Source organism: Maylandia zebra, linkage group LG1 (assembly GCF_041146795.1).
Source record: "Maylandia zebra isolate NMK-2024a linkage group LG1, Mzebra_GT3a, whole genome shotgun sequence".
Classification (NCBI taxonomy): domain Eukaryota; kingdom Metazoa; phylum Chordata; class Actinopteri; order Cichliformes; family Cichlidae; genus Maylandia; species Maylandia zebra.
Window position 1 is genome coordinate 5,256,039 of NC_135167.1, and position 144,179 is coordinate 5,400,217.

The following is a 144,179-nucleotide window of genomic DNA, read 5'->3' on the forward strand; positions in this document are numbered from 1 at the left end:
GGCGGAAAACTAACACTGCACATCACTCTGAACGCACCATCCCCACTGTCAAATATGGTGGTGGCAGCATCATGCTCTGGGGGTGCTTCTCTTCAGCAGGGACAGGGAAGCTGGTCAGAGTTGATGGGAAGATGGATGGAGCCAAATACAGGGCAATCTTGGAAGCTCTTGGAGTCTGCAAAAGACTTGAGACTGGGGCGGAGGTTCACTTTCCTGCAGGACAACGACCCTAAACATAAAGCCAGGGCAACAATGGAATGGTTTAAAACAAAACATATCCATGTGTTAGAATGGCCCAATCAAAGTCCAGATCTAAATCCAATCGAGAATCTGTGGCAAGATCTGAAAACTGCTGTTCACAAACGCTGTCCATCTAATCTGACTGAGCTGGAGCTGTTTTGCAAAGAAGAATGGGCAAAGATTTCAGTCTCATAACCTAAAAGACTGGCAGCTGTAATTGCAGCAAAAGGTGGTTCTACAAAGTACTACATAGGGTTTAATGTGGTGTTGACTCACCCTTTGCAGCTATAACAGCTTTAAGTCTTATGGGAAGCCTTTCCACAATATTTACAAGTGTTTACAGGATTTTTTGACCATTCTTTCAGAACTATATTTGTGAGGTCAGACACTGATGTTAATGGCAAGACCTGGCTCACAGCTCATTAGTAAGTGAAAGTTGGCGACCTCTTCTTAGTATTTGCCCAAGCAACCAGTGACTCCACTTTGTGATTTTGGCTGAGTGGCTGTCATTCCCAGTCACTTCCACTTTTTAATACTACCATTAACAGTCTGCTTGCCCAGGTGCTTAACTTTCTGTATCTGAAATCTTTAACTATGGAAGCGATTAAAACACCTGAATTCAATGATTTGGGTGGGTGAGTGAATACTTTTGGCAATATGTTGTATTTCGAGTGACAGATGATGTTTTCTAAACTTTCAGATCAACAAAAAATGAATAGATGTTTTTTGTATACAACAGTGCAAACAGATGGAGTCCAAAAGCGTGAACAGAGTTTTTTCACAGGTTCCTATGCAGTTATGTGAAAGACTAAGTACACCCCTTGAGGTTTTAGCAGCAATTACTTAAAGTAATAATTTTCTTTATGATTTTATTAGTCTGTGGGGGATTTTTGGCAGAGTGGATTTTGGAACCATTTTTTGTAGGAGAATTTTGGAAGAGTGGACTCTTCTTTGCAACATTGTTTCAGTTTATTGTGGTTTGCAGGCACTTGTCTATGCACAGCCTCATAGGGGGGTGAAGGTTCATTGCAACACCTTGATTCCTTTGTTTTTCGGACAGTCTATTGGGATTTGCTTGTGTGCTTCACCCCGTTGTCCTTTTACATGAACTACAGCCAAGTTTTAGATGTCAGAAAATGGCCCCAGATTTGACTCTAGAATACTGTGATAATAAGAAGAGTTTGTGGTCAAACCAAAAACTGCAAGGTTTTCAGTGTTTACTTATTTAAAAAAAAAAAAAAAAGTTATTGTTTGTTCAGTCTCAGACTTTGATTCACATTCTGTGAAGAACCTATAATCTAATGCATGTTTAATGATGTCACACTGTACCCTCCCTACACATTTACATTACATGTTTTTCCATCCATATCTTGGTTTTTGATTTTTCTTTTTTGTCATAAAAAATTAATAGCTTTTAGTCATAAATGCGCTCTAACCGAAGTAAATACCAAATATAAACCAAGGGTGGGGAATCAATACAGCATAGTACTGAACATCTTTGTGGAAACGTTATTTTTCTCATGAAAGTATACTCAGTACAGGAAAGCTTTACTGGTACTTGGTAAAATGATCTTCAAAGCCCTATGTGTTAACATATGCAAGGAATTTGCATATTTTACTGAAAAAGTGGGTGGAACAAGTAATATAGACAAACTTTTGATGAATAGAAAATACTGTCATGGTTCTGGGTAAGGTTCGACCCAGCATTTTGAGTTCTTATGTTTTGGTTTATTTTTGAATGATTGTTTTGTTTCTCTGATGCTATGATGATTATTATTATTAGAGTTCCATGTTTCTGTTTATCCGTGTTTAAGGATTTGTTGTTTCATGTATTGTTTGAGTTGCATGTGTTATATTCTGTCTGCCTCTCTGCGTCTTTGTTTAGTGGTTTCTGGTTTCCTGTTTTAATGTGAAGGTCTGTGTCTCATGTGAGTGTGTTCAGTCTCGTTAGTCCAATTTCTCCCAGCTGTGTCTCCCTCCTCTTGCCCATTCCCTGATTACCACCCTGTGTATATTAGCCCTGTGTTTTCCTGTGCTCAGTGTCGCGTCGTACCATCAGATTATGCCTGTGTGTTTCTGTTCTCAGTATTCAGTGTTCACTTCATGTTTTGTTTTCGTGCCAGCAATAAAGTTGAGGTTTTGAGTTGTATTCAGTGTCCGAGTCTCGCATTTGGGTCCTCCTCTCCATCCGCCTGCACACAGAGCCCTGACAAATACACAATGCATAGCTTTATAAAGATGAAGTGAAGCTACGCAGTTCTGTCGATATTTTATCTATATATACTTGAAATTGGACAGCGGTTGCTGTAATTTATTACATTTTTAATCGTTGTTGATCTCATATCAGTTTTGTACAAAAAGAATCAGGTTCAGGTATGTATACTGCTGAAAAGAGAATTCAAATCATCACTGCTACCATTAACCAGAGAGAAAATTAAAGAAAAAAATCTGGGTTGCAAGAACTATTTACTAACGGCTGCACCAGCAATAGACACAGGCAGAAGCAGGAAAGCCAGGCTGCAGGAAAGGGACGGAGATCTGAAGAAGTTCCCAATTTATCATTCACTACGACTGCCAAAAGTTCATAAACAAAAAGTGCATATTTCAAAATATGAACCAAATATGTAGAATAGTAGATTTAAAATTACAAAGGAATAAATGGTTAAGATTGCGTTTAATAAATGATATAGCCGCTGGTGAGGAAAGTAAGTTGTTTCAAAGGACTTCATAAATTTGGATTTGTTTATTCAAGATGTGGACATAACTGCACAGCAGGCTATCTCTGACTGAGTATTGTTGTTTAATGAGAAGGAATGAAATAAGCATATATAGCTCTCATGAAACAGCATAAAATCTAAATCATTTGTATTTGTGCTACAGCCACATATGAGACACTATTACTATGTTGTAAATAGTGCAAATATAGTATAGTCAGACAAAAGCCTGCTGTACTGTGATCACATGCAGACTAAGTTGGACAACAGTTCCAGTTTTTCAGAAGAAAGAATGTGATTTCTAACATTTCTTACATTTATTTTTTTCCTAAGTTTGGCTAAGTATAGATGTTTGAGTGTATACCACAGCCTAGTATGTGTAGAATCTCAGTCATCCAGCTCATGGTAGTCTGAGCATATGAAATGAAAAACCTGCATTTCATTTCAGTTTATGAAGATGTTTCACCTCTCATCCAATAGGTTTCTTCAGTTTTGCACAAAGAAGTACAGTTGCTGTCATTTCAGCTGCTTAAAACCACAAACTGGGCCCTATTGAAATTTTTCTAGACCAGAAAATGCTTGCATTTGGCTACAAGGGCCTTCTCATCTCTGTTATTATCCTTCAAAAAATTCATAGTACCTGTGTCCATGATCTTCTTCTGTACAGGGCCTGCATCTCTCATTCTTGTTAACCAAGTGGCTAGTGCTCTTAATGAGAACTATAAAAGGTAAAGTGTCATTACTGGATTACTGTGTCTATTCATTACAGCCATCAATGTCTATTGATGTCTTTCTTCATCTAATCATAGAACTTGTCTGTGAGCACTTGTCTTCATCTATAACCTCTGCCTCACATAACGCCAGATTAATGTCAAATGACTTCCTTTTTCTGCATTTAGTTTTGCACTGTGCTCGCAAAACATGGCTGTTAGACGAGCTAGACAAATGGAAAGATACTCATGTTAATAACCTGAGATGGTTTACATGAAGTTCTGATACAACTTTCTCTTGAAAGTTCTGTCGCTAAAGTCTCTAAGGTCAACTGAGAAAAGAGGTAGTTAGAACTCAAAAGGTTAATACAACTATACACATGCTCTGTATGCTCATATTGAGTGTGAATACACACATTAGCCAGACCACTGAAACCACAGCAACACTAAATGATGAAATGAGCATCTTATAACAAAGTAAGTGTGTATAACAATGCAATGTTCTCTTGGAAAACTTGGTAGTGGCATTCATGTGAATGTTACCTTGACAATCCCAATTATGTAAAGATTTCTTGCAAACAGAGCACACTGAAGAAGTCACTTGGATGAGTGATGAAACATTTCTCCAACTAAAAACACTATGCCCACCACACACCATAGCAACACTCATGTTGTCAGTTGCAGCTTGGCTTCATCAGTGCCCCCCAATCAGTCAACTCAAACATCCACATAGGCATACTGCTTGTATGATAATACGCAATATTAGACAAGTGGTCTCTCTCTCTCTCTCTCTCTCTCTCTCTCTCTCTCTCTCTCTCTCTCTCTCTCTCTCTCTCTCTCTCTCTCTCTCTCTCTCTCTCTCTCTCTCTCTCTCTCTCTTGCATAGCTCTAACTGTCTACCTGTGCATGCCCCTCTCTACACTCGACAAAATACTTCCCCGGAGAACGCTTGCAGGTTAAGTGCAATTTGTCAGCCACACCCCTTAACAGCAGTTCTCCTCAATATGCTTGCTGTTGGTAATTTGGATGGTTACTACTTCATTGGCCAGGAAAAGAATAGGCCCCAAGAGATCTGCTAATTTTTAAGGGCTTGAGTGACTGGTAACAACCATGGAAGGCACAAACTATTACCTTTAGTGTTACACAAAGAGTTAGATTCTTCAGCTGTAGTTCTCCACTCATACATGGGAAACTAGAGGAAGAACCCCAAACCTTCTTTTCTATCCTTTTCATGGGCCCATGCCATACTCTGTCCCTCTCTTAAGTAAGTGGAAGATATAGCCTACTTCCTATGAGGAGGTTACTATGCCAGTGCCCACTCCTATATGTTGTTAATGAATTAAATCGGATTTTTCTATCAAGGTATGTTTAAAGTTGAAATTACTCAGTAATCAATGTATATTTATGAGTACAACATTAATTTTTCTGATTAATAATCTAAAAAAAAATTACTTACTGTACCTTTAAAAAAAGAAAAATAAATAAGTAGCATGTTCTTGAGCACCACAGGCTTTTTATGGTTGTTTTCAATGCTCTTTTCTGTGTGATCATAGTTCATTTCATTTATGTTAATCTGTTTGGCAAGGACCTTGGGCAAGATTTAGAAACCATAAAAGTGTGGCACTGTCATGAGTAACACATCTGTGCTGTTTCACCCTGAATAATGATGAATACTAATGACTTCAGAGACTAATGTCTTTTTATTTTGGCTAATGTAATGATATGGTGCCGTCAAAAAGTGATTCACAATGCTGCATGGACCATACGGCAGCAACAGTATATTAGGAGCCCCTCAAGAGAAAATAAACTTATTGCCTTTGTTCACAGTAAAATATAAAACACGGTGACCTCATTAGTGATTTCATAGAATGCAGCGAAGCCACTGAGTTATTTGTTATTAAGATGGCTAAAATGAATTGCAGGTCATTGTCTGTTAAAGAATAAATATTTACAACTTAAAAATAAAATTCCAGTTTAATCTGGACTTTCCCACAGTTGTATAGTGGCAAATGATAGGTAGTTGTTAATAGGAAAATTGTACTTAGTAGTCAGCATAATCTTTTAATGATATAAGTTTGCATATGGTAGAATGCTGCATGTAATTATTTGTGTGTAGAAGTATATAGTTGGTGGCATATTGAAAGAATGTCTCATCCTAGGAGGACTGTAACATTCTAGGGTGTTCACCCCCACATCCTAGGAGCATGAGAGAGGTCGTACCTTGTCTTATTGTTTTACGGTAGGATTAACGTAGCTATGTCAGTTTTAGTTTAAGTGCTTCTTTACATATAGATGAACTGTTGGATTTTCCAGACCAGCAGGTTAAGGGAAGTCGTTTATGGGGCCACACTCTGACCCCCCCCCCCCCCCCCCCCCCCCCACCCCACACACACACACACACACACACACACACACACACACACACACACACACACACACACACACACACGTACGTACACCTCCACATTCCAATGTAAGGAACAAACGCTCACTGAAGTATGAATAAAGACTGGGGCAGTTTCTCAGTGCGACTCTCAGTTCTGGAGACTGCCCTTGCTAGCAAGAAGTTCTGTGTGTTTCTCTTCTCCGAGTCTTTACTGAAGAAGTGTTTTAGAGTATATTTCTTAACAGTAGTATAGTGGAAAACAGCTATGTACTACTGATTGAATCACCTTGCGATTTTAATGATTTATAAAGTTGCAGTATGGGCAGGCTGTTGGATGATGTGGAGTTAATTTATTTAAGATAAGATAAGACAAGATAAGATAAGATAGAACTTTATTAATCCCTCGGGTGGGTTCCTCTGGGAAATTCGACTTCCAAAAAAAGCACAGCAACGACCGAAGTTACAGTTACAGAACTGTTATATATATATATACACACACACACACACACACACACACACACACACACACACACACACACACACACACACACACACACACACACACATATATATAAATGCAGAGACAAATATAAATAAAATATACAAAGGGGATAAATAGAATAAATAGGAATAAAAATAAAAATACAAGTGAATTGCACATTTCAAGTATTGAGTCTATTGCACTGTTGACTATTTACAAAAAGTATTGCACAAGGTATTGTACAGTGAGGTGCAGAGGCACTGCAGCTTAGTTGTTCCCCCCTCCTTTGTCCTCCTGTTTCCCCTCCCTCTCCCCTCCAGAGAGGAGTTAAACAGTCTGATGGCGTGTGGGACAAAGGAGTTTTTAAGTCTGTTAGTTCTTGTCTTGGGGAGAAGCAACCTGTCACTGAACAGACTCTTCTGATTGTTTATGGCCGTGTGCAGAGGATGCCCAGCATTGTCCATAATGTCCATCAGTTTCTTTAATGTCCTTTTCTCTGCCACTGTCACCAGAGTGTCCAGCTTCATGCCGACCACAGAGCTAGCCCACAGAGCTAGCCCATTTGCATTAGTAGAGATAAAAGTTGAGCCTCCTCCTTACACATTTCATTACCCCCTCCAGTAGGCGCAATATATATAGATATGTGACTATTAAGGCAATCTATCAGTCATTGCAGATGCTTTGGATTCTTGTTGTCTACTGCTTTTCAACCTTGGATGCTCATTTGTCCCTCCATCCCCTCGGCGTCCTATTACATGCATCCTCTAATGAAGCAGGAATGGAATCACTGTTTGTTATATCAGCGGGGGTCTGAGGACTGTCCTGCATAATTGGGAAGTAAGTGGAATAGATATGTGAATATGAATAAATAAGCCCAATGTAATTAATGAGGACCAATGATTCGACCGGTGATAATTAAATCTGCCGTGTTTTTCAATTTGCATGATTAAGATGTTAGTTAACGTTATGTTGTACCCACACGTTACAGGTTGTTCATTCTCAAAATGTCAACATATCAGAATTCTCAGCACTGCACTTAATTATCTTCAGGAGCTTTAAAACTATCAGCTAAATCAATTAACTTTAATCTGTAACCAATTAAAGTGTGACTTTTAGGAATGCTAATGTGCCACATGTTGTACTTACAGTATATATCGGTCTGCTCAAGCACATACATCGCCAACAAATTTTTCAGTGACTTGAAGCATGGGGGACTGGTTGCTTACTGCTCACTGAGTGTTTAAGCAAGAGCCGTATTTTTTCAGAATTTTTTCTCATACTCAAATTTAAGTTGGATTTTTATGCTGTGTTTTATGATTCAAAAGAGGTCAGAAGTGATTTACATATTTTGACATTTTAAACAATTCACAGTAGCTCTAAAAAGGATTTTAAAAAACTGCCTGAAATGAGCCAGAGTGGTTTTGAAGGAGCCGAATGGAAGGAACCAGCCTGAGTACTCAATTGTGCTGTTAATATCATACTGTCAAATGGAGAGGGCAGCACTTGACAATGAAGAACAATGAGTATTTCCAAGCCTTTCATGTCTACCCGCCACATGCCTATTGAGTAGAGCTCTTTTACTGATATGCTATTTTAATGTTCCATTGACCAAGACAGCAAGAGAAGGTGAAGAGGAGGAAGAAGAGGAAGAAATAAAGGAGAAGAAAATGTTGTCACTTTTAATGCAGAGTTCTTCCACCCACTGCCATTTTGCAGACCAGCCCAGCTTCCAGAGTGCATTGTAACACACTGATATCCTATTGTAACCCTTCTATTGGCCTACAGGTTGTGTAAATAGCACAAAGATTAGCTAGACAAGTTTGTGACTGAAGGAAAACCATGGTACTTTTGATCTTTCAATCATTTGGGAAATCCTGGGAGGAGAGTGATTAAGCACTGGTCCCAATAGTCCCACTTCCTTTAAAGCTTTTTTTTTTTTTTTTTTTTTTTACAGTAAAATAGTACTGTGTCTTTTTCACTGTTCACAAACTAAACATGACCATTGCAGTGTTGATACCTTAGTAACTGAAGTGACAGTGACTTACAGGGTTCACTTTAAACTTTATTTATATAAGAACTACAAAAAAATGACCTAATCTGATAATCAGTTAATAGTAGGAATAATTTTCTAAGCTAAATGCCTTAAATTGTTTCACTCTAGTTTCTGTAATGTGTGGATTTACTGCCTTTCTCTGTTGTATATAGTTAAAATGAAAATCACACATACACAAACTCCTAGGCCCACACAGGTACACACGCACATTTCCAGATGTACATTTTTGGTACAGTATATAAGTACAAAAGCAGAGTTTATACAGTGCTAATAAGTTTGAAAGTACATTTATTTGAGTGTCTTCATAAGTTTATTTTAAGATACATACATTTTTAAAAACTGCAGCAAAAAAAAAGTAATGCTGCAAAATGAGGCTGTTATCAGTCAGAGGCTTTCCACATGGTATTGCGTAATGGATTAGAATCAGACTCTACTTTTCTATGTTAATAATTCAATTAATGCCCCAACACTGTTGGCTGAAATGTAGCCACAAACTATGGCAGAGCCTCCACTGTGTTTTATTATTGGCTGTGAGCACTCACTGTTGTCTCCTAGAGAGGAGCTAGAAACGATGTGGAAGGAGAAAACAACAATGGTTCCCATGGTAGGTTCAAGGTTCAAGGTTCTTTATTATTTGTCACATGCATAGTTATACAAGTATAACACACAGTGAAATGTAGCCTGACACGCTCCTCGACATGTGGAAAAATTGGGGGGGGGGGGGTGTAGAGGAAGAACATTATATATATATATTAGGGGTGCAACGATACACAAAATTCACGGTTCGGTTCGGTTCGATACTTTGGTGTCACGGTTCGATATTTTTTCGATACAAAAAAATGTTCATGCCTTTTTAATTTGTCATTTATTAAAATTATAAATATATATTTTAACTCAAAAGTACAGTTTTTAAATTCAACCCTAAACCTTGTGCGTGTTTTTTATTTTGACAGCGAATGCGCACCTGCGGACCACTTATGTGCAGCCCTGGTTTTTTAGCTCGTCATATTGCAGCCACAGAAATTCTTTTGTCCATGAAACCAAAAAGCTGCACTTTCTTTTTGCCTTATAGTCTGATTTGTCATAACTTCTCCGTTTTGTGGTAAGCTTTTCTTTGGCTGTCACTTCTTCACCCTGACCTGTCTTATTTGGCTCAGCAGAACTAAAATATATATCTGTCTGTGAAGGTCATCGTAGTCAAATATAAATCCTGCTGCTTTTACACACGCACTCACATAAGCTCAGCGATTCTCTGCGCGATCAACCTCTCACATGTTTAAGCTCCGGGAGATTTCACTTGTCATGTTTGCATAGTAAGCTAACGATTAATAAGACGATGTCAGAGGAATTGGTGCACAAATTATCATCACTCACAGATCAGTGCTGTCATTGCAAAGTGAAAGCAAAAAAACAAGCGCAAATTCAAACGCGATTTCAATATGTCACATATTGACAGTGGCTCACCGATGCCAATGACATAATTACCCAGCTACATTTCTGAAAGAATGCAAAAGCATTGACATATATTTTTCCTTCCTACAATAGCCCGACGGGCAGGGAAGAGATAGATTTTGGTAGCCCGACTGAAAAGATCGCTAGCCCCGGGACGTCGGGCTAGCGATATTGCGAGCCCTGTATCTGATTGAGGAATCACTCATCTTTGGAAAAGAGAGTTTATTGCAGAGAAATGTCTCTTTCCAAAATAAAAGCTATACTATCCGCTTCTTCTGGGCTATATTCTCAGCAGCATATTAAACATATAAGGAGAATCATGTGCTAACAGCTGTCTAAATGACTCTGCTAAAGTTAGTAGCATGCTTGCTTGTTTTTTTTCTGCTTCCACTTGTCTTTGCACTAGGATGATGTCGGCGCAAATGTGCAGTCATATTCGTTGTGTTCCCACTAGTGCTTTCAGGTTAATCTCGTTGAAAGGACCTTAACGCCACAACACGGCAAATCTCCGTTAACGAGCTACCGCCGATCGCCCCGTGCATGGGGCTAGACGGCCAACACGTTAACGAGTTAACTGCGCTAACACACTAGCTCCCACCCATGTAATTGAGCATTGCATGGCACATCCAACATACTGTTTTACTTTAGTGCATGACTCGCTTACCTTCAGGGTCATACGTCACATGAAAACCAAAATAATTCCAAACGCCAGATCTGAATGAGGGTGGGGGAGGTCCATGTTGCAAGGAGAGCTTAACTTCTGTCTCGCTAGCTTGCCCTGCGTTCTTCTTTCTGACGATGCTGTCTGTGTTGAGCGCTCAGTGAATCTGCGTTCGACTACTCCGCCTAGGCTGCACTGTCGAGCCTAGGCGGAGTAGTCGAACGCAGATTCACTGAGCGCTCAACACAGACAGCATCGTCAGAAGGAAAGTTGATAAAATAAATTAAAAATTTTGTATTGTTCGATACATATGCGTACCGAACCGAAAGCACTGTATCGAATGGTTAATATCGATACGAATATCGTTGCACCCCTAATATATATATATATATATATATATATATATATATATATATATATATATATATATATATATACATATATACATACATATACATATATATATATATATATATATATATACATATAGTATATACACTGGGTGAATGTGCAGTAGTAGCAGCAAGCAGGTGAATTCTGTACATTAATATGAATTGATTTCTGACTATTTTACAGGATAGACAATATAAACATATTTAAAATTAAAGGAATTGAAATGTACATTGTGCCTTGGTTTAGTGTCTGGAAGCGTCCTGTCTCAGTCAATTATAGATGATGTGAGAGGGCGGGTGTGTGTGTTTAGGGCATGGATGGCTTGGGGATAGAAGGTCCTCTTGAGTCTCTCTGTCCTTGCCCGGAAGATGCGGAACCTTCTACCAGATTGCAGAAGTTGGAACAGTTTGTTGCCAGGATGGGACGGGTCCTTCAGTATCTGCGCTGCTCTAGTCCGGCATCTCCTGGTGTAGGTGTCCTGAAGCGGGGGGAGAGCAATCCTGCAGCAGCGTTCTGCTGTACGGATCACTCTCTGGAGAGCTTTTTGGTCCTTCACACAGCTGTTCCCGAACCACGATGTCATGTTCTGTGTGAGGATGCTCTCCACAGCGCCTGTATAGAAAATCCTGAGGATCTTTGGAGAGACCCTGAACTTCCTCAGTTGTCGTAGGTGATACAGGCGCTGCCTAGCCTTTTTGGTCTGGACCTGAATGTGGGCAGCCCATGTCAGGTCTGAGGAGATGTGGACACCAAGATACTTGAAGGACTGCACCCTCTCCACTGGAGCTCCATTGATGATAATGGACTTGTAGTCTCTGTGCTGACCCCTTCTGAAGTCCACCACCAGCTCCTTGGTCTTGCTGACGTTCAGCTGGAGGTGGTTGTCCTGGCACCACGATGCCAGATTCTTCACTTCATCCATGTAGGCCGCCTCATCGTTGTTGGAGATGGCACCCAACACCACTGTGTCATCAGCAAACTTCACAATGGTGTTGGAGCCATGGGTGGCCACACAGTCTGAAGTGTAGAGGGAGTAGAGCAGTGGCGAGAGGACACATCCCTGAGGTGCTCCTGTGTTGATGGTGATGCTGTTGGAGAAGCACCTGCCCACCCTCACCACCTGAGTTCTGCCAGTGAGCAAGTCCAACACCCATGCACACAGACGGCTGTTAAGTCCCAGATCCCTCAGTTTTGTGAACAGTCTGCAGGGCACTATTGTGTTAAACGCTGAACTGTAATCAACAAACAGCATTCGCACATAGTTACCCTGTTTCTTGTCCACGTGGCTGAGAGTGGTGTGTAGGACGTGGGCGATGGCATCCTCTGTGGATCTGTTGGATCTGTAGGCGAACTGCAGCGGATCTGTGGTGTCTGGGATGGAGGAGGAGATGATGTTCTTCAGCAGCCTCTCAAACACCTTCATTACTACCGAGGTCAGTGCAACTGGCCGGTAATCGTTCAGGGATGAGGGTTTGCTGTTCTTGGGCACAGGGATGATGGTGGATCTTTTGAAGCATGTGGGGACCACAGACTTCGCCAGGGACTCGTTGAAGATGTAAGTGAACACACCTGCTAGCTGGTCAGCACAGCAGCGCAGCAGACGGCCGGTGATGCCGTCTGGCCCCGCCGCTTTCCTTGTGTTCACTCTCCTCAGTGCCGCTCGGACGTCATGCTCCGCGATGCTGGTCACCGGTCTCTCGCTGATGACGTCACTGTCCTCGGTAGTCAGGCGGTAGATAGCATTAGCCGCCTGGCTAACCTCGAAACGGGTAATCAGAGAACTCAGTGCACTGACCCTCAAATTTGATGAGTAGCTCCAACAGACCCCAGAAATGACATCAGATATCGCTATCCAGAAAAAACCCAGTCCTAGGGACTGCACAGATATTACAGAGGAACCTCAAGCTCCCAGGCCTCTGTTAGAGGACCCAAACTTGAAGGATAAAGACTGCCAACAGAGCAAGTGGGGACGTGTGTTTGAGTCATCATTGCAAGGCACAACAATAGTGATCAAAGTACTAAGTAAAATGTATGATGATCAGGTGATCAGGATCATATTATTATCAAGAAGATTACAATTTTCAAGAGATAACACAGCAGGGAAGATAGAGGTTCACTTAGAAGCTATTAGCAATAACACCAATAAAGTCAAGCAGAGCACAGGAGGGATGTCAAGCTAATGGGCTAGTTTGAAGTTTCTAGTTATCTCAACCTTAGCCCAGTGCTGTTTCAAGGCTCACTGCTTATTAAAATGAGTTCTAGGTGTTGGGTTGGAGACTCTGTGAAATTAGTGGGGGCAGCAAAATTATCCCTACTCATGAACTCCTAAACAGAGAATACCCTGGAGTGACTATCCATAAGTGTGGACAAGCTTGTGCTTTAGATGTCGAACAGTCAAGAAATAGCAGAAGAAAACAAACAACAAACTTTATATATGCTAACAATCCCTGTGGTGATGACTTGTTATGTGGAGTCTGAGACGTGGAAATGTGGCACACGCTGCAACAGCTCTGTGATTAATAGTACTGACAAAGCAGTAACTAATGATCGATTGAGGATGCTTGGGTTCCAAAGACCATTTCCCCTTCACTTACTTTGCCTTTTTCAAAGCCATCTGATATTTTGATCACTGGCAGGGGCCATGTCAGTGGAATTAATCACTAATTTAAAGTTGAAACCTTCTAATTTGCACAAAACGCTGCTCACAGAAGGAGATTTTTGAATGATTAGTTAGTTTCAGATTCACCTGATGTCAGTGGAGCTGTTACCCTACCTTTGAAAGAACGTGCAATGAATAACGACAATGCAAGTTTTATGAAAGTGTATATTCTTGTATTAAACATGAATTAGGGCTTGCGCTTTGAAGTTTGACATCTTGTGTTAGGCAGTGTTTATGTGTGTGTGTGTGTGCGTGTGTGTGACAGAGAGAGGAAGATTAGACTGCATCTAAGAAATATTAGCTTCAGCTACTGTAATATGCCTTTTGGCTGTTTTATTTACTTTAAAGTTTGGAGTATTTTCTGTTTTTTAAATGCACAGCCCCTCCCAAGCAGTCATTCTTATACATTTATCTCTGTCCACACATATCTGCTACGCTTCAAGTGTCAGTCGGTGAAATCTTCATTCATATCGAGAAAGAGTAACATAGCTCAAGATTTACAGCCTTATGCATTATGCAGTAGGAGCTTTTAAAAAAGATGATTGGAGAATTCCCATCTGAAATGCAGCTGCAACATCAAAGCACGAGTGGGAGGAAAATTAAATGGTACAAAAAATATATAATGGTAGACTTGATGTCTTTGCTAATTGGGATGTCTGGCACTTGGGTCAAAAGGGCTCCACCAGGAAAAACCTAAGAGGAACAACTCTCGTGTGTTAAGGTAGTAAGGTGTAACAACTTCTTGTGTTGAAGTGATGGGAACGTGACTTATCATTGCAACAAAGAGGAGGCAAATAAGTGCTCAGTGGAAGGAAGTGAGTTTCACAAAGAGATTCGGGGAAAAAGACAGCAATACGACAGTATACTGACATTCTTTTTCCGCTGCGCTAATGAAGCCCCCCCATCCCCCGTGACTGCTGCTAGGTAGCTATACAAACACTAGAGGGCTCTCTATGTGGACAGCAGCACGGGCCTCTGTTGTCACTCATGCACTTTTCTGTACTCACACACACGCACATTCAGGCATGCAATGATGAGCGTGACCTTTTCACTAACAGTCTTAATGAAGACCTGTTTAACCTTTTCCTTTCTCCTTGTTTTCAAAAACTCTGGGATTTACGCCCTTTTATATGCTTTTCGTTTCCTTTCTTTTTTTTACACCAACTTTAGTTTCGAAAAATGTAAATAAATGTGACCATTGTATTCTGTGTTCTTTGCTTACCATTGCTTTCCATGGTAGCCCCGCAGTGTGTGTGTCCATCTGTTTATTGTTTAACCATATCAAATGGCATTGTAAATGAGCAACTCGGCTTCGTTTCACCGGTCGTCTGGCCTATTTAATTTCATTATTAACCCGGAGAACCGAAGGCCAACGCATGCGTCACTTACTAAAAGAAGAAAAAAAAGAGAGAGTAGAGAAAACACACACACTGCGATAAGAACCGTTTTACCTGCACACATCTAGATAATACCTACAGCTGCAGCCGGCAATGTGAGACGATAACCTTTGCGCGTCCGTGCCTGGGCAGAGCGGCATGCATTCATTTGTGCGCCTGTTGACCCGACTCCTCATCAACCCAATGAGCGCAGTGGAGGGGAGGCTCTCTTCGCCACCGTGCATCTCTCCTCCATCTCTTCCTCACTTTTCCAGTCGGCCAGCAAGCCTGTAGGAGCTCTTAACTACAACACCAACACTGTCACTCCGCACTGACAAACTGCGGGAAGGATTTCTAGCCGTTTGACTCTCCGGCTTTTGCTTATTTATCCACCGCCTCGAATGAAATGCATTGGAGTTTCTGGCGTTTTAAGGGGAGAAATAATGCAGCACTGGAAAAGGATGCAAGTCTCACTGGTAAGTACAGCCCACCACCATAATATATAAACCTAACAGGTATTATTGAGGTAAATTGGTGTTTTGTGGAGAGGTTGAACAGGACTTCTTATAACCCCTTTCTCCAACGCGTGGCTTCAGCGCATTTTGCCGGGCTCGTTTACAGGAGCGAGGTGACTCGGAGCGACAGAGCAAGTCTACAGAGAGCTCAGCAACTTAGGCTACATCTTTTGTAATTCATGCTTCCGTCACCAGTATAAGCCGGTCGTGTATGTCTGAATGCTTTTTTTGTTTTGTTTTTTTTGAATTCTTATGCACGTTTAATGCGATGACACGGAGTGACTGTCTCCTCAAAGGGTAAAACTTCAGATAGAGAGCAAATTTGGGTAATCGGGATACTGCCTCAGACTATTTTTAAAGCCATGAAAGGCGAGTAGTAAGCTCAAACTTTGGGGGTTTATCCTTTCATTTTGCTCGTTGACTAGCAATTAAAATCTCCCTATGTGGGAATTTCCTACCTTGGACAGCTCTTCTTCTTCTTCGCCGCTCTGTTCGCGGCTGAGCTGTCTGGACCGGCTGCTTTCTGGCGGGGAGCTGTTCTGTCTTCTTGGTGCTGAAATCGCTTGCTCTGTCACGCACCACAGAGACTTAAAATGCCGAAGAAATTATGTCAGTGATTTAATGTGACTGATTTTTAAGTTGGCTACGATTTGGCATTTTACCAGTTTCACTTACTCTCTCATCTGTATACAATTCCGTTTTCCTTCTTCTTCTTCTTTAATCTTTTTTTTTTCTTAACCTGGTCCAGGATCTCTTAGTCTCCGGGTCGGTGTCACAGTAATTCGGATCTCTTCACACTTTGTTATAGTGCAGCTTCAGGTGGAATTCATCGTTACTGTCCTTCGGAATGGGACGCTGTAATCACACAGCATATGACCACAGTGAGATTCGGTGCATAGTAAAAGTTACCAAAACTAAGATTAAACCGCGCTGAAAGTAAGCCGTTCTGTGCTCCGGTAGCATCTCCACCTCCATCAGTTTTAGCTGAGGACAACTCAAAGCCAACCCTTTGTACCTGTGCCTGTTTTACCCTCTGATTTTGCATTCAGCTGAACACTGCCCGTCAGACTGAGCGAAGCATTTAAGGAGCCGAAACTGTTCTTGATTGAAGGGCAAAATTTACATTAATTTACTGACTTCTTCTATTATGTGTTCCTGTAACATCAGTCTGTTGTATCCAATTTTGTGTGTTTGTGTTTCTGTGTTTACGGAAACAACTTTATGTTCACGCTTATCAGAAAACAGCAGTTCAAGTGTAATATTGCACATTTGTTTCAGTGAGTAAACATGGCTTTAAATACCACAGCAATTATTTCATCTGGATTACTTGGATATCAGTGAGCTGCAGTGCTGTTGACATGGCTCACCTGCTGCCAGCTTCTCTATTTAAACCTGGTGCTATTGCATGCATGCACGCACCAATATCTAAGGAATATGACCGCAGGCTTTAACAATGCTTAACCCGAAATGTATTGTCAAAACATTAATCACAAGGAACGTGTAATTTCTCAAAATCTATCAGGATAATCCCCAGAACAACAGATTAAAGCAAAGCAATCTGATATTTCAGGATGAATAGCCTCAGAGTGGAGACATAACCATTTGTTCTGTTGTAGCAGAATAATATGAAAACAAGATTGGAGCAAAGGGTCAGGCTGCTACAGATAGATCATTTGTAAAGATGAAGTGACATCCAGACTTCTTATCCTAAAATGAGAATTTATTTTCTTATTAAAAACATCTTTGTTGTATCATTTTGCTACTCTAGAAACATTTTTTCTTGCCTCTCATGCTATCTGTGTCATCTGATTTCTTCAAATGTTAATTTGACTCTGTTTTTTAGTTTGCTTTTGTTTTGTTTTTTTTCTGCCTCTCTCTGTCTTCATCATCTTCTGACAGCTCCCCACAAAACCAAGAGACAACTAACAAACTGTGATTTCTTCGTTGCAGGTCCCCCCCTCGGAATAATGCCAAATGGATGCTGTGCTAAGAGAGTTACCCCCTCACCAAATGCTATGGAGGTATGCCAAGGTGTGCAAGTGACCTTTACCACACCATGAATGCAAGCACTGCTGTTAAAGGAGGACACAAGTAACCTTTTCTTGTTATCTAACAAGGAGCGGTTGATCTGAAGAGAGGAGGGGGCAAACAACGCGGAGAGAAGAATCCCGTATAACAAACAAACAAACAAACAAACAAACAAAACACACAGCGACAGGATGCCAAAGCGGTCTGAGGAGATGCTCATGGATCTGTGGCTGTCCTTGCTGCTGGTGTGGATTACTTGTGTTCTGTCCGTGTCTATGACTCCTATCATAGGCCAGTCCAAAAGTACACAAACTGGTGGGTCCGCAGTGGTGGCGAGCGGTGTTGGCGAAGGACAAAGATTACTAAGCCGCGCCAAGAGAGGATGGGTTTGGAATCAAATGTTTGTGCTGGAGGAATTTTCTGGACCAGATCCAATTCTAGTTGGCAGGGTGAGTGCTGTGATTGTCAGCATTATATTAAGCTCGCTTATCGTGTGGAAACATTAATTCGGCCATTTGAATGCTCCCTCCATTTTTTTGTTCTTCCCATGGGCAGTGGGAGGGTTGTGGTTGTCAAGGGGAAACAGAGATATGGGGACGAGAGCGGAAGGCAGCGAGAGAGGGTCAGAAAATGCTCATAGAAATAATTAAGCTCCCATCAAATAATGGTGGCACATTTCTTGCTGTTACATTTGGATGTTTTTGCAATCCAAGTTAGTCAGAAACAGAGAAACAAACACAACTGTTAGTTCTTAACTTTTACTTTTTTTGCAAAAAGTAAAGGTACACGATGAGACTGCAGTCCCTGATTTTTTTTTCTTTTCATTTTAAAATGTTAGTGTTGTATTTTGACATGTAAATGCATTCTTTAGACACAGTTTATAGCATCGATAAAATCCTTTGAAATAATAGGTCTATTTTAGCACTGGTTACATTTTCCATTGCGGCTGTGTGATGGACAGAATTGCAGGCTAATCCTGCAGCTAAAGGCCACCTGCTCCCTGGCCTGTGTGGAAGTGTCAGGCAGGTTTCAGGGGAGGGGAAGGCTGCTGGCCAGCCCAGCCAAAGCAGCTTGTTCACAGCTCATTGCTGGGATTCACCTGGGGAGAGTAAGGCTGGCAGCCACGCTCACATCCCTCCCTCAGAATATCACCCAGCCACTCTGGCATGGGCAGGGATTCAGGCCATCAAGCATAATATTTGATCTTGTTCAGTCGTAGTTTTTGCAAACAGTTTATCACAGCTAATATTTGATAATTGGTTAGTATGTCTTTTTTGTTTGACTTTTTGCCGTTGCAGTGAGTTTAATTCTTTATTTCACTCCCTCTGTTATAACTGATGGCTGGACTGATGCAAAAAAGTTGTTTCTATTTTTTTTGTTTAAAAAAACAAAACAAAAAAAAAAACAAGGCAAGTGCATCATTTTATTCTCACTTTCCGTCTTTTTTTGTTCTTCGTTTATGCTGAGCGTAGTCATATGGCTGCATCAATTAAACATTTACCACCATGTGGGATTTGCACCTGTGTTTTCTAAATACCATGCTAACACAAAAATGCTGTTAAGTGATGCATTAATCTTTCAACCGTATCAATTAGGCAGCCACTGCTGAATTTAACAATGGCTGCTCATCGGAATTCTGAAACAAACAAACAGTAACGGATCCACATTTTCCATTCTTGAGCCTGGATTTCACAGGCTAGATGTTCAGTAGCTCACAGCTGCAACTGAACATTTCACACATCATCACCCAGACAGTTATATATCCACAGATATTTAGCCACATAAAACAAGTTTCTAAAAACAGAATAAAGTCAGCACCCTTTAATAAAGATAAATATGTGGATAACACGGTTGTGATTTCAGTTCCAAGCTTACACACACTTTTGCTTTGAATACTGTGCTGTGTGCCCCTGGCCAGAGTGTCAAATGTTCTGCACATTGTCAGCAGAGAATTGGTGGCACAAAATCAAGTTATGTTCTCGGTCATGAAGGATGTGTTCTCTCAAGGCCTCAGTTAATGCTTTGCAAAGTTGACTGTAGGATAGGTTAGTCATAGATATAAGCATCTTCCTGTTGAAGGACAGTGCAAGGATTGGGGTAGGGTTGGGGGGCAGCTCTGGGCAGAGAAAAAGGCAGCTAGCCTTTTTTTTTGTAAAGCGATGATGATGGGTAGCGTTCACTGCAAGGTTAAGTGCTCATGAGTATGCCTGGCAGAGCTAAGATAAGTCCTGTGTTAGACCAAGATGGCACTGCATCCCTTTAAGACTATAAATCTCTCTTCCTTTCTGTCTCCTTTTCTTCCCCTTTCCCAGTGTTTCTCGTGCTTAATTAAAAAATGAATCAAATGGGTGGGAGGTGTGATTCAAATGGGTCACAAAGCTCTCTGTGTATTTTGCACAATTTTCTCTGCTGTGTGAGGCCGCCTGTGTCTGCAGTTGCGGGATGGTTGTCAGCGAAGTCCAGGCCAAGACTGGACTCTTTCCATCCTATAGCTTTTTTTTTTTTTTTTGCTGGTGCACTCTGATGACTATACAAATACTGGTAACAAGAGTAAGAGATTGTATTTGAGAGAAATTGTGCCATTGATTTTTAACTGTGTGTCAGCCACGGTGCTCTCTCCCAGCAGAGACTATTAGCATAAATGCAGGAAAGGAGGGGGAGGACAGGGAGGTGTGGAAGAGTGAGAAGGACGGCCATAAGGCGTGACAGCCCCCTTCCCTTTTGGTGTTCTTCTTCAGCGCATCGTTTCTCGACATTGTGATTCACTGAGCGGCGTGCTCGTCAACCCCCGTCAGTCCTGCTTGTGTCGCGGAAGCAGACATGCAGTACCTGTTAAAGTGAAGTCGGGGAGACAGCTGTGAAATCTTGTTGCTGTAGCTTAAAACGAACAGCGTTGGAAGGGATTTTAGGATTACTCATCATCAGCTAGGATGGTTCAGAAATATCCCATCATTAAGAACAGAGAGCTAGTTCATATGGACACATGTTTGCTCATCGATGACAATGAGTGGGAGATACCAATACCACTTGAGCGCGTAAAGACTCTTATGGAGACCACTGGAAACCAGGCAGAGGGTAATTTTGGGCAAAGCAGCTCTCGATTTACCATTGCATTATCACAATGGTGAAAAATAGCTTTTATTTTAGTATAAAAAAGAGTATTGTAGTCGAATTTCGGACTTTTTTTTCTGCGTTTCTGTACAATGCCTGGCAAGGCATTAGCCATGTTTACCAACCATTTTGCATCTTTAATCAGAGCAATTTCAATTATTCAAACATACAACAAAGAAACTCAATTACACCAGGCCATTAAAGGCAAAACATTGCCTTAGAACAGAAGACAAACACTGAACAAATTGCTGTGTTTGCACCAAAGAGATATCAGAATGTGTTTTCTTTGTAGTGCAAGGCAGATTGATGGCAGTTTATGAAGGAACAATCTCACAGTCTCAGATTTAACTCTTAGCTTTACTTCCAGGCAATCATTTAGCATATGGTGTAGTATTGCTAATGATGGATTCCAGGGCTGAGTTGTACTCAAAATGTGTTAAACTGAGTGATCCCTCATCCTATTGTCTAGCACTTTTATTCACCACAGGACTGAATGCGTTTTGTGTTTTTTTCACAAAGAGAATAATGGACCATTAATATTCATCAATTCAGGTGAAACTATAAGATTGCCAAGAGTGACAGTGATGCAGAAAGAAAAATCTGGCTTTGATTACCGATTCAGCAAAGACAACAGATGAATCTCTACAAAAAAAAGAAGAAAAGAAAATGCTTTGTCTTTCTTCACATAGGTTCTTGGGGAAGAAAATGCAAGCTTTATTCTTCCAAACAAGCTGTTTGACAGAACTCCCAACGAGAAGAGCCAGAGCACTATCAGATTGGTGGTGTAATATAAGTCTGCTGGGTGTTTTGCTGGAAGCTAAGGTGATATTCTGTAGCTCTGTTCCCCCCTAAAATTGAAGACCTTTTTTCTTGTACTGACTTGTGTGAAATGGTTCAATCTTCCGTTCTTGTTTTCCCCTTTAGATGTACGTTCAGGTGAAACTGAAAGATCACAGCTTGAACCCATCCGCGTGTTCCTTGGAAAAAATGTGTCCCCAGTATGTGTTTATTTATTTATTGAATTTTGTATTTGAAAAGGTAAAATTCCCATCACTTCACATGATATCAGAAGAGAATGTTATTTTTTTCAGTCTGTTTATTGTCTCAGTCTGGACCTGAATAGATTACGATTAGCTAGCACAGTTTTTCGAATTCGGTTCAGATCTTTTTGTTACTTTCTGTGCTTTGGACTGCTATTACAAGATGTGGCATATCACTCTATAAATACTGATGCAAGCTACTTTTGCTCAGCTGGATTGCCTCTCTCAGTCTCTGTCCCCCACTTCTACCTCCACCTCTTTCTCCTTCTTTCTCTCTGTGAAGGGGTGATTATGGAGAGAGTGGCTCTTGAGCCCAAGTAAGCTTGCCTCTGGGGCTGATGGGGTGTGGTACAATGACATTGTTAAAATTTCTCAGAGTGTTTGGCTTTGGCGATGTGAAGCAGTGAGGCAAAGCTAAGGCGAGATTGAGTCCTGAATACAGCTGCCAGAGAAGCCTCAGACTCCCTGGTCCCGCTAAAGGCGCCACTGTTGCCGCTCGAGCAGATCAAAGGTTGAGCTTGCTCCTTGACTCAGTAGTGCCGATTTGGCCTGACGTTAATGAGGATCGCCCACCTTTATCTGAATTTACTCTGGCTCCAACTGTTGAACGGATATCTGGCTATGTCCTTGATTGATGGATGAGGAGTGGGAGTTAATGAGAATATTAGCCGATTTATTGCCAGTGATTGATAGCCATTATGACACATAAATTATAAGCATTGGCTCAGATATAATTAATTCTGAAATATAGCCCAAATTAGACACAGGTTCCAGTGCCATAGTGAGAGGGTTGAATAAAAAAAGCTGTCACCAAATCCAGAAAAGGAAAGCCCATCAATGTTTGTTGGACTTCTTTCCATTCCATTTGGTTTCTCACACCCACAACAGCTCCTGGAATACAGCTCTGTAATCTCTCTTCAGGCAGCACCACACAGATCCACATTGAGCTACAGCTCCTCTGTCTTCCAGCTCTTAGATCTCCATTCCCTCTTCATTTGCAGTTTAGAGAAAAAAGCAACCCCCCCCCCCCCCCATTCCCTTAAAAAACAAACAAACAAACAAACAAACATTAAAAACACTCTAACATATCCCTGTCCACTACTTCCTGCACCTTCCCCTGCCCTGTTACCACACTCTCCTCTTTCCCTGTGTGCCTCACCTGTACAGTACATCACTAATGCCAGCAGGGCCATTATATCAATGGGCCATGGTCACCCCCCCCCCCCCCCCCCCCCCCTTCCTTTTTTCCAATCTCTCTCTCTGTCTGTCCCTCCCAGTCTGTAATAAAATACTGGGCCCAGTGATGGCTCTGATAGAGCTGTGGGATCACATTAGTGTTGCCCTCGAAGAGCTTGACAGGTTGTCTATGGCTTTGTATTGTCATCCTGGTTCCCATTAACAAGCTGCATATGTGTATGTGCATGCGTGTGTTGTACTCCAGTCCATTCAGGAGTGTTGAGACAGACTAAAATGAGATGAGCGGACACCAGCTTGGATGGAGTATATTTAGACATTAGGGTTATGTGTGCAAGAGTAAATACAGTGTGTCCACGAAGCTTTATAGCTGGTCTATCTTAGCAAACATTTGCTGGGTTTTCACTGTGGTCATATTTCTGAAAGATTTCTCTCTAAACTGCACGATATGTGCTTTGAGCAGAAATTGCAGGTTGAAATCAGTGTTTCAAATTTCCAGGTGATCTCATCCTCACTGGCCTGATTACCTTTCCAGTGTACTGACAGTGCTTGTAGCTTAAATGTTATTGCCAAGAATTATATTTTTACCAGCATGTCATTTAGTATAAGTATGATATGCCATATTTAAAAATATCACTGATTTCATTTCCCCCTTTATGTGTTTTTAAACACGCACACACTCACACACACCTCACAACCAGACTTCCACAGATCACAATTTCCTGCTTCTCCTCTCACATACAGCCACTGCTTACATACAATTACACACTATATTTCCTCCTTGTGTATTTTCTTATGGGAGCTGAAATAATGTTTCAGTTCAGTGTATCATAGGGGATGCACCTCGTCCGCCATCCCTGGAAGCTCTCTTGTGTACATGCATCAGCTGCAATAATAATTTAACAGGAAAGCACATCCATTCACATGGCTTCAGAGTCCCTGAGCAAAGTAACAAGCTTGCTGCTATCACTCACATCTGTGGCTCAGCATGATTAAATCCATGTTGTACAGTGAGTAGCTCATGTGGGGGCCACTTTTCCGAGTTTCTGCATCAGTACTAATTCATAACAAATGGTCCCTTTATGGTTTCACCTTGGACTGCATTGCTGCGATTAGCTTGCTCCCATGTCACTGTTTGTCAGTCAACAGTGTCGAACTCTTCCAGCTATAATCCAGAGAAACACTATCCTCTCATTAAGTCCGAATCTTAACTACCCCAGCCCTCTCTTAACTGCCTTCCCTCCCCTCAGCTCTCATCTCCTCCTGCTTCCCTCACTCTCCCTGGCTCACCGGGCTTGGCCTGTGCTGGCTGTGCGGAGGTGGAGCGCTTAGTGGGCTAAATCATCTGGCACTCTGCCTTGAACTTTGCTCTAACTAATTTATAGGAATTAAAGCGGTTCACCTCACAGGCTTGGCTGATGCATTGTTTTGTCTAAATTAGCCATGTTTCTTTTAAAAATGGGCTCAATTTTGCTTTGTTTGATTACATCTTTTTTTTCATCAAGAGTTAAATTTAACAGACTCGAGTTTTGTCTTTGCTGAAAAGTTTGTTGATTTCTTAGGCAAAATATTATGCGCAGCTAAATTAGGCAACAAGTTATCTGAATGACGTTGGACATTCTGCATACTTATAAATATGGATTGTGTTTTCAAGTCAAATCGCTGGCCAAGCATTAGTAGCAGTAAATGAGGTTACAATTATTCAAATCTGATTTTTCAGATGAACAGATTATGAATATCTGAAACCTGCTAATTGGCCCTTGCCTCTGCCATAGTCTTTTGTGGGCATAAGGCACAGAACCAGCAGTAGTAGCTAAAGATGCTTGCTTCCATGCCAGTGTGCTCTTGTGGGCTGGATGTTTGGCTCAACTCCCCAGGAAGCTCCTCTCCTATGGACAGATCCCAGCGTATGTGAAACGCTGCAGGCAGCTGCAGGCGGCTTATCCCTGCGCCTCTGCTCCCATGCACGTCCCATCAGCCAAACTGAGACTGCCGGAGTAATCTTGTTAAGAATGGATGTTGTTATTGTGTGACTGGCTGTGCATTTGGCTTCACGGTTAGCTGGGAGCACACGTGGGCTGGAGCAGGAGAGACAATGGGGAAGGAGTTCTGGATCAGTTGGAGGGTGAGTGCCTATTTCTGGCACTTAAAAGATGACAGTCCTCAACATTTTTCCTCTGCTTCCTTACTGGCACACCTTGGCTTCCCTCCTATTTCTTCCCAAGCTAGTCCCTAGCCCCCTCCTCACCTGCCTCATGCAATATAAAAACAAAGTGGCCTTAGTAAACAGTGGGTGTGACATTTACTTGAAGATTGGTGTCTTCACCTATAACGGGTGTTAAAGATGATGATTATCATTACTGCTGAGTTGAAGGCTCGGGGTTGCTCACCTCAATCACGAATGTGACAATAAAAGAAAACACACACACATACATAAGGAGAATTGGCGGCGCCATCCTTTGTGCTTGCTTCTGCCTTAATGCAACCACTCCTGACTCGGGTATCTGGGTGCCAACAGACTGTGGCTTTGACCTTTCTCACAAATGAATTATTTTGGTTTAATGATCCTTTCTGCAGAAAGAACAAAAAGATAGCTGAAATAATAGCCAAGGGAGGCGACAGAGAACGTAAAAGGGCAGCACCCACACACCCGCCATACTTTACTACCCAACCTTACTTGCATTCTACCTGTGAATACACCTGTATCCCTTCAATAATCCTTCTTCCTAGTGTTTGTGTCTCCAAGGTGCATGCGATACAGCTAGCCTGTGTCTTATAAATCAACTAACTTCAAGAAAAAAAAGTATATGTATATGTAAGAAGCAGGTGGCGATGATGGAAACACATGCGTCTTTGTGTGTGTGAAAGTGACACTTTGGATAGTTCCCCCTCCTCCGATGTTTGATTAAGTCTTCTTTTTTCTGTCAGATCAGAAAAGGGGGTGGGATGTGAAGAGGAAGGGGGGATGGAGTGTGTGTGTGTGGGGGGGGGAGGGGGGCTGCATGAAAAATTCAAAACGTTATAATATAAAATCCAGATGAATCATGAATGCTTAATGGGAATCAGGGCCGAGCATGCAGGATGTTGAAAGTGTTCTCAAAGATTCCTGGTGTATGTGTGTCTACTATTGGAGCATGCACAACGAGGGACACGGCATGTTACGTTGCCTCTCTCAGCTGCTCTCTGCTCTCGATGGCAACAAAATGATGTGCTGAGGGACACCGAATAGAGGATGCCAGAAACATGTGAAAAGCTTTTAGGGGCTATAGGCCGTCTGTTACTGAAGTCTGGCTAATTGCCTTTATCCTAGCGGTAAATGCTTGTTGTTCTGCTTGTGGAGCGGACATGCACCAATGGTCTATCTGATGAAATATTAAAAAATCTTCACCAATGCGTGGTCTTCTCTATTGTGGTTTAATGAAATGCAAAGTTCCAAGAAAAACTGCTGCTATTATGAATAATAGAACATCCAATTAGTGTAACATCATCGTAAATGAGTTTGATGAAAGACTGGACTTATGTAATGTTGGAGGAGGGTGAACATTTAGTTAAGTTATCAAAGCGTTTAAATGTAGTATCATTGCAGAGGTTGATTACTTATGGCTTAATGGTGATGTCATACATGAATAAACACGAGTATTTCTTTTGGTTAAAGCTAATAAGGATGATTTCACAGACAAACTGATGTTTGAATTCTTTACTTTTATTTTGTTGTTTGTTTTTTGGTTTTACACAAAAAGGTTGGAACCATTTTTGTACATAAATGTAGAAACAGCACTGAGAGCCCAAGCACTCAAGTGATATCTGAAAGCCAGAGTTATTTTCTATGGTAAGCTAGTGATTGAAAAATGTTGTGTTACATGAATGTTGACACAAGACTCTCAAGAAGCTCTCAAAAGCCGGTTATCTAATATTGCCCCGAAGGCTGGACTACCAACTGGGTTATTGCCCTCAGCCTCCAGACCCAGAGCCCTGGGTTTAGTCTACTTCATTTATGTTCGTGTAATTTCTTTAACTGCAAATTTGTTACAAATTTGTAACTTTGATGAAGAGTATGAACTATTACATCATCACAGACCTCACGGCACCACTTGTGCAATCTTGTTCAGAGACCTTATTTACTTTATTTAGTAATGAACTCATTTGTCCTAATGATGTTTCAAATCAAATTGCTTTATTTTTTTTCCTGTTTCTGCAATTAACACACAGAAAACATCTCACAAGGTTACATTATTTCTTTAGTGATGCATTGTATGTGTCTTGTACTTCTATGATGACATTAATCATTTTTAAAAATGCATTGTTCACTGTGTAAAATTAGTAATAAATGGACTAATTTACATATTCAAGAAATCTGGCAAATGTTCACAATTTGTGGCATTTTTAATTACTTGAAGTGGATGGATTACTTACCAAGTTGTTTCTTTGTCAGATCAAGAGTGCCGGTTGGTTTCTGGGTAACAAAGAAAAAAGATAAAGTGAAATAATTAGTAGTTTCAGCACAAGCCAACAAGAATCTTTATGCCCTTGGGCACCTTAAGAGGTTAATTCAGCCATAGTTCCTTCTCATTCAGCATTACAGTAATATCATAAAGAAGATTGATTGTTTCACTCACTTCTTGATTAGATTTAGGCATCATGAGATACTTGAGAACAAAAATCATGGTTTTGGTAAATATTCACAATGTCAGTTGTCATGTTAAAAGGGAACTTCTGATTTAATGCCCAAGTGTGAGCATGTAATGAGCTCAAAGTAAGAGCAGCATTGTCTATCCCACATTATGCAAAGGGGGTGTCTTTAATTTTTTGTCCTGTTACCTCAGTCGTACTGGCTGCATCAAAGGAGTTGGTGCTTTGATTTCTGCTTCCTGTGGCCTGCATGTCAGAGTCCTCGGATAAGATACATGATAAGGAAAGTGCTGCATGTATACAGTAAAATTATTGTGTGTGTGTGTGTGTGTGTGTGTGTGTGTGTGTGTGTGTGTGTGTGTGTGTGTGTGTGTGTGAACAGATGAATGGAGCTTGTAGTGTAAAGCAATTTGAGTAATCAATAAAGCCCTATATAGATGCAGTTATTTTTATTTGTACGTTACCCTGTAATTGAATCCTTACACAGAGGAACAAATGAAGTGTTCAAATGTCAAATAGCAGATGGGACTGAGAACTGGTAACAATTTCAGCCCACTAGCAGGGTTAGCAGACTGTGTGGTCAGTGAAACTGAAGCAAAATTAGCTTTACTGGTCACCCACACAGAATTTGTACATATCAAATGACTGAATATTACAAAGCACAACCAACAGTGTATGCACTCTGGAGACTTTGTTTGTCTGTAGGCAACAAAAGCATGCTATATTATCTAAATATAGCATGCTATATCTAAAATATCTAAAAGTAAAATTAAGGAATTTAATATTTTATACTGAGTTCTTATTTACATATGGCACTTTAAATGTTGGTAATTGTATACCAATGCAGAACCAATATGTCTTACAAACAGCTTGGAGCCATATGGGGCTTGGAGCCTGCCCCAGTACGCATTGGGCAAGAGGTGATAGTTTGGCACTATTACAGGTTGCCAATCCATCACAGTCGAACACACAAACTCTCTCACACACATAACACATTCACACCTACAGGCAATTTAGAATTTCCAGTTCACCCAACATACATCTGTGAGTGGAGCAAAGTCAAAGATGCATAGCAATTCAACTTCTGATGCTATCTTTTAGAATTACATTTTGGAAATTATAATTTACAACAAAAGAAAACAAAGAAGAAAAGAAAAGTAGAGAAGCTTTTTTCACATTTGTCATTAATAATTGTATTTGAGTAATACATTGAACCAAATGCATCCAAAAAATGTAGCAGCGTCAATAACATAGTATGCTTTGTGGAAATTCTTTGCAAGCATTGAAGAGTGAGACTAGAAAGTGCAAAGATGCTTTAAAGGTAACAAAATCAAAGAGCTGTGTCTTAGAGGGAACCCCCCCCTCCTCCTGAGATGTCTCTCCTCGACACCAAGAAAAAGAACCCTTTGCCAAATGGCACAGTGCCCTTTTTATGTTACTTTCTCTGCTTTATTCACGTCACGAAACCGCATTTTTGCTGTTAGCTGATGAAGACAATGAACAGCTGTGGTGAAGCAGCAATATTTTAATGCCTCCACAGATCTTTGAATGGTTTGTCATTGGGGGAAACGACCTGGGCCAACCCCAAAATCATTGTAGCCTCCATCTGGATGGAAGCAGTCACACAGGTCCTCGTTTCTCTCCATCTCAATCTGTGCAGCCCTCTCAATGTTTACAGAAGCTGGGCCTGCTTGAACCACCACTTGCCAAGATGTGGCATGTTTATCAGCGTCACTCTCTGCACACAGTTACACGCAGACACATAAACACAGATGCACATGCAAACACAAACACAAACACACATTGTCTATGTGTCTCGTTGAGTGGCCAGATAAGAAAAACATGACATTATCTTTTTGGTGTGCCCGTGTACCAATGCATGCCCACTCACACAAGCACGTTTCTGTCCATGTGTGAACACACTTAATGTGTATACTGTCAAAATGCTAATGCCATATCTGCCTTGATGACCTTCTCTTCTTTGTTGATGCCCAGTGTTTTTATAAATACTGTGCTGATATCCTGGGATGTGTAATTACCGCACTGCAGCAACACACTGCCTCTTTATTAGTTTTCTGACAATGGCCTTCCTCATCACTGCTGAGCACTCTGTGTATGTGTGTGTTTTAGTGTGTGACAGGGTATTCTGTTGTCCTGTTTGCACAGCTGAATCCTATAGTACACTAGCAGTTCTCATGCTGCTGCTCTGTGGTTTAAGTGTGTGATGTTGCTTCTATTTATATGTCAGTGTAGCTCAACAATAGTCATAATATCCATAATATCCCATTTCTTATCCAGTTATTCATCTACAGGAGCTTCTTAGAAATTATCTCTGGGGATTCATAAATGGATCATATCCAGTCCAACACACAGATGAAAATAGGATGGAGGGATTTAACTAAGCAGATGTGTGAGTGTGCGGCATTGCTTCAACAAATACCACATCGGATCAAGATAGGATTCGGATCAGGTTTTATCAACACAAAATGTGTGCTAACATTTACAATGCAAAAATAGAAGTGGGTTTCCTGTCTTTGTTGCATCACTGGTGCGTAGGGAAAATGCATGTCAAAAAGGTCTATGTGAATACGTAATGGGATCTTGGTCTGCACTGGCTCGGCATTTGTCGATAAGGATCACACTCCCCAGGTTCGACCCAGGGGATTAGGGCAGAGGCCGTTTGATCTTAGCGGTTTTGCATAAAAATCACAAGTCTCCAGAATCCTGTAGCAAAGGAGCTGAGTTAGCTAATTGGGGGGGAGTGGGGTGCTGCTACATGCCGGGTTGGACTTCATGTGGTGTCCTCAAGATGCCTTTGACAATGCTGCAATTACTGTAAACTCAGAGTGCTGTGTTAATGACGATTTCAAAGTAGAGGAGACTAGGGGGTATTTTGGGTCATGAGGCAATTTACACATTGTAACAATGCTTTTAAATATAGCTAACAAACTATCTCAATACTGCAGATGTGTAAGCACAAATAACAACTTGTCCCAATCAGACAGGAAACTAAACATATCCATCATCAAATAAAAGCTGTGGTCAGCCGCAGCGTATCAGAGCGTATCCTGCTCTAAAACTGCATTCAGGGTCCCCTGCGTCCACATCGGATCCACATGTGCCTAAGCAGCCAACACAGCAAAAGCAGAGGGGGTGTGCCAGTTACGGAACATAATTGCTACTAATGACCATTAAGAGTTTGGTTTTCATCCTCCGGGGACTGCAGAAAAGGCCTTCTGTCTTATCAGTTGATTAGAAACAAATAGAGGGGGCCGGATCCTGCATATTAAGTAAACAGGGGGCTAAAATGGTGTTACTCTATCAGGAGAAAGCCTAATGGAGTTGCTGGTAGCTCATCCTCTGCTAATGTGTCAGCAAATGGACAGCTACTCAGAAACCCCCGATCCACTTGTCAAATATTGGTAGCAGTTTGGAGTTTTTTTTCTCCTGCCAGTTGAAACTGTATCTGAAAATAACTAAACAGCAACAAAAAAATAATTCCATCAGCTGCGTCTTAGAGTTTAGTTTCCTGCTTCTAACAGTGAAATGCTGTAGACCTTTGCGCTGCTCTGTAGTAAAGACACTTATGTTTTTCCAGCAGCAGTGCTGGTATCCAACTGTCAGCGATGGCAGCAAAGTTGTTTTTTCCTCTCAGAGGATTCATTTGCATTATGCAAATGAACAATTGATATGGATCTTCTCCCCTCCGATGAACATTTTGCACAGCAATTTGCCAAGCAAGTAATTACTTATTGACAGAATGATATTACACAGGAAATTGTTGTATAAAATGGCAAACTCATCTCATTGAAATGGTGGCAAAAATAATAAGAATAAGAATAATAAAATTAGAAGTCATCAGTTAAATGGACATGAGTTATGGGGGCTTGCACTCATCACAGCTCTTAGTGCGCTCACTTCACTGCCACCTGTGGTTGCACTCTGGGCTCGTGGCTTTGCATTTTAATTAATTCCAAACATTATTAAGGATACAAATTCACTGTCTCACTCGACTGCACTACGCAATGTAGTTGAGCTGCAGGAATATCAGCAATTATCCATATAGTAATGGAATATTTATGCTGTGTTTGTGTACCCTGCATGTCATATTGTGTTCTACCTGCTGATAACACTTTCTTTTTTACTTGTTGTAACATGCTAAAACTGGAGAAATGCAAAATATTTGAAAGTGAATAACAACTCTCAGAATGTGCATATGAAAAAGTTAAAATGAGACTTTTCAACTCTTAGTCACACCTACCTCTTTTTTTGGCAGGGGGCATTTTCTCCTGTTAAAATATAAATTAAAGACTGGCTTCAAAAACTATGAATATGTCCATATATCTGATATTGTTTTTTAAGGTTAGTGTAATATCAGCTCTGAGGGAACGTCGAAGCATTCATCAACAGAGAGCATTTGAACACTGTGACCTTTGATAACCTTGGTTGGAAAAAAAACGCTTCACAAAGCGAGTAAGGAGGGCTCTCTGGTCAGCAGGACAAACTCAGACTTCTTTTTAATCACCTAATTCATAAGGACCATTTATATTTCCTTTTTTCTGTTTCCACCTTTGCCGCAGAAAGAAATTATTTTTTCAATGCGCTTGTGTCAGCGCCATTCCAGCTCTAATATCGAGCATCCCGAGAGATTGGCACCTGGAGGAAAACAGAGAGGGAAAAAGAAAAAAAGAGGGCCAGTGTGCAGCTGCATTTTCTTCCTCAGTAATCAAATCCCTCAAAAGGGGTCCATTTTTCTTCATCTCCCCAGGTCCATCGGACCTTTAAACAGAGCAAGGCACCAAAAGAAGGCGCCATAGAACACAATTATAATTCCAATATAGTCTTGTAAAGAAAATGTAAACAGATAGCCAGGCTGCAAAGCTGCCCCCATTTTCCCAGAAGACTGGTAATAAAGTAGAAAAGATGTAATACTGGAAGAGGCTTTTTACCCCCTGTCCTTTTCTCACTCCAGAAATTGAAAAGTGTGGCTCTCTGCAGTGGTGCTAGTAGAAGAAGGGATGCTCCGAGATTTATGAGAGATTTAAAGGGGAGACAGAACCGGGGTAGATTTTACCAGAGGCGTTAATGTGGTTTTGCAAATGAACTTTAATGCATGAGTATTGATAAGAATAAATGCTGCTATGCAGCACTAGCAGAATGTTTTTTTCTAGTACAGTAACTGCATGTTTTGTCACAAGCTTAATTTCAGAACCCTCCAGACTCTGACAGGGGACACAAACAAGCCAACATCCCCTCCAGAAGTCTGAACAAGAGCAAATTGGTGGCAAATTTTGATTTGTAAGAGTGTGCAGCTTTCCTATTGGCAAATCTTGAATTCTCAGAGCGAGACATTTTTATCCCTTCCTATACAGTAGTTTCCCCCACTCGTGAATATTCTGTTTGTTGTGTGATGTCTTGGGGGTAGTGTTTGTTTTATGCCTGGTTTTGTTTTTTCTCCAGTTTATTCTCCAATCATTGGAATGCAGAGAAAAACAGCAATAGGCTACTTATGATAATTTCCTGGCAGCGGTTGCAACTGTTCTAATAATTATTACTGGTACTGGAAGCTGCTGGGGCACACAGCTCAGGGGTTTGTACATGTGTGTGCACGTACCAGGGACCAGTGTCTTTGTGTTGGACTCGTTCAGAGCAGTCCTCAAACTTGAAATCATCCATCATTTATACTTCAGTAACAGTCATGTAAGGTCAGGAATGTTCAGTCAGTAAAACAAGCTGGATGCTTAGACAGTGTTGCTGGATTTTCAGCTGTTTTAGGAAAAGTCTATTCTTATTATGCAAAAGAGGTGATGGCCGACATCTGCTGCCGCTCTTTGCCATATGGGCTGTTTGGTAAGATCCAGTGACGTGACCTTTAGCATTTCAGTGTGAATCCAGTCTTGTAGAGTTACTCACTTTGCCTGAGAGAAAATAGGCTCCAAGAGTTGTTTAGTGGGATGAATGTGTGGCTATGCAGTTTCCCACCAAGTGTAAATCACAGAGAGAAAGAGAAAGGCATGGATGCTTGTTCTTGTGAGAGTGTGTATGTATGAATATCCATGTACTTTCCTGTGTGTGTGTGTGTGTGTGTGTGTGTGTGTGTGTGTGTGTGTGTGTGTGTCTGTGCCGATCTTAGTCCGGGCCAAGAAACAGTAAGGCCCGGCAGGCTGGGAATGAGTGGAGAAGGGGGGTGTGACAGTTTTGTGTGAGAAGGGGAAATGGCATGGTGCTAGTGAAGCTAGTCATCCGTCTGCTGTGACACCCAGCATGCATGGGAGATGTCCCCAGGACTCGGCAAAGGCAGAGGAAGTGTGGTCTTACAGAAGAGTAGGAAGTGTCATTCTCTCTGTAAGTGTCAATGTCTCTGGTTCGTTGTCTTTCTGTTACACATGGCCACCATATTCCTGATTAAGATTTTCTGTCACATTCTAAATGTCCAGCCACTTTATTGTAAAAACATTTATAACCTGCTGCACCCTGGACTACTCCCCAGGCCTATGAAATACATATCCATGAAATATATCGTCAGCCATGACACTAAGTCTTATGAATGAAAGGACTGAAGGGTCCAGTTTGCTGCTTATTCTTAGATGTTAGGAACTATCACCACTTTTGCCACACCAGTTTTTCTTGCTGTGGGGAAATATACATATTTTTGCTTATAATATGTCCAAAATTCTGATTCCTGTCTCCCGAGGACCCAACCAATTCTTTTAAGTGTTCTATTTCATTGGATTAAGGAAAATATATTCCACAACAAATTAGCTCTTCATGACATACAAAGTTTAATATATCTCAATTCACATTTTCAGTAAATAGAACTTTTAATGGACTTTTATTTTTAATGATGGCAGCATTTTGAAGGGAGTATTCAATTGCTTGTGAATCCTTGTGAGGCAGTAAACACTACACAAACATGATCATTCTAACTATTGAAGAGTGAAGGATAGCTCACATTGAGAACACTTGTATAGATTAGTTTTTCAGATGAGAAACATAGGAAAGGAACAGAAGGATGAAGGTCCATGCTGGAAAAGCGTTGAGGATGTTGCCCTGTGTATCTGAGGACACTGCTCATAGAAATAAAGGTTTTACACTAATTGAATGTGCTTTTTATAAAGGGGGGTATTTGTATTTGGTTTTTGTTCACTCATACGTCCGTGGGCTTCCAAAACACACTATATATGTATCACTAACAGAACAAATAAGACAACAAAAGATTAGAAGAAAATAGTCTTAGGCCTTAGTACAAAGAATAACTCACATGGTCCGTAATAGGTCTTAAAATTAAGTACAACCTAATTTTTACCTTATAAGCACAACCTCGGATGACCAACACCATATGACATGTTACACTGTGCCATTATTTACTTAACAAAAATGACTTTCACTTCCATAGAAGGGAAGTGGCAGGCAGGTGCTGATAATCACATGCACTTCATTAACGAATTATCAGAGTGACCGCCTCTAGAAAAGCAGTAGTAGTTTGGAAAGATGGGAAATGATGTCAGCAATGATCTCAAAAAAGCAACTGTTGCTTCTCATCAATCTGGGAAGGGTTATAACACCATTTCCAAGTCCTTCATTCTACAGAGAGATTATTCACAAGTAGAAAATGTTTAGGACAGCTATCAATCTTCCCAGGAGTGGATAACGCAGCAAATTGACCCCATGGTCTGAGCATGCAACCTCCAAAAAACCACAAGAGCTAAATCTCAGGGTCTACAGGCCTCAATTAGCATGTTAAATATTAATGTCCATGATAGTAAAAATCGAAATTAAATGAAGAATAATAGCTTATTTGGAAAAGTTGCCAGGATAAATTCTCTTTTCTCTGAAAAGAACATGGCAGCACAGGTTAGCTTTGCAAAATTTCATCTAAACAAACAAAGACTTGTGATGTTCTTTGGACAGATCAGAGCAGAGTGGTGATGTTTGGCTGTAATGCACAGTGTCATGACATATCAGCACAAACACAAACACCTCATTGCAGCTGTAAGCACAGTGGTGGGGGATGATGATTTGGGCTTGTTTTGTAGCCACGGGACCTTTGCACCTTGCAGTCATTGAGTTGACCATGAACTGCTCTGTGTATCAAAGTATTCTAGAGTCAGATGTGAAACCAAATCAACAACAGAATGACTGGATGAAAAAAAGAAAAGAATCGTGGTTTTGGAATGACCCCTTCAAAGTCCAGACCTCGAACTGATTGAAATGCTGTGCCAGGAGAGAGAGCCGTGCATAGATTAATACACATAAACTCCAATGAACTGAAGTAATGTAAAGAAGAGTGGGTCAAAGTTCTTTAAAATGTGAGAGGCCGATAAAGTCATACAGAAAATCATTACTTGACCTTACTACTTTTAAAGGTGTTTCTACAGGCTACTAAATCACGAGGTGTACTTTTAACACCACTAACTGCTAACGACAAGATTATTTGCATTTACTTTATTTATTTACTTTTAGTTTCTCTTTTTAGACTTTATGTGTGCTTTCTTCTTACCTTCATTGCATATATTTGGAAATCAATACTTGTTTATTTATGCACTTTACCATTGAAGTCATGGATATATCTTTTTTTGCTGAGACAAAAGTCTTTAAAAATCATGAGAGACCAGTGTCAGGTACAAAACAAAATCTTAAAAATAGAAGTCCTGCCTTTAAAAAATACACCAGTAATGGTGGAAAAATGCAGTTGAGGAATTAAAATATTTAAATTTAAATATATCTGGTATATACATATACACACACATATTATATATACACAAATATTTAAATAGTAATACTGAATACACTAGAATCTATCAGAAGAGATACAAGTTGCACTTGTTCTTTCAGTAATGATCTGCTTGGTTCAAGATAAATAATTCTTCTTCTATGAATAATTTTAACTCATTTAATGTTTTTAGAAGAACAACCTATTACCTTCAGTATCACGTTTCTCGCAGGGCTGACCCAGTTGGGAGAGCGAGGGAGACAAAGAGAGACGGTGGGATTGAGAGGGGGGCCAAGGTTGCTGGGATTTTAATGGCTCCTGTCTGCCAAGTGTGGTCATGAGCCTCCAGTGTACAGACAAGTCCTAATCAAAAGTCTCATACCGTGTGAGTGACAGCATCAAAGTGCATCTGCACACTGAAGTGAATTCTCCCAACTTTCTGATTTCTTCACAATTAAAGTGTATACACGAATGGAAATGCACGCTGTGATGATTTCCTCCGCCTTATTTTTTTCAACCCTCTCTTTCTATTTCCTCTATCGCATCGTAAACAACTCAAGCGCTTCTCCCGTTTGCCTGCTATGTTTGTGTACATTATTTCCCAACCCTCAGGAGGCCCAGGGGAGGAGATGGAGAATTAAAAAGGGAGAGGAAGAGCTGAGGGGTGAAAATGCAGAAAAGACACACAGAGAAACTGAGAGGAAGACGAAGAGAGGCAGTCAAAGCTAAGAGAATGTGAGAGGGCTGTATTTTCACACTATTACTGTTTGAAGAAAATTTTAGCACCCTGAGAAACTACGCTACCTCCCAAAAAAAGATGTGCTACTGCATAAAAACATCTTTCTGGAAGACAACAGTGTGACCACAGCAACAACAGTTGACCAACAAACTATAAACAGAACTTGAATAATTTCCCATCTCAAAGACACGACACAGTAGCTTGTCTTTGTTCAGTCATGTTCAAATTTTCCTCTGCTATTGCACAGTTTTCCATAAATATTTCAGGCAATACAAGTTCATCTAAAACATTTCTTTGAGTGGTAGGAAGCAAAAACTTCAACAGGATAAAATTTAGTTGTCAGGTTTATAGTTTCTATCTCTATTTCCCAACCTCCCATTAGTGGATTGGCTACTTAAGTGCTGCTTCCTATCAAGGGAACAACAAAACCGCACAAACTAGAATGATGAAAATGACTTTCCTGGCTTCTATTTTTCTCTATGGCAACCGTAACATGCCTGGAGTGTATTTCAAATGTAACTGAGTTTGGTTCGTTCACAAAGGCGTAATAGTGTGCTAGTGAAAATCTGCACATTATTTCACTTTTGGATATGCTGCCAAACTTTTTACCCAAGTATATTTGCCTCCTTCCAAAATCCACCTGGGACTCGACACTGTCATGTGGCTGGTTTTGTTTCATACCTGTGTCCTTTAGACCTTTCAGTCCACCGTAATCTCTTCTTCCAAAGTGACTCTAAAGCTCTTCCGGTTGGCTTTGATGTCATTACATGAAAAGACCTCAGGTAGCAGTGGTTATGCTGGCTCTTGCTCACAGCATCACACTTGACAGCAGCCTTTGGGAACACACCAAATTCAATTTCTTTTACTGCCAGCCTAATGACAATGACGACCTCACAGAGTAAATGCAAAGTTAAACTTTTATTTATTACAGACTCTTAGAGATTATCCCTGATGCTGTGACATCCTTTGTTTTTTCATCCACCCGTACTGAGAGTGCAGGTCAATAGGTTTGGCCACCCGGTTTCTGTGTATGTAAGCATTTTTGCCAGCATCTGGAGCGACTAAATGGATATTGGAAGCTGTTGCCGGAGCCGAAAGAATGTTGGACAATGGTTGAGATTGATGAGTGTTTGGGCGCTTTCCCTGTGACCCCACCGCATCTGGCAGGAACAAAGTCAGGCAGGTGTGACAGCCAGCATCCATCTACTAGTCAGCTGTAATAGGGAGGGGGCATTTGTACAGGGACACACACATACAAATACACACAAACTAATATGCACACTACAGGCTGTGTTTTCCACACAGTTTAGCAAGCAAGGATGCACACACTTATGTCTCTGTCTCTCTCACTCACGCACGCACACACGCATAAAAAAACAGAAAACAAACAAAAAGAAAGAACGGTAAATTGTACACACATTTATTTAAGCACACATGCACACTCACTGTGACTCACTGAGGAAAAAAAAAGCCTTCCTGGCAAGCTTCACTGTGTGTCTTTCCAGGAAGGAGTCGTTTTGCAGTGCTGAGTTTCTTCAAATGTCTGCGAGCTCTCATGTCTTATTACGGGAGACAAATGGCATGTCGTACCAACGGCGCATCCCAACTGGTTAGCTCCGGACATGACAACCATCGCAACACATTTCACTTCACTGTGTGCGCTCTTCTGTTGGTTAAACATCTGAAGCAGTCAGACAGAACACATGTTGGGATTCGACATGTAATCACTGAAATATATGCAGCTTATTTGGAGTTTCAGTTAATTAATAGACAATAGCATGTAGGATAGTATTGCAGAGGTCTTGAACCCAAGTTGCATTACATAAAATGTGACTGAAATGTACACCATTCAGTTATATTTTTTTTTTCCTGGAAATAAGGAGGAATAGATCATATTTATTCTGAAGTTCACATAACAGTCATCAATTCTGATATTTTTTAGTACAATGTACACATTCTTTTAATATATACATTTTTGTAGTTATTAGAATGATAGGTTCAAAAGGTTATCCTAGTGATAGCAACTGAAATATAAGTCCCTTACAGCTTAAATGGCACTATTATTTAGCTGTATTAAAATTAGGAAATGTGGCTCCACACTGCTGTATTCTACACATTTTCCTAATAAGGAAAAGAGCCCCAGTTTGATCCTGGGAGGAGACACAAATCCCGTGAGTGTTGTGTCAGGAAGGGCATCTAGCGTAAAAATCTGCCAAATCACATATGTGGCGCTACCTGCTGTGACAACCCCTCGTGAACAAGGGAGCAGCTGAAAGTAGCTCATTAAGAGTAGGAAATCATTTTGAAAGAGATAGCATTCTCTAATCCTTTGCCTAAAGTCATATTATGCCACTGCAAGAGTTTGGGGTAGCACTCACTTATGGATCCTAGTCTATTATACATGTCATGATTTCCCTCAAAAAATGCTAGAAAAAAAAAGAATATAGCGGTATAGCAAAATTAAAATTCCTGCCAGTGGTTCTGGTGGGCCAACAGAAATAAATTCAGAAATGACTTACAGATGCAGTCCACAGATAAGGTCCATTATGATTTTCTTTTTACAGAGCTTACTCCATGTAATAGAATGTAACATTCAGTTTCAGGCTAGCTGTCTTAGCACACAAAAGCAGAATCAACTCCCCACCAGCACTAGCAGTAAAACTAGGCATCTGTGTAAAGAGGTTACTTTTTGCTCATAAAACACAACATTATGTAAGCCTTTCTTAATATTGGAATCAAAGTAATATGACTTTCCAATTTTGTTATATTTTCATGATTCAATTAAGACCTGGAAAAAACTGACATAAACAATTTTGTAAAGCCTTATGGCAAAAGCAAGAAAGTGTAAATAGAATACAATGAGAAAATAGGCAGAACTATGTGAGACAGTGCTACACTTAGTTAGTGAAACCCCTAACAACCACCTTGGATGCATCGGTTTGCACATGATGCAGTTACTCTTACAGGCATGACAGTGGGTGCAGTAAATGGAGTATCGAGACTCGTCTAGCATGGGGCCCAGATTTAGTGCGGCGCCACTTCGTTGATAGATATGATTACAGGTGTTCTACAAAATGTTTTTTCCATCTTTTTATTGAAGTTCTGAGACGTAACAATCAAACTATAATCCAGTTCCTCATCTTACCCAATTTAACAGACACAAAAACGCAGCAGGCATGAAACCACAACACACAGTTAATTTCATCCCAGAGGATCCACAGTGTCTGTGACTGGCTGGTGTGAGTTAGTATTCTGCTCACCTTATACCAAGTCTTTCACTGAAGGGGCATGTTTGGAAATCCAAAACTGTGCTCAGTATATAATCACTACTGTCTACCTCAGTTTTTAATTTACATATTAATTGCTAAATAATCGCAGTATTATTGGTTTGGTGGAGTGTTTACCATGCCACCATATGGCTAAAACCATTAAAAAAATTGCTGTGCAGATTTTTTTGTTTTGTCTTTTGAATATATCTAAAAAAATGGTCTACATATGAGGTAAAAACATAAATTTAAGCCATCGGAAACACAGTATATACTGATTATATGCTGGAAATAACTCAGTCAGCCCTGTGTGCTGTATAGGGAGAATGGTGACATTTAAGGAGGAAGGCCTGAATGCAGTCATGCTGGTTCCCTTTGCAGTAAAAGCATCTCTCAGCCGGGTGGTCGACGCCACTATTGTTAGAGTGCCTTACTGCGTCAAGCCCCAGGGTACTGGCTCCATTCACCCCCACCTCCTACTTACCCTCCACCACCATCACCGTCACAACTCCCATCTCTCTGCTGGCATGGAAAATCCCCCATGAGCCTCTTCTCTGATGTAAATCACAGGTAGGAGAAATGTGAGCCTGGCTGATGCACCGGCACTGTGCCGTGAAATCTCTGTTGACATTACCGACGGGCAATTCCAGAAAAAGACACAGTGCGAGAGCAGGAGAGGAGGAAGAGAGTGATAAAGACGGGGAAGGAGCGAAGGAGAGAGAGATGTGAGGAGACGTGAGCATTTCAGAGAGTCACTTTTGACTTTCTTACTTTTTGACTCACTGTCTTGCCCACGTCTCCAAGATGATGGACTGAACTCAGTAGGCTGCGTGCTGTCAACCCCAATCTTGCATTGTGATTTGGCATCTTTAATGATTTTTACCTTACTCTTTATAAGCTGACAGAGAGAAACTGCCATTTTTTTGGCTCTTAAAAAAGCTTCTTTAATTCAACTGCATCTTACTGTTATAATACCCTTAAGGCCTAACCTGCTTTCTTACTTTTTGCTAGGCAACCTTTTAACAGACAAAGATTGATTCTTTTTTTCTTTTTTTTTCCAGAGATGGTATCTTTGTTATATGATAGCAAGTAGTAAAAAGATGAGGATAACTTGGAAATGAAGTGAAGGCAACAAGGGAATCAGGGAAATGGGTTATGAGAGGCAATTTTCATGCCCACTCCCATCCTGTGTGCAGCGAAGGGAAGAGTAATTGACTTTTACTTTACTGTATAAAAATATTTAGTTGTACTTCAATGCAAGTGCAGCATTCTAGGAGAACCTTTGATATAATTTTTCTTTCTAGTTTGTGTTTTTGGCATGTTGCAACTAGAAGCAAAAGTTGCCCCCTTTTTAGCCAAAAGATTTTATTATGTAAGTGAAAGTCCTTAGCTGTTTGTTGTGGCAGATTAAGTTCGGGGATTTTGTCCCTGAGCGATGTGGCAATGCACTCGATGGTTGTTCGTGTTAGGTGAGTTAAGGCATAAAAAGAATGTCATTGCAATCAGCCATGTAAGACAACAGAAATGACTCTGTCTCCTTTCTCTTGTCTACTTTTTCTCTGTTCCTTGTGCCTTTGTTCTTCTTTCTCTCCCTCCCTCCCCACTCTATGTCTCTGGGTCTGTGTTCCAGACAGAGTGTGAAACACGTATAGTGGCATCATGACACACAGAAGGAGTGCTTGTTCTTGTAGCAGCCGTCCACTCCAAGGTGATCTGACATCTTAAAGCAATGCTCTGTGCAATTGCACATTCACTCAGACAAGCGTGTTGACATTGCTGCCTAGCCAAAAGACCCCTCCTGTCCTCCCTTACCAATCTGAAGCTGGCTGCCAAGTGCTTCCGCGAAGAGGATGGCTTAATTGTTTCTGCCACAGCCATGCCTCTTCTTCATTTTTCTCTCTTTCCTTCCTAATCCCATGGACGGGAAAATGGAGCTGTTATTTGCATGTCTAATGATACTCGATATCACAGGCCTCTCAAAGGAGAAGGCACAGATGATTATTAATATAGCCAACGAAGCCCTCATTTATACTGCCTTTTGTTCTTAGGTCTGTGCAAATACTGCTTTCCAGTACCTGCAGTTTTAAAGCCGTATCCCATAGAGAGATACGCTAGCTTTGAATACGGTAAAACTACAGCTGATAAGTGCAAAGCCTTTTTGTGACTCTATGAGTTTGGACTTTGTGGATCTCTTGGTAAATCTGGCATAGATTACTGATATGAAAAAAAAAGTTGCAGCTGCGATATTGATCCTGCTGGACATGAGATCGATGTTCCTATCCTTAGATGTTTTTTACACATGCATGATATGGTTTTTCTTTTTTGGCAACAGTTACTTGTAAAAGCTATTCTGACTTTATGGGAAGATTTTTGGCATTCAAAGAAGATTAGAGTAATTTCTTGCATTTATCATCATTAACAAATAATAAATCCATAGTCTGTGTCTGTTTTAAGAAAGAATGAAGATGAAATGAAATATAGCAGAATTTTGCTCCAAGTCAAAAAGGTGGTTAGCCAAGGCTGTCAGAACCCATTATTCAAAGTTACATAAAGAAAATGTATTGTATACGATACCTGCAGGAATATTCAACACCAGCAATGCATGCCTTTCCAGCAGTGGCAGCTGGCATTGAAACTGGCTAATTTGCAAGACTTCTCAGGTTGAGAACAATGACTTTGACAGCTCGAACAGGCACTGTGGAGCACATCTGCATTTTTCCACAGGAATAAGCCCAAAAGAATGGCTCCGACTCTGCGTGCCTTCCAATTATGGAAATCTGAGCATATCTACATATGCTATACATGAAACACATTTGAAACTATGTTTTCAAAATTAAAACTTTGATAATTGCACATTGCAGGTTTGTCCACTAATTTATCTAGCAATTTGTGGCTTTATTTATTTCTTTATTTATCAAATATTCATAATCACGCTTATACAATCCTTAATCTGAATATGACTTGCCACCGTTAGGAGAGGTAAGTTTGTTTTAGTGTTTTTGGTTAAAGGATTGTACGAAAATGTTGAGGTTTTTCTTTTTTAAACCATCTTGTTATTTGAGTTATTTACCTGAAATGATGGATATCCGAACACTGTTACATTTGAACTGTTTCTACAGGGTTAGAAACAATTCTATAGAAATCTTTTTGAATAGTTTACCACATAACATAATTCTATACGAAGGCTATATTTTCAGTTTATACAGATCGCTTTTTCCTGCTTTGCTTTCCAACAATTGAGCTCCAAGATCTCTTCCATAAAACTCACCAGCCGGCATGTGTTGTTTGTGACATTTAACAAGATCAGAGGATCGCAAGCTTGACAGATGAGTTTATGATACTTATCCACATCAGTACACATTTACTTGGTTGTTAAACGACGAGCAAAAATCAGAAAAAAAGAGAGTGAAAGAGAGAGGGTGGAAGGAAGAAAGAGAGAGGGAGGAAGGGGGAGTAAAATGTTGAAATATGAATTACAAACCCGAGCAGCACCATCTGGACCGAGAAAACACACATCATAGTGGAGAGCCGGCACATTGAATTAGACTTGCTACGGGATCCATCTGCACCTCGTGAAATCAATCTCATTCCTTGATTTGATTAGGTCGGCCACACAGAAGAAAGAGAAAACTGTTGTGGTCCTTGATTAAGCTTGTTTCGTTTAGCACCTCTCCACACCCACCCATTTTCGGCATGCTGTGTATACCGATAAGTTTGTGGCCCACAGGTAGGGTAATGGCAGCAGTTGAGGTTAATGTTAAAAAATCTCCCTCTATTTAACACTCGGCATGTGTGCCGTAGCCCTGTAGCTGAGCTCATTTACACTTTTTCACACACTGTCTCTTTATTGTTCACAATATTTCTTCCTTGTTTTTTGTTTGTTTGCTTTTTTGCAAATCACAGGTTTTTCTCACAAAGGCTTAAATCTGACTGCTGAGCTCTTCAGGGGCCACATGTGGAGCAGCCATGAATTGGACAAATGTGTTATATCAGAAGTCGTGTTGCTTTAATTTACCTTTGTTTTCTGGTTATATCAAGCACACACCAACCAACAAAGTGATTGTCCAGTTCTCTCTTGTTCTAACACCAGGATATAATGAGCAGGCGGTAAAAATCTATACTGAAGATTACTTGCATACAACAGGTCTTTCTTGAACTGAGAGCCAATATTGCCGACAGCCTGAATGCATAATGCGCCATTGTTTTTATTTTCCTGTTTCCCATTCTCATTGCGGTGACACTGTACCCCGCTATGATTAAAATGCATCCTCCAATGTATCAACATTCACAAACAAAAGGCTTTTCATGGGTGGCTTAATCTAATTGTGTTGCCCTCTTTTACTAAAGGTAGCTGCTTTGACTTTGACTTATTCTCCAGAAGCAATAAAGTGCCAGTGGCAGTGAATGGAACACATGTGCCATTGCTCAAAGTGCATGGATAGACATGAAACACATTAGCCCTGATTGACCTTGGTACAGACTGCGCACAAATGCAGTACAAATTGTTGCCTTTTTTGTTTGTCTCATTAATTCATTGTTGTCTGGGAAAAAAAACGAAAGCAGAACGAAAGCAAAAGGTGATAGCTTGCTGACAATTCAGTTCTGTGCATGTGTGTGAAGGGGGTATAACACTGGGAGACTCTTTACTGATTGTAATTACTCTACCTTTTCTGTGTGGAGTTGGCTTCAATTACAGACCATCACCTTTCCCTGTATATGGGTCATGACACCATCTCTCTCTCATTGTCTCAATAAAGCACGAGTGTCAGCAGTAATAATAAATGAAGAGGAAAATATGTGAGGCTCTCTTCTCTCTTTTTGGCCTCCGTGAATACTGTGATTGACCTCTGAAAAAAAGCAATATTGATTATTGTTATATAGCAACCAATGGCTACAAATCCCAAAGGAATCAGTTCCTTTGTGTCATGTGCAAGGGAGCAGCAGTAGATAACGGATCCTTTAAAACAGTTTATCTTGATTGGGGGTATGTAAAAAAATCTATATTTGCTCACCACAGAAGTAAAAATGACTGAGTCACATAGCATCTGAACGCATTTACTTAACGCCTTTAAATTTGGCCTCATTTGTGGTGTAAAGAATTGAAGAGCTGACAGCATTTCACGTTATGATATTTCTGAATTAAACTTTCTATTTCCAATGCCCCAGCATCACAGAGCTTCACTATATGATTTCCTCCAATAAAGTCTTTTGTGGTTCACACCAGAAGGGAACTTTTCTGTCCAATTTGATAAACCGCTACGTGCCATGAGACAGACTGGAGGGAAAATGTTTCCAAGAATAGCTAAGTGTATCATATATCATGCATCGCACCATCTGTTCCGTACATTCAAAATGTTATTGCAATATTTAGAATTACAGATTATTCATGTAGGTGTAATTAACAGAGTCAAAATCCAACAAATGGGAGGAAGCTACAATTAATTCCCGACATGTTTGAGTAGAATCTATCTGGAGTAACTATTTAGGCTACAGTTGCCTGAGGGTGTACAGATGGAACAAAAAAGCTCTAATTTTATCAGTGGCAATGAATTACCCTCTATTGATCCCTCATTGCAGTATGGGGCCCTCTCAAATTAATTCTTTGGATTTCTTCTGTGAGATGGCATTACACTGAACAGATGAGGAGAACTGGGCCATATTAACTGACTGAGCTGAATAGAAAAAGGTCAACATCTGGCTCTTACAAAAGGTGCTATGCGAACTAGTTCATGCAGTGCACAGCCTTGAGGGGTTCGTATACATTTTACATAACAACATGCCGTCGTCTCCATATTTAATGGTTAACATGGCATTTCTACTCCACATTATCGGCCAGTCAGACCTCGCATCCTCAGCTAAACAAACCCACATCGGGATTGTGCTAAACATGACATTTAGAGTCAACACAGTGATGCATTATACAGCACTTCTTCATGCTGTCCTGCACTTTTGGCAGTGTGCTACATTAAATGTATTCAGAATGCTTGTATTATGTAATAACAGTGGAAAGAATCTAAGTGCTTTTCCTGAGTTAGTGGGCAATTTGGGGTAGTAGTACTGTATTGGTACCTCTTTCTGATTCTTGGAGTTTCCACTCTTTGATATTTTAGAAAGGAATGTGTAGTTTTAAATAGCACAGTATTTGAACTGTTACTATATATCTTATTACTTTTCAGCTTTTCAGCAAACTGTAGCTACATACATTTGTTTTTCAGCAGCGGCAAAACATGAATCTTCTGTTCAGATTGTTTGCAACTGTTTAATGGCTGTAAGGAATAAAATTATATATTTATAAATATATATATTTTTTAAACTACCCAGTATAATAAGACAAAATTGTGTGTTTGTCAGTAACAGAATGTAGTTAGTATTTGTATCATATGATAATTTGTTAAATATCATTCATTCTTTTTTTGGCGGAAAAAATTATTTTACTTTTCCTGCTTTTGTGATCACTGTGATTCCATGTATAATATTAACTGCAGACCTGGAACATTTTTACATTTTTGTACATTTCCGTAAACAAAAGTAATGGATCTGACTTCTTCCACCACTGATAAAAAACTAACACAGTTGCAGATCGAATTCATCAACCTCTGACCCTTACTCCAACTGAAGTAGACTTTGCAGAAAGCAATCCGACGTACTGTGTGAAGTCTGTTCTTGCAGACGGTAGCTGACAAGCATCACAGTGACAGTATCTCCTCCCTTTCCCTCTTTGCGTCAGTCTTTCTCTCTCCCTCTACAGTCCTACTGGTACATACATAGGAGGAGAACATGTCCTATCTACCATTTGGCCTGACAACTAGGGAAATCATTAGTTCCTTCTGTAGGGCTACACTTAAGCATCAGGAGCCCAGGCCCATGGCGGGGGTGGAGGATATGTGGGAGTAGAATCTGTAGAATCTTCCTCATTAGGACACAGTGATTGTTCAAGTGATTGCCATAAAAGCTCATCTTCAGCAGGGACTGACATGTTTCCTCCTCCGCTGACAGGATAAGCAGTCCCATGCAGCCCCTGATTGGGAGTTGCGGTTGGCAAATGGAGGTGTGCAGTACTCTATGTTTATGTGTGTGTGTGTGTGTATACTGGCAGACATCAGAGCACACAAGTATTGCCACAGGAAAATATCTTCTGTCACCCAAGTCTTTTTTTCTGAACTGGAGCTTCAAAACATATGGATGTCTGTCTTTTCAACAACCTGACCTACAGCGGCTAGAGCGAGAGATATAATAACTTCCAGAGCCTGGATGCACTTGCTGCACATACAGACAACGTTATTTCTTCTTTGTGATAGATTTAGTTGGCGTTCATGGAATAATGCAGTCGATGCTCACTTTAGTTATGAGAAGACTGGACATACACATGAGAGCAGTAGTATGTTTGCGTATTATTTGAGTTTTAGCAACGCGTTGACTCGATGCCAAGACAGATGCGAATATCGTCAATGCCATTCTTACTAAGCCAATACATAATCAACACAGACACAACAGACATTGTGGTGTAAGCTTTCCTCACCCTGTGCTCAGAATACTTGTTGTTTTCTGACACCAGTGTAGCACATAATCATCACAACTACAGTGTTGTTATCCATTATCTGTTAGTTTCCTGAATGCCACAGTCAATGTCACTGATTGTTGGTGCTGTTTTAGTTGCCCAGGCAACTCAGTTAATGACAGGGACCTGTGACAGACTTTTTTTTTTCACGTAATTGTACTCTTTGATGAGAATTTGTGCACTCTAGTGTGAAGGCTGTGTACGAAGTGGGTTCCCAGGGCATTTAGAGGAGACAGTTTTGAGGATTGTTGTTGGTTATAGCTAGCTCAACTCAACCCTTCGTGAATTTAAAGTCAAAAGTGGCAGCTTCTGGGAAAATGACTGAATGTGTGACTTTTCTTTTTCAAAAGAAACACAGCATGCCTTTCTATCAAGCTTTTATTCATCTTCTGAATTTTTGTTAGGTTTCTGTGACAAGGCAACATTGCTCTACCTTGAATCTATACAATGGTTTAATGTCATTTTAAAAAAAAAAAGAAGAGAAAAAAATGCTTATAGAAGCTAAGAGACAAAAAGATTTAACCCCATCTTAGCTCAAAATGTGTTTTAATCAGTGGTACTCATCTTTAGTGGGCATTAATTTTTTTCTAAATGTTTTTTTTTTCTTTTTAGATTATTCAGCTTCAAAACTGTCTTTGCTATCTTATGTTTGCTGGGTGGGAAACAGGGGTTAGGTGTTTGACGCAGTCTATTTAATTTAGCAACTTAATTTTAATATTTTTCATTATGTTTGGTTTCTTGGTTAATTAATGAGGAAAAACAATCTGACATGCCATGTCTCAAGCATCCATGTGTACAAGGTGTTGTACAAGGTGTTGTACAAGGCGCATCCTGACCAGTACGTGAGAAACACAGACAGGCACCAATATCCATACATCTAAAATCTAATTTAAAATCAGCTTTTATGATTTAACTGTATGTGAGAAAACCACAGCATCTTATTTCGTCACATGATAATACTGTAGGTCGTTTCCAGCATGCGATGAGTTTATAGCATACAACCATGGATAAGCATTTCAGAGAGCAAGAATTAATCTCCACACTCCTCACATATTAAGCCAGTACTGGGACCATAATACAATACAAACTTGTTTATTTTTAAATAAATATTTATTTATTTAAATATTTATTTATTTTTACTTAGGTTCTATTCACTTGTTTATTCAAACTATTTAAGTGTCATGAGGTTGTAGTAATTATAGCACTTCGCAGTGTGATTTTTATGGTGTGGTTTTTTTATTAAAATATTTTGATTGCTTTATAAGTTGCATGTTTTGTTGTTGTTCTTTAGAGTAGATTTTTAGACACTTTTTATTGCATTTTTGTTTTTGAAAATGTTTAAAATTTCTTAAATACAACTCCACAAAATTATCTACACCTGTGCAAGTCCCCTGGGTTTAATAGGAGAACAGGCACAGCACAGATGTACATGGCAGTGTGACTCAGTGGAGCAACCTCCAGCTTGGAATAAACATGGGCCGTAATTTTATTTGAATTTTATTTGGGGCAAGCAGGCAACAGTGGGCTTTATTTTTAAGACTCTCAGACACTGAGATGGAGGCAGGGGAAGACAGACATGAAAAGTGGTCCAGTCCTCAAGACAAAACTAGCAGACAAGCAGGATTCAGCTTGCCTCAAGGCCAAATTATGGTTCAGCGGTGGTAGCACATTTGAAGTCCCTAAGCAGTGTGTGAGCAGCTATTGCCAGCTTTCTATCTGGAGAGAGCAGGTAGTGGGGCAAATGGGGTATTATTAAAATATGTGGGGGAAGTGTCAAAAATATACAACCAGTCTTTGGGCTACTCTTCTTTAAACTGTTTTTGGTCCATCAGCCAGCCGCAGAGAAGAGTGGGATTATAGCAGACACAGTACTGAAGTGAAACAGAGTGTTAAAAACAATAAAACAGTGTCCACTGCAGCCCCGGCCTGTACTTTTATATAGAGCAAAGTGCAGTTGGATGACAGCACAGAAGCACGTTTGCGTTGGTTGAAAATGTCTCTCTGTAAGCTCTCTGTGGGCATTACATATGGAAACAGACACAATCACAGTACTATAAAATCGCAGTATTGCTCTGCAGCTGATCAAAAAGGTTTTCTTTTTCTCTTTTTTTTCTTTACATAAGTACAGAGTGAAGAAGTGGCGCGTCACATTGAAACAAACCAGGATTAAATCCAGGATGCTTACCTAAAAATATTTATGATTAATGAATAAACCAAAACCAATATGCTGCTAAAATAGTCAGTTTGCCTCCCGTTGCGGGAAGCACCAACATGCAGTCATATATGCTGAGCTGCAGGCTTTAGACTTCACATAAGTAGTCATGCATGGGATTTAAAAAAACAAAAAAAACAATGACAGACCATCATTAATTTGAGCTCATTTAAAGAGTTTCTCAGTGTGCAGGATGTTGCGAGGCATTTGTGTTAATGAGCTACATCATTCATGTGAAATGATGGCACAATTAGGAAAACAAAAGTGCAAGGTGTGACAATTTAAGCGAATGTGCTTTGTCAGTGTCTGCAAACAACACCTCGGAGACAGTATATGCATAAAAGCCAGGTTCTGAAAACATTGCAGGGGGTTTAGGGGTCTGTAGTCACCAACACATTTCTACCTTGCTATTCTATACCCTAAGCGTGCTCCCACAGGAACCTCTGTTGAAACGGCGTGGCAGGGAATGAAATTAAAGCTGCTGAATACAGATGTTTTGATGTATGACTGTGTACTTGGTCACGTGTGTGTGTGTGTGTGTGTGTGTGTGTGTGTGTGTGTGTGTGTGTGTGGGTGTGTGCATGTGTGTTTTTAAGAGACGCATAAGTTGACAAAAATACAAACTGAAAAGAAGAGTGCTGCCAGCCATGTCCCAGCTATATTGTTGGATTTGTAAATGTTGCTTCTCCTCCCTTCTGAAACTCACTCACTTTAGGATTCAAGAGGCTTATATGAAAGGTGACTTTCAAGTACAGGAAATGCTCTGTCTCTTTATAGGAGCAAAAATTTAATTCTTTGCTTCTTTTGAGTCAAAAGGCGGCTCTTTCTCTTTTTCCCTGACCTCTTTGTGTCCATACCATTGTATCCTGTGCCCTTTCAGTTGACCCTTTTAACTTGAAACAGCAGAATATTTTGCCTGCTCTTCTCAGCGCAGATATTTGAACAGCTTCATGCCGCATCGTCAAATTCATTAGTTATACTCAGCCCGTGCAATGAGTGGGATCCAACCACTCAGCCGGGCATGCAGTTCTAGTGAACTAATGAAACGGTAATTACAAAAATAATGAGAAATATGAACCATCGTCCAGTATCTTTGGGGCTAGTTTGAGAGAATGCATCATTGTGTGTAGAGTTTCCTGTTGAATTTTTAATGGATTTCTTATTTTTCCAGTGTAGTACGATGAACATTGAAAGGACATCTAACGTCTTTGTCCGGTAAATTTCATACTGTAGGGAGCAATATACCCCATAACACATGTTTGTGTGATGTATTTGTGATGTATAACGAGGAACAACCTAGACTAAGGTCCATTTCCTGTGCAACTTATAAAGTTATTGTCCCCAGCGGGCCTCATTTAGCAAAGTGTAGGCTATGCTGAGCCACGTTTAGTATCTAGTTTCCACAGAGTACAGCAGTGCAAACAGCGCATTATGGTCATACTGTATACTTAACTGCATTTATGTGGTGAGAACTTGTAGAATCTGCTGAGCATATCAGCTTGTATTCATTAAAAGCTCTTCACACCCGGCTCCCTAAGTTTGTCTTTACACTCTGGGAAAAAAACTGAGAACTTTGTAACAAAATTGAACTTATCCTTTATTTTTCTTCTCTTTTTAATTGCAGCTTCACACAGACAAGGTGGACAATGACACAGCCAGATACAGCCTTGCAGGTGAGGGGGCAGGCACCATCTTTGCCATCAATGAGAAGACAGGTGACATCCACGCGATGAAGAGGTTGGACCGCGAGGAGAAGGCTGAATACACACTAACCGCCAAAGTCACTAATGGTATTACAGGCCAGCTTCTGGAGCCCATGACTGAGTTCATCATCAAAGTCCAGGACATAAATGACAATGCACCAAAGTTCACCGAAGGCCCGTATCATGCCGCTGTTGAAGAAATGTCTGCTGTTGGTAAGTCACAATACAGACAGAGCTCATTTCTGCTCCCTGCCTCACACAGCAGCCTAATCAGTCTGTGAGATTTCCGAGACGGCTGATCTCTAATGGGCTATTGCATAAAAATAATGAGTGAATAAGAACAAGAGGAAATGAGTATGCCTATTTACACGCTTGCCTGCTATGAGTATTTTTCCACAAATGAAAATACAAGAATGATAAATCAAATCAAATCACTAGGACTTCACCCACAGCTCAGTGCTGTGACTGAACATCGAGCGTCAATGTCGACACACACTTAGGGAAGGCTCTCAACAAACAGCTCACTTAAAAAGAACTAACAATATGGAAACATGAGCCAGATATTAGATTGTAAAATTAAATAACTCACCACATGTGGCAAGCATGTGGTGAGTTCTTAAAATTTTCATACACAATCAAAATTCTGCACAAGCTGAAAGGCACCAGTGGTACATTTCGGACAGGCTACAGCAGCATATGTAGATATTGCCTTAGGGCATAAATCTGCTATTCTCCACTTTGTGTAGGTCAGGGGCCATTTTTGGGTTAGTTTTTTTTTGTGGGGGCGGGGGTATTGCACTTTCTGTCAGTTACTGTAAAATTATTATAGCACACTATAATAGATGTTTATCCAAGGATTTAAAAGTGCAGAATATAATACTGATTGATGTTGAAAGCAATGGCAAGGAGATTAAGAGGGTGAACCTCTGTGGACTGCATTATTTTGTGTCAAAAGCATTTACAATTAGTCTTTTTTTCCCATCTTTCACAACAGTAAAGCCTAACAGTCCTCAAAGTAGGAAAGGCTTGATATGGATGGCTGTTACTTCAAGATTTAAGCATTATAATAATATCATGGTTGAGAAACATGTTTGCATGTGCACCCATAAACTGTCAGTTAGCGCGACAATACTGACGGACGCCAATTGCAAGCTACTATTCCTCAAGCCCCCTCAAACTGGTACGCAAAACTTTTGCCCTTGCACTGTATGCTAATATATTCATATATTCTCCTTCTTATTTCATCCATGTATTTAAATGACCACTGCATGATGATAATGCAGCTCATCTAGGACAGACAGAAGCCTGTAAGTGGATTGTTACACTGTTTTGAGACCCTCACTACTAACCCCGGCGCAGCTGAGTCTTGTAGAAAAAAATGCTTCCATCAGTAGCAGGAAGGAGATCAGAGTGTGTCTTTATGCTGTGTTGACATTGCAGGAGTTCAGCAAGGATGCTGGGGTCCGTTGTTGGGTGGTATACACTTGTTATTGTGTTTCCTCAGTGAGCTTCCTCTTGTTACCTGTCACAAAGCTGACATAACTCGCCAGGACATACGGTGTTAGGAGTGTAATGGAGTCTATTTGGTACATCCCATAGGATGCAGTCTTTGCATCGGTTCTCAGAGGGAAAGCTATATAAATATATATTTCTGTGCAGCTTCTCATGATAACTGTATCTGACTCTTATTAGCTGCTGCTGTGGAAGCAAAAAGGAACAAAACACAATGCAAAAGTATCCATGTAAACACAAAGTAACAGTGAACTGTTCTTGTCTGAACTCTGTTACTTGATCCCTGCTGCTCAGCTTTGGATCTCAAATGAAATGTACTGTAGCTCTCCAAGGGTTTTGTCAGTGGAGTGCGGTAACAACCATAGTGATAGGGTAGAGCGCAAAGTGGTAGTTGACAGCACTCTGTGATTTGCCAGTGGGAATAATGCATAAGAAATGGAAATCGGCATCTCTTTGTTGATTGTTGTTCCCTTTTGTCACTACTGATTAATTAAACATTCATGAAGGCTCAGTTGTTAGCTTGAAAGGCTTTTCTTTTAGCAACTGGTTTCCTTCTTGTTAAGTTTTCATGTGCTGTGGTGTTATGGGGAGAATTAAGCTCTCTGGACAAACAAACAATAAGTCGTTCATCTTGCTCGCCTCATATTCATAAATCATCAGTAAATTAGAATTTGCACAGGACTCGGTGGATTCCTGCATTTTGAGTGGCGCATAACTAATAAAGTCCACGGGAAAGAGAGCAGAACAGAGATGAAGATGGTGAAGTCGTATGAGCAAATCTTCACAGTGACAAGAAACTGGGAAACATTAAAATGCAATATTGCACATGCTAAAAAACGTTGCATTACATTTGGTACTAAGCTGAGACAATGCTGAGTGTGCTGATGAATTTCTGCTTAGCGTGAACCCACCTGTGTCAAATAATCAAAATCGAATCCAGACCGTAACAGCCTGCTTCTCCTGACGATGTTATCCACTTACAGAGCTTGTCAGTTCCACTTCAGACTTCATCAATGTCTTCGCAGCTCCTTGCTTATCGGGAGTGTATCCACACAGTATCAGCGGGACCAGGGACAAATATCAACACCTACCTTTTATCTGTCAAGGACTATGGCTAGATAGAGAATCCTCGTACTGAATGTCACCATCCCCCATAGGAAACGGTCCCCACAGCCGCATGAGATATGTGACACGGGTCACCGAGGTCGCCATGTATCCTGTGTGCGCAGGAGCATAGAGGTTAATGGGAAATGAAGGAGAAATACCTTTTGTTCTTCCTTTAAAAAGGGCCAGTCGGATAAGACGTGTGGCTTTCTGTGACTTTTGTCTGACTTTCATTTTCCTGAATAGCTGAAAATGGAGGTGACTCACATTTTAATTGTTTAGTGAATTGTCTCTGTAGGTACAGTGGAACAATAAGATGAAGGGGAAAGCAAAGGTTTTAACTTCACTAAATCTGCCAAATCTGTCAGAACACATTTGAAACCATTAGCATAAGCTGCTAGAACTTCTGTGAGTGCATTACATTGAATTGTTTTCTAGGGGTAAAATGCTTCTACAAAATTTCTTCAAAACTGTGTTAACTGATTTTTTATTTTTTATTTTTCTGGGCTGCTCAAACCCTTTATGAATAATTCCACTTCATTTCCCATTACTGTGGCTCATGCTAGCTATGAACTCTCCACCTAAAATTGATAGATTTATGATTAAGCACAATAAAAAGTGAATATCTGAGCAAATCACGTACAGCTTTCTGAAAATTAGATTTTTCCTAAACTCATGGTAAAGTTGGCAGATCACAAAAATGGGCCACTTTCAAAACTCAATTTGCTTTCGGTATCATCTTTTCTTTTCTTTTGTTCGTTCCTCTGCGTTCTGGTTTGAATGGGATCGGTTGTCAACAATAAAACGACTGCACCTGAAAACCCCCCTCCCTCAAATTTCACCTCTACCTACTGTGAACATTGTCTTATGTGGTGTCCCCTGAAAACTTTATTGTAATTCAGTTGTCTTGCGCATGACTTGTAGTCTTCCTATATTTTTGCATTTTTATTTACTTCGACATATGTGCCATATGTTACAAAATTGTTGTTTATTTCTTGATACTGTATCTTGTTGCTTGTAATTCCTTTAGGGACTATTGCTTTAACATTGTGAGCAATCTCAGTTCATCACTATGAGAAACCATACCCAGAATACTCATGCTAATAAATTATTTTATAGATTTAAAAAATGTTAATAATTGCCGTTTTAATAATGGATACTAAATATAATCTGGATAATTCTGTTTTTTATGTTTTTATAATATCCTCTAATCCTCAGACAAATAGGGTGCAAATTATTATCCATTCATTTGATCCAATGAACAATATACGTAGGTATACTACTTCAGTTTCTTCATTACATTGTAACTTTTTTAGTGCCACTTGAGGGAGTTAGCTGCTTATTGTTGCAAGCCGGTCCATGATTAGAATTTTAATTCTTTCACATGGATTGCAAAGAGCTCACAAGATTAACAGATTTTGTTCTCCTGTTAATGGGGTCTTCAACTTTAAGGCCAGTACAAGCTGACAAATTCCCTTGTATGTCTGTCGACCATATGCTGGAATTATGAGGCTCTGCCACCCGTCTGCAGCTAACAAGGGGGTTGTGATGTAGTTGGAAATTACAAAATCTGCTTGAAGTGACACAACAGGTAATTAGGAGGAGGTTGCTAGACCCTCCTTCCTGTGCTAAGGGGGGTGCAAATGACAATAATTGCCACATTGCGAAACAAACTTGCTGAAAGTTGTTTTGCCGGTTGGAACTCATGTGAGAGTTGCCCCAGGAGTGTTGGGCTGTGAGTTCGCTTCATTATCAGGGCGATTAATAAACGGGCACGTAGACAGATGGCCCATCTCCTCTTTGCGTGGGCCATGCTCTGTGAAACCTCAGCAAAATGAATACCTGTATGAGAGCACAGATCCCTGCCAAATGTGTCAAGATCTGCTAAATTGGAGTGTAGACATAAAATTGAAGTGACATTAATAGATTACCTGGAGTTGATTTGCATTTTCAGAGTTATTATGGGTGCGGATAAAAGGACTAACAGGCACAGCCATCTATGTAGGACCTAATGATGTTTCTGATTACGCTCTCATCACCATCGGCAGCTGGGAAAATAAGTAAAGGCTTGTCATCTCAGATTTGGACGATAAATGAGCAGACTTGATCAAGGGGAGACGTATGGAAATGAGCAGTATGCAGACCTTTATCAGAGCTGATCGTCTCATGCTTCCAACATACAGGAGTACACTGTGATCACAGCTGATTTAATATGCTTGCAGTTTTCAAAGTGATCCACAGATACATAACCTCAACGAAGCGTAACGATATTAAATACTGCTGTATATTTTGTCATAGCTTGTGCCTTTCTGTGTGTTCGAGCATATCTATCTATCTATCTATCTATCTATCTATCTATCTATCTATCTATCTATCTATCTATCTATCTATCTATCTATCTATCTATCTATCTATCTATCTATCTATCTATCTATCTATCTATCTATCTATCTATCTATCTATTCTTTCGTCTCATGAATTTTTCTGCACATTGCAGTTGGTCAGATCAATACAGGGACAGCTGAGATATTTTCAGACCATTTCATGCTTCACTTGGGCCAGATGTTCTATAAAAATCCTCTTTCTCGATATACCAAAAATATCATTGTTCTGTGCTGATCTTGCAGTAAATCTTGAACATATCTTGCTCTTGGAAAGTATGGCTCTGAATGCATTAAAAACAGCTTAACTTGAATAAACCCTAACAGTATTTCAGGGTCACAGCAACCCACATAAGCAAAAGAAGCCCATTTATAGTGCATCTTTTATCTGGCATTTCTCAGTTGAGCTTTGAGCTGAGAGCTGAGAAAGAGGGTGTCTGGTGTTTGTGTCTCTCTTCTCTGATCCTAGGCTCTGGTCTGCAGCTTGGCAGATGGGCTGAGTGGCAGGGGGCCCCTGGCCCTTTAACATAGTGGGCAGCTGGGCCAGAGCTAGGCCAGGGCCGGGCTGGGGCACATCTGACGAGCAGGCTCCTGGGCTGGACAGGGATGCGGCAGACCGGGACCATGATGATGGTGGTGGGTGGCTCACAGGCTGAACTGGGGTGAGAAGGGGTCAGAGCAGTGAACCTGGCCAAGGCTCTGACTCTCTCAGGCCTGTCTAACTGCCAGGAAGCGTCCATGCCAGCCTGCCCTTTTTGTGGCCATGCTAAATGGGAATAGGACAGGCCTCTGAGGCAGAAAGGATTTAACTGACATGGAGGAGTTTGTCTGTAAATAACCTGCTACGACTATTTATCTCACCTCATTTGGCACTAGCATTCTGCATATCTGAGTGTATTTACATGCTTGATTTGGTTACTTGTGATACCAGTTAATTGCCCAGTCACTTCTTTTTTCCTTTTACTGCTACATTCTTTTTACATTCGCTTGTATGTTATTAACTTAGATTTCTTTGTTTCAGACTAAGCTGCAAATCACATGGTATTCAAGAGTTAAAAAAAAAACAAACATATAGCTGTTCAATATTACCTACAAATGTGTATTACTAATTCATCAAATATTGTTTATTATCCAATGCACCTCTGAATTATGCATGTAACATCATCAGTCATTGGTCCAGATACAGTAATATGAGCCTTTTAAAGCCCCCTGGGGTATGTTCTCTTTTTGAGAATGCACAAAGGCATCCACGCACATACACACATACTAAACTGTGTGTTTCACACGCACATACATCTCTAACATGCATCTCTGTTAGCATGAACCCACAGTGCAGATGTAAAGATGGTGTTGTTCAGGTGTAATTTGTCCCTTCTCCCCTGTGTAGCCTGCAGAGATGCACTCTATTTGCAACCCTCCGCACATATTTTTCCTCCTGTTCTGTACCTCTGCCACCCTCGCACTCTCTCCCTTTTGCTCACCATTGCTTTCCTTTGCTAAGCTAATGCTCTCCTTCACTCTTCCCTCGAGGGAGAACAAAAAGTAGCTGGCTTCTAGGTAATGAAGCCCTTCAATGTGATCTGCATAAGATTGCCTCCCTTGCTGGACTGGCTGCCTTGCCCCAATGAATAGCAAGAGGCTCTCAATGAGAATAAGGACAAAAAGCTGCCTTCTCTTTAGCCACAGCATCATTCCTCAAACAAAGTCTGACTTCTTTTTTTTTCTTTTTCCTATGGAGTAGAAAGAGAAGAAAAATGAAAGGCAAGGAGGATAAATAACCAACAAAGTTCATGAAAGGGAAGGTAAATGAGAGAGAGAGTGCATGTTTATTTATGTGTGAGAGCATGTGCAGTGGCTCTTGTGTGCATCTTTTTGTAATGATGGGGAGACGGATGTGAATAACTGAGGCTGTCATGAGTGTCACCGTCTGTGTTGTCGCACTGAGTGGATGTGATTAAATGAATTTCATGCAACAGGGTCAACAGTAGTACAATGGGACATGAGAAAATCAAAGGTTAAATTTTAAATTTGTTTGTCTGAATGCTCTTTTTTAAAATATTTATAAGGCTGCGGTAAAGTTTAATCACATACAACTAACCTGTCGCATTTCCAGGTTTCTTGCTTTTCAATTACCGGTAAGTATTAGCCATGAAAGTTTTGTTGCTTTGAAATTGGATGATTTGTGGTTGTCATACTATCACACACTGCTGTTCATTATTTCAAGGTCAGCTAATTATTCTGAGAACAGAAACAAGGACGCAGCATCCTCAATTCAGCATCAGTGCAGAGTAGGAGAGGGGCTGATTCAGTTCAGTGTGTCATCTAAAGATAGTGTAATGCCTTCCAATGGCCACTGGTGGGCATGCAGACTAACTGTGAATATTGCATTGTACAGATTAATGCAATAAAATTTACACAAACTGATGCACCAGTAACTAAGGGTCAAAAATATTAGTTAATTATTCAATGAGAAGAAAATGAATCAGTAACTAATCTGGTAGTCGTAGTTTTTATTATTGTTTAAGCCATTCCTTATTCTACGAACAAATTTTTAATCGATTAATGGATTTTTTAGGAGAATAAACAGATGATGAATCAGTGATGAAATTGCTAGCTGCAGTAGTAACTCTAACCATCGCTGTCCTTTACTTGGATGGTTAAGCCTTTGTCATGCATCAGCTTTGAATTGGCATGCTTCTGATGCCAGCATTAGAGACGGCTTATGCACAATGAAAGACTCATTTAATACTGTGAATGAAACACTTATTGAGATGGGTACTACAGCCATGTAGTTGGCCTTCCTGTCATTTCCCTGGAGTTGGAAATTTAAAGACAGCAAAATAATAAAAAAATAATCAGAAGGAGGGCGAAATATCCTAAATACTGTCTAAAGAGAAACAAAAACCCCAGATCCTAAAACTCCCATAATCTCACTCCATAGAATGCATACATTTTTATTAGTTTTGAGCATGATCAGCACTTACAGTACACAAGGCTAATCATGTGTAGCCCACAGTGCATCCTGTTGCGAGCATGTCCAGAAATGTAAGAAGATGTGTGCAAGACTGTGTGCAGACTTCAACAGGCTGCCTGGATAAAATCCCAAATCAGTATTACATGACATATTCATTTAATTTAACAAAACTATATCTTTCATGTGAAAAAAAAAGAAAAAAGACCATATCCAATAGGGTGTGATGGTCGAATAATGCTAAAACAGTAGCTTTAGTCTGTCATATTCACAGCTATGCCAATCCATGTACATACTTTCCAAGGTCATTCTCCCTGTTGTCATCATTTTGTTAGAGTAATTTTGGTAAAACAGCGCTTAAGTTCAACATTTATTAGCTGTAAATCCCACGCGATTCATCCAGTTCATTTGAAAGGCATCTGAAACACTCTTAAGTCTAACACTGTATTATAAAACCATCACTGCCTCCTAGCCTTTTGGAGGTTTAATTACGAAACACATTAATGTATATCTGTGGGGAAAATGACAATTTCCTTGCAAATGACTTGTAATTTCACATAAGTCATGTAAACACTCAGTCACATACACCTAAAGACCAGTTGGCAACCCCCTGGCAACTTCTGGTCGCTAGGGAAAAATGTGTATTCCCTGTCCAGTTGTAAATGGGCTTGCAACCTTCACCTGGCAGCAGCCAGCTGGAGGCTGCTGGATGCTGCCAGGTTAAATCAGTCATCAAGAGGGTGTTTATACAAAAACCTCAGTGTGATTGCTTTGCTAGCAGATTGCCACAGTTGTCAGAAGCTTATATGGGAGATGTCAACTGGTGCTCTGCAAGCACACACTGTTTACTCTGTCAGCTGTACTAAAATTTGAAAAAGTATGACACAAAATATAAATGGTAGTGATGGATACACCTTTTCCCCTCACAACCACTAATTGCCAGATGCCAACAAAAAGTGTTTCGGCCTGTGTGACCAGGGCCCAGTCATTGTTTTATTCGGCACATACATTAAAACATTAATTAGAGCAATGTTTAAAAACACATCTGATCAAATATTCTTAGAAAGAAAATATAACTGTCCCAAAAAGAGGAAAATTTGAATCGGCCAAGTAAGCCTTCAGTTAGTGCATGTGCCTGTTTTTTTTGTAGACTGTTGGTAGAGTAACACTTTAAATAACACTATAATTACTGTTAATGCAAAGGGGAATAGTTCCATTGTTTAGATCAATCAACTACTTACTGTATCAGCTTATATTCAATCTGTTGTCACTGATGCTGCATTGAAAGCAATAGATGTGATTGTCGAGGAAGATTTGTAGCATGGTGATCAATCTTTAATTACTCTTTAATGGACGTGACCTATTTAATGTAAGGGGTCTTTGTGTATGTGTTTTACAAGTTTGTTACAACACATCTGCAGAGGGTGGCCTTCTGCTATTGTGCATATCAACTCTAGCGATGCCACACAGGACTTTGGCACAGCCTTGAGTGTGTTATTTCTTTACACAGTACTCAAGCACTTGTAGCCACAGACATGGAACCTCTACAATACTGAATATTATATTTATCCTTTTGTACCACAATATTGCAGTGTATTTAAAACTATGGAGGTTTTTTTTTTTTTTTTTTGGCCATTTTAGCCTCTTACAAAATACACTAATGCCTCATACTCAGTAACAGGGAACCAACTAATATTAAGCTAAAAAAAATATACCTTCAAAAAGTAGTACTGCAAAATAGTACTTTTTACAGCAACGAATCTTCAAGAAAGCAATAGCATCTTTTGTGTGTGAAAGAGAGAGCGAAAAATAGGGAGATCTGATTAATGATTGATAACTTGATGAGTGTATTTCAGAGAAAGACCTGAATAAATTGTAAAACTCAAAATGAGTCCTGTAAGCACCTTGAATGAATTCTGTGTATGGGAGAGATAGCAGGAGTATGATAAATGACTGATCAGATAATCAGCGTCTTCTAGATAAAGATAGAATTGAAAACTGTACAGCCACACAAAAAGCTGACTGCCCCATTTTGGGTTTTTCTTTTTGGGATTTTTTTGCTAGACTCCCACAGAGAGCTGTAGCATAATCAATGAACAAATCAACTAATAATTCAAACAGAAAATGCTGCTATCTGACTTACTAGTAATGCCGGAGGTGATTTCAAATGGGAAATGGTATCAGAAAGGAAAGCTCCTTCATTAGGGGGCTTTTCCCCTCAGCTTCTGCAAATTTGTGCAACAATAAACATAGAAAAACAATTTTTACATTAAAACAGACAATTTTCAAGTGTCATTTTGCACCCATTTGTGGTAAATGTTTCATTAAACACAGTTTCTCTGGTTCTCTTTTGGACTATGTCTACTTTGTTACTGAGTCTTTTTGCTGTTAAAATATGGGCCAAATGTGCAGGGGTTTAGAGAAATAATTGGGCACACAACATGTTAAGTTATCCATCCATCCAACCAGATTCTTCAGCTTATTTAGAGTTTTGGTGGTCTAGGCAGCCTATCCCAGCTGTAATGGGAAAAGAGACAGGGTACAATCCAGACAGGTTGCAAATCTATTACAGGGCTAACACAGAGAGACACGGACAACTTTTCACACTCACTGTCACATTCACACCCACAACCAATTTAGAATCATCAATAAACCTAACATGCTTGTGCTTGGACTGTGGAAGGAAGCCTGAAGTACCTGAAGAAAAATCACCCAGACATGAGGAAAACATACAGTCCTAGCCACTGCACTACTGTGGTACTGATGTAAAGCAAATTTCTTAAAAGAATCATTGCACTACGCTAACTGTTTTTGGATGTAGTTTGGCCCTACCTCACTGGCTATTCCAGCCCCGAAAATAGAAAGAAACTCAGTGGCATCACCCTTGAATCAACAGGTGTAGCTGACAGTACTAGAATTCATATCTTCATCCGAGATCTGTGAAGTTTGCTGTGGATACCATCAGCTACATTTATTAAGCAGGTCACATCTTACTGGAAATAGATCTGGTATAGCTCAGCTGAAACAGTCATTGTCTTACACAGCCAATCCTATACTTGCTCACTAATTGCCTACAGGCCCCCTGCTCTGCAGATAACAGACTGAGATGTGACCATTTGCTGCACATTCTCTGCTATGCTGAACTGTACAATATGTTCTTTTTTATAATTTTACACAGATTACACGTTCATTTTGGTTTTGATATCTCTTCACTTATAAAAGCATAAACACAGTGGGGAAAAGTTGATTATTAGCATGTAGATGTAGATTTTCTTCCCTTTTTAAAGTTTAGATCTGTTATTTCTTCAATATCACACTTCAAAAGTTAATTTTCAGATATTTTTGATGAAATTTAAACACTTTGTGAATGTGTGTATGGGTGTGTGTGCATGTACCATTTTTACATATCTTTGTGGGGACCAGCAGTCCTTATGGGGACAAATCCCCGTCCCCAAGAGGTTGAAGGCATATTTTAGGTTCAAATGCAGTTTTAGTGCCAGAGTTACAATTAGGTTGTGGTTAAGTTTAGGCTAAGGGTTAGAGTTAGGCATTCATTTTTTATTGTTAGTGTTAGGGTAAGCAGCTAGGGAAAGCATTATGTCAGTTAGATGTCCTCACTAAGATATTAAAAAAAAAGTGTGTGTGTGTGTGTGTGTACTATCACCTGTGATACATAGCAGCTGATATAGACTGTTTGAAGTCATGCTGGTGAGTGGAAGGTCTTTTCTACAATACTGCTATAGCATGCAAACTGAGGATGGTTCCAGATCGCACCTTAAACTTGGCGCATGCTTACTCATATCTGCTGAGATGCCAGAAAGGTTTCTACTTCAGTACACAGCCATGGCTCACCTTTTAATTATTCAAGAAGAATGTTGTGGATTTTTAATGTATTGTTGTAGGGCCTTTTTTTGGTGCAATTTTCCTGTGGTGTGTTCAGTCCTCTTTGCTCCTTTGTGTCTATTTCCTGCTGCATCTGGCACTGTGTCCGTCAATCCCACTTACTTTTGTTGCTTCAAAAACAGCAAGGATTTTGCTCCTTGGTTTTCCATTCAACATAGCGTGTGCAGGTGTGCGTGTGTGAGTGTGTGAGTTAGATGTTGTGTGTGCATGTTTTTTTTTTGCATCTAATTTTACAGTGATGAAAAGAAAGAAAAGAATCCCCACACTCTCATCCCTCCATGTCTGCATTATTAATTGTCTGAGCTATCAACTATAGCTATTTGGACCCCGCAGGCACCCAACAGTCAGTACCTAAAATTAAAAGCAGCAATTGCTTCCCAATGAATGCCATAATAACACTCTTTAAAGTTACATTTTGCTCCCACAAAAGAGCGTAGACTTAATTTAACTGCAGAAGAAATAAAGCAGAAACTGCATAAAGAAAGACAAAAAGGAAGTCTTAACAAAAATCTTTATTAGCTGTTTGTGTGTGTGTGAGTGTTCATGTGTGTGTGTGTGGCTGCATTAAGATTTGTGCAGCCTACTGTAGCTTGTAGTGGAGAGGGATTGGTCAATGCAACATAAATGAGGGTGGAACACATTCATCAAGGTGGCAGAGATTTGAGACTAGAGAGTCCCATCCAATCACTGGTAGAGAATAAAGGGGAGAGGCATAAAAGTCTGTACAGCAAGGTCATTTGAAAAAGAAGCTGATAAGACGAAAGGATCAAATCTCCAGTGCGGGCGAGGCCTTACTCTTGATGTCTTTCCCCATTAACTAAAGCCCTGGCTTGGCACATACAGTCGTTGCCACGGCTCAGCTGTCTGATACAATGACGAGAAAGTAGAACATTAAATAAATCAAGTAAGTCTTTGCAGTGTTTGTCATCAAAACATATGTCCCTGAAAATTCATATTTCAGTTTTTATTTTAGATTTTTGTTCACGGATGACTTTAAATGATGAATCTTTATTGTGGTTTTTTGCAAAGTGATACAAATTTCCACTTGTGTTACTGTGTGTTTTACCCTCCTGTCTTACTATCACACGGGCTGCTGATTTTTGGCATCAGGCAACCTTGTTGAGCTCTACCTTTTTGTGTTTTGGAGCATTGGCAGCTGTATTGCTCTCAACACTGCAGTATGGATTTAGTCAGTTTGTAGTTTTACCACAGTCACAGTCTGGTGTACACATGAGTATGCACACGCACACGCACACGCACACACACACACACACGCACAACCAAATACACAGTCAATCCTACAGCAGGTTTGCTATGTCACACTGGGGGCTGCTGTGTAATTGGGTGAATCTGCTCTCCAGCACGCAACAGAGATAGCCCTTTAAAATTTCACTTCACTTCTGGGAGTGTAAACAAACCTTGGGATTACTGGGGTTGTAAATCCACATTGTACCTTCTTTTCTTCAGTCACCCCCCCCCCCCTTTTTGTTTGTTGGCCACGTCCTTTTGAGAGTTTATTGCTGTGCTGGATGTTTGCTCAGTATTTGGAAAGGGTTTCTGTGTGTCACTGTGACTTGTGACATGTTAACAAGCATGATAACAAGTGCACATCTGTGTGCCTATACGTTCATTATAGATCTGCATGCGCATCTTTGTCGGCACGAATCAGTAGGCGTACACTCTAGGCATGTATTTTAGCATGTCTTATGTGCGGACACTTTATGTGGCTGCGTGCAGCTTTCTGTCTGTGTGTTCTCTGTGATGGATTACTTGTCAGATGCCAGCATAGCACCGCTTTTACCGGCTGATGGAGACATTAAGTCACCAGTCACGTAGATGTAGTACGTTTCAAGATTCCTCAGGGAAAATGCTTTAACCCTTCCCGCTCCAGCACGGCTGTCAGACGACAGTGTATGTTACTTAGAAGGTGCTCCCTGCAAAGACCCACAGTATGGCTGGATTCAGTTAAGTTTGGTGTCTTAATGCAGTTGTGTGTACTTTTAGATGGGCCAATTGCTTATGGGCTGCAAACTGTGTACTATGACTGTCTCTGAGAGGCTTGAATTTTTATTTTATTTTATTTACCTCTGCAAGCTATACGAATAGAAAATATGTAATCGACAGAGAACATCCTCTAGTAGTGGCAGCCTGAGGGAGTCGTTGCGGAGGGAGGGATTTTAATGCCCCCCCCCCCCCCAGTTCTGTCCTTTGTTTTTAATGCTATATTATTATCACTGCTGCTGCTCTCCCTAGAATATTAAAATAACACACTCTGAATGAATGTCAATGTTCACGCTGGCAACTAAGGCAAATCAATTTTTTTTCATTAGAAAAATCTAAACTAAGTCTATTCATTTGCAAAGGCTATTGTCGATCAGTATACTATCCAGTTTTACAAGAACTTGAGTGTCATTATAAAATGTATTAATGCATATAAAAATCTACTTTTTGAAATATTTATTTTTTGCTTTTAGATTAAATTTAGCCTTTTACTTACTTTTAAGAACATTTGAAAGATTCACCATCATGTGATTGACGGAGGCCTGGTAAGATAATCAAACACCTGTGAACTGTCATCCCAGTCACATTTAAATAAATAAATCTGTTGTAATTCTGATCATTATAACTGACCCCCACTTGCTTCAAAACACAGATAAGAGGACAGAAACACACACACACACACACACACACAGACACACGCACACAAACCCACACTCAGAAATATCTCAGTGAAAATAACCCAAACAGTCAGACTTCTTTATGTTTATCTAGACTAGGACTTGAAAACCCGTGATAAAAAGCTTGCAAGAAAATGGTTAAAGAGCCTTTAAGCATAACCACAACTGAACATTAAGAGACATAACTCATTGAAGGAAAAAAATCTCATTTTCAAGTTCCTCTGGCTTGGTAGTGCTTTTTCCTGATATTGAATCAGCAAGTCTTCTTCATGTCTGCACAGTACTGTCTATTTTCTTGTCTGGGTTTCAAGGGAACCTTGCTGAGTTATCTGCTGCTCTTTTTCTCCCCACTGATGTGGCCTGATGTTTTTCTGGAAGATTTGATCCTGAGGACATTTGCTGTTAATGCACTGTGAGGAGCTTGAACTTGATCAGTAGGGAAACCGCACAGTTTGTGTTTGTGTTTAAACAAGGATTTTGAAATAGGATGTTAGACTGTGCAATATCATGCATAGATATATATATATATAAATATACCATATTCCAATAACTGTGTTATTCTACTGTGGCTTTCAATTGATAGGATGCTTATAATACTGTCCGTGGGAGCATGTACAGAATAAATCAGCGTACACACAGGGATTTGTCTTCCCTGGTGTTCTCATGACCACTGAGCAGCTCCGCTGGAACAGTACAGGGCTACATACACTGTTAAGGGTATTTTAGGCACAATGTACACAAGCAATTCATTTCTGATATTAAGTAATAACTTTGATCTTTGGTTTCCGCACTCAGGAGCTGGTGGTAAAAATATTAACCGCAAGTTCATTTCCTACCTCAGTTTTGCATTGTGCTGAAACATGTTTTTTTTTTTATTCTTCCATTGAGGAAGAATAATTCACATTAAACACCCTCGCCCCTGTGGCAGAGTTCCCAAATTAAGCAACATTTTGTTCATTTACCCATGATAAAGTTGTTCATTAGACAATATACTTTGCCTTATTCTTTGTTATTACCTTGCCATTGTAAATGCCTTGGGAGCAATTAAATATGTGAAGTGCCCAATTTTCCGTCCTCGACTTCCAGTCCTGAACTCTATCTGCATGTTGCACACATTTCCTATGAACTAATTAAAGTGAATCAATGACACAACCCTTTAAAATGGCGGCATATGTCAGGGCCATCAGTGGGGAACAAAAGACCCTCTTAATTATTTTGTTCCTGCCGTTCCTGTAAATGGCTTGTCAAGGCAGCAGACTCAGTAGCCGACTACTTGAAAAGGAGATGTCATGTACACACAGAGACACACGTACCAGCACATAAACACATACACAAACACTGGCTCCGGTTTCTCTGTGACGGCTCCCTCTCTGTCTTATAAAAGACTAGTAATTGTACTACAACAATGACAATGTAAGTGCTTAAGTGTAACGGTCCCCATACTCTTCAAAGGTGCAGCATCCCTTATCCATCATTGGCTCTGGGGAACTATTTCTTGGATGCTGACAACCATATCTTATCTAGAAAAAAAAAGAAACAAAAAAACAATCTCACCCCTCAAGGGGAATCTGCTGAAGCCACTCTTCCAGTTTCAGGATACCCAGGTACTTCTAGCTGTCCCGTATATCTGCTATTCTGCCTTCTGGAAACTCCACTCGTTCAGTCCCAATCGCTTTCCCCTGTGTTTGTAATCGTTCAGCCAAACCAGAGTGATATCATGATTTCCTCATCATGGATCACTGTGAGATGATATCTCGTTCACTCTTGGCATACAGGTTGATGATCACTCCATTTCTAAATCTATATCTGTATTCACTCTTAGTGATAAGATGGCGACTTGTGTCATTGCCTTGGAGTTGGCCTCCAGTGTTGCCTTCCACAGTCCTGCTGAGTTTATGATGATACAGCTGGAAACTGTAGTGGCAGCATCACTGTTTTTGCAACATTAGGTCAGGGTTTGAATCCCAGTCAGGTCATGCACACTAGATACCCAATGCTACCCAAGCCTACCGCGGAACATGAGCGAGAGACAAATAATTATAGCCATTACATTTTTTTAAAGAAAAAATCTGGTGCAAGTTGTTCCTTGCTGTTCCTCATTCGTTTAACCCGTTCTTCACCTGCATGCTGAAGCCCTGCCTAAATATGCAGCTTACCATGAGTATGCATTAATTCTGTTATAAACACTGATGTGTTACAGGAGACTTTGTTTTTTCCCTTTTTCCCCTGCTTTGCAATTATTAACCTCACCATCCTGCCTTGTAAAATACTTACATCTGCCTCATATTAATGTAAATCATCTTAGTGAAGATGTCTGGGCTGTAGATGAGTGAAAATGGTGACAAATGAAAGCACGGGAGTTGTGAGGCTGCACTGGTAAATGAGAAAAATTCTCACATGCCAGGTGTTTATGAGCATGCTTATTTGTTTAAGGGTTTTTCTTAATGCCCATCTGCATTGTTGCCATAAATGCCCATCTGTAGCCCAGGAATCTCAAAGTGGCTTTGACTACTGTCAGAAAATCAACTGGCAGTGCTCCAAGTATGTCATCTTCTCCTCTGAGAGAATAAATGGACGGGGATGGTTGGATGGATGAAAGGATGCCTCGACACGCTTGTTTTCTCCACCTCGTTACAACCGTTTTCTGTGTTATCAAGAGCTTTGGCCTGCCACACTACAGCACCGCGCTACACTTTGTGTTTGACAATACTCTGCCTCACAGTGCTAATCGCCTCTTAATTCTTGCATTACTCCCCATCCGTGAACATGAATTTCAATTGCATAGGTGGTACTGTCCAAAAATAGTGCTTGCAGCACTGCCTGGAGAGATGGGCTGTCAGTCTACCTGTCTGATCATGAGCTATTATCCTCTCTGCCCACAGACAGGAGGGAGAGCTACACCAGTGTCTATGTGATCATGATCAATACATAATCACTTTCCTGTCACTGCAATGGTGCTATCGGGGGACAGTCCAGCCTCATAGACAAGCCATTTCACAAAAAGGGATTTGGCAGACCATCGTTTTTGACCTAGAAAAAAGGTTCGGTTGTTTTGTGTGTGTGTGATGGTGGTGGGGGTCACAGTGGTTGAGGCTAGGTTGGATGGCTAAGTGAGGGCTGGATTCATTTAATCAGTAAATACTATGTAGTAAATACCAGTAAGATTATTACATGGTCAGTATGCTTGGATAAATTGCACAAGTTTCATGCTTATAAGACTTTAAACATAGTTTCTGAAAAAGACAGCGTCAATAAAGATATTTACAGCTACAGTAAACATGCAGTTGACAATTGTCACCAGTTACTCCATTTGTTGCTTCCCTATTTCATAATAGATTTTAATTCATTTAATCTGCACTCCATAGCTGAAAGTGTATTGCTGATAGTAATGAAATAATTCCTGGCAGCAAGCTGGAAAAAAAAGAAATTTCTGTGAAGAGTTTTCCAATACACTGTCAAATTGTCTGAAATCCAGAGGGACTCAAAAGTCCCTCTGGATTTCAGACAGATTATTTAAAACTATTATAATGTTGCAATTTATGAAAAACTAGCACATCGTCATATAGCTGAGGGAAACAAAGGGATTTAAAACATGATGTAAGATTCAGAAAATATTTTGTAAACAGTATCTTATTCTTGTTTGGAAACACACACACACACACACACACACATATATATATATATATCTGTACACATACTGATTTAGTTACGTGATTACATTACTTTTTACATTACAATTTTACTTTCGCACTGTCCAGAGCAGCACATTGATTCAATTCTGTGCTGGTACAGCTGGCATCAATCTGCTGATGTAAGTATACGGGGTGTAATGATAAATACAACAGCACTTCAATGAATTGAAGTATCCCGTTCACATTTTTCTTAATCGTGTACACTGAAGTGACTGATAGTTTTGCTTGCTGCAAACATATAATACAGTAAAATATAGACAAAAACCACACATCAACAGTTGTGTTTCAGATGAGAAGATGAATGCATGTCCAGTATTCAATCTTGTTTAAGCTCTACTTTGCTCCACTATGGTCACCACCTGATTGGTAGCTTTGAGTTTGTGCTTTTTGGTGCTGGGCAAGATTTATTTATTCATTGATTGATTTAGTTTCATTTTGATAAAATTAGTTAGTTGAGCAGATAGCTAAAGAAAATCAGACAGCTTTATAGCAAACACACTATAGCCATTGGGAGTTAACAAAATCGTGTTAAGATATTCAAATATTTAAATTTTCAAATACGACTTTTTAATTTTTCTCCTCAGAAAAAGGTTGTTTTAATAGAATTAAATTTTGTTTTATCAATTTTTTTCCTCAAAGAAAATATTGTAATATCAGTGTCTAATCTGCATATTAAGCAACAAGCTATTTAATCTTCTGTGCACCTATGTGTACGCCCATCTTCTTTTCTGTCTATCCATCCTGGTTTCTCTCTCTCTCTTTCAACACCCACAGTGTAAAGCCAGTCAGACATAAACAGTATTGTTTTACCCGGGTAGGGCTCACAGCAGGGCACTGTTAGCACCACGCCTCATGCAGCCCACAGCTCTCCCCATGCCTCAGTGATATCCCTTCTCCATGGCTCAGTGCTTGCATACATATGAATGCCCCCTGTCTTCTACCCTTCACGGTTCTGAGCTGGTCCAAGCTGAGAAGAGCTGAGGTGTTACACAGCTGCCATGCTTGTTGGACAGACAGATGTGGAGGAGAATTGTAGCATTCCAGTGTTAGTAAATGAACTGTAATGACACATTCTTTGGAGTGATTATAGGTGTGATGGTACTTGAACTCAGGAGTGCTTTCCTGCGGTGCGATTTGCTGAATTGTACTAAGCATGCTGAGGGTGAATTTGGGGCAATAAAGGAAAAAGAGGAGTTTATCAGTTAGAAAATGCAACCAGTATGTGTATGCAGTTAACATTATAACGAAGACTTAGTGCAGTGTCAGAAACTGGGCAAAGGTTTTTGTACAGCAGCTGATCCTACAGTATATCCTAGTTGTGGAAAATGAGCATAATAATGGAACTTAATAATGCTTTCTTTTTGACAGAAATCTTGTGGTTTAAAAGTGAAGATTCTGCTGACAGGTGAAATAAAATCTTGATTCAAAGATAAAGCTTCAGAAGATTTTAATGCTAAAACTTTGTCTTTTTTCCTTGTTCTGCACAGCAAGTTTTACTACTTTGGTCTGTTTGATTATACTTATATTTCTTCTAAGGAAATAAGCAAACTATACAGATCAAGCTGTGTTACAGTACAATGTGTTATTGAAAATAAGCCGCAGCGTCCTTCCACAGCCATTGTGTGTCACACTGGGCTGCATCTCCCAATTTATCCCCTCTCTGGTTCAAGAAAGATTCCTATTGATTTCCTATCACCGAGCCAGTGTACAGAGTAAATAGGAAGTGTGAGCCCTATTATTTCTGTCGCTTGGTAAAACATAAGGATAGACCCCCGTGTCTTTATCACGAGGAACCTTTTAGCCACCACATGCCCTTCAACCAAAACACTACGGCTGTAAATTTTCACACACTGTACAGTAATGATGTCCTTTGAGAATGAGTTTGTGTTTAAATTATTGGTGTGGTATTAAATCCTGTGAACTTCAGAACATGATTAATGAGATTACACTTAATGTGGGAAAACACCCGTAAACGCAGGCTGTATTTTCATACAGGCTTAATGTGCTTTCCCCTGCGGGCCACTGCCCAAACCAATAGAGGGAGATTTGCTTTCCCGGGAGAAGCTTCTGTGCACTCTTTCTGAGTCTTTGCATGTGCTAAGCAGTAGGAAACAGGTGAGACAAATCCCTTTAGACACCAAATAGCGCAATTACACGTTTCTTCCATGTATGTAACAGGTCTGACCAAGAATATGCAACACTTTTGAGGAGGAAAGATGTGTGCAAGACATTCTACTGAATAGTTTTCATATTCCATTGTAGGCTTTTTACATCCTTAATCCGTTCCTGCATGTTTTTTGTTTTTAGCAACCATTCATATTTTTCATCCCTGGACATTTATACTGTAGGTGTTGTGTTGCTATTATTGTAGTCGCCACAATGCTACAGGCTTCAAATAAAAGCCAGAGACAATATTCCTCCTACAATTGAGTTTCTGTGCCCATTGCCTGGCCTACAGCTGCATCCATTTCTGCAGTGTCCCTGAATTCTCTGCATTATCAAGGGGAAGGACGAGCTAATCTGCACTGATTTGAAACAGGACCAAAACACTGGCTTTCCTAATCCCTCATTTTTTTTTATCAGGGGTAGTGAGGAGCATTTTACCCCTGTGGGAGGGAAAGAAAGAGGGAGCTATTTCATGCCTCACTGGTTCCACTGTTTTTATGAAGATTTTTTTCCTACCCCTACTTCCCTACTTCAATCCATAGTGTAACTGAATTTCTAAAGCCTGTTTGCAATAGTCAGACACCTTTTAGAAGTACGAAGGTACTTTTCATAATTAGGGATGTGTAGATGGCTGCCTCCTCCCTCTGCAGTAGTAGTAATTTAACTTTAAGGCAGATAAGGCTCTGTATCTCTGAAAAAGGGAGGTGCAATTTCCTTGCTGTCTTTCATTTTATTCATTTGACAATTGGCAAACACCTATGGCACGCAGGATATAATTTGCTTCCTGAAAATACAGTACGAGCGCTCCAATTTGGATTAATGCACACATCTGTGAGATATAATTCAAATAATTATGTTTCCTTAAATTCTGTCAACCAATTTATGTAATACTTCATTCACTTATGTAGCACGTTTGTTGGAAATTTCCACTTTACATCAGGTGCTCTGGCAGGGCTGTCACATAGAGGCCCTCATACTGATTTTTCTTCAGTGCACATGCAGTTTCTGTTGAGTAGAGTTTGAAACATTAATAGATACTGAAATGTGAAAAATTTCTATTTAATGTAGACTGAGAACAGTTCATGTGAATGACAGTTTCAGCAGATAAAAGCAATGCATCTATTTAAGTGTATTAGCAGCTGAAACTCAAGTTGCGCTGGGTGTTGTTGTTTTTTTGTTTTGGTTCTTTTCTTCTTCTGGTTTTTTTTTTTTTGTCAGTGCTAGTGCAGTGAGCAGAAACAGAGAAAAAGAGCTCATTGATCTGCTATGATCTAAACACTGCAAAAGGCATGGGGTGTAACAAGCTCAGGAAATTTACAAGGTAAGCCTTGGCAACACAACAGCACGGGTCATCATAAGACTATGAATTACTGGAACACCTCAGTCTCAGAGGACCACTTGAGGTTCTCTCCCTGTGAAATAATTGGGTTGCAACAGTGAAACTGCTACACCAGTTAGAGTGCAAAGGGGCTTTTGCTTTGTTTTGCTGTTACAAGACCGCAGACACGGCTGTGACTATTAATCAGCAGGTGACACGTGTAGCTGACGGCATAAAATGGGAGATAAGATCAAAAACTGCACCACATGGATGCGAAAGTAATCTTATTTGCAATTTTTTAACCCATTTTATTTTGCAGTTGGTAAACACTACTGAAGCTATTTGATGTGAATATTAAACATGTATTTTCAGATTGTTTGAGTCCTTATTGGTTAGAAGTAGTAAGTCATTACTGTGGTGCACACTGGTGAGCAGGCTTGATGAAAATTGTTTCGGTGCTTGTAGAAATAGCAGAAGATGATACACCAACAGAATACAGATGTCTGATTCGCGGGTTACACTTTGTAAACTATGGAACAACTGCTCATATTACATCTGGCAAATTTATTTTATTTTTTTATTTATTTTTCGTTATTTAATCCATAGCCGAACATCTGAATCAGAGTTCTGGAGCCAGAGCACTTAACTTGTCACAGGTCTTTGCGCAACAAGCATTTTCAGTTGCAGCGGACAGATTTAGGTGCCTGTGGCAGGACCTCCGCCGTCTGTGACTGGGGACATCTCACTTTGTTGTCAGAACACCTCTAAACATCTTTCACAGAAACAATTACCATACCATCTGTAGCTTTCTGCCAGCTTGTTGCTCACTGTCAGCACGTCGGGTTCTTTTCTCTTTTTTCTTCTCAAATGCTCTCCCACACCCTGAGACTCATGAGGAGTTAGGTCACTTTGGATTAAAATGGATGATTTTAATTACGCGAATTGCCTCTTTATATCAATATTTTCAGTGCTCGTTTTGTCCCGATACCTTTTGATGGACAGGTGAATGGTGGATTGAATTGCCACTAATGTATTTCCTGATTTGAGCATTTGACTGACTTGGAATATTGATGAAAGTCCTTGGATACATTTTACTTATAAAGACCTTATAAAGCTGGTGTAAAAAAGAAGTTTATTTATGTTTGAATACTGATGGTGTGAAGGTAATTCTTAATTGCTGTAATTGATAAAGAATGCTTGATATCCCATAAGAATTAAAAAATACATGAGCCAACACTTACACCAACACAGCCTTTAATTTTAAACTTAAAAACTTTTATTTGACAAACTAAACTTAATAAACACGCTACTTTAATGGAAGGAGAAGTGTTTTCTTTGTGGTTACATCCAAATATCAAATAACCATCAACAGAGTAATACTTATGCTGTCTGCTGTTCTGAAAGATCAAAAGCTGTGAAAAAAGTAGTCTAATTTGCCCATACATGTCTGCAATTGCTTTGCCTGCTATATTAATATCTAACACACAAATATATGTCACTGACACACTAGATGCCACAGAAAGGACAGTTAATTAACAATTAAATAACTTCTTTGCACACTTAACTGAAACTTTCATTATAAAATCTTCAGATCCATTTTTCATGCCATATTTGAGATCGCTGCAAAAAGTGCAGCCTTACCTAATGTCCACCCTACTGTTACTCATTTTATATTAAGATTTAAAAATCTAGTTGGTATTGATATGGTGAATAACCTTCAGTAAAAATAATAAATCATACAGCAATAGTACATTCATGTAGTTGTAAAAAGCATGATAATGTATTAAGTAATCCAAAGTATTCAGAATACGTTACTATCATTGAGTAACGTAACGGAATACGTTACGAAATACATTTTGGGGCATGTATTCTGTATTCTGTAGTGGACTACATTTTAAAAGTAACCTTCCCAACACTGCCCACTGGCAACCTCTGGTCAAAACAGAAAAATGTTTCTGTTCGGCAAGTAGTTACTGGAGGTTCCTGGTTGTTGCCATGTGAAATCGCCCACAATTGGGTGCTGCACCAAACACTTCCTTGTGATTGCTTTTACTGCTAACAGATTGCTACGGTTACCCATAGTTTGAATGGAATACACTGACATGTCTGCACACACTCATCCAATCCGGCAAGAGAATGTTTGCTTCCAAAGCAGAAATTTCACACTTTAAAATATATTGGTCGCAGTAGTAAGACAGAACAAATGTTATTTCCAGTTTGTATTGCAGTTTTCAATACTTGGCCAGTAGTGTCTGCAGACTAGTCAGTGTTTTTCATGTAAATTTTCCATGTAAATGACCACTTCAGAAACCAGCTACAATGACCAATTTTATGACAACAAGCAACCTCAACTAGGCTCAACTAGGCTAATGGTTGCAGAATACACACTTATATCTTGCAAAAGGTGGTTACTAGGATTGTTCTCCAGGCCTCCACGAATGGGCCTTTAGCAACTGATTTTAAAGCAACCACTGGCAACCACTTGCATTCACTAGGCTGGTTTCTAGGCCTGTGTGATTGGGGCCTTACGTGGAACAAGATGGGATAAATGGGACTAGAGTCTCATTTGGATTCACTCAGCACTTAGAATTTTAGTTTACAGAGACATGGAGATCATTTCCTGTAGGGATGTTTATACATTTGTTTTTCTGCACCACAGGTACCTCAGTTATCACAGTAACAGCTACAGATGCCGATGATCCGGTGTACGGAAACAGCGCTAAGCTAGTCTACAGCATACTGGAGGGACAACCATATTTCTCTGTTGACCCCAACTCAGGTAAGTCTAATTTCTTGATAATTGCTGAATTTTAGGCTTAAGCTAAAGTATTAGTTTGATCAAATACTCCATTGCGTTCATGAAGGAAAAGCTGATTAAACCTCAGATTCCAAGTCTTGTGTGAGTTAACAATCATGTGGGTTTAAAAATTCATGCATTTAAAATATTTGCACATGCAAACTAGGGAATTTATTTTATTTTAATTACATTTCCTTTGTTTTTAGGAGCCATCTGTGCAGGATGACATTTAGTTGCATATTAAGTAAAAAACAAAAGAAAAAAAAAGGAAACATGCAATAGTTTATAGGTCTCGTGTAATCAGAGTGATTTTAAATAAGGAGAAAAAAATGGAGGGCACCTTTATGGAGCAGGCAAAGCCCTTTGTGCTGTTATTCATTGTTTGCTTGACAAAGCCTGACGAAGATTTCTGTGAGATCAAAACGTTGCTTCATTAAATTTAATGGGAGCTAATACAATGTGCAAGTCCTTTGTCTGCTTCTAACCAGTGGAGAGCATAATGTATTACAAAATGCAATGAATGAACACGGCGTTCATAACGGGACAAAAAGGAAAGAAATAGGTTTTACAGAGAGATGGTGATTCCATCTAAGGATTATTTCATAAGGCTTTTTCTTCTAGACAGGGCCATGCACATCAGGCCAGAACCTTTTAGTATTTAAACACTGTCCTTTTTCATTACCTGCTTTGAGCTAGATAAATGAGCTTACAATGTCATCTCAGGTCAAGTTGTGGTATATCACTATGTGGACAAGTCTCTGGTTAAGTATGTCCAAATGACAGGAATAACTTTACCAAGGTCAAGCTTATGCATAAATCTAAGTATTTTAAGGACACACCTGAACTATAGGGACTGCTTTAAGCTTTATGGACCCAACTCTGTATCTGATCAGCTATCAAAAAGATTGAAAGTTTAAACAGTAACTGAAACATTTTGAAAGTTATCTCACTAAATAGCTGATAATATTTTAGAGGTTTTAGGGTTACGCAGCACAAATTGCATTAATACTTGACTGGATTTTTTAAGCCCTTTATAGTCACAAGGCTTAATTGTTTTCCCATTTAAAATCACTATAATAAAACACTGATGCATACTATGAGTTGATCCTGAACCCACTGCAAACCGGTGGCTGACTTGAAGTGGAGTTTTTTGCAGTAAGGTCCATTCATGATATGAAATACTGTGAGGAAGCTCCCCTTTATTGTGTTATTTAGGCTGTATACTTATCCACTCTAAAATATATTTTAATGGAAGTTTAGTTTAGTTTGGAACCGCTCATTTCTAATGTAGTCGACTTTCTGGTACCTCATATCTATAAGATAAGATAAGATAAGATAACCTTTATTAGTCCCACACGTGGGAAATTTGTTTTGTCACAGCAGGAAGTGGACAGTGCAAAAGTTATGACGCAAAAATTAGAATACAATAAGAATAAATACAGTACACAACTGTACAGAATAGAATAAAATAAAATACTATATACAGTAGAATAAAATAAAATAAATATACAATAAGATAAAAATAGAATACAAATACAAATACTATATACAACTGAGTAAAAATACAACGATGACAAAAAGGATTATTGCACTTAGTATTATTGCATATGTATGGATGTGTGTGCTTGATCAGTTAAAGTCTTTATTATGGAGTCTGACAGCAGTGGGGAGGAAAGACCTGCGAAATCTCTCCGTCCCACACCGTGGGTGCCGCAGTCTCCCACTGAAGGAGCTGCTCAGTGCTGTCACAGTCTGCTGCATGGGGTGGGAGATGTTGTCCATCAGGGATGACAGCTTAGCCGCCGTTCTCCTGTCACTCACCACCTCCACTGGGTCCAGAGGGCATCCTAGAACAGAGCTGGCCCTTCGGATCACCCTGTTCAGTCTCTTCCTGTCCCCAGCAGAGATGCTGCCGCCCCAGCAGACCACGCCATAAAAGATAGCAGAAGCCACAACAGAGTCATAGAATTTCTTCAGGAGTGGGCCCTCCACTCCAAACGACCTGAGTCTCCGCAGCATGTACAGCCTGCTCTGCCCTTTCCTGTAGAGGGCGTCTGAGTTATGAGTCCAGTCCAGTCTATTGTTCAGATGAACACCAAGGTACCTGTAGCTGTCCACAGCCTCAATGTGCTGCCAATACTTGGGATTCAAATACAAAATAAATACTAACAGAAGAGCTGAGAGTGATATCCTGCTTTTAACATGTGCACTGCTAGCAGGTGCTACAGGTTGAACTAATTCCAACAGGTGGAGATGCAACAGCTTCCCCACCTGCTTGCCCACCTGAGGTGATAGCAGTCTGTTGCATTGCATTTATGCATAAAGTGCAAACACCTTCTGTAAGGACTAAAAGAGGATATAGTCTGACACTTAACTATTATAACAAATGCTGTATGTCTCCATTATCATGCAACTTCAACTCTATTCAACAAAGCTGTAAGGGACAAAATTGCATGTCTGTAAAAAGGCAGCCTGACAATGTAATAGTTTGAAAAGTTGTGTAAAAACATCAGTTCTGCAGGTAACTCAGACCATCTGTTTTTTTTATGCTTGTAGGTTATTGCTGCATGGGGGTGCTGTTAAATGTGGCTTCCTGGCTCACTCCCTTTTGCTACAATTCCCCTCTACAGCTGTTCATTCATGTACATTTATGTTTCAATATTTATACCATACGCAGTGGCAAACAAGTTTTTTTCCTGGGAGCATTGTAACTGTTCCAAGGGGTGTACAGATTTGATTGAAACAACAGATATGAATGTAATGGAGCAACTTGATAGAAATGAATGAAACACAAATATAGTCCACACACACTGGTTCATAATATATTGCATAACATATCATTTTGATTTAACAAAAAGACTATCTAAGTATGCAAAAATATTTTCATGAAATAAAAATAAAATATTGTATATTGGCAGTATTAATTAAGGGGGATCTTTATAATAAATTAACTAACCATGGCTTTTGTACTCAGTCACTCGGGATGGCACTGAACAATACTAAATGGACCTTATACATTCATAACCTTTTATAAAAGGAAGGATAGAATTTGCATGAATTTTCAATTCAATTCAGTTTCATTTCATTTATACAGCACCAAATCACAACAACATTTCCCTCAAGGTGCTTAATGTTGGAAGGTACAGATCCTACAATATTATAAAGAAAACAGAGAAAACCCCAACAATCATATGACCCGCTATCAGCAAGTGCTTTGGCCACAGTGGGAATGTATGTGGCTAAAGATACAATTCCAACTTTTTTCAGTGGATAAATCAAGCAATGAAGTGTAACTTGGATAAGTAACGTCAACACATTTGAACAGTGAACGGTACTGTACAGTTCCCCACGAGTTGCGTGGAATTCATTATTGAAACCCAAATGAGATTTATATGAGAGCTTTGCATCAGTGAGTTGCATGTTTTGCTCAGCTGACTTCAAGTCCTAAGTCCTAATGGGGCAGCACTCCTATGATGCTGTGGTCCATAACATCACTGGGTTATGAATTCCAAATAATGGCAATGATAATAATTACTTCTTCCTTTCACAAGGCAGACTCTTCAGCAGCGTCATGGTGCATAAAGTTATCTCAAAACATATTCTAGATTGGATCTTTAATTGCTTTTTCAGCTGACTTTTTAACATGTGTCTGTAAGCAATATGATTAAATAATGGTGAAATTACATTAATAAGAAATGAGATGGAAATTGACGGCTCACAATTTGGAAAACAACACACAATAAACAAGCTTCAAGAAAGGAGGACTCAAAATTTATGTACATAATTAGAATGAACTTTCATAATTTCAACACATAAAAACCGGGCTTGTCCTCACTGGTATAGGTGTCGTAATCTCGAAGCCTCTACAGCTGGACCTTGGGCTGTCGAGAAGGGGCTGAATGGACAGTTTAAGGATTAACATTCATGCTTTGTGTGATCGCTGTGCACATGCAGATGGCTCATTCAAGTGAGCCAGATGTTTTAATGAATGTTAATGAAAAATAAAAGGTAAGGGGAAAACAACCATTAGAATGCATTTGACACTTACAACACCACACTGGAAATGAAAAGCATTCAATAAATAAATAAACATCATGCCCCAATTCATCACTTGGTTAATGGTCGATGAAAAAAAAAAAGTTGAAACAAATATCTATGGAAATGAGTGTTTGTCTATCTTCCCTTTTCAGTGATTAGGAATTAATTTGAATAATTAACGATGATCAACAGAGATGACGGTGTTGCTTGTAGCAGGATGACGGAAGAGTGTGTGTGTGTGTGTGTGTGTGTGTGTGTGTGTGTGGAGGAGGAAAAGTAACTTGTTTGTGTAGCTCTTTTTCCTTATTGATTTGTTTGTTTGCATTTCAGATGGTAGGTCTACCTTGTTATTGCACATCAGAGCTCAGAGCTAAAATTAGAGAGAAGTAATTTAAAATCCTATTTCTCTATATAATATCTGCCTATTCATTAAAACTGCAATGACTTGGTGATGCTGATGAAATGCTGGTTTTACACACTTCATCTTTGAGGCCATCTAAGGGTGTCCCATGTAAGAGAGAGTATATACATGTAACACAAGAGCTGTGTTGTTGTGTTACTTTTTTAAAAACAATTTCAAATAGATTTTCTGTAATTATTCTTTCAAATAATATCACAAGTGTGTCCTTGGTGTAATCATCTATAGCTCTATTCATATCATTCTACTTCACTGATTTAAAAAAAAGAAAAAAAAAAGATTCTCGAATGTTTTCAAGCTTATTTTGTTGACGTGACAATACATGCGGTTCACTAAATGTACAAACATGTAGAAGTTTGGTTTTACCCAAGATACTTCCTCAATAATTTTATACATAGCATGTTTGTAACCAGTGTGTAACAAAAATAATAGACGATGGCCAAATCAGAAGACTTCAGGAATGTCAGGAGCCAAGAGGACGCCACAATGAAAACACAACCATATAAACGATGAAGCAATGCTTAAGTTGTATTAGAAATTTTTGTGCACTGTATTACAACTAACAACAATAACCAAAATAGTGTGCGGACACAGAGACCCCCAACAAATAAAGAAAAGAAAGTTAGACCCGGATCTTTTAAATTGTCAGTGTGATCCAGTTCAGGCCTGTTAGGTGATCTGGGCAGTTTATTGGTGTGAGCTCAATCCGATGATCGATGTATGATTTGCACAGTTTGTCCTACCACAATTCAGGCAACCAGACTGCAAGATTCAGTTCCATATGGGCTGTGGCTTGCCATCCATTGTAATGGAAGATCATTCTTCTTCTATGGATTTTCCAGAAGGTCTGTAATTCGAAGCTCTCTGTAGAGTCTCAGCTCCTTGATCTCCAAATCAAAAAACCTGACCTAAGAGTGAGGTCAGAGTTACTCCAAATGAACATTGTACATACTTAACTAACAATTATCCATAAACATTTCTGCTTCAGGGAAAAAGCATGAACAAAATCAGTTTCAAATTTCTGTTTCTAACGTGTTGTACAACCATCAAATTCAAAATTTTTTGCGTTACGTGGCAATGTAGTTATCACCAATCATAAAACTAAAATTAATCAGGTCCATAGATCTAATCCACACTGCTCCTAGCAGAAGAATCAATATACTCTCCTCCTTGTTAATTAACAGCAATGGTGAATAAAAATAACACAACAAAACATTTCAATGCAACAGGTATGCATGCTGTTTTTCTTAACCTACAATAGCTAATAAGTTCTCAGATAACAGTGAACAAACAGGATTGTGAGTTTAGATAGTACCCGCTAGCTACTTGCGCAGGACCTTCACCGTTAGCGTTTGTTTCCCAAGCGAACAACATCAACATTTCAGCAAGCCGATCAGCGGCTATAACAGTTCAGTTACTCACCAGTGCAAAGCACTGTGTATTCATAAAAACAGCTTCGGGTCTCCAAATCAGCAACCACGTTCCTCTTACAGGTGCAGCTATGGCGGGTGTGGGCTAAGCAGCCTTACTAGCATAACCAAACAGGAACAGTCAAGGCGAGAAAAACAATCCCATTGGTTAAGGACTGACATTGTGCATCCAGGTCAGAAAATAACCTTTGTTAAACAAAAATAAATAAATAACAAAAATAAAGTACATTGAACCCTGTGGAGTATACCAGGCCCAAGCACACACACGCAGATCCGTATTGCCAAGGACCACATTTATTGATATTAACACAGCAGATAATATGACGCACAGACTGACAGCTCTCGATCCCAGCTGATGTGTGTCTCTTTTCCCTTAGCGCCCTCCACTCCTCTCCGCCTCACTATATAAAGGGAAGGAAAACCACCATCAGTCCAAAATCGCCATGAGCTGTTCTTACCAGCACCGCCCCGTCGAGCTCACTGCACCACTCCTCCCGTGCAGCCGCGCCCCGGACCACACCTCCGCCACAAACCCTTCAACACAAAATAACTAAATTTTATACAATTGTTTAATTAGAAAATGAGTTAATTTGAAATGTAAGTTTTATACTTTCAGCTGTTTGTAGAAGCAGGAAAAAAAGTCAAGCAGAATTACTGCTAATAAAACACGAGCAAAAATCAAGACATCATATTTGGTGGACAGAAAAATCCCATTCAAGGTTAGAACATGGGAGTAGTAATCAATTACCCCAGTGTTATCAACTGGTCCAAGTCACATTGGTCTTTCCACCCCACAGTCACTAAATGTATATTTTTCTTGTGAAAATAATAATAACATATTTGAAAAAGACTTCCTTTAATAAATTACTCGAACAACAAGGGCATTGTTTTTTTTTCAGTACAGTCTTACTGAAGAGGTGTCCAACTATTGTCCTTCATTTTCTCTTTTTGTTTAAATCGTCTGTGTCGTGTGTGACCTCCAAAAGCACAACTGACCCTGAAATTTCTCTGAGGAAAAATCTATCTGTAGAATAAAATGCAGACACAGACAACATTCTAACCCCTCCCATGTTTCCCATCATAGCCAAGCATATTATCATTGTCTGAGGCAGCTCAGGACCAAGGCAGGGTGTCATGCCAAAGCCTGGCTTTTATGAGGGGTTTTATATTCATTTGATGATCCTGCGGGCCTCTGTTTCCTGAGTGGATTATCCGTATATGCCGGTGCTGAGCCCTTTTTATATTCAGTGCTGCGGCAGAGTCAATAAGGTCCATTCTGCATACAATATTCAAGATTATACAAGACAGACAGCATAATTCACACTCAATCAGAATACAAATGACTTCAGACGGTGGAACAACACATTCAAAAACAAACACAGCTGATTCTCAGTGCTGCGACTGGCTCAGTCGTGGGCACCTTACTACATTCACTCAGACTGTGCTTTTTCTGAGACTAAGCCTGCAGGGAAATCTTTAACCCTGCTGGGTATGGGGTTCATGTTTGGTAAGGTCATGGTCTAAAATAATGCATGTTATAAACTGGGGAATAATGTGAGCATGAAGGTGACTGCATGCCTTTTTTTCCTTGCGCTTCCTTACGTTTACTCACATGAGCATCATTACAATTATGTGCAGAGTATATCAGTCAAATTTATAATTGGGTGAATGTGTTATGAACTGTTTCCACCTCCAGCAACCATAAGAATTGCTCTGCATGGGATGGATCGTGAGATGAGAGAGGATTATCAGGTGGTCATTCAAGCTAAAGACATGGGAGGTCACATGGGTGGTTTGTCTGGAACTACTACTGTCAGCATCACACTACAAGACATCAATGACAATCCACCAAAGTTCTCTAAAAGTAAGTAACTTCATAACCTTACCCATCCCAAATTGAATAAAGAGGGAAAAGAAATTACTGCTGCTCTAAATGAGCATTTCTCTGATTGGTAATAATTAGGAAAAATAAATGTTATTTTGTAAATGTCATCATACATGCTCCTCAGAAACTAATTCCTCTAACTGTGAAATGTCTAATGATGATGCAGTAGTGTAATATGCTTCGGTAATTGTGCTTAATTTGATCAACGTTTCTAGAAACCAAAAAGCTGTGTCTGTTCATCCTCAGGTTTGTATGAGTTTGTGATCCCTGAAGACCTACCATTAGGGAAAGAGGGTGGCAAGGTGAAAGCAAATGACCGCGACATCGGTGAGAATGCCAAGTCGACGTACAGCATCATCGAAGGAGACGACCAAGGCGTGTTTGAGATTATTACGAACGCAACGACACAGGAAGGGATTCTACAGCTCAGAAAAGTAAGACCTAGATGATGTCAGGATAAGAGCTGATTGGCTTTTTTTCTGTCTCTTTCTTTTCTGTTTCTATAATCAATTTAAGTAAATCAGTTATTTTACTTCCCATACATATAAGTCAATACAGTATAAAGATTGATGTTTAAATCCCCTTCTCAGTAGGTCTCGTTCTTCTGTACTTCTTCTAGCGATTTTTTTTTCATATGCTTTTAGAGAAGGCAGTACTCAACAGTACACCATCAAATATTAAACACTGAAAGCCTTCCCCCTGAGTAGCTTGGAGGCTAAAGGAGCATTTTTTTAATACATTTCTAAAACCTACTTTTCTTTTATTCAGAAAAATCTATGAAAGAAGATAAATAGTAGGAATAAGTTTAAAGGTAATTTTTAACAATATTCTTTTTGCCAGAAGTAATGCAGACTGTGTGTGAATTGACATTAAGTTGGAGAATACGTTGGACTAAGAGTTGAGAGAAGACACTTTTATTTTGCATTACAGTCCATTCAGTTGTATTTCTCTTAGCTCAAGGTAAACTGGTACATATTGTAAATTTGTTCTCCCCACATTCAAAGTTTGCTCAAATTCAGTTTTGCTGGCATCATCACCATAAGAGCAGATGGACTGAACACAAAACTGCAGTGCGAAAGTTTGGCCCTAAAGTAACTTTAGTAAAACAGTTGCTTGTTAATCGCCTTGTTCAAAGGTACAGTTGCAATATTTTAGAGAAGAAAAGGCAATGCTCATTGTTCATCAAGATGTTTTCAGATGTATGGTTTTGAGAAAAATCAAAGAATATTATTTCTGTCACAAAATGTAACCTTTCACCTCGAGGCAGTACATCAGGCCAACAGTACAGCATATAAGACTCATCCCGTGCTGCTAGTAGAACAAGTATCCAAGAATCCCAGCAATTTTCATACATTATTATACATTATTATACATTTTTAGCCACGGAATATCAATATTTCCTCCAGGTTCAGAGCTTGAGAAGTTTAGATGTCATCACTTGCCAGTAAACACTTAGAGCACCCCCTCCCATACCGTGCTTAATACCAAAGTATAATAAATTCAAATTTGAAAAGTACAATGCATTTTAATAACCTGCAGGAAAATCTGGATGCACCTGTATCACAAGGACGTCTGTAGAAAATCAAACTGAGATTTCAACAATATCAAACATACCACTGCACATGCTATTTATAAATCTATTATATATGTATGTATTCTATATATTCAAAGTCCACAGAAGCTCAGCTTGGTAGAAGATATTTACATAGACTGAATCATACACATGATTGATGGAGGAGGGTTTTAAGTCTTAAGTCATGGTTGGTTCAGTGTCTGCTGAGGACTACGTATCATTCAAATGCACAATGCTTTTGCATTGTGATGTAAAATGACATTACCCCAAGGACATGTGGTGTGACTTTGTCAAAGTGTGAACAATGAACTGTGTGGGGGTGGAATGTATAAGAGCTAAGGCAATCTGCTGGGACTACAATTCATTGCCACTAAAGAAAACATCAGCGCTGCAGAACAAACTTGACACAAAGTCATAAAATCTCTAACTGTTGACAAAGCAAATGTCAAATGTGTTAGTCTTTTAGGCAACCTCCACTTCCATGTCCCACAGAGACACTCAGTCTTCCCATGTCTACTCAGTTTTCTCTCTGTGGCCCTGAGTTTGCTGCCTACATAACTGAAGCAAGATAGATGATAATGCACTGGGAAAGTAGCAAGACATTTGCACACTCACTGTTTTCTCATCCCTCCAGATGACAGTGTCTCAAGTTGAAAGGAATTTACGAAGCAGTTGTTTCACTTTTCTTTTTCTATTCTGTACCTTCACCACTTATCCACCATCCAGTGTGACAGATTAAACCTTTAACATAACGTTTTTTCCCAAACACGCCTAGTCTCTGTCAACAAGGGAACACGTCTATGAACTCCCATCTAATGCAGAATTAAAATTATTAAAGATACTTTGCGGCAAGGTTAAATCATATTGATCTGAGGCTGGAGAGGCACAAACCAGGGGAGAGATTCTTTTCTGTTTGAGTTTTAAGCTTTTTATCTACTAGCCCCCAGGCCTGTCGAGAGATGTTAGTGGGATGCTGAGCTTTCACCCCTGCAGCCAGTGCTGAACTTTGAAGTCTCTAAATGGCCTGTGTGTACATACTGATTTGATGCTAACGCTTGAGTGAGAAAGAAGAATGACACGGTGGGGTGGGACACGACAGCAAAGATAGTGTTAACACTGAAAAAACAGGAACGGTTCTTCTTTTGCTGTTTGTGCCTTTTCTTTATCTGTTTTAAATACTTGCAGATGTTCAATTAAGCTATGTTGTTTGGTGGGAACATTGGAGAATATAGCATGACTATGCAAAGTTTGCTGCGTAATGTCTCGTAGTTCTACTCATTTGATTTTGCACTCATGAATCTCTCAACACTAGCTCCATAACAGTGCCGCCATGCATGCTAATAAAAATCAAAGTGGCTCTCCCTGGACTATTCAGTGAAAGCACTCTGTTTGTTTATTGAATTAATAATTTGAACTGGTCATAATATGACTTGTATTCTGTTTTCATGCTATTAAATAGTTTTAAAATAGAAGTTTGAATAGATGCTTTATTTGATTTTGCAATTTGTATCAAAAAATAATTAAAATTACTTAGTAACAAGGGTAATTAAAGAAGCTGTTTACAACTATGTTTTCCTTAAAGTGGATTTGGTATAATTAAATATGCCTCAAAGCCTCTCTCTTCCCCTTTGCTGTTAGGACACTGGAAACAAATGTAATGAGTTCTTTCTACATAATATCACATGGGAGTTATACTGAAATATGTTAACAAGAGAAAAGCAAACCCATGTGAGTAGTAAGCAAGCAAGCAAGCAAGCAATTTATTTATATAGCGCTTTCAGATCAGCCACGAGCTGAACACAAAGTGCTGTACACTTGACATGCCAAACATGATACATTGAGCATGTTAAAAAAAATGAGAAAAATAGTAATAATAATATAAGATAAGTAATATATATATAAACACATTTAAAACAATAAAATCAGCACATTAGATTAAAACAATAAAATCAGGGTCAGACTGTGTCATAAGCCAAAGAGTAAAAATGAGTTTTAAGACGTGTTTTAAAAGTGGACAGTGAAGGGGCCTCTCTAATGTGCTGGGAAAGATTGTTCCACAGATTAGGAGCAGCAATAGAGAAGGCCCTGTCCCCTCTGAGCTTCCTCTTGGACCTGGGTACCTCCAGGAGCAGCTTGTCAGCTGACCTGAGAGACCTGGGGGGTGAGTAAGGATGCAGAAGCTCAGAGAGGTAAGTTGGGGCAAGACCATTTAAACATTTAAACACAAACATGAGAATTTTAAAGTGAACTCTAAGATATACAGGCAGCCAATGGAGTGAAGCCAGGACGGGAGTTATGTGCTCTCTTTTACGAGTTCTGGTTAAAAGTCGTGCAGCAGAATTTTGGACCAGCTGCAGACGAGAGAGAAGATGCTGACTAACTCCACAATATAGTGCATTACAGTAATCTAAACGACATGAAATAAAAGCATGGATTACCGTTTCAAGATGCGGCTGAGATAAAATAGGTCTTATCTTTGCCAAGCGCCTTAGATGATAAAAACTGGACTTGACAGTACCCCTAATTTGACTATCTAATTTAAAATCACTGTCCATCTTAAAACCCAGGTTTGTAACAACAGATTTAAAATACTCTGCCAGGGGTCCCAAATCAATAGCGGAGGGTTCACAAGGTCCACTAGGACCAAACAGAATGACCTCAGTTTTGCTGGAATTGCATCTTAGAAAGTTTAGGGACATCCAAGATTTAATGTCTTCTAGACATGCTAAAAGTGGCTTAATAGAGAAGGCATCATTCTGCTTCAGAGGCAGATAGATCTGACAGTCGTCAGCATAGCAGTGGAAGGATATTCCATGCCTTCTGAGGATGGTTCCCAGGGGCTGTAAATATAATGAAAAAAGCAGAGGCCCTAAAATTGAGCCCTGCGGGACCCCAGACTGAAAAGTGGCAGAGGAAGACTCATACCCTAAAAAGTTAACACTAAAAGTTCTGTCGCAAAGATAAGACCTAAACCATTTCAAAGCAGTACCACGAATGCCTGCAAGATGGTGCAAGCGAGACAGTAAAATGTTGTGATCTACAGTGTCAAAGGCAGCTGTTAGGTCAAGGAGGACAAGAACAACATGATTGCCAGAGTCACAGGAAAGGAGGATATCATTAAAAACCTTTAAGAGTGCTGACTCCGTGCTATGCAAGTTTTTAAAACCTGATTGAAAGACCTCCAGGATACCATTCTCATTTAAAAAATCCATCAATTGGCAATGTACAATTTTATCTAAGATTTTAGACATAAAAGACAACTTGGAGATAGGTCTGTAGTTAGCCAATACAGTGTGGTCCAGGGCAGGTTTCTTAAGCAAGGGTTGTACTACCGCATGCTTAAAATTAGCAGGGACTACACCAGATATTAAACTGCTGTTTATAACACTAAGAACAGCCTGGCCTATGCTAGGAAAAATCTCCTTAAAAAATTGTGGTGGGACAGGATCATTTGGGGAACCAGAGGGCCTCAGGTGGCCAACCACATCCTCTAAATAAGAAAGAGACACAGGCTCAAACTGGTTAAAAACAGCAGAGCAAGGGATCAAGACAGAGGGGTCAGACTCAGGAGAAGAAATGAGAGCCCACGTGGTTGCAACCTTCTCAATGAAAAAACACATAAAATCATTAGACAGTTTATGAGAGGCCTCCAAACAGTCACTTTGTGGAGCATTTAAGACTAAGTCAATAGATTTAAATAACACACGTGGATTGTGACTGTTGGAGGAAATGATCTTTGAGAAGTATTTTCTTTTAGCCTCTTTGATTGCATCCTGATAGAGGCGCCAGCAGTCCTTTAGGATTTGAAGAGACACCTGCAGTTTGTCCCTCTTCCATCTGCGTTCAGCTCTACGACACTCCCTCCTCACAGTCCGAGTGGCGTCATTAAACCAAGGATCGGTTTCAGCCTTGGGCTTCCTGGTTTTTAATGGTGCCACAGAGTCCAGAATGGTTAGGCAAGAAGATTGAAACCAGGAGCTGAGGTTCTCTGTGTCCAAGGGAGTACGATCGGCGGGGATAGACAGCTGGTTAAAAGCAGTTGAGAACTGGGCAGCAGTGAAAGGGTTAATAATCCGACAGCGGCGAACAGGAGCACCGGTTTGAGCTGTAGTGCGTGAAAACACAGCATCAAATAATACAGCCATATGGTCAGAGAAAGCAGTGTCAGTCACTTCCACATTAGACACAGGTAGACTGTGTGACAAGACCAGGTCTAGTGTGTGTCCGTGTTCATGTGTGGGACCAGGTACGGACTGGACCAGATTAAAAGAGTCAATGAGGCTTAAAAACTCCTTCACCAGAGGTTTATCAGGACAGCAGACATGGATATTAAAATCTCCCACAATAAGAACATGATCGTAGTTGGGCATAATCCCAGCTAGAAATTCTGAAAAGTCATTTATGAAATTCTTATTGTATTTAGGGGGACGATAAATAACAGCAAAGAGCACAGAGTTAGAGCGATTAACTTCAAAACACGTGAGCTCAAAGCTGGAAAACGAGGGCTGTAAAACACACTGTTTACATTTAAAATCCTTTTTAAAAACAACCGCCGTACCTCCTCCTCTCCCTGATGTCCTTGGTGTGTTAAAATAGGAACAACCCGCTGGTAAGAGTTCAGATAAAGTACTGGACTCACCAGTATTAAGCCAAGTCTCCGTGACACACATGAAGTCTAGTTTCCAGGAGGTGAATAACTCATTCAGAATAAAAGATTTGTTCACCAGCGATCTGGCGTTTACCAGCCCAATCCTGACAGGAGCCGGGGATGAGGTAAAAACCCCAGCGGCACAGGGGGTCCGACACAGCGGCCTCAGATTGCGGAGGTTCGCCCGGCGCACGTTGAGCCGAGGGGGACAGGGGTCACGGAGGAGCGGCGCATCATCCTGGCAGACCACGGGGATGAGGCAGGAACCCACGGGGTCCAGGAAACGTCGGTGCACAAAAACTCCAGGAAATAATCTCTGTATTCCTTTGACGGTAGTGGGATGGTGTGCTAAAGAGATCTTGAGTTTAACCAGCCGACCACTGCGCCTACCCCGACGTCTACGCTGGGGAGGTAGCATGACTGCACGGCATGGGCAAGTTGGGATATGTGACAGCAACGGACACCATGAATTCTGACCTCCGTTAGAAAATGGAGCTGTATTTTGTCCAGAACTTCGGAGGTTCAGAAGCGATTGGCGATCGTACACCAGTAATGACCCGATTTCTTGAGTGACACACGACAGGAGCAATATAAAAATAAACAAAACTGACAGCGACAGACGAGCAGACACGTACACCGGCGCCATCTTTACTTTTAGAGTAGTAGTAGTAGTGAGTAACTATATTGTAAAGAAAGAAAATTGCTGTACTTATACCAAGTTCACTTTAATCTCAGACTGCAGCCTTATTTTTTGTTTCCTAGCAAAATTAAAAGTAGAATGAGAGGCAGACACATAAACTGTCAGGCCCTTATACTGTGGAACCAGCTTCCAGTTTGGATTCAGGAGGCAGACACCCTCTGTATTATTAAGATTAGTCTGAAAACTGGTAACCCTGAACTCTCCCTTAGTTATGCTAATTATGCTTATGTCCCAGAATGCACTGGATGTTTCCTTTTCACACATTTTTTCTTTCTTTTTCTTTTTTTTAAACATTAGCAATTGCTAAACTCTCTCTCCTAAATTTGCCTCTTGTCCTGTCTCTCTCTCTGCCACCTCCTCTTTCCCCTCACCCCCAATTGTTTACAATAATGTGGCAGATACAGTGGGGCAAAAAAGTATTTAGTCAGCCACCGATTGTGCAAGTTCCCCCACTTAAAATGATGACAGAGGTCAGTGATTTGCACCAGAGGTACACTTCAACTGTGAGAGACAGAATGTGAAAAAAAAAATCCATGAATCCACATGGTAGGATTTGTAAAGAATTTATTTGTAAATTAGGGTGGAAAATAAGTATTTGGTCACCTCAAACAAGGAAAATCTCTGGCTCTCACAGACCTGTAACGTCTTCTGTAAGAAGCTTTTCTGTCCCCCACTCGTTACCTGTATGAATGGCACCTGTTTGAACTCATCATCTGTATAAAAGACACCTGTCCACAGCCTCAAACAGTCAGACTCCAAACTCCGCCATGGCCAAGACCTAAGAGCTTTCGAAGGACACCAGGAAAAGTATTGTAGACCTGCACCAGACTGGGAAGAGTGAATCTACAATAGGCAAGCAGCTTGGTGTGAAAAAATCAACTGTGGGAGCAATCATCAGAAAATGGAAGACATACAAGACCACTGATAATCTCCCTCGATCTGGGGCTCCACGCAAGATCTCATCCGGTGGGGTCAAAATGATCATGAGAACGGTGAGCAAAGATCCCAGAACCACACGGGGGGACCTGGTGAATGACCTGCAGAGAGCTGGGACCAAAGTAACAAAGGTCACCATCAGTAACACACTACAACGGCAGGGAATCAAATCCCGCAGTGCCAGACGTGTTCCGCTGCTGAAGCCAGTGCATGTCCAGGCCCGTCTGAAGTTTGCCAGAGAGCACATGGATGATACAGCAGAGGATTGGGAGAATGTCATGTGGTCAGATGAAACCAAAGTAGAACTTTTTGGTATAAACTCAACTCGTCGTGTTTGGAGGAAGAAGAATACTGAGTTGCATCCCAAGAACACCATACCTACTGTGAAGCATGGGGGTGGAAACATCATGCTATGGGGCTGTTTTTCTGCCAAGGGGACAGGACGACTGATCCGTGTTAAGGACAGAATGAATGGGGCCATGTATCGTGAGATTTTGAGCCAAAACCTCCTTCCATCAGTGAGAACTTTGAAGATGAAACGAGGCTGGGTCTTCCAACATGACAATGATCCAAAACACACCGCCTGGGCAACAAAGGAGTGGCTCCGTAAGAAGCATTTGAAAGTCCCGGAGTGGCCTAGCCAGTCTCCAGACCTCAACCCCATAGAAAATCTGTGGCGGGAGTTGAAAGTCCGTGTTGCTCGGCAACAGCCCCAAAACATCACTGCTCTCGAGAAGATCTGCATGGAGGAATGGGCCAAAATACCAGCTACTGTGTGTGCAAACCTGGTAAAGACCTATAGTAAACGTTTGACCTCTGTTATTGCCAACAAAGGTTATGTTACAAAGTATTGAGTTGTATTTTTGTTATTGACCAAATACTTATTTTCCACCCTGATTTACGAATAAATTCTTTACAAATCCTACCATGTGGATTCATGGATTTTTCTTTCACATTCTGTCTCTCACAGTTGAAGTGTACCTCTGGTGCAAATTACTGACCTCTGTCATCATTTTAGGTGGGGGAACTTGCACAATCGGTGGCTGACTAAATACTTTTTTGCCCCACTGTAACAGCCTCTCCTTGTGCCTGTTTCTGCTGGACGTTTCGTCTTTTTAAAAGGGAGTTTTTCCTTCCCACTATCACTAAGTCCTTGCTCATAGAGAGTTGTGTGATTTTTGGGATCTCTTTGTAAGCTTGTTGGATCATAAGCTTGTAATATTAAGTGCCACTGGTGCTATATAAATAAGAAGCAGCTCAGAAAAGTACTTTTAAGCCTGCAATAATCACCATCTTTATAATATGGAATTGGTTTCTCAAAGTTAGACTCATATCATTTTTTTAACCTCAACAAAATTCTAAAATTATATTAACTAAACACCTGCTAAAGCATAGAATAGCCATTTGCTGAAACATAATTTAATTACATATATCTGTGTTAAATTTAAAAAAGCAAAATGAAACCACAGCTTTAATGGGCCAAAATGTTTGCTGAGATGATAATGATATACAGATGAAATGCCATTCCAAAAATAATTCATATTAAAATTTAGGTCTTCCCCATTTCTCCATTTCCATAGAATATTTTTCAAGTGTCCAGCCAAACATTATAAAAGCTCTTACTCTCCACTACCTCTGAATTAAAGCGTAATCCATTGGCTCAAGATCCAGCCACACTCTGTACTTTCTCAGCACAGAAGGCAGGATCAGTGAGAGAGAAAAAGAAGGGATGGCAGAAGAGGGTGGGTGTCAAGTGAGGAGGAGGGTGAGGAGGAAAAGAAGAGGAGGTTAATAATGAGTGTTCCAAAGAGCTCCTCCGACCGTGGAGAGGCATCAGAGCCTTTGGTCTACTAGTGGCCTGATGACAGAAATGTAGAAGTGTGGAAGTCAGAGCCTCAGGTCACTTCCAGCGTCCCTCCGGCTCTTGCTGGTGTCTCAAAGCTGGGCCCCAAGACACTCCTCCACCCACCTGCACATTCTGGCCCCTGATCTCTCAGCACTGGCCCTCTAGGAGCTCAGGGGCAATTCCTCTTTCGCACTCCTACCTTCTCTAACTGAATACATTTCTCGTTTTGTTCATCTCTCTCTTCCAAGTCCTTCTCTCTCCCCCAAGCCAGCTCTTGTCCCCTCAAGCGGCAAGGCCCAGTTTTGATTTCCCTATAAATCCTGGTTATGGAGCGTGGAAGTGACTTGATCCCATTATTCTAGTAGTATGAGAGCGACCAGAGGTGATTCAGAATGAAATTGTGACAGTCTGGGGTGCCCTCAGAGATGCCAAGAGAGTAAAATTGTTACTATCCTCTTTCTTTGAAATATTAATGATGGGCCATCAATTGAGAAAAAAAAAAAGATTAAATAGATATTCGAGTCACACAATGAGATGTTCCTGTACAAAGTGTTTTTATTTCCCTCTGTAAAATTACTCCTTTCATTGGTAGTCTTCTATAAACACCTGTCTCATTTACGTTCTGTGAGCTGGTTGTGATAGCAGTATGAAAGTGCCAATAATCTACTCTAACTGAAAGCTTTAGCGATGAGATTTCGGTTCTTTCATGTTGATAATGGTTGAAAAATATTTTCAGGTTATATAACTCTGAAAATTGCACAGTGACTAATTGATGTGTTGTGATGTTGAAATAAATTCTGGCCAAATAAAATGGCTTGCTAGAATATACAAATAGCTTAGACATTATCATAGGCAGTCACAATCTCTTCAAAAATAATGTCTGTGTGCAATATGAATATGCTTAGAGCCGGTTAAAGCAAGTGTCGTTAAGAGTACGGTAAGTTTTTACACGCTGAGACTTTGAGTGTGATTTGCTGGTCTTGGCACCGATGCTGCCAGGGGTTTGGGGACACGTAAAAAACAAATATATTGGTTCTCGCCACTTTAATGCTAGATAAATAGTTTTTTTTTTTTGATATTGTGTGTGATTGATGAGATATGTGCGAGCCATGTTATTTACATTTTAACAATTTAATGATAACATTATTAGATTTTTGATTGATTGATTGGTACCTTACACCAAATACATTATTATTAATTATAATAATATTATTAATTTTAACAGATTTTTTAAAATAATGTATTATTATAAAATTATTTAATTATTTAAAATTTTACATTTAGGAACATTAATAATAATGTTGTAGCCACAGCTGTCCTGGGACAGACTGACAGAGCGACGCTGCCATATCGCGCTATCGGTCCCTCTGGCCATCACCAGTAGGCGGTAGGTGAAGCGTCTTGCCCAAGGAACCGGCAACCGGCAACCTTCCGGTTACATGACGAACTGCCAACTCTTTGAGCCACGATCACCCCATTAGAGAAATATACCTAATTATCAAACATAAAAAGTTGTAGTAAACACTTTTAGACTCTTTTTATGTTTTTATAACCTGGCAGAGTTCGAGGTAATATTAATTGGATTGTATATAGTTAATTAGATTAAAAGGGTAAATGTAGGTTCCCTATACTCCAGCTCCAAAAACACAGGCTCTTACATGTCACCTAATAAAACCCACCATTGTCTTTCATTGGACCCTTACTGCATAGTGAACATCCATACCTTTCAAACACCAGCTGCAATTAAAAATTTTTTTCAAAAGCTTAAAACATTATCTGAATACATAATATAACACCACATGTCTTCATCATATGTCAAGGGTGTTCAGTTTTGCGTTGAATGACAATCAGTATTAAAGTTATCAATGCCGAGGATATACAATCCTTAAACACTTGCACTCCACTCTACTTTTTACCCCTGGACTGTACATTACATTTTGGTGCAGGGTTAGTTAATTAAAATAAAACTTCTGTTTCATCTTCTCATTACAGCCTTTAGACTATGAGAGCAAGAGAAACTACACACTCAAAGTTGAAGCTACCAACATCCGCTCAGAACCCAGGAGTAATGGGCCCTTTAAGGACACAGCTACAGTGAAAATTGTGGTTGAAGACTCAGATGAGCCTCCTGTTTTCTCCAAACCTATGTACTTATTAGAAGTGGATGAGAACGCGCCCATCAACAAGATCATAGGCACAGTCACTGCCAGGGACCCAGATGCTACTGGGAGCCCTATCAGGTAAGATGCAGTTAACATTAAGCCTGTGACAGAATTTCCACCTTTGCCTCAAAACTATTTGCTGTTAACTGACCACAGCAGAATGGTAGCAAAATCTGCACACACACACAAAAAGTACGTTGACTTCAAACAGTGGAGAGAAGGTTAACAAAATGAACCTTTTCAGGCTATAATGACTTGTTTTAATAAAATGGTTGACAGTGAGCCATGCAATTAAACCGCCTCATGTCTTTGACCTTTGGAGAATGTGGTAGTGTCTTCTGCAGTGAGGAAAGGACTCAATGATTGTTCTCATTTCCACAAATGTACAGAAAAAAAGTAGATTATGAGTTGAAGGCCGCACAACTTTATCTTTCATTGTATGACCAGGCCTGCTGTACTCTCTTCTAGTGTGACTTAGTCTTGGAAATACCACAAGGGCACCTTGAGGATAGGTTATACAGGCAATTTCTCTCCCTCCATCTTGGCATTTCATTAATTCTCCAGTGACTTGCTGACCGCATTCCCGGGACAACACTCAACAGGTTGTGTGTAATTGCATGGTAGAGAGCAGGCTGGGTTTCATAGATTGGCTGAGGTTATAGAGCAGTGGCCGTTCGTTCTATTTTTTTTTCTTTTCTGGTGTCATCCTCATGTTTAGTGATGAGATTGCCAGGAGGAATTGAACCCCACAGATGCATGTTGCTTCCCTGGTAAATAGAGAAGGATATTTCATATATAATGACATCCTTGGCCTTAAAACTCAGTTTTACGTCACGGTGCTCTTATGTTTTTTAGTGAAAGTCTGTGTTGGGGAGAGTGACAAGGTAGTCTATAAATTAGTGAAATTATATTCTAAGTGTGTGAAAGTCCACTTCATAATTAAATACAATAATCTCATAATTGCATTTTACTCTGAAGTGGGTGTAGCTTTAATAGCTAGTTGTGTTCACATACTTTTGCTATTTGCTCTCTTCAGTGGATCATTATTGAAAGAAAAAGTAATTAAATAATGAATGAGTGTGGCTGCAGATGGCAGAACCCTGCTGACATGATCTCTTTGGCCATTTGTTGCAATGGAACTGTCCACATATCAACACATTCTTGGCACAGTCTTGGCACATTTGAACTATTTTGAACATGAGACAGTGAAAATTGAGTGATTGACTAGATCATTTCTATATTTGCAATTTATATTTATTTCTCTTTCTTTATTAGTTGAACTTATTGCAGAAAAAAATCTCTAAGCTCTTAATCACTAATTTAATATTTTGCAGTGAAACGGTTGCATTGCTTCAAGATTATTTTTTTTAATTAAGCTAATTTTAATCTAAAATAGAAAGCAGAAGAAATGGTGACCAGGTCATAGAATGCAGTAAAAAAAAACTTTATGTGCCATTCTTCATGGGAAACAAAATACAAACAAACACCAGGTTGCATTTTGCCAGAACAATTTGCTTTAAACTAGCACATTAAGGTGATCTGTCTGGTGAGATGGAGCAAATTATTGTCATGGGGGTCTCAGTATGTTGCACCACTCTTACTAAAGACCACTGGATTTCACTTCCAGCTCTGGAGTTTGGTGTTAGCATGTATTGTGACTCTGAGCATTTTTCTGAGAAAATAATTCAGTGAGTTTTTGGTCCTTGTAAATATATTGGCTGACAGAAGGTTATAGCTTCATGCCTCATAAGAGATCCCAAGTCTTTTCTACAGTACAGAAAATCTAAACAAAGACTTATCATACAACAAGTCAAACATTGAGTCGTCATTTGGTCTCAAGAATATCATATAAATCATATTTTCTTTCTCAAATGATTTACTTTGTCCAATAAAACCAAATGAAAGCTCAGTGACTCACAATGATAGAAAACTGAACCAAAGTAGAACATTTACACACCACAGAAGCCATGTTTTGAAACTGGAATGATTGATAAACATTAAATGTGCAGTATGCAATTTCTTCACAGTATCCAATTTCTTCTGCTGGGGTCCTCTCAATCAAAATAATAAAATAGATAATTTAATGATGTTTTCAAGTAGTGTGAGAATATTGCCAATTAAAATCTGTCATACCTCAGGCAGAAATCATGTTCATGAACAGGGTGATATATTGGTTTAACACACATTGTGTTTGGTGACACATACACCCACACATTTTTAGTTGGGGCAGCTGAGTGGTCAAAGCAATAAAAAAAGAACTAAAAATGAAAATTGAATGAACTAAATCTTAATGAACATGTTGAACATTGTTGTACAACCAGAAAGTGACAACCATTGTTTCCATGAAAGTCAAAAGTTATATATACAGCATGTTTTAAACAACCTCTCTTGACCAAAGTGCTGTACAAGTTATACAAAATATACACTAAATAGAAACAGTCACTAAATACAAAACAAATATATGCTAAGTAAATATTCATAAATGTGGCTTCAGCCCAACTGTAAGTAGACTGCAATCAAACACACTATTCTTATTGGTGAAAATGTAAGTTAATTTCTTTTTTTTTTGAAAATTCTAAAAGTTCAGGATAATCTAAATTCCAAAGTCACCCTGATTATTTCAAAGTCTAAGCTCATCTTCTCAAAGAAATGGCATTGACACAGAAACCCTCTCTACTTGCAAGATTAGGTTTAAAACGTTTCTTTTTGACAAAGCATATAGTTAGGTCTGGATCACGTGATTCCAAATCTTCCCTTAGTAATGCTGCAATAGGCATAACATGCTGGGGGCCTCCCATGATGCATGGAGTGTTTCTGCTTCAGTCACATTTTTTCACTCATTACGCCCAGTTAATCATTAGTTCTGTCCTGTCTTTTGGCCTGTCTTCTTCTTCTCACCCCAACCACTCGCGACAGATAGCCGCCCCTCCCTGAGTCTGGTTCTGCCAGAAGCTTTTTCCTGTCAAAACAGAGTTTTTCCTTCCCACTGTTGCCAAGTTCTTGCTCATAGGGGCTCATCTTCTTGTTGGTGTTTTCTCTGTATTATTGTAGGGTGTTTATCTTACGATATAAAGTGGCTTGAGGCAACAGTTGTTTTGATTTGGGGCTATCCATCCATTCATATCCGCTTATCAGGCTTGTCACAACTTGTCAGGATGGTGGGTGTGCTGGAGACTGTCCCAGCTGTCTTAGGGCAAGAGGCTGGACAGGTTGCCAGTCTAACACATAGGGACAGACAACCATCCACACTCATATTCACACCTATGGACAATTTAGACTTACCTATTAACCTATCCCCACTAACTGCATGTCTTTAGAATGTGGGAGGAAGCCATAGTACCTGGAAAGAACCCACACAAACACAGGGAGAACATGCAAAATCCACACAGAAAGACCCCAGCCTGATGGTGGAACTGAATTCAGGACCTTCTTGCTGTGAGGCAACAGTGCTGACCACTGTGTTACTGTGCCACTGTGATTTGGGGCAATATAAATAAAACTGAAGTGAATTGAACTGAATCCACAGCAGTGAACTCTGATAACAAATGAGGCTTTATGCCATCCATTGACGATGGCCTATTCAAGTAGATTTTGGTGCTTTCTTTATAACATGAGAAACTGAGAGGTCATCCTTCCATCTTACAGTGAGGTCCAGCTGGCGAGATGTTTTTAGTAAACATGTCCTGACTGCCACACTTCTGGAAAGAGAGGCTTTCTTCTAAGACTGACTTGAACGCCTCAGTCAAAGGTTTGGTGCAGTGTAGAGGAAAAATACTTGGCTGTTGTTCTTGCCTTTGCAGTCTTGTTTACTTTCCTTTGAAACGTAATATTTTCGATTGGTAGGGCTTAATGTTTATTACCTTTGACCCTGTGGAAGTCTGTATATTTGGGGATTACTGCAAGGACCTTATTGTGACCCCACCTGTAACAGCCGTCTCCCAGAGCTTTGAGGCAGCCAGTTAATATATGATTAAAACACTGGTTTAAAATATACACTTTATTAATCTGTGTTTTCCTTTGTTCTTATCTCTCTGTTTTTCTCTTCTTAGTCTCTTAATTTCTTCGGTTTTCTAAAAGAACAGGTTCCTACAAAAGAAAGCTGTCGTTAGTAAAGTCGGATCTATATCTTTGGAGTGGCAGCAGTAATAGCAGCTTTAGTTAGACGCTCTCCCGCCATCATCTGAACAAGCTCCTGATTCGACCCCTCTGATTAGAATCACTTTCTGTCTTAATCCCCCCCTGCCAGACCAGACCAAACCAGTTTGAGTCAAAACCACTCGAGGCGAGTGCTCTGGTGGGCTGCCATGTCCTCTGCACTCAGGAGACAAACTACCCCTTAGCTGTACTTAATGCATCCAACCAATAACATTTCAGGTGCACTCCATGAAATACTTCCTTAGTACAGCTTTTCTCTGGAGCCTGTGCTCTGTCGTTTTCTACCTGACTGATCACAAATAAAAAGCAATGTGACATCTGGCAGTCACTAAGGTTGTCTGACACAAACTGTTTGATTTCATATAATATGTGTAGTTTATATCGGAAATATTGATACAGTGACAAGCATTGGCAAAAGATTTTAAACATGTTTGATTTTCATCTTTTTGTTCATTCTTGTTTTGTTTTTTTTACTTTTACTTTCACTTTGAAGTAATTTACAGGAGCATAATGAAATTCTAAAGAATGTTTGTTTATGCCGGCTCAATATGTTACGGCACAGCTGACAGCTGGCATACTATGTATGGTAATACAAGTAGTCAAGCAAAGGAGATGGTTTTGAAACAAATGGAAATGTAATGTCACTAAAGAAAACACCTTCTACTTCACAGGGATATTTTCCTATATTTTTAATATTTTGTTATTTATACTATATATTATTTCTAACTCTCAAGCAAATCACCATCTCCATTAAAAGAACTTGGAAATGAAACTAAATAAGATGTTGTGTTCAAACATAAATGGTCAGCATTTAAGAGTCGGGGAAACTAATTTTACCCCTGTGATCCTCCCAGGGGAATAACTGACGTAATAGCAAGCAGGATTATCAGGGGCATTTTGTTTGCTGCCAACAAAAATATATATATATATTCTCAATCTTTTCACCTTATAGTCTTCCAACTTGTACAGGCGCTCAGTCACTCACATTCACACTGTAATGGAGATAAAACCCCAGCCAGTCAGGGGTGTGAAAAAACACAAATGGACATAGAAACCTTTCCATGGCTGCTTAGCCTATAATAGATAACCACAGGTAGACATACATATCTGCAGCACATGTTGTGTAGCATGCTTATATGATATATCGGACGCTTCCATAATGATACATCAAACAATTAGCGGTAACAGTTAAGTGGGAGGCATCACTATCATGCCTAGTTTGGCCACAGTAAACCATTCATGTATGTCTTTCATTTTGAAATAAGAGTAATAAGAATTCTTCCATAACGACTAAATAACTTTTTTGAACTTTTAACTCTAACCGATTTGAACTAATGAAAACTTTACAAATGTTTCATTTATTATTATCATAACATTTTCTCTTGGTTTTTCATTGTATTTGAATATTTTAATTCATCGTACTTTATAAAACTCCCTCCAACATTGCCAAAGCCATATGTAAAATTGTTTAATTTAAATTTTTTAGGAAATGCTTCTGTTTTATGTGTACATTCTTTTCCACACACATATAAAATTGGTTATAGAGAAACTGAATTAGAGCCTAATTTTGGGAAAGGAAAAAAACATAATATACTCATTTTATAATAGAATCATTAGTGTCATCTTAATGATTCATTTTGCACTTTATGAGTAGGCCCACTGCACAGCAATGTGAACAAAAGCAAACTTAACTTTTTTGTTCCTTTAACACATAAAGAATTTTTTTTAATAATATATAATATGTAATTAGGTTTTGTTCCTAGTCTATGTTATTGACTGAAGAAAATTTTGTGACAGAAAAGAGACATCACTGTGCATAGTAAGCATGACCAATGATAGCTAGCATGGCAAAAAGGGGCCATCCTCATAAACTGCAACAGAGAAGTCCCACCCTGGCCACACTGTTTGATAGATGACACTCTGTGAAAAATGCAGTGCATCAAAGTTCTAATTACAAAAAAACAAACAAAAACAGTCTAATTATAGCTTGTAGCTATTTTGCTATTTGAGCTTATGTTCCACTAATGTATGATGATGATGTTTATAGTGATTCTGAATATTTTTGGATGTCAGCTGCAGCACTTATAAAATATTTGGCACAAACAACCTCAACATGATGGATAACTGTTTGACCTAGGCCCGTCCAGAGCCTTGGAAAAAAAAATCTTCTGAAACATAAAGCAAAGCTGAAATGATGTGATAGAAATACACGGACGCGTGAATACATTTGCACCTGTTCTCACATCACACTCGGGAAAGCTGCGAACGTATAATGTTGGAGATCATTTTTTTTATTTGCTTTTAATTCTTTTCACATCACATTGTCAGTTTGAGTGACAGGTGGCAGAACATTTCAGGGTCTGTCTCCTCTCTTCCACGTGAGGCTGTCAGACTTTGACTGGGATCCACTCAGTCTGCAGGAGAGAGGCTGCTCCCAGGTGGGTTGCTGCTGTCTGCCTGTCTTGAAAGTGCTTTGCGTCTGCAGGCCAAGAGAGAAAGAGAAGGAGCGGTGGGGTGTTGGTAGTGGGGGGTGGGGTCCTTATGGACCTCTTCCAGCCTGGCGTCTAGAGGATTTTACACCATTTCATCTCAAAAATGGAAATGTCACGGCTCGGTACATCTCCCCAACAATTGGAATCTGGGCCAGTGGTTTATTTATTTCATTCCCTACCATTCTTGTATAAGCAGCAACCTTCTTCATATAAATAGTTATTGTGACTTTGTCTTTGCCATTTTCTGGTGCTCTTTTTCTGTTTTTTCTTTCCTTTCCTCTGCATTCCTTTCCATTCTGTCTTTTCATTCATTCTCTCACATAAATACTATAGACTCCCTGCCAACAGGTCTACAGTGATAGGGATGAGCAGTTCCAGTGTGAGACAGAATGAGACCCAGGGTGAGGAAGGAGGAGAGACAGGGTGAGCAGTGTGCCTGATGGCCGGGATGTCTGTGTGGGGAAGGGGGTTTGCTCAGAATTGGATAGGGGGATTGGATTAGTAAGAGCTTGTGACCCAGCTGGATAGAAAAGGAAGAAAAAAAAATACTTTTGCAATATTGTGGGTGGGTAGGTGGGGTACTGTGAGGAAACAGAGAGAAAGTAACAGGGACAATGTGTCCTGGAGGTATGGAAACCCTTGTGCTGTGCAGTACATGTAATTAGTTCACGTGAATCACTGCAGCCTTGTGTTTTGGGTGAGTAGGATGTTTATGACAGTCACACATAATGGAAAATGAAATGTGTGAAACCAAAGATGACCCATAATGACAGATTCTTTTTTAGTCAGTTTTGTGTGGGCTTGTCCCAAGAATTGGCGCTGTGCGTGCTGCAACATGAAAGAGCGATTTCACAGCTTCAAGTGGCATCAGAAAATTCTCTTTTATGTGCATTCCAGTGCTTCTGCTTTTTTTTTATTTTTTGGGGTGGGGAGTTTTATGTGTTGCACTATTTTTTTTTAAACTGGAAGACTATACAAGTCTCAGTCAGTGTGTCACGGGCAGGGTCATAGATTAATTTCAATCTGAAAAAGGACAGCTTGACAAAAATACGTAAATAAAAAATGAATAAAGCATCTCCTTCTACTAGTTTAAAAAGAAAAAAAAATTGCTGAAATCGGACAAGGGTTCTTAATAGGCAGGTCACTGTTTAACTCCTGTAATATTCATTACCTCCCCACCCCCATGCCCCTCTGTTGTTGGTGTTGTATGTGACACAATGCTGTCCTAACTCATTAATGCAAAGCCTTTGGGAGCCATTGAGTATTGACAGATCCCAAACAGGGTTAACAGCACCACATCTCTTACCCTGACATAACATGTACTAATGGTCTTTTTTGCAGGAAGGAGGCATCACCTAGATGGGGGGGAGGGCTTCTAGGCTGTAATGCCCCCTGCTGTTCATGGGGAGGCAATAATTATCCCTCAGATGATAATTATTGATTTCCAATTGTTTTTAAATGAATATTGATCTACAGGTTTCTCCTGTTAGGCACAACACCCCAAGGATTAGAAAAGATGCTTCAGTGGTGCTGCCGCAACAGTGTTTTGGCTCAAATTTCTGGTGTTTGTTTATCTTGGTAGGTACTTCATTGATCGACACACAGATCTGGAGAGGCAGTTCAACATCAATGTGGACAATGGCAGGATCACGCTGGCCAAACCACTGGACAGAGAGACAGACATGTGGCACAATATTACAGTAACAGCCACAGAAGTCAGTAAGTAACATTTGCTGGCTCTGTTCTCCCCTGCTGTGCACACTGTCCGTAATGATTTACCCCCAAAGCTTTAGAAAATAAAGCTTTGGGTTTTTTTGTTTTTTAATGGGTAACAGCAGAAACACATGTATGCTATCTTACTCCTTTGAACAACTTTATGGGTGTTCTCAGTCAAAGGAATCACTGACCTGCTTCACAAAGTTCTCCATTCAACAGTATAGAGCTGCTTTCTAAACCAGCACTTTTAATCGCTCCAAGAGTATGGCACAAACAATTAGCATTTGAATCCACAGAGGCATTAAATACGTTAATTTGCTGAGTTTTGATTGAATTAAACAGCTCAGTAGTCAATTTGTGAAAGTGCAAGAACATTAAGACGTATCAAATAAACAGTTTTAAAGACATGCTCCAGAGTGGATTGCTCCAACGCCAGCATCCATTACAGATTAGAGAACATCTGCGAACCGCAAAACTCACTGACTATGTAGAAAATCTTGCCGGCAGAGCTACAAACAGCTCCAACCATATGTAAGGCTTTATTTGCATACAGATTGTTTCAGGGGGGCTGTATGTTGTGATAAAGCTTAATGTACCCCTTTAAGCTATTGGAATAGAAATTTACACAGCTTGTAACTTTTTTCTGTCCGATTCGTCTCTTCTATCTCTTCCTCCTCTCTATGTCTCATCATCTATCTGTCGCTTTCTTTCTTTAATCAAAGAAAACACATATTAATTGTCAGAAAATAGAAAGAAAAAAAAGTCCGTACACTGTCGCAATGTTTTGGCCATGCGGTAAAGACAAATCCCACCGTCGCAGCAGCCTATTGGAGAAACTGAATGTGTCTCATTTGATAAGCTGGTTCCCTTGTCATGTCGTGCACCCTTACATTGAAAGCACATTTTCATGCCTCTTGGCAAAGTAACTGTGGCTTGAGATAGTGGCATCTCTGAGAACACCTAATAGGAATTTGCCAAAATAAATACAGCAGTTTTGCTATTCTTCACGGATGGGGAGGAGAAGCCGGTGTCTTCTCTGGCGTGAAAAGCAATAGATGTGTTCCCAGTTCTATCCCGATGCCATTTGCCACCCAAACTGAGGAACGTTCTGCTGCCTCGCACCAGTTGACATCTGACTAATCAGATTCTATTCCCTGTCTGCTACTAGGGGGAAATCGCTTGCGAGGGGAGGGCACACTGTCTCCCCTCCCTCTGCTCTAATCCATCTATCACTGTCTATCAGACTGTCAATTTCCACTCACCTCACTGCTTACCTCTTTTTCAATTCATCTCCTGGAAAGGCTGAAGGCCCTGAGTTTCTACTGCGTCTACTGCTTCATTTTAAGGTTTTACTGAAATTATGAAAGAGAAAAAAACCTAATGCTTTTATGCAAATAATTTGGTATTCCATGCTCAGAAATGTATATTAATGTAATCCTCTGTGACAGTGGTTTAATTTCTTCATAGAAATGTGACAGTGTAACTTTTAAAGACAACAGCTGTTGGAATGGCGGGACTTATCCTAGAACATAAGCAGTGAAAGGCAGTCTGGCACTTTTCACGGCACTCAGGATTTCTGCTGCTGCAGCTTCACTCTGTCTGGTATGGCCCGATGTTTTTAGCAGATAAAATCTGAGAACTCTGGGAAAATGCGATCACATATGCTGACTTTATGATGTGGTACCTGGTATACAGCATAAAGTATGTTGTATATAAGCATGTCCTCAGTGTAGCTAATCTGTAAAAATGAAAGGAAATTACAAAAACACACACACGGTTCAAGAAAAATGTAGTGTACGTCTAAAATAACATTGCAAAGCATTCTCTTAAATTGATAATTTTCCAAATCAATAAAAATAATTTAAACAAAAATCACTATTGTCACTGGCCATGGTGACACAACCCTCTTGGGTCCACATTAATAGATAATTGCTTTTAAAGTTGGCATTTGCACCACTGATTAATAAATACACCATTCACAGAGACTCTCGAAAGCGACTGTCAATTACCAGTGATGAATAATTCCAATCAAAATCTAATCTAATTAAACTGCCTTTTATTGTCTTTTTAGACTTCAGTTACCAATGACTCATTAATATGCATGTTTTAACCCTCATGTTTTAAACATTACAGTGTACAGGGGATTTTCAAAAGCACTTTGAATAGGATTTTTTTTCCATTTCTGTTGCCTAGAATCCTGTTTTGCATCGTTGATACTGGCTGAAATTTAGATTGATGTGGCTTATCATCTGTCCTCCCATCAGCCCAGGAAATGAAGGGAGAATAAAGATGGAAAATAAAGGAAATTAAAACTAGGTCACAGAATTTACCTGGGATTTCAAGTATAACATTTTTTCTATCACTGGCTCTTCTTATTTATTAATCTCCACTTTTCCTCTACATCTTTTGATTCCTTATGATTCTTTCTATCTATCTATCTATCTATCTATCTATCTATCTATCTATCTATCTATCTATCTATCTATCTATCTATCTATCTATCTATCTATCTATCTATCTATCTATCTAATCAGGAAATCACAGTCAGATATCAAGGGCAGTTGTGGCCATCAGAGTAATGGACATTAACGACAATGCACCCGAATTTGCCACCGAATACGAGGCCTTTTTATGTGAAAATGGAAAGCCTGGACAGGTAAGGAAAGAAGACGCTCATTCATCAAAGCAGTTATCTATCAATTTCTTACTCTCTGTCCTTTTCTTTCTCTTTCTCCTCCTTTGTAATGATTGGCCACAGTGAATTATAGGCTATTTATTTCAGTGGGAAACTACAGAGGTGGGAGTACGGTCTTTTTTCTCCACAAAAGTCCTCCTTCCACACAGTGTGCGCTGAGCAAAGGGGAAATGAGAGCAGTCAGGATTGATCAGAGTGGATCATAATTCAAGACTGTCTTTCATGTCCTCCTCCAGATGGCACAATGCTTCCCCCAGCCAAAAATCGTGGACAAGTACTTAGCATTCTCCTTTTCATCAATCGACCTCATTCACGGGACCTGTGTATATACCATAGGGAGTTTTATTGAAAGGAGGAGAGAGAAAAAAAAGTAAACAGAGAAAAGATGAAACTGTCCTGCCGGGCCTGAATTCTAATTTCCAATAAATCATAAAGACATACAGTGTGATAAGACCTATGATGACAGATTAACAGATAGAGCCAGGAGCCTGAAAGTGTGCCAGACTAGACAGGACCTCATTGATAATAATCTCAAACTCCAGGAATGAATAGGGCACATATTTCATCAGGTATGATCCAGCCACTATTACACTGAGGCAATCTGCGGTGGCAAAAACAGAGTAATGAATAGGCTGCCTCCTCTAATGGTTTTGAGCCCTCCTCTGTAAATCTGCTTTTCTATCTGTTTTCAACACAGGTGATCCAGACTGTCAGTGCAGTGGACAAAGATGACCCAATCCAGGGCCATTACTTTGACTATCGTTTAGTCCCTGAGATGCTAAACAACCCCAATTTTACCATCAAAAACAACCAAGGTGAGAAGCAGGTGACATCAGAGAAAAATAAGTCTTTTGTGGCAGAATGACTGAAGTTTCTGCAAATTTTTTCAATGGCTTTCCAGTCTAATCTCCAACCCGCGGCACGTTAGCCATACTGGAGATGAAATCTGGTGGATCAGTGTAGCTCACAATTAGCAGATGTGAAATTGTCTGGACACCAGCTTCTTTTTACTCCCCAGCGCGTTTTGAGGGAAACTAAATGAATGGGATCCAAATGGCTTTTCCTGGTATTCTTTCAGCTAAATGTAGGGTGACTTCCTAGGAGCTGTTGCAGTGTGGCAGATGGTACTAAATTTATTTGCTAAATACTCTGAATGGTTTATTTGCCATTTTCTCATGTTTTTTATTCCATTCCTCTTCTCTTGCCTTTCCTTCATTACCGACTCTGAACCGACTGTGTTCACCATGAGTTGTGTAATAGTTTCAGCTTGGGGCAGAAAGATCTTCATATGGTACTACCCTTCTGTTCCGATGTGGAAGCTGTAGGCAAAGTTACTGCTACCTCTCTTTGATGCAAGATGAGTTTGTATAAATCAGGTCAAGTGGGCTACCATTTTTTTTATTATAATATTTTTAACAAACCTTGCGCTTCTGAACAGCACTGGCAGGATATGTGCATAACATCCCAACGTGTTATGAATAAAAGGCTGCATCAGCACAGACTTGCTTCAGATTATTTAGTCTTAACTCTGGATCAACTTCAAAGTTTATAAAACATGCATGCTCCTGAATCCTGTCCTTTTGTGCAGAGGAGATTTATTAGTTTCTTAAGATGATGTAACAGATAAAACCTCCACTAGAAATGATTCACCTCTAAAAGCACAGCTCTGTGTTTGACCAGTGAACAAAAAGCCTCCTCTCTTCCTCAAATGCCTGAAACAAAAGTAAATATGTGTTGTGGTTTGGTTCCATATATTACATACCACACCACAGCAGCCACTTGTCTATGGTAATGTTAATTCTAAACAGAAAAAAGCACCATTGCACCATATTCCTCTGCACTTGAGTGACTATTTCTATCTGAGGCGGCAGCTGTGGGAGACACTTCAGTGAAGAGCGCCGGGCTCCTGTGAGCCTCTGTGTGCTGCTTTTGTTTGTGATGATGAGTCTAATTGTAGGGAATGCACAGTGAAGAGGTTAGGGGTAGCCTGCCATGGGGAAAATGGCGAAGGTTCTGACCAGCTATATAGAAGATACTGAGCGTCCTCACAACTGAGTATTCAGTAGGCGGGATGCAACAGAGCAGGGCTTCCCATCCTTGGTAGCTGAGACAACATACTCACCATGATGCAAAAAATGTAATTCTGCTGATAGACATTATTTTCACACTAACATTTGTATGAGGAAATAACACAATGTTCCTTTTACAAATGCAATGTTCAACACATTAGGAATAAAATGTACTGTTGCTAAATTCATTATGCTCAAGGGTTTTACTGCTACAGTTTCTGGTGGCTAATGTCAAATAGTCTTTGACAGGTACTACTTTATCGTCATTAATAGAACAGAATCATCTCCTTTCAATTCTACATCACCTTTTAGCATTATCTTTATACTTGCGACTATTCAGAGTGATCCTTGTTTATTAAAAAAATTAAAGGGTCCATCAAAAATTTAATTCCTACTTGGCAACACTTTTTTTCCTGGGTGCCTCCAATATTTGAGGTTCATCTCTAGGTGCCCTCCTATTTCCATGACCATCAAGATATATTATGAATAAATGTCATACATACATGCACCGTACATGCGTTTATCTGCTTTTGATTGCCAGAGTGCCTGCTGCACACACTCTACATATGCAATCCACACAGTATATCCAAATTTAAACTGCAACCTTGTAATCCAGGACCTAATACAGTTAGACAGACAGTTAGATGCTGAATAATTTTCTCTAAAATTGCTCCTTCACTTTACCTCTACTTTTTTTTAGCATCATTGTGAGCGGGACAAGTAGCACTGTCCAGTAACTGCAACAGTCCATATCGCAGTTACTGGTTATGATACATTGCTGATAAATCGTCTCTTAAAAATTTAAATATAAACAGACTTTTCAAATAAGAGTGTAACTATTCAGACTGCCCAAAGTTTTGTCATTATGCCCCCTCTTTCCTCCTACAACACCAAAGAATTGTGTCTTTCACCCCGACTTGCTGAACCAGCTACAAGACAAAGGTTAGCAAAGGAAAAATGCTTGCTAATGTAATTTTGCAGGCTAATTAGCCAATTAGCTGTACACCGAACAGCTTCAAACTTTACCTGCAAGTGTCAGTCAGTTTAAATATTAATTGTTGTAGTCCTTATTCTTCATCACCACTGCTGAATGAGCCTTTACTGCATGTTAACACAAAATTGTCTCCGGCTCTATAAACAACATTTACTGCTGCATGTTAATTTTGTTAATGTTGTGATGCTGAAAGATTGTCAGTGAAACATGTAGTCTTACACTCAGATTTAAGGAAAGGCTTTTTTAGGGACTAATTATTAGTGTCTGTGATTATACAGCATACAATGACATGCCAATAATGAGGACACAATACAACTGTGACACAAACTGACACCCTAACCATTTTGTATATTTATTTCTAGGCAAATTTGGTCCTACCAATATGACCTCTTTCACTTCTTAGATCCTTTCATGTTAGGTTATAAAACATTTAATTTATGTAGGTTGTGAAACTTCAGAGGCATCGGGAATTTGAAAGTGTTTAGACTGTTGGTGTCACTTTTGCTGTCACTGCTGTCATTTGTAGCCTCCCACATAATACGTTATTTATAGCAAATCTTAATTTAAATAAGGCTTTGCTTTTGTCATAGTGACAATTAATATTTCAATGTACACAGTGTTCATCAGAACGCTAACAGTCAGTAGATGAAACACTGTTCAAGTGGCCTAATATATAAAAGGTAATAAAAACAGCATTGTTGTAAACCTAGTGAGTTCAGTCTGTTTGAAGGTTATGTGCACAGCTGTCTTTCTCTTTGAGTAGAAACTCCGTATGTCGATTGGCAATTCTATTTTTTACCATCAATAGTTGCTAGGAAAATGCAAATCATCTGCATATCAGAACATGCCCCAATGGTTTACTTCACTATAGTTTATACTTCTTACTATGCAGTGCTCAATGATCTAAATAAAAAGGGACATGTCGGTGCTCACAAAGCAGAGTGTATCACTTTGTGGCAGCACTCATAAGAAAATAAATCTGAGCATATGTTCACATCAATTACAGATTGTGCAAAGCAAATAATTCTATCATGAAGTCTTCCATCTTATGATTAAGTTTGCTCTGTCAACACGAATGTTTCAACTTGGCCCTTCTCTCTGTATCACCCTCAAGCTGCGAGGCAAAGGTTAGACTATCAGAAATCTTGTATGTTTTCCATAAGATCAGCAGGAGTAGGTTCTTATGGGACTGCAAGTGTTTGATAATGTGAGGAGGCTAAGGAGTGCCAGCTAATGAGCAGACAGCTTCACAGAAGTGCCATCAAAGAGCAGCTGGCACCTTTCTGGGTCGACATGTGCCATCTTCTTAGCCAGTGTCGCCTGCCGTGGTCCCTTCATTTCCTTCACTTTCAAAGAGGGACGGCGAATTCAGATTCACCTTTCTTCAGAATCCTCAAATTGGACTGTAGAGAAACGAAGGAAGGTGGTTGGAATCTATCTACAGCATTGGAATGTGAGAATGCTAAAAAGCCTAATGGCGATTGATGTGAAATTAGTTTACCCTCATGCTGCACTGATCTTCACACAATTTAATAATAGAACTTCAGTCTGTCACCACCATGAATAATAATGGGTTTTTCTCACGCCCTTGCAAAAATTCATCTCTGGCTTTACATCTCTCTGACAGACAATTCAATCAGTGTCCTAGCCAAGCATGATACCTTCCGACGACAGAAACAGGAGATGTACTTCCTGCCAATCGTTGTGACGGACAATGGGAATCCGCCGATGAGCAGCACCAACACCTTGACGATCAGAGTCTGTGGGTGCAGTAAGGATGGCATTGTCCAGTCTTGCAACGTGGAGGCGTATGTCTTACCCATTGGACTTAGTATGGGGGCTTTAATTGCCATCCTTGCCTGCATTATACTACTGCTAGGTGAGGTATCCGTTCTGTTGTGCATCATTCCATTGAAGTGGTTTTAATGGATGTTGTAGACATCATAGAATTTTTTCCTCCATAAAAGATGTACTTGTACTAACACAAAAATCCACTTGACCAATCCTAACCTAGTTTCCCGTGTATTTTTCTACCTATTTTTCAATCTTTCTTTCTGACAGTAATAGTAGTACTATTCGTGACCTTGAGGAGACACAAGAATGAGCCTCTGATTATCAAGGATGACGAAGATGTGAGGGAGAATATTATCCGTTATGATGACGAAGGAGGAGGTGAGGAGGACACCGAAGCATTTGACATTGCCACGCTGCAGAACCCGGATGGCATCAATGGGTACCTGCCACGCAAGGATATCAAGCCTGACCTGCAGTTTATGCCACGGGCAGGTCAACATTCGGGTCCAAATGGTGTGGATGTAGATGAATTCATCAACGTACGGCTCCACGAGGCAGACAATGATCCAACAGCACCACCTTACGACTCCATCCAGATCTATGGATACGAGGGCCGGGGATCCATTGCTGGCTCCCTCAGCTCACTGGAGACAGCGTCATCAGACTCTGACCAGAACTATGACTATCTCAGAGAATGGGGTCCACGCTTCAGAAGACTTGGGGAGCTCTACTCTGTGGGTGAGAGTGACCGTGAGACCTGACCTTTGATTTCTTAAAAACAAACAAACAAAAAAAAAGACTTAAGATTTTTTTTTTTCTGTCCACATACTTGTGTATTGAACGCTAGGGGGTTTGTTGGCTTTTAGAAACTGGTGTTTAAAAAGAAAAAAAAAACAGTTAATAACAAGGGAGGCCACCTTTTTGTAATCTTTTTAGAGTGAGGTATAGCAGTTGTCATCTACTATGTCAAGCGCATTATAATTGTTCAGCCAAACAATGTCTTTATTAGGAGATCTATGATTCTTGTGGAGTGTAACTTAGATTCCGTTGTGGAGTGTCTAGCAGTATTTTGGGTGTTAGTCATTTACTGTGACTACCAGTAGCAGAAAAACCCTGGCATTGCTGGTAGTTGCTCAGTGAACAGATATTTGTGGGTTCTCTGAAGCTTGAGCGGACACCATGCTCGATGCTCCATGGACAACAAGCTGGACTACAGAAGGTGGAGAGGGTTTCCTGTCTCCCTAAGCCATGCAGCTGATGGTGATTGCAAGGAACAAGACAATGACAAAGCAATATATGGTCTTCATTACAATGATGAATGTATGTATGATTTGAAAAAAAGCAAAAAGACAAACCAGTATTGGCTTTAAGGTGAATTTGTTATCATTTGATATGTTCTCTGGTGGCCACATTTATAAACTATCTAAAGCCCAGAAAGGCTTGCTTTATACAACTCTTTGTATTTACATGCTACAGGTGTGGGTTGCAAGCGTTACTAGCCTATAAAAGACTGAAGTGAAGACAAAAAAGAGAAATGTAGAAACTCTGAGGCCTTCTTTTTACAGAAGCAACATTAAATACAATTGTAATCTACTGTTTTTGACAAGAGATGTGTTGATTCTTCATTATTGTTCTGAGTTTTTGTATATCTGCTCCTAAGTCTTTTTTTTCTGTGCTGACTATTTGAAGTGAGTGTGTTCAGATTATTTCACATTCAACAGTTTTTTTCTAACCACTCAAACACTATTTCATAACAGCCAAACCATATCATAAACCTATTGCAGTTGATGATGTAGATTAGATTTAAGCAGGCAAACAAGACCTCTAGGTTACTGTAGCAATGCAGATGAATTCATTAATTGGGACTTCAGAAATGGGATCTTTCTGACACATGCTAATTCTGTGTAAAATATATTTCGTAATATATTCCGAGGTGCAGCGTCTGAGCACAATAGTCCAATTGAGAACTAAGTGACTCTTTTTAAACATCAAATCTCATTTAGGAAACACAGATTGTGTTAGCCCAAGAAAAATGAATTTGCGGATCAGGACCATGTGCATATTGTGCTTACACTGTATGATATCAATAAAAAGACTTGTACTGTACATAGAGTTACTGCTAACGTCATTAGCTTTCAATGAGGTGGTAGGTTTTGTCTCTGCACGTTAGCTCTTGCACATTATGAGAATTTCAATGGCACTACAGCTGCGTGCATACTCAGTTTGTACTGATACAGTATTATGGCAGTTCTCGGTAGACTAAACAATATATATGGAATAGTCCTACATGCAGATCATATTTTCTACTGTGCTTTAATGCTTATAAATGTGTATGTTCAATTATTTACTCCCTGTACTGTAATCTAAGATACCCTGTATTGTTTCCTACTTTGTGAAATATATTTTTATAAATATTGCCGAATGAGTGTGCTTTTCTTATACAGGCTAGAGGTCAACACTACAAAACGTTGAAGACAGTGCTACACAGCAAAATCTCCAGTGTTAAATTAACACTAGAGAGTGTCTACATGGGTCCACACCTCTGAGTGTTAAATACAATACTGTTGAGTGTTAAATTAACACTTTTGACAGTGTTATATGTTTAAAAGTAACCTGGTCAGTTTTGAAGATTAACAATGGCTAACACTGAGCAGTGCTGATTTTCTAACACTGGAATATTTCTAACATTTTGAGTTATTTTCCAGTGTTAGAAAATCAGCACTGCTCAGTGTTAGCCATTGTTAATCTTCAAAACTGACCAGGTTACTTTTAAACATATAACACTGTCAAAAGTGTTAATTTAACACTCAACAGTATTGTATTTAACACTCAGAGGTGTGGACCCATGTAGACACTCTCTAGTGTTAATTTAACACTGGAGATTTTGCTGTGTATGAAGATAATTTTCAGGTCAGCTCAGTGACACAAAGCACAGAGTCATCCTTGGGCAAATATTTGAAAAAGTAACCCTGATGACATCATGCCAGTTACTTCAAGGTCATCCTTGCCTGGAGACTACAAATAGTATAGCAGAAAGCACGTTTTACAGACATAACAAAACAGGACCACGGCCATCAAATACTGATATTCTCTTTGGTGTCACAGGCATTGCTACGTTAGACACAAGTTGTACACTACTGATGGACTGCCCCACCACTGGACTTTGAGAGCTAATTTGCCATTTTTAAAGAACAAGAATGCGTACATTTGATTGCGATATTGTAGAACAGAGAGAAAGCTGGGGAGACAAAGTGAGGGAATGACATGCAGCAAATGGCCTGGGGGTGACTGAAACCCAGGCAGCTACAGCAACAACTAGGCAGCTCTGTCAGGTATGCTACAGGGGTAGCCCCACCACCTATGGTTTTCAATGGGACTCCTTCACGAACCTCTATATGTGATAAATTGGGAGTGAGAGACCAATCTGTAAGATACAAGCAGCTTTGACAAAATGTCAGTAAGACATCTGAGAACAGGCCAACTTGGCTGACTACTGAAATATTAGGATACCACTGTTGTTTAAGCTATGTTCATTACCTTGTGCCTGCAAGTTCCTAAACTCCCTGAAAGTAAGATTCAAGTATATAAATTAGTTGAAGAAGACCTATTTAAAAAAGCAAAATCATTTACATTTTTACACAAAAGTGCACTCAGATTTAAAGGAAATACACCAGAAGGGATACTGCAAGACATCAGCACAAAATAGCTCCTGCAATGTTTTGGATGTTCAAGAAACAGACAAATACAAAACAACAGAATCTAAGATCAGCAGACACAAGTGGACCCATTCTCCAAACACCGGGATGGCTGTGCTGGTTCTCTAAAAATGCTTCTGGCAAGATTGTGCATCATCAGACAGCATGATAAAGACAGAAGCTGCCTTGTAGCATTATATTTCCCACACCGTTCTTCACTTAGTCACCTAGCATACTTTGGCCCTGCGCTGCTTGAATGCTATAAAAGTCAGTTTTGCTGTGTTGTTGATGTTGCTTTGGAAAGCAAAAATGGACTTCTAACCCACTTGAATTAGTATTCTGTTAAAACAGTCTTAGACTAAACCTGCATCCTAAAAGCAGCATCAAGATAGGGAAATACATCAATAGAGAAAAAGAATGTCAGTGCTTATCATTTTCCCCTTTCCCAGTTTACTTTCCTTGAAAACAGCTGTCATGTTGAAGGTAACCTTTCATCCTTAAAAGTTGCCACTTACTTGAAGAAATTGTGCCGTCTTAAGAATTTTGTTTATCATTTTGACATTATGAAGATGGAATAGTTCTAGTTTTGCGAGAATGTAGCCAACAGTGCAGCAGGACTGAACTTTGTACTGCTTTGTCATGCAGATTGGAATACAGCAGTCATTTATGGTTGCAGAGTCAGTGAGGGAAAGAAGGATAGAATCAAGAAGCATTACACATGCTGTGTGCATTTTTACACATTTGTCAATATCTAAAACATTTTGTTAGTCTTAACATTTAAACTGTGCCATATCAAGATACCGTTGTGTATTAAACCTGATTTATTACTCCTCTCAGATATAAACCAGAGAGATTCTATTGTGTTACAGTAAAGCTCATCTGACCATGCTATTTATTTATTTATTTATTTATGTTTTTGGAGTAAGATCTCCTGTTTCCTGGCCTTTATAGCGTTATTTCTTAACGATATTTCCTTTTCTTGATGTCTTCTTTCTGTTAATCTTGTTGGAAGATTGGAATTTTTACGGGTTTATCTGATATCAAGGTTTCTCATAAATACAAAAAATCTTTGATAGTATCAAATACAGACACTGCCTCACTGAACTGAAAGACAAAAAAATCATGCTAATCTGCTTGCACAAATGCCTACAGCATTTAAAGAGTGCACATGCACAGCTAATACTGCTGCAATGAAAACAATACAAATACTAGCTATAGTGATTAGTTACATTTAAATTAAAAACCAAAAAAAAATCTGATTCTACACACTATTATTCACCATTTAGTTTTCCAAACTTGCCAGAGTGGTCTTAGTTTTTCAGATGCTATTGGCCTCTGGGTTTGGATATAATGTTAAGCCTGAAGGCTGCTATCTTTATGCACCTGAACCATTAGTCAAAATCAGCCATGGAACACATTTTAGCAACCGATATCTTCAGCTAAATGATAGCACAAATTGTTTTTTGGAATGTGCGACCCCGGCAGGTCAGCAAACTCATTTGTAGTCAATCTTCATGCTCCCCCACTGCTGTGTATGGCTGCAGGTTTGACAGAAGTTGCCTAACTAAAGAGTAAATCAAATTACCTTCTCACTTTTGTCACGTAATGGAAGTGTCCCTCGGGTGACAACTTTGCGCTCGTTGTTCCCTGCTGATATGTGCCAGATTTTATATGGCAGCCCTGTGGCTCCAACTCGTGTGGTGTAGAAACTGTAATTACTGTTGCCTGGCAGAGATGCCCCCAATTATAAACAAACTTTGGTGCATACAAATTAAGAAAGCTGCTTTCTATTCTGGCTTTGAGCTACAGATATCACATTTTTTTCTTCTTGTGTTTTTTTTTTTGTTTGTTTGTTTTTGTGTGTGTGTTTAGTTTTTTGTGTTTGTTTTTTTTATTTATTTATTTCATATTCACCTTGGCTTTATTAATATTTAGTGGTAGTGTTGGGACGGGTGAGGACCGCTGATGGGGGATTAGGGAAAATTGGAGGTGGTTTCCACTGATCTAATTTTAAAAGTGTCAGAGAATAGAGGAATGAGAAGTACGGTAGCCAAATGATTGCCAGCAGTCTGAATGGGAGGAATTCCTTCAGTGAGCTGAAGTCTTGAGTTAGGAATCATCTTGCTAATGCAAGATCATGTCTAACACTAAACTTCATGATAAAGCAATTAACCAAAGAGCTAATGAGCTTGAAAAGAACAAAGCTTGATTCAAACATGCTATACTGCTGCAGAACACTATTCATCCTATCAGCTATTGCTATTTTAAAAAAGTGTTATGGTTTAGAATTTCAGTAATGACAATTAAAAACTTTAACAAATCAAATGTAACACATCTCTGAAGACCAACACAGAGAGACTGAGAAGAAGCTTCTTTCCGCAGGCAATACGGTCTCTCAATCACACCACCACATAGTACTGACCCACACATATGGTTTTTACACACACACTGGACATTCTGGACATTTGTTTACACTAGTGGCCACTGCACAACTACACTGCGTGGTCATCTAATCAAATCACTCTATCACAAGTCACTTAAATAAATCACTTTTAAGCATATTTGCACTGCACAAGACACTTAAATATGTGGATACAACCCTGGACATTACATTTCTTTCATTACCATTTATTACTCGTACAGCTGCTCTTATTGTTCTATATTTCTTCATATATTCTTATATATTTTCTATATTGTGTATTTTGTGTATTGTGTATTTTGTTGTACAGTTATTTTATTTTTAACTTTAATTGTTATATTTTATTTTATTCTTTCCTAGTTAAATTTACCCTTCATTTTAATTTTCATATTTATTTCCTATCCTATTTATAGTCTTTTATTTTAGGTCACGAGCAGTTGTCTAAACATTTCACTGCATATCGTACTGTGTACGACTGTGTATGTGACAAATAAAATTTGAATTTGAATATAAGTAATATATAAATTTATCCTAATGTTCTCAACATTTTAGCTGCATATTTAGTTCCCAAAGTTAAATTAACAATGACCAACCGAAAGACAATAATTGTGCAGCTTTTAGTAGGACTTTCATTTGCCTTTTAGTACATAATAATAATAATAATAATAATAATAATAATAATAATAATAATAATACCTCTCCGACCTTTTACACCTTCATGTTCCATCTCATGCTCTACGATCTCAGCACTCTGGCCTTCTAAAGGTTCCTAGAGCCAGAAAAAAAAAACAATTGGAAAGTGTGCTTTTTCTTTTCGTGCCCCGTTTCTGTGGAGGTTTTTTAAACTAAGTTGAAGACACATTTGTTCACCCTATCCTACATGTCTTAATTCTATGGCTTTTAGTTTTTAAATTTTTATTGTTTTTAATTTGTATTGTGTCTTTTACCTGTATTGCTATGTATCGCTTTTATTCTATTTATCTCTTAGTTGTACAGCACTTTGTTTGAAAGCACTTTATAAATAAAGTTATTATTATTATTATTAGTAGTAGTAGTAGCACATACATCCCCTGTCTTAGGATTGAAAATAACTCAAAAAATTAAATATTTGTAATCTAACTCACTGAGCTGCTCATAAAGATATTGCTAAAAGAAATCATTAGCCTTCCAAATACATACTGTACATATTACTGTATGAAAAACTAAGCCCTGTACAGTTTCTCTTAAATACTTTTCTTACCTTTTCTCTCAATAAAATCCCAACAGAATTCACAAACAAACCTGCTTCTTTAGTCTATGAATTTATTCCTTCATTATGATTGAACTTATTCAGATAGGATAACCTTAAAAGTAGCTTTTTAATTATGTTCCATGAAACAGTGTTTACATATCTAATTTAGTCCACTTTGATCTTCACTACAAAAGAAAATCAAAGTAAAAACTGGATTCAGGTACAGCGATAATGGAATACATAGATGTTTCTACACAAATGATAATAGCAAAAAACAAAAAACAGAAAAGAAAACACCCAACATTAAAGAAAAACTGTCTCTAGGCTTGTTTCCAGAATGGAAAGCGATTTGAAGGGATTAAATCCTACCAGGAAAAGAATCATGAGAATGGTCTAACTAATCTTGTGTTTTCACCACTGGTCACTGAACCGCCAAACCACACAAACACCATATGGTCCCAGCTGCTGGACTAATTCATTCTCCTAGCACTGTTCAAAGTTTTCTTGACATGCAAGACTGTGTGACCAAATCTCAGTCAGCAAACTTTGACATTCTGTTAAGCTACAGTTGGAACTTCCATTCCTTCTGGTTTGTTGATTTGTGTCAGACGGTAACTAATAAAATATATATAAATAAATTTTGTGTTCCAAGAATGCAAAACAAAAAAAAGCTACAGCAGAAATCCAGCCACAAAAAACAGAGAATTCATTCATTCAGACTCTTTATTTTCTTTTTTTTCAGTATCCTCAGCTACAAGCAGGCAAACATACACGAAACTAAATTTTTCTTTATGTGGATTTATTGTTCAAGAGCCTGGAAGGTAGTTTTTAGTCAGAAATGTATTCACAAATCCAAGTATATGTTAAATTATGGTTTTCAGCTGTAATCTATCTTTCAAAAATATTCTGGTCATTCCTTGGAAAAACATAAAGTCTCTCTTATTATACCTTTAATTCAGCACCAATATGGGGGGTTTTTTTGTTTGTTTTTTAGGTGTGTGTTTGTGTGTGGGCTCCAGTTTTAGCATCAGAGAGGATAGCTGTTGTTTTGATTCATTGGTCGCTAACACGGTGGTCCTAATCATGCACCATGGAGTGCATAATTGACCCCTCTTGCAATTAGCATTAATTAGCACCTCTGTTGGTGGATAGCACAGCCAGCAGAAATGCACCATAACTGTCCTGCCGTTTCTGTCATGCACCATTTTCTCAGCTTCAGCCAAAAACCTGCTGGAATCTAAATTGGTTCCTGAGCAGATCGGAACCCTCACAGCTGCTCTTGGGATGAAAGAAACTTGGTCCTGCTGGAGTACAGTTCAGGTTTTATGAGCAGACACGTAGAGCTGGTTAGACACTGCGCTATTGAGAGTTACAGCTGTTCACACCTACATCTTCACATCTATTGTTGTTTTTTTAAATTTGGTTTATTTTCAATAAAAGCTACATAAAACTAATAAGCAGCCAGAACTGTAAATGACAATTGAAAATATGGGCTGAGATATGTATTTTTCAATGCTTTCCATAATGTCCAAATGGAAAACAAGTTTAGTCTATGCACCCCTGTATTTAGTACTCTAAATCAGCAATTACCATAAACTTAAATATTTAACACAACTCAGCTCTTTCTACACAATGACCAACCAGTACAGCACCAGCAGTAATGAACCAATCCATCTTTCACTTTCTTGTTCCACTCTCCATTCACTTGTGAACAAGGCCCTAGATACTTAAACGTCTGTTTATTAAGCTTTGTCTAAAGGGTGGATAGGTTCTCCCTTAAAGATAAGGTGAGGATCACAGTTATTCAGGAGATGCTCAAAGCAGAATCGCATCTCCTTATCAATGAGGTGGTTTGGACATCTAAGTACACTGTAAAAAAGGGCAGTGAAATTGACATAAAAACCATGTAAAACCCCTACAGAAATGTATAGTAAACCCCAAAACACAACTTTCCTGTTTCGATCACAGTGAATTATTGTAAACCTTTAAACAGAATGTTCCTGTTATATTTACAACATGAATGTGTGATTATAATCAAATTTATTGGTTAAAACTACAAATACTGTGAATAAAAACAGTGAAACACCGTAATACTCATAACCAAACAATCATGTTAATTTGACATGCAAATACTGTAAAAATCACAGTTTTAGTCAGTTTTCCTTAAAAACACATGACGTATATGTAAGTCACTTTACAACTGCATGGATGTACTGGGCCTACTTTTAACATGATTCATGAAATGATGCAAAGTCATGGATTGGACTAATAAAAATGTTTTCACAGAAGATGTCATTGTGAACCTGAGAGGTTGCCTCTCCATTTATAGGCTATATAAAAATATACAATTAAAATTGTTTACATCATGTTTTTTTCTTAAATCATTTGCAGCCTATTGTAGGGTAACCAATAAGAAATTATTATTTAACGACTAAGTAATGCTTCTGTCATAATGCTTGTATTCTTTATGTTTCTTTTAATTGCAATGTGATACTTAGACTAGAATACTTTTTTGGGTTAGGTCAGCAATGTCTCATTATTAAAGGCTAAACAAACTTACAGTGCCTCCCATAGGATCTCTATGGTGCCTCATCTCCACAGAGCTGTAAGCTACTTCAGGCCACTCACAGTTGCACTGAGCGCGCCTAATTTTGAATGTGCATCTGAAGCTCGTCTCTGATTGGATAATGACGTGAGGGCGGGAGGAGAAGAGCGCCTAGTTCACGACTATAGCTAACGAGCCAGCACATGAGAGAAGACGGGAGAAGAAAACATGAACTTTCAGCAACTACGTTGTTAGGACAAATTACAAACATACGATTTCAAGTGTTTTTTGAGGATCTGTGTTTGTTCGTCAGAAAGTCTGCACGGTAAGTTCAATATCTTGGCGACGTTTTTTCGAGATAAAAGCACCAGTTGATATTTAGACCAAGGCTCATAACCTAGCGCTAGCATGCTAGTTCAGCTGAAAAGCACAGGCAAACTTTAGAAATACTAAAAATGATCATCTGCGTCTTTTGTAAAAAGGTATTGGTCACATTAAGAGGCTATGTACTACATTGCAGAGTGCATAAGAATGAGCCTTGTTGTATTTTTAAATGTGTTGGCGCCAATTGCAGCCAAACATTCACCACGTACTCTGCTTTCAAGGGGCATTTTTATCGTGTGCACAATGCACCTGCACTTCAAGCTACTCCTAAAGCTCTTGTTGCAGATTTAAAATGTGCAGTTTCATTATGTGCCCGCCATTTTCAAACAGTGAAAGAGCTAGTGTCTCACTTAAATGATCATATTGCAGGGGGCAGGTCTGTGTCATGTCCAGTAAGTGGTTGTAAGCATATGTTTACAAAAAAGTCATCATTTACTTCTCACATGTGTAGGAAGCATAAAGCTTGTTCCCCAGATGGTATTGATGACATGTACAAGGAATCTCGTCCTCAGCCCCCAAATGACAGTACAGAATATTCAGAAAACACACATGAAACCATGGCATCTGCTAGTTCAGCCAGTGATATGCCAGAGAAGGATAGTCATTCTTATCTCAGAAACATGTGTCTCTTTTACCTTAAACAGCTACTCAGCTACTTTGAAGAGAAGGAGGAGTCCATGCTTCTCTGTGTTGAAGATACATGTCTGGCAGATGAGGTACAACTGGAGCAAGTGCCTCTGACACCCACTATTATCATGTGTGGTAAGTCTGTTTCATAGCTCTCTCTCTCTCTTTTTTTTTTAAGTGCATTTTTTATAGAATGTCATGTGACTGCCGTGTTTATTGATATAACCTGTTAAATAATTTTTTCACAGGACAGTCCTGCTATTCCTCAAGAAGATACATGCTGAGTGTTGATCGGCACCTCGTCAGCACAAACATATCCTCCTTCATTTCTGCACTGTGCCTCATGTTCGGGAGCTACTACAATTTCAACATCCATTATCCATCTGAGCTGGCTTCCACTTTAGAGTTTCTTCAGAGGTGAACAAATATGGCTTTGTTATTTCTCATAACTGAGACTCTGGGATCTGGAGTCTGGCTTTGATGTGGTTCGAGTCCAGGTCTGGCTCTGAGTCTCGGTCGGCTTTGGAGCCGGTTTCAGTTGTTTTTTCTGTTTTTTGTTGTTGTTTTTTTTGTTTGTTTGGTTTTTTTAAATACATTAACAGTCTGAATCTGGGTCCAAGCCTGGCCGAGACTCAGGGCTAGACCAAGCGTCAACTGACGTCTGACTACCTATAACCTTTGCTTTGGATTTTAACAATGCTAAAGTGTGACATATCACTGCAGAAGACACTCGTGAAGGGTGCCAATACTTTTGACCATGCATTGTTCACTTCCCCACAGCATTTTGGTTATACTTTGTCTTGAACGTGGTCATGGCCATGACTGTATATATATGTATATACTTAATTTTTACTTACTTTGTATGTGTATTTTAACTGATCAATTATAAAAATGCTTAATAAACTTTTATATGATTGTTATTCTACAGGTGTTTCTTCTCCATAAACCCAGAAAAAGGAACCAAAGTAGAGAACAAAAACTCAAAGCGTCGTCTCAGTGTGAACCCTCGAGTCCTCACCCTGATTTAGGATCTCGCCGACCACGAGTGGCGCTAAGCCTAAATCTTGACTCTCTGTGGACTGTTAGTTTTACTTTGTTAATTTTGTTCCACAATGTGTACTGGAACCTTTTACTGGTCGAATGCATGAAGCCAATTCATGAAGATGTTCTTTCTTTGTAGGAATGTTCTTTATTTACATAAGAAAAGAAAAAAAAAACAACATGCTGCTACTGCAGTGTTTCTAGACCACATGTGTAGGTTTGTTTCACCACGTGGTTTTGCTGATGTTTTCTGACCAGGGCCATGGTTGTGGTGACAGCAGGGTGCGTGTTGCGTTGCACGGTGATTATGATCATTTTTGGCACAATATGTGTTTTTTGTTTTAAAGTCTTAACAGGTTATTTAACTTTTTCTGGTGGAGGGTCTAACAAATGCTTGTTTCATGAACATGGTTCTTGCTTTGCAGGAATGTTCCACAGCTTTTATAGCCTATATTTTGATTGAATTGTGTAGTTGCTGTGTGCCTTGCATATTGTGTTAGTTGGAAAAATGGATCCATTTGCTGTCATTTTGCTAATGTGGCTGCAAAATAAATTTCCCAAAAGTGATATTTTCCTCTCTTGTGTTTTCTCATGTGTATTTTTGCATGTTTGGGTGTAGGCGTAGCAGTAAGAAATTTGCTGGGTTATGGTTAAAATTTTACATTAAAACATATAATATTCAGCATAGATTTTATGTATAATTTACAGAGCAGCTCCATTTAATATGCACAGTTTCACCGTAGTTCTACCATTTTAAATTAGTTCTTTGTACGATATTTCCCTGTTAATTTTGCAGTTTATGGATCCACAAAAAGCATTTATTACTTGTAAAAGATACAGGAAATAGTGTATTTATATATCACATCTATGTGTGAAATTAACTTCTTTTTCCTGTAGATTTAACAGTTTTAATCTGAGATTCATTCACTGTAAATCAATTTACAAGTTGCATCTGTAAAGCGTTTTTACAGGAAGTCCCTGGTAACCCCAGCTGCCAGGGTTTTCCTGTAAAAACAGCACGTTTTTTTTTTACAGTGTAGGATGCCTCCTGGGTGCCTCCCAGGTGAGGTTTACAAGCATATCCTAGCAGAGGCCCCTGGGCAGATCCAGGACATGGTGCAGGAATTGCGTTTTGAACTCAGTTCCTGGCTCCTGGTCTCTGTTTTCATGTCTGGTGTGAGTCCATCTCACATCGCCCATCTCCATGTTTAGTGTGTCTTTTGAGTTGCTCCATTTTTTTTTACTGAGTTTTAGTTCATCTCTTGCATTGGTTAAAATAAATAAATAAAACAACTCATATTTTGTTATACAATCAGCCTGCGGTCACCCACATTTGGTTCATCTCCTCTTCCTGAAAGCATATTATTCTTAATAGATGACAGCAGCAGTAGATTAGGGGCATGGAGTATTTTACATATGTATGTTTTGTAAATTCCAAATGTTTTTCCTTACTTTTAACAAAATAAGACTGTGGCATAAATGATTCTTATATGCTGATTTTTTAGTTGATAGTATTAAATACTAAATAAAATTTAAAAACAAATAAGTATTGTTCACACCCTATTTAAGGGCACATAAAAGCAGTCACTAATGGCCAAGTAATAATGAAGCAGTATTGACATAAACTGCACCATTTTAAAGAATGTAAAAAAATCGAATCTTAACATAAAGAAGTAATGATTAGTTATTTGCCATTTAAGCAGCAGATGCAGTGGTCATAATGTAGACATGGCATACATGAGTTAATCATTGTACACTGGTTCATTAAGGTCTACTATATATATATATATATATATATATATACATATATATAAAAACACCCAGCACGCCCCTGCGGGCGGTTTATCCTTCAAGCTCGGGTCCTCTACCAGAGGCCTGGGAGCTTGAGGGTCCTGCGCAGTATCTTAGCTGTTCCCAGGACTGCGCTCTTCTGGACAGAGATCTCCGATGTTATTCCCGGGATCTGCTGGACCCACTCGCCTAGCTTGGGAGTCACCGCACCTAGTGCTCCGATTACCACGGGGACCACCGTTACCTTCACCCTCCACATCCTCTCGAGCTCTTCTCTGAGCCCTTGGTATTTCTCCAGCTTCTCGTGTTCCTTCTTCCTGATATTGCTGTCATTCGGAACCGCTACATCGATCACTACGGTCGTCTTCTTCTGTTTGTCTACCACCACTATGTCCGGTTGGTTAGCCACCACCATTTTGTCCATCTGTATCTGGAAGTCCCACAGAATCTTAGCTCGGTCATTCTCCACCACCCTTGGGGGCATCTCCCATTTTGACCTCGGGACTTCCAGGTTATACTCGGCACAGATGTTCCTGTACACTATGCCGGCCACTTGGTTATGGCGTTCCATGTATGCCTTGCCTGCTAGCATCTTGCACCCTGCTGTTATGTGCTGGATTGTCTCTGGGGCATCTTTACACAGCCTGCACCTGGGGTCTTGCCTGGTGTGATAGACCCCAGCCTCTATGGATCTTGTGCTCAGAGCTTGTTCCTGTGCTGCCATGATTAGTGCCTCTGTGCTGTCTTTCAGTCCAGCTTTGTCCAGCCACTGGTAGGATTTCTGGATATCAGCCACCTCCTCTATCTGCCGGTGGTACATACCGTGCAGGGGCCTGTCCTTCCATGATGGTTCCTCGTCTCCCTCCTCTTTCTTGGGTTTCTGCTGCCTGAGGTATTCACTGAGCACTCGGTCAGTTGGGGCCATCTTCCCAATGTATTCTTGGATGTTCGTTGTCTCATCCTGGACTGTGGTGCTGACACTCACCAGTCCCCGGCCCCCTTCCTTCCGCTTAGCGTACAGCCTCAGGGTGCTGGACTTGGGGTGAAACCCTCCATGCATGGTAAGGAGCTTTCTTGTCTTTATGTCAGTGGCTTCTATCTCCTCCTTTGGCCAGCCTATTACCCCAGCAGGGTACCTGATCACGGGCAGGGCGTAGGTGTTGATGGCCCGGATCTTGTTCTTACCATTCAGCTGACTCCTCAGGACTTGCCTGACCCTCTGCAGGTACTTGGTGGTTGCAGCTTTTCTAGCGGCCTCTTCATGGTTCCCATTCGCCTGCGGGATCCCCAAGTACTTGTAACTGTCCTCTATGTCTGCAATGTTGCCTTCTGGTAGTTCAATCCCCTCAGTTCTGACTACCTTCCCTCTCTTTGTTACCATCCAACTACACTTCTCCAGTCCGAACGACATTCCAATGTCATTGCTGTATAGCCTGGTAGTGTGGATCAGTGAATCGATGTCTCGTTCACTCTTGGCATACAGCTTGATGTCATCCATGTACAGGAGGTGGCTGACAACTGCTCCATTCCGTAGTCGGTATCCGTAGCCAGTCATGTTAATGATCTCACTGAGGGGGTTCAGGCCTATGCAGAACAGCAGTGGGGACAGAGCATCTCCTTGGTAGATCCCGCACTTGATGGTGACTTGTGCTATGGGCTTGGAGTTGGCCTCTAGTGTTGTACGCCACATCCCCATTGAGTTCCTGATGAAGGCTCTTAGGGTCCCATTGATCTTGTACAATTCTAGGCATTCCAGTATCCAGCTGTGGGGCATTGAGTCATAGGCCTTCTTGTAATCAATCCAGGCAGTGCACAGGTTGGTCAGTCTGGTCTTGCAGTCTCGGCTGATTGTTCTGTCTACCAGTAGCTGGTGTTTTGCGCCTCTGGTATTCTTGCCAATTCCTTTCTGTGTCCCGCTCATGTATTGACCCATGTGCCTGTTCATCTTAGCCGATATGATGCCTGACAGGAGCTTCCATGTAGTACTGAGGCAGGTTATTGGTCGGTAGTTGGAGGGGACCGGTCCCTTCTTGGGGTCCTTGGGGATCAGGACCGTCCGGCCTTCAGTTAGCCATTCCGGGTGTCTCTCGTTAACTAGCAGCTGGTTCATTTGTGCTGCCAGACGCTCGTGGAGTGCAGTCAGCTTCTTTAGCCAGTAGGCGTGAACCATGTCGGGCCCTGGTGCTGTCCAACTCTTCATACTGGAGACCCTTTCTTGGATATCTGCCACTGTGATGGTTACTGGACCCTGTTCAGGGAGGTCGCTGTGGTCTGCCCTCAGATCCTCTAGCCACTGAGCACTGCCGTTATGGGTTGCGTCCTTCTCCCATATGCTCTTCCAGTATTGCTCCGTCTCCAGCCTTGGTGGTGCTGTTCTCTTATTGTTCCCTTGCCACTGAGAGTACACCTTTGCTGGTTCTGTGGAGAACAGCTGGTTTATTCTTCTGCCTTCTATCTCTCTTGTGTACCTCCTCAAGCGGCTGGCCAAGGCTGTGAGTCTTTGCTTGGCAGTTTCCAAGGCCTCAGATATGGACAGATATATATATATATATATATATATATATATATACACGGGGGTGCACATAAGTGGTCCGCGGGTGCGAATTTGCTGTCAAAATAAAAGATGCGCATCAGATAAGAAGTTGCAACGCACGTTTGCGTCCATATAAAAAGCACTGTTTTTGTCCGCTAGAGTGGGATTTTCACTGCATATTCTGCACCTCATCTCTGTGCGTTCATCATTTGTTTGAAGCCAGCTCACCTCCTGCAACCACTTTTCCGAGAATACGTGCTTCTTTTGCGGTTCGGACCCCTTTCTGACATTTCTTTGGAGGTGGAGGAACACCGAAGTAATTGCTTAAAGGAGCTTGCTTGCTTGCTAGGAGATCTAAACAAATGTCTGTCCTCCTCCAGAAAATCTTACGTACACAAACGTGCGTTGCAACTTCTTATCTGGTGCGCGTCTTTTATTTTGACAGCGAATGCGCACCTGCGGACCACTTATGTGCACCCCAATGTATATATGTGTGTGTGTGTGTGTGTGTGTATATGTAAGGGGGAAAAAATCTGTGTACTGATGAGACAAAAGTTTAACTTTTAGGGAGGTGTTTGGGATGGAAGGTGCCTGTGGAGTTCACAGGTACCTGTAACTGTCCACAATGTCCAGTTCAAATAACATTGCGATGTTGATGCTGTAGATCCTAGCGGAGTGGATCAGTGAATCGATGTCTTATTAACTCCTGGCATTCAACCTTAAGTCATCCATGTAGAGGAGATAGCTAATGACTGGCCTATTCTGTAGTTGGTTTTTGTAGCCAGTCTTGTCAGTGATCTCACTGAAGGGGTTCAGGCCTATGTAGAACAGCAGTGGGGACAGAGCGTCTCCTTGCTAAATCTTGCACTTGATGGTAACTTGTGCTATGCTATGATGCCTGCCAGGAGATACCATGTGGTACTGAGGCAGGTTATTTGGAGGTAGTTGGATGGGCCTGGTCCCTTTTGGGGATCATTGTGGATCGGGACTGTCCATTCAGGGTGAGTATTGTGCATAAGGAGCTTGTTTGTTTGTGCTACTAGAGATTGATGAAGTGTAGTTGTAGTTAGCATCTTTAGCCAGTAGGTGTGAATCGCGTCAGGGCCTGGTACTGTCCAAGACTCTTTCTTTCTTAGCCTCTTTAGCCTCTTACTTAGGTTACTGTGCTCTTGGATCCATTAACTACTATATACATATATATGTACTCCATGGACATATGATACCCACATGAATTACTACGCTAATCTGACTCTACATGCCCAACATTTTATTTGACCATTTATTTTGTTGAAAATGGTTTCACAGGTTATATGTATATATTGATGTTCCCTAGCTTGTAATCCTGTTGGTTCAAATGTAATATTCTTTCCCTCCAAATGTATTATTCATCCTGTGAGTTGTTTTGATGTGGGAAATAAAAGAGTTGGCATGCAGGCCTCTCTATCCAAAGCCTCAGGTAAAAAAAAAGATGACTGCAGCTAATCTCCAGCTGGACTCTGTTACAAGCAATCAATACCATTATATTCAAATCAAAACCAAAGCCTCCAGATCACAGTATTCCATGAGTATGGTAAGTACATTAATCCATTCTCTCTCTTTCAGTCTTCAGAGACAACACACAAACCCTTTCACATCAACTAAAACTATTTTTAAATAAGTAATTTATTTGTAAAATTGCAGCTTTGGACAAAATGGTCCAAAGGCGCTTAGGGTTTCAAGAAGCACATAAACTCCAGGTTGTGAGCTCTTGTAGAAATGCTGCCTTGCACACCATCACCTTTGATCGTGATATGCATATTTCATGGCCAATGTAATGTCAATGAGTCCTCGACTAATCCACCTCAGAGCCACTGGGAGCACACCCAATGATAAGGGTGAGTGAACTCAAACAGACTGAGATAAATATTGTATTTTATGAGAGGGAGAGAGAAAGATGTGACAGGACCAAGGGACACGACGTCAGCGGGAGGTGAGATAGTGGGAGGGATAGTCAGAAAGAGAAGTATTTGAAGAACGAGACAAAGAGCAGACATGGAGATGAAGTGATAGCAGGCTAAGAAAAAATAGAAGAGAGCTAAGGTTATTTTAGGCCAAATGTTGCCATCTAGAGACACTCAACGCTGAATTAACAAGTTTTTTTAAGTTTACAATTTCTCTGCTCCACTGACCCTGAAAGCATACAGTATTCAGGTCAACACCAGCTTGTTTCAGATACTGTATTGACTCATCTCCGATCCATGCATCATTAAAAAATCTATTAAATCCCTCTAACAACCAGGAATTGATGAAACAGATTGAAAGTTCAAAAAATTGATTTGAATCTTTTATAACTGTGGCATGTTTTAATCATTACAAATATGTTCTCACCCTGAGATCATGTATTTTCCAATATGGCCATCGGGAGACAGATCTAAAGGCACCCTGCTGAGCTGGCAAATGGCTGGTACCTTCCATGCAACAAAACAGCAGGGGAGCAGAGGAACTGAACTGACAGCCAGATTTAAAACTCATTCATAGGAAGACAGGGCGGGCTTACTAATTTGTCAGACATATAGGCAATATGTCTGACAATTCACTTGTTTCATAAACTCTCTAGCAGCTGAAGATGAGAAAAAATGAACACCACAGTTTTTCCATAGATATGTTTGCCACTTGGAAGCTTTTGATTCTGACTTTTTTTCTTTCTTTTTACCTCAAAGCATCTTGTCCTAGTCCTTTGCACATCCTCTTTAGAAGAGATGTGACACTAGATAAGTGATTATAGGGTCCTCCATCCCCCTGGCAGTGGAGGGAAGAGGTTATGTGTTAATACAGGAAGAGAGGTTGTATTTTATGTCCAATCATTAGCCTTCTTAGACCTAATTATGTCTCTGGGGACAATTGCTCTCGCCTTCTATGGTCTTCATTGCTCCTTTTTCCTTCCCTATTCTATTTCTCCTCTATTCTTTTTTTTGTTTTTCTTTTTTCCTTCTTGCTTAGACCATTCTTTTCTCTCTCTCTCATCTAATAGACACTCAAGACTCCCTTTTCTTTCAACACTCACATACCCTGCCCCCCCAAATAACCCAAGTCAGCTTGAACTGTCTACAGTGGTGTTCATGAGAGAGAGAAATAAAGGTAAGGATAGGCAGACAAGCTAAAAAAAAAACTTAAAAAAAAAAAACTAAAAAAAACCCAAACCTCCATGAACGGCACAAAATTTTTGTATTAAAAGAGATGAAGGAAAGGAAAGGGAAGTAGAAAAACAGAAAAAGAAAAAGAGAAAGAAATGATTTCCACTACACTGAAACCCACTTCTCTTGATTGTGCATCAATCCCTGGCTATCTCTCAGCTGCAGATGGATGTGAAGGGAACCCGATTCCACCTCAGTCTGAAATCTGAATAAAACATGCTCTCTGCTTTACAGTTCAATGCCACTTTAAAGGCATACAGGCCCCTCTAAACTTCTAGAAGTAGGACTCCCACTCAACAGATGTCAGTTTGGCATCCTATCATGAGCAATCGGAGTGTGATGGCAATCATTGAGTACAAACATGAAACCTTCGGGGTAATAAACTGTGGTTTACTGTTACTCATTCAATACCTCTTTCATGAAAAAAATCATGTTTGAACAAAGTTTATAGCATTTGAAAGAATCAGTATATTTATTTATTCCTGTAGAAATAAATGAACTCAGCTTCTTTACCATGGAATAATGAAGCGGTGGCACAAGTATCAGACGAATAACAAACTATTTATCTGATGCTTGGGCTACTTTCCTTGACTTTTCATTGTGAATAATAATCTTTTAACATAATTAAAGAAAAAGAAACAGAAAATCTAATATTAAACATAACAGTTACTGTGGTGCCAACATGCAGCTATTGATGGCTGCCAGTATAGCCTCGTCCAAAAATCCCCACATCTTCTAAAAGCCTCATTCACATCTATTCTGTATCAACCTTCGGGCAAACAGCCAGCCAGAACATTCAACACCAATAAAGGAATTTCCCATCATAGGTAAATACAGTAGAACTAGGTATTTGCAGTGAATGGTAAGCATTAAGTTGCAGCATCAGTGCTGCACTCGTGTATTAAACCTGCATGGTTATATTAATGGTCTTTTTTGTGTGTGATATAATTATAATGACTGCTGACCTCAAGCTTGTCATGTTTGGCTTACAAGACAACATCAGCAACAATGAACTATTCTCCAATGTGAAAAAAAGGCAACATTTTTAAAATAAGCTAACATGCAGTCAGCTCAGAATGTGTTTACTGCTATCAGTGATCAATGCAATAGTCAATTTGAAACTGAGCTCTTCCACCTGCCACACTGACATGTGTTTGCCATTACCAGTACTAACTATGTTTTGCCGAACTGAACTAATAACTTGTGAATTATAGTCCTATAAAGTTGTAGAAATAGGGAGAAAAAGAGGGGGAAAGCAACCCTAGAAATGGAAATGCCAACACTTTTTTTCAGATAAACTATAATGTTAAACTATAAAGAAACCTGGTCAGTTTGTTTTACTGCAGACACACCATCAGTTTATTGCTGTATGCACATTGACTGATAAATAATAAAAAAGACTAGTGAAAACAGAATCATGTGATGGATGTGAGGAACTAAATATATTCCTGTATCAACCCTCGTTAATTGTTAGCAAATGGTATCATTATATCAAGTTTTGTTTTGCTTTTTGTTTTCATTTAAATACAGCTAAGCTCAGTATTGACTTTGAGAGTGTTTGCAGTCTACAATTGTTGACTTTTGCTTAAAATTTGTACATTTAGAGCCATTCATATCTATTTGGATTTCCTTGTACAGCAGAACATGTATCAACTCCCTTTCATGCTACCTTTATTCAGTTCAAATTGAAGTGAATCTGTGATTGAGTGGGCAAAACATCTTAGTTTGTGCATTTTTAAAAAGAAAAAATCTCATTTCTAATGGGTTGAATAGAGTAAAAGGGAAACATGCAACATTCCCCTGACACCAATTACAAGACATGAAGCTGTGATAATTGCAGTTGATTGCTTTTTACAGGAAATCTGATGAATCCCTTGATTTTGTCCGAATGTGAAAAAGGAACTCTGGCAAATGTTGATTTCACACTGAATTACAACATTTAACACTGTGATCATTTCTACAAGGGTGACACATAGGAAAGCACAAAGAGTTTAACTCCACATTTAAATTTTAATTGTTTTCTTCTTGGTCTAAATGGCACACTATCTCCAAATGCAGCATGGGGAGTGTGGAAGGTGGAAGTGCTAACTGATTACTTAGTTGATGACAGAATGTGCCATGAATTGGTGCGCTGAGCGGTAGAGCAGAGCTGAAGTGAGCGTCCACTGATTGGCTAAGTATGCAAAGTGCTTCTGTCCCTGCAGTGTGCTGTGCTCCATAAACACTCATTTACAGAACCAGTTCGCATTTTTGTATAGTGTGCTTCTGTCTATTTTAATAGTCTAATACAAATTTCTGTCAAGGATTATAATAAAAGCTTCCACAGCAGGATGATATGGCAGAGTGTTTCTGATGAGCTGACGATTACGGTAAAAATAATAGGAAAGATTACACAAAATCAGGGGGAAGGAATTGCAAAACGCAGAATTTCTCCTTAATAATTTGTGAAAAAAAAAACAATCACAGCAACTTAAATCTCAGAAAGAATCTATTTGTTTGGAGAACGTCAGAGGAAAAGACAGACACATTAACCCTGAATTATCCTTGCATGATCAATATGTCACAGCTTTGGCCTCGGCTTTAATGACTATACTGCGCTAGTATATTAGTGTGATGCATTATAAATCCTAATAACTTTGTTTGCCAGTGTGTGTTTGTCCCAGCATAACAAAACAGTGACATAATGGAGATCAGAATACTTAATCTTAATTTTCCAACTCACTGTAAAAAAAAAGAAGAAGAAAAGACAGAAAAATGTATTCTTAATATTCCTCTTACACACAGTTTGAATGTGTGCATGCCTTTTTTCCCGTCTGTCCTCTGCTGCTGTTTGTAATTAAATGGGGTGAAACGGCCTTGTGTTTCACTTTTATGTTTTTCAATTTTGTCAGCAAGTTTCCCCACAATGCACCCATCTGAATTTCAAATGATAAATGAAAATTCTGCTCTTAGTGAAGTAATTCCATTAAAGGTCCACATTATGGAAATAAAGACAAAAACCTACAGTATGTAATTCAATTTTCTGTGTTTGGTTTCTCATAGGGACCACAGTGGATGAGACCATCTATTGAATTTACTAATATTTAAGTGCCTTGTCTTCCCTGAAAACCACATTACTCTGTGCATAAATGAAGCATTTGCATTGAGCTATTCGTCTAAAATGTATTTTCTTTTAACTTTACTTAGCCTGCATGAATTAGATATTTGGAATTTATTTCCTCAATAACCAAATCACTGTCTCTTCTAGACCACATCTTCTTTCTATTCAAAGTTTAAAAGCTTATCGGATTTACTGAAGTCAACTTTTGTGAGTTGCAAACTAACAACCTTTACATAACTCATGAGATTGATTACACACATAGTGAATGTTTGAATAATGTGCAAGACATGACAGAGGGCACAACCAGGAGTTATTTTCATGCTCCTGGCATGTGTTTGGCTGCAGAGGTGGCAGCCTTAACAGGAATATGGATCCTGGCCTGGGGAGATGTCTCAGCCTTGCTGTGGGATCATTATTCCAATGGACAAAGCCTCAGTTATAAATAGGTTCATGAAGTTCTTGGGCGGCACACTCTTTGTTTCCAGACTGGCCCTATTTGTCTTATTGATCTGAATATGTGTGGCCACACAGTTGCTGTTTGGAGGAATAGGTGAAAGGGTGTTTAGGTGTTGTTTTTTTCTACTTTTTTCTACTTCTGAAGTCTTTTTTTTTGTTGTAATTCTTTGGTATGTTCTTATATAGGTAATACTTGACTAATACAACTAAAACTAACCAGTAAACCAGTATAAACCTTCATTCACTTCATTTTTAATGCAATTTTAATTTATATAACAGCAAATTACAGTTGTCTCAAGATGCTTTATATTGTAAGGCAAAGACACTACAATAAAAAAAAAAAACACTGTCAAGCAGATGACAGTGGGGAGAAAAAACCGCTTTCCTTTTAACAGGAAAAAATGTCCGGGAGAACCATGCTGAGGGAAGAGCATCTGCATTCTGCTGCGACTGGTAAATGCATCCATTTTAAGCAACATTACATGGTGCGGTTCATTATATACACTGAAATATTTGGACAATAAAAGTTTTGTAATTTGCTACTGTATGCCAGCAGTTTCAGACATTTTCAGTAAAACAATCAATATGTCAATATGATTTTCAACATTAAAACTTTGGACTGGGTCGTTTTTTTGGACGTTGTGTGGATGTCTATGACAGGTGCGGGAAATTTGCATGATTAATAAAAGTAATATTTTTATTTACAAAAATCAACATTGTTGTTATGAATATGATACATATGAATGGATTCTTTCTAAAACACAATTTGTTATGTGTGAGCCTATTGATTTATTCAGTACATGTGGATAATTTTTTTGTTATTTTACATTTTTTTGTTTTTGTTTAACTAGTTAATTTATTTCAGTTAATCAAATTATTTGTTTGTAACCAGGTTAAAACCGTCATTTATTAAAAGGTGTTGAAATATCAAAAATGTTGAATTCCATGTTAAAATATAAAATAATAATGGTTAAATTATTTAGAAAAATGTATGCTTTTAAAAGGAAAACAATGTGTTTAATACGCTTAGAAGAGCATTTGCATTATATATATATATATATATATATATATATATATATAGATAGTAGCTTGTTTTATTGTGAAGAGCTTTGTATGAAGAAGGGAATGTGGTTGTGATCAGCAGCATGACTGAGAGAAGAAAGTACAAGAAGTTTGTGCGAGTGTGTATGAACTGGACTATCTGCTTGAAAGTCTTTGTCAATGTGCACAACATGAGATGTTCAGTAGACGTCACTTTGCACAGTGGGACTGTTTACACCTAAAAACACGAAGGTCACAACAGACTTTGTCAAAAACATTCCTGGGGGAAAAAAATCTTTAGACATATTCAACCAAGATTAAATTTTACCAGAGTAATGGGAGAATAAAATATGGGGAAAGAAAGGTACAGCTGCTGCTCTAAAGCATAACACAGCATCTATCAAACAAAATATGTGGCATTAGTGTGTGGATGTCAGTTGAACTAGTTCTCTGTATTTACAGGGAGTGCAGAATTATTAGGCAAGTTGTATTTTTGAGGAATAATTTTATTATTGAACAACAACCATGTTCTCAATGAACACAAAAAACTCATTAATATCAAAGCTGAATGTTTTTGGAAGTAGTTTTTAGTTTGGTTTTAGTTTTAGCTATTTTAGGGGGATATCTGTGTGTGCAGGTGACTATTACTGTGCATAATTATTAGGCAACTTAACAAAAAACAAATATATACCCATTTTAATTATTTATTTTTACCAGTGAAACCAATATAACATCTCCACATTCACAAATATACATTTCTGACATTCAAAAACAAAACAAAAACAAATCAGTGACCAATATAGCCACCTTTCTTTGCAAGGACACTCAAAAGCCTGCCATCCATGGATTCTGTCAGTGTTTTTATCTGTTCACCATCAACATTGCGTGCAGCAGCAACCACAGCCTCCCAGACACTGTTCAGAGAGGTGCACTGTTTTCCCTCCTTGTAAATCTCACATTTGATGATGGACCACAGGTTCTCAATGGGGTTCAGATCAGGTGAACAAGATGGCCATGTCATTAGTTTTTCTTCTTTTATACCCTTTCTTGCCAGCCACGCTGTGGAGTACTTGGACGCGTGTGATGGAGCATTGTCCTGCATGAAAATCATGTTTTTCTTGAAGGATGCAGACTTCTTCCTGTACCACTGCTTGAAGAAGGTGTCTTCCAGAAACTGGCAGTAGGACTGGGAGTTGAGCTTGACTCCATCCTCAACCCGAAAAGCTCATCTTTGATGATACCAGCCCAAACCAGTACTCCACCTCCACCTTGCTGGCGTCTGAGTCGGACTGGAGCTCTCTGCCCTTTACCAATCCAGCCACGGGCCCATCCATCTGGCCCATCAAGACTCACTCTCATTTCATCAGTCCATAAAACCTTAGAATAATCAGTCTTGAGATATTTCTTGGCCCAGTCTTGACGTTTCAGCTTGTGTGTCTTGTTCAGTGGTGGTCGTCTTTCAGCCTTTCTTACCTTGGCCATGTCTCTGAGTATTGCACACCTTGTGCTTTTGGGCACTCCAGTGATGTTGCAGCTCTGAAATATGGCCAAACTGGTGGCAAGTGGCATCTTGGCAGCTGCACGCTTGACTTTTCTCAGTTCATGGGCAGTTATTTTGCGCCTTGGTTTTTCCACACGCTTCTTGCGACCCTGTTGACTATTTTGAATGAAACGCTTGATTGTTCGATGATCACGCTTCAGAAGCTTTGCAATTTTGAGACTGCTGCATCCCTCTGCAAGATAGCTCACTATTTTTGACTTTTCTGAGCCTGTCAAGTCCTTCTTTTGACCCATTTTGCCAAAGGAAAGGACGTTGCCTAATAATTATGCACACCTGATATAGGGTGTTGATGTCATTAGACCACACCCCTTCTCATTACAGAGATGCACATCACCTAATATGCTTAATTGGTAGTAGGCTTTCGAGCCTATACAGCTTGGAGTAAGACAACATGCATGAAGAGGATGATGTGGACAAAATACTCCATCCATCCATCCATTCGCTTCCGCTTATCCTTTTCAGGGTCGCGGGGGGCGCTGGAGCCTATCCCAGCTTTCATAGGGCGAGAGGCAGGGTACACCCTGGACAGGTCGCCAGTCTGTCGCAGGGCCAACACACAGGGACAGACAACCATTCACACTCACATTCATTCGCACATTCATACCTAGTGACAATTTGGATTATCCAATTAACCTATCCCCACAAGCTGCATGTCTTTGGACGGTGGGAGGAAGCCGGAGTACCCGGAAGGAACCCACGCAAACACGGGGAGAACATGCAAACTCCACACAGAAAGACCCGGCCTGATGGTGGAATTGAACTCAGGACCTTCTTGCTGTGCGGCAACAGTGCTAACCACCGTGCCACCGTGCAAAATACTAATTTGCCTAATAATTCTGCACTCCCTGTATTGACAAAGGGACTGCTGATAGAAGTATAAAGATGAATTTTTAAATGCACAGGGCTTTAGTCTGCTCAGATTCAGCAAACTGGTGCAGAGCACAGTGCAAGTGGACAATAACCCAAGAGTTTCTTAAAGAAATGGGGTGTTCTTCAATTTTCAAGTGAGACACCTGACCTCAACCCAATATAACATGTTTTTTATTTAATTCAGACAAAACTAAAGGAAGATAAACACAACAAGCAAAAACTGAATGTGGCTGCAATAAAGCAAAGGCAGTGAATGGGAGGAAACACAGCATTTGCTGATGGCCATCCTTTTCAGGCAATCTTTGATCTCAAAAAAATTTCAATCAAGTAACTAAAACAGTCATTTTATTTAAAATAAGTTTAGCTTGTCTGGTTACGTTTGTGCCTCTTAAAACGATTCACTAAAAATGTCTCTAGTTCTGTAATAGTTAATCCAATACTAATATCACATTAGTAATCTGTTCAATCAAAAATGAAAGACTGCATTTCAATCACATTGTGATTGATTTAAAAACCACTGTAGTGGTCTACAGAGGGAGAATAATAGAAAGACTGTGTTGTTGTCCAAATACTTATGAACCTTAACTGCACCAAGTAGAATGAACTTAAACCAGTCAGAAATTTGTGAATGTTCGCAATTCGACATCCAAACACAATTGGGACCCTGTGATACAGACACTGCTTTAAAGCACCACTAGTGGTCAAAAACTCCTCTCATCACCTTTAAGCACTTTTAGCTTTTTACTAACAGATTCTGTTTATAAAAATAATAGTTTAAATCAGTTTACTGTCCTTTGGATCTTACATTGTTAGTGTACATATGCAATTTTATTATGGATGTATATCCACAACACCACAACTGCCCTAAACAGACAAGAAAGAGCAATAGTATTGTTATAATAAACTACATAACAATAATTTTTTTTCTTCTCCAAATGGTGTGTGATTTTATTAAACATTAAGAGGACAAAAGGCAAAGGAAATACAGGTTTTGTCCTGCTTTTCCTTAAATCCAATCATAAACTATTTACTTCCAACATTTAATTAATTCAATTTTGAATGTGAAAAATACTGTTACTAGAATTTCATTGCAAGAAGGCAAAACTGCATGCTTAGTAAGGGAGGGAGAAGTTTTCAGTTTTTCAATCCAGCATTGCTTTCAGGATCAATAAGGACAAGGAAAAACTTGGTGATATTTGTGAAAATAGACTTCAAACTCTAACCTTCCACCAGTGTGTATAAGATTAGGTTAATTTTTGCTGCGCTGCATGGTCTCAGTAAGGGCTGAAATCACAGATGTGCTCTACAGGGCTCCACATTGTTATACCAGCGTCAGCAACTTTCCCTACCACCTAGCATATGTGGAAACTCAGCCTGGAATGCATCCATGAGGAAGAGAGCAAAGGAAGCTTTGCTGACCCCAGACAAAATCAAATGGAGGGAGGTGAGGGATGAAGAGAGGGATGGAGAATGGAGAACACAGTATGTTTGTGTGCGTGTGTGTGTGTGTGTGTGTGTGTGTGTGTGTGTGTGTGTGTGTGTGTGTGTGTGTGTGTGTGTGTGTGTGTGTGTGTGTGTGTGTGTGCAGAGGATGGAGGCTTCCATTTTCAGAGGATTAAAATGTGGCAGTAAAAGTTTAATGAGTCCCTGTCTATGGACACAGAATCACCTTGCTATCTACCGCTTGTCCACCTTCCACATATCACTCAGTTAAACAGAATATTACATAATTAAAAAGCTGTGATTTGTCTCTAAAGACCTTTTTGAATTAATAAATAATGTTTTGGTGCATTGAAACAGTGATAGGAGTACATTAACAATGCTCGAGGGTATTTTGACGTTTTTGTATTTTATAATTTTGTAATTTATACAATCAGACATTAGTGTAGTAATTAAATAATATGTAAGCAAGGAAATCACCCTTAAGAAATGCTCTTTTGCCATAAGGTCTTCTTTTTCTTTGAGCTGCTCCCTTTAGGGCTGAATCAGCAGATCTTCTGTATGCTGGCATAATGAACTGAGTTGTATGTGAACGTTTCCGCTAAGAGCATAAATACCTGGAATGCTGAGGGTTGGATGACACTTCTAATGCTCTCACTTTTTTAGATGCCTGTTATCTTTATTAAATTGCACGTAAAAACTGAAACATTACAAGCAAAATTTCCCTTAATCCTGTGCTATTTATCGGCAAAATATTGATATCAGACATGGCAGAGGGTGTGCCTGATATCAGATGAGAAAAGGCACAGGACGTGTTCACATGTAAGTGATGACATCACTGCAGTCAATAACACATGAATAACACACCAAACAATGTATTGTTGTCGCTTCAATGTGTATTTGAACATTTGCAACATGTGCATTTGGTGGTTCCATCACGTCCACCTGTTAGAAGGAACTGACTAATAAGATGAAGCTGCCTCCAATAAGAGGCAATATAACAGCACATAAAGAACTACAGCAAGTCATTTGAGCCTATATTTGCATTACCTTACGCTTGGCCCTTCTGAGAACCTTCCACTGTCATGAAATGTGGTTGTTAAGATTTTATTTTTATTTTTCCTCCCAATCTCCTGCATTAAAAGAGAAATGTGTCTTACCAGTCAAAAACTCACATTGCCCTTAAGCTCATATCTTTTACAGCAGCCAATCAGAGTCATTTTCATTTCATGTCCATGACTGGTCTGTGGGCAGGAAATTGTCTTCTGCTCTAATGATGCCGCAAAATGAAACTGTGCATTGAAGTTTAACACAGACTGTAATGGAAAAGAAAAGGGGAAACTAATAAAAGTGTAGATGGATATAAAAGCATGGTTTAATGAGTTTGTGTGTCTTTTCTTACTGTATGTGGCAGGGTAAGAATCGCCCTTTGTGCTGCATTTACTTATAGTAAATATGCGTGTTTGAGTGTTTCTGGATGTATGCGTCGTGTGTGTGAGGGAACAGTTGGGAGACTGGCTGACCTTTCAGAGGACCTCCCTCACTGAAGCTGTCCTGTAGTGGTATTAACATTACCATTTCAATACACTGCCAAGCCTGGCTGGCAATAAAATATTCAGTTGACCTTTAAGGCAAAAAAGACTTAGTTAGAGACTGTCATATCATTTAACCTTAAGACTGTACGGCATAAGTGTGAGCTGTGTCGCTGTGTGCCCCTCATTACTGGCCACACTCTGACAGCTTTGTCTCTTTAACTGAAAGCAAGCCTGTGGCAAAGGGACAACCTACTGTTCCCACTGAGGGCCATTTATTCCATCTCTGCCACCAAATTGAAGACTCAACCTTGCATGTTAGTGCCATTCATCCTGATGCGTTTCTTTAAGTATGCATGCGATTTATATACCTGTAAACCACATGCAGCACTTGTAAAGTGTGTAGTGTATTTTAATATTAGTTTCATAGCCTGCAGGTTATGATTGTATTCTGGATTGTCATATCCTCCCATAAAATGCTTTATGTCAAAGTAAACCTGTTACACATGTACTTATATACATTTGAAATAGATTAGAAAAACAAATAGTTAAAATAATTAAGTTAAAATAATCAACAACAGTCAACAAAAATGAGTAGCAGAGACTCCAAATAAGACATCAGGCATCTGTTCTGACTGACAAGTGATCTTTAAGCAGTCCAGTGCAAAGAAATCATAGTAATGATGCCTGGCTAAACGTTTCTTGATAGAATAGCAGAAATTAGGTGGATAAGATGAAAAACAATGATTGATGATGACTTGTTTTTCCTGGGTCAGTACAGAGCAATAACAATATAAAGTCAATTAAAAAAAAAAAAAAAAACGTTACATGAGATGATCAGTCAAGTTAACACAGACTAAAATTTATTAATTCATCTTCATGCTTTAATTTAGGAACTGTGAATTGAGTTCATAATCCCCAAAAGAACTTCATATTTCATATTAATTTCATATTAATTGTTCAAGCTATGTTTTTTTTCACCTGCACCTATCTGCCCATTCGTCATCATCACCATCACATTTTGCCCCCTATGTAAGTAGCTAACTTTTGCAATTTTACAAAAAAACAAACAAACAACCTATAAATGTTACCATCACAATGCAACGCATTGTTTCATGAAGTCCTTTTATGAAGCCTTTTTCACCATGGCCATCTTGATGAAACTGTATGGTGTTTGTCTGTTGTGACAGACAAACCAAGAGACATGTGTTCAAATGAAAATGGCTGGTCCATCACAGCACAGGATCCTCCTAAAGCATAGACATGAAGACACGAAACTGGGACCCTAAACTTGTCAGAAAAGCATTTACTGAGGTTACCAAGAGGTCTTTCCCCATTGACTTCTATGCAATCTGATTTCTTTTTGCAAACAACAGGAGTCAACCCTTTAGAAAGAATGTCATTTTAAGGCACTTGGGGAGTGGGTTTTCATCCACAGAAGTTGTGTAAAAGCAAAGTCTTCTACATGTTTTTATCCAAACATTATGTTTATAAATGAATCACAAAACTATTAAGGGCTTCAGTTTACTGATTGGAACAGTTCTTAAAGATAACGGCAGTGTGATCATCGTGTTGTCATTTAGGACATTTATTTATCTGACTGTTCACATGCAGACCGCCTGATGCCTAGGTGCTGGCATAAACTTTCTGCAGGTCGCTTTGTAGAGATTAATGGAAGGGCCTTTGATGCTAGGCCGCCTAGTAAAAATCACGTGGACACCAAAAACCAAGGCTACTTTAAATTAAGCATGCACTCAAAGAGAAGTATTTTTAAGATTATTTTCAAATCTGAATTGCATCTGGGGGAAAAAAGAAATACTGAAGTTGAAGACTATGAGCATGTGAATGTATATAAATTGCAATTGCAGTCTTTTATCAATTGCAGTAAAATGAAAGACATGGATAAATAATATAGTGGAAAAGCAATAAAGAAAATATGGCATGTATGTATGTCCAATGTTATCTATGGAAGATTACAGTGCCCTCACTCAACATAGATCTGATTTTTTTTTCTTTTGTGTGTGTGTGTCTGTGTGTGTGTGTGTGTGTGTGTGTGTGTGTGTGTGTGTGTGTGTGTGTGTGTGTGTGTGTGTGTGTGCTGCTATTTTTGGAACTGCAGTATCTTTACCTAGCATCAATATTTATTTATTTTTCCTGCTGTTATATGAACAGATTCAGGAAGTGGAATTTCACCAACTATTTGTGTTAATAAGAACCAGCAGTCATTTCCCACTATGATGCATATTTATAGGTTCTATGTTACCATTAAGGTATACTGTGCACCTGTAAGTCACTGTAAAGAAAATCCTATTATCAAAATATTACTATATTTATTATTAATGAAACTGGGTTAATAAATAATCAGTAGCATATTTCAAATTCCAGAGTACACTTAAACACACTTAGATTTGTGTAAACACATAGTTTTTACACATGTGTGGTGGAGTCACAATACCTAAATATCTAAAACATTCACCAACAGTATGTTGTAATAACCATAAATGTCACAGGCTTTAGTGGACAGTGAGCTAAAAAAAATATAACAATTCAGTTATTTCATCAAGTCTCTTTAACATGAAGACATTATACTGGCAACTAATAATCCAGTAGCTGTGGCAAGAGATGACCTGAACAAACCTCCTTCTTAAAAGTAATTACTAAAATAACTTGCAAGCATTTTTATTTTAACTCTTATAGCAATTTGGAAACATGAGGACAGCTGGAGGCCTTGGACACATAATTCTGTCTTCTGTGTTTGTCTTTAACACATTTTTGTGCAGCCAAGAAAAAGCTGAGTTTCACAGTAGCCGTAATCTGATCTTAACAATGTTGTA

The 144,179-nt window shown here is 39.6% G+C and overlaps 2 protein-coding genes across 7 annotated transcripts; both read left to right on the plus strand.

The window, feature by feature from the left end:
- Positions 1-15,304: 15,304 nt before the first annotated feature.
- cdh8 (cadherin 8) lies at positions 15,305-114,319 on the plus strand. 5 transcript variants are annotated; one of them, XM_012919762.3, is made up of 13 exons: positions 15,306-15,601; positions 17,591-17,671; positions 17,758-18,117; positions 51,755-52,046; positions 76,218-76,337; positions 83,938-84,105; positions 84,373-84,560; positions 95,822-96,069; positions 104,221-104,357; positions 106,889-107,010; positions 107,747-107,864; positions 111,740-111,991; positions 112,174-114,319. In XM_012919762.3, exons 3-13 carry the CDS (start codon positions 17,860-17,862, stop codon positions 112,665-112,667), a joined length of 2,397 nt encoding a protein of 798 aa, XP_012775216.1. In that variant the 5' UTR covers positions 15,306-15,601; positions 17,591-17,671; positions 17,758-17,859; the 3' UTR covers positions 112,668-114,319. The 5 variants fall into 5 exon arrangements, with proteins under 5 accessions (XP_004539866.1, XP_012775216.1, XP_012775217.1 ...); XM_012919763.3 differs by having other exon boundaries at positions 17,591-17,661; XM_004539809.3 differs by having other exon boundaries at positions 15,305-15,601; positions 17,591-18,117; positions 112,180-114,319.
- A 7,126-nt stretch (positions 114,320-121,445) lies between these two features.
- Positions 121,446-124,415, plus strand: LOC143420875 (uncharacterized). 2 transcript variants are annotated; one of them, XR_013100649.1, is made up of 4 exons: positions 121,451-122,121; positions 122,825-122,942; positions 123,056-123,224; positions 123,736-124,415. XR_013100649.1 is itself a non-coding variant. In XM_076889424.1 (3 exons), exons 1-3 carry the CDS (start codon positions 122,252-122,254, stop codon positions 123,833-123,835), a joined length of 960 nt encoding a protein of 319 aa, XP_076745539.1. In that variant the 5' UTR covers positions 121,446-122,251; the 3' UTR covers positions 123,836-124,415. The 2 variants fall into 2 exon arrangements, 1 of the variants encoding a protein (XP_076745539.1); XM_076889424.1 differs by having other exon boundaries at positions 121,446-122,942.
- Positions 124,416-144,179: the final 19,764 nt, after the last annotated feature.

Bases quoted from the DNA above. Each gene is read 5' to 3' on its own strand.
- cdh8 (XM_012919762.3), top strand. From the start codon at position 17,860: ATGCCAAAGCGGTCTGAGGAGATGCTCATGGATCTGTGGCTGTCCTTG. The intron at 52,047-76,217 runs GTAAGTCACAAT...TCTGCACCACAG, and splicing joins TGAAGAAATGTCTGCTGTTG to GTACCTCAGTTATCACAGTA. The intron at 104,358-106,888 runs GTAAGTAACATT...CTATCTAATCAG, and splicing joins AGTAACAGCCACAGAAGTCA to GAAATCACAGTCAGATATCA.
- LOC143420875 (XM_076889424.1), top strand. From the start codon at position 122,252: ATGATCATCTGCGTCTTTTGTAAAAAGGTATTGGTCACATTAAGAGGC. The intron at 122,943-123,055 runs GTAAGTCTGTTT...ATTTTTTCACAG, and splicing joins ACCCACTATTATCATGTGTG to GACAGTCCTGCTATTCCTCA. The intron at 123,225-123,735 runs GTGAACAAATAT...GTTATTCTACAG, and splicing joins ACTTTAGAGTTTCTTCAGAG to GTGTTTCTTCTCCATAAACC.